This window comes from Amaranthus tricolor, chromosome 8 (assembly GCF_026212465.1).
Source record: "Amaranthus tricolor cultivar Red isolate AtriRed21 chromosome 8, ASM2621246v1, whole genome shotgun sequence".
In the NCBI taxonomy this organism is placed as follows: domain Eukaryota; kingdom Viridiplantae; phylum Streptophyta; class Magnoliopsida; order Caryophyllales; family Amaranthaceae; genus Amaranthus; species Amaranthus tricolor.
Window position 1 is genome coordinate 27225379 of NC_080054.1, and position 139943 is coordinate 27365321.

The following is a 139943-nucleotide window of genomic DNA, read 5'->3' on the forward strand; positions in this document are numbered from 1 at the left end:
AGAAGACGGAACGCTCTCAGACATTATAGTCCAAGGAGATGATCAGCAAGTCGAGCAATTGACAAAGGAATTGCAAATTGCAACTGTATGAAAAAGGAATTGTCAAGGCGTTTTCGAAAGATGATATCTGAATAACCATAGTCATATGGGTTTTAAACTTCTACCGTTCTACGTATCCGCGAATTGCAAATTGAAAAAAGTCAAAAGCAATCGATTTTGGGCTACTTTTTGGCTTGGGATAACTGTGAATTCAAAAGGCAAATTAACTGACGTATTATGTTACAGCGATTATGTACTACTAATATATTCAGACAAGTGCAAACAATAACCAATTGTAGCAAACATTTATACAAAGCAAATTGCACTGCAAATTATTTCATGAATAATGCCAACACCAACTCCACCAGTTACAAGTTACAAACTCAAAATTACACAAGCATTTCTTGGCATGCTTTAAAGAAAATAAATTTATCTGGAATTGTCATCAGAAAATTTCCGAAATCCAAATTTCAGAACTAAAAGAGTACAAAAAAGAATTCTAAATATCATCATTATCCCTGGGGGGGATAGGAACTATCGAGTATCGACCTGTTCCTTAACCAATCAGCAGCTTGTTTTCTTCCAAGAAAGAGTAAGTGGGTACCTCGAGATTGTAAGGAGCAGGACCCTTGCGAATTCTACCAGAGATGTCGTAGTGAGAACCATGGCAAGGGCAAAACCAGCCACCGTAGTCCCCAGCATTTGGCAAGGGAATGCAACCTAGATGAGTACAGACACCAATCACAATAAGCCATTCGGGGTTTTTAACTCTTTCTTCGTCCATCTGTGGATCCCGGAGAGATGACAGGTCAACACTGTTCGCCAGCTTAACGTCATCTTCAGTTCGGCGCCTGATGAAGACGGGCTTTCCACGCCACTTCACAGTCACAGTAGATCCTGGCTCAATGCTTGAGAGATCAACCTCAATTGATGCCAAAGCAAGGACATCCTTACTGGCAGACATACTCAGCACAAACTTAAGGACAAGCAAGCGAATAAGGGAAGCATACACAAATCTTCCTCCGGTGAGAACGAAATAAGCAAATGCTCTCTTGCTGGGATCACCAGGTGGATATCGCTCATGATTGTATTCATCATAGATTATCTTTGATGAAGGGTTTTTAATAGCAGCCACAGTAGCGGGAACATCAGGGACAATCCCCATGCCGTGCTCGGCTTTCGGAATGAGATGTTCAGTGGCAAATCCTGCAATTTAACAATCAAAAGTCCAAAAGATCAATACATTTATTCACCACCAAAAGTTCAATAAGAGGGAACGAAAATTTGCCAACAACATAATACAGTGGCAAAAACCATGGAGAAGGACCAGCCAGTCTAGTATACTATTATTCTCACCCAACATACCATCAAAAGAAAAAAAATCACACCAAAGTCATGCAAAAACCACATACAAAGAACAAAAAGTCTCCCAGCAACTCATCTCTCACCAACTTAACAAGTCATTTATATTGCACTAGAGAATAGTACATAAGCTCGTCTCTTACCAACTAAACAAGTTATCCGGAAAACAAAATACCATTGTAATAATTACAGTGTAATTACCTTCTTACATATAGCACCGGATAATAGTATTTAAAAACCACACAAAAAAATGATACACTAGCAAAAATATGAAGCATATTGCAAAACCAGAGACAACAAGACATTATACGTTTTTCTTTTAAAAAAACCCCTACAAATATCAAAGTCAACAACGAAAGCTAATGATAGCTATAGATCCTGTATACTTGATAACCAACCCTAACTGCCCGTTCCCATATAAAATAAATCAGTCGTCAAGCAACAAAAAGAAAAATGAGCTGACAAATAACATCATTCGTACTCACACAAGTAACATGAGAGCAAAAAGGACCTTTTGCAAACACAACAAGCTAATCAAATAGAAAAAAAAGTACAAGATGTATCTTCATCATCGTTCATCCTATTCTCATCAATCATAATTCTTAGCAATACTCCACATTAAGGCAATGTTCAAGCATGTACTGTAAGGATACTATTAAATTTGTGCGGACTTGCAGATATGAATTCTATATTATCTATCCAATTTTCATTAAGCACACTAAAATAACGTAGGAGTGTCAATATTAGCAGTTCATGAGGACCAATGACTACAAATACTCAAAAGTTATTTTTACCCGAGTAAAGAAACAAGGGGCATCAAAAAGCTAAAGCACCTTCCAGAAATTAAAGGAAGCATTTCACAATACACCTGTAAGCTGTAATAGAGTTCTTCTTGCCTTTAACAATGCAAGAATGATGACAATAACATCGTATAAAGACATAATCTTTACAAAGTATTTACACACCAATGAAAAACTCATTCTAAATAAACACCCCCAACAACAATGCAAAAAAGGAAAAAAAAAATCTATAGAATAGCATCTTGTGTTATTACATATGACATCTTAACCTAAACACATGCTGCTAGAAAGAAAATAACACAATTTTAATTCAAAGAGTAATAATGCCCATAAAGAACCACCCAAGAGCGGGTAAAAGGTAAAAGAAGCCAGGCTCATCTCAAAGACTTCTGTGTTGTATTTGGAATTTGGATGAAATGAAATGGAGAGAAAGGAGAAAAAAAATGGAAAGATACATTTCCTTCATTTGGAAATCAAAGAGTATGAGGATGTAAATAGAGGGGAGAAATCCTTCAAATTTAGTACAAAACAAATATTTACTTTAGTGTAAAGATTTAGAAGGAAAATAAACCATTCTTCCCTCTCCTCCCCTCCCCCTGCCTTCCCTTCCTAACTTGTTATCCAAACATACTCATAAAGAAATTCGAAATTGGTTTGATGAACTAATTCAAGAGACTTCTACCTAAACAGCATTTGATCATATAAAATAAGTCAATCACGGAAGTTCATAACATCAAAGAGATAACTTTAGCCCCATCTTCAACAATCAATTCATTACATCTCCTATTTCGATATTCCTTAACAATTAACCTAACAAGACCTAGAAAAACACAAGATCTCCGGAACAGGCTCCAATAAACGAGTTACTGATCCCAGCCTCCATAAATTTATTCTAACGCGTTACTAAACAACGCTACAAAAAACTAAAATCTTAATTCACTTAAAAATTTCAAAACTTCCGAAAAAGTACCAAATTGCACAAATGAAAACACCAAAAAAAGACCGACAGAAAAAAAAAAGATGGTAATAGCAGCGAAATCCAAATCCGATTAAGCAACGAACAAGTCAAAGAAAACCCTAGTTTTTCAGAAAAAAGAACAAAAATTAAATTTTCTAATCAAAAAAGAAAGGAAAATCTGACCTCGGTGATGGGAATAGAAATGGGGTGCGAATCTGAAGGATTCTGATAAGGAAGTAGATCTAGAATCCTCGTCGGAAGAGGAAGGGGGCTTAGAGAAGACGGAGGAAGACGAGGCGGCGGGACGCCATGAAGGGGAGGAGAGAGAAAAGAGTCTCCTTGCCGCCATTCGCAACATCTTCAAAGCTCTGATGATGGTATGGATTTCTTCCTTGAATGATGATTGTGGAAGAGAGAAAGGAAGAAGGGTTGGGTGGTGAGATGAGCTGATGCGTATGAAAGAAAGAGAAAAATGAGAAAAGCGAAAGATTGTTGGAGGAAGTCGAGGAAATTAATGCAAAAAATGGAGTATTTTGTAAAAGGAAATTAATAATTCACGACGTCTACAATAACAATTGATCAAATGCAAAAAATGGAGTTAATTAGGGTGTTTTTTTTTTATCATAATTTATTTATATATTTTTTTTTGAAAAAAAAAACATTTTTTAAGTTAATTTTTGACAAAATGAAAAAAAATTGACCAAATGAAAATTATTAAACATGCTCAACTTTTCTTTTCAATAATATGTACTTCATATAGTTTTTTATAAAAAATTTAAGTTAATTTTTGAAAAAGTTTACACATATTTATTTTTTTGAAGTTTACGTGTATATATATTTTGATTTTATGGAGTATTTTAGAATCAAATCTCGTGCACTTCTCCTTTTTTCTTAGTCTACCTTATAGAGTATTTTAAAAAACTTTAAATTATATTAACTTAAGTCAAAACACTACTAAAAATATTCAACCAATATTATTTTGTACTCTATTTCTAATAACTATTTTCAAAAGCTAATAAAAATATGTTTTTGACATAATGCTCATAAAGAAAATTCATAAAAGGATTACCTTCAAAACAAGGTTAATTTCTTGTAGAATTTTATAAAACATAGTTTAGTTAACTAGTGATAATTACTAAAACACAAATATCAATTATATCAAGAAAATTTCAGATGGTAATATCAAACTTTTATGAAACGCTAGTGGTAACACTTTTATGAGATTTTTTCACATGGTAGCATCCAATTTATCCCTTATCTAACTATCTAGCATTTTCCATTAAATTCTTGTTAATTTTCGTTTAATTTACCATTTTGATGTTTCTAACATGTGAGAGTGTTGATGAATTAAACGGTGAATAAAACATCAAAATGGTGAATTAAATATTTGAGAGCATAAAAATAGTTTAGATACGAGTTGAAACGTAAAAATGGTGAATTAAATAGTTTAGGACAAATTATAAAGACAACAACCAACAGTTAATAAAGGTAGAAACGTTAAAAGGCCGAATTAAACGGAAATTGACAAGAATTTAATGAAAAATGCTATAGCAATTAGATAACGTATAAACTGAATGGTACCATGTGGAAAAATCTTATAAAAATAATGCCACTGGTGTTTCAAGAAAGTTCGATACTACTACATGTAATTTTCCATTATGTTATTATAATTTATTTTGTAACAAAGTTAATTTTTCAAATAACATAAATTATTTGACTTAAAACCTTTAAGAAAGAAATAAAACTGAATAGTAAAATACGAATAACTATTTAAAAAAGATAATAAAAATAGATTTGAAATAATTTTTTGGGAAATAAATATAAAAATTTCATATTTGAAATTTATTTATATATAAAATTATTGTTATATAAAATTTTCAATTGCTTTTTGTTGTATATTTGATAATTATGTTTTCTTAATTTTTTTTAAAAATTTGAATTTTTTTAATTACTAATCCATCCATAATTAACTGTTGTTTTTTTTTTTCAACTCAAAAATAAATAAACTAAGAATCCATTGGACTCCCAGTTACAATCACACGACTCTACTCCAATCGGGGCTCTCCGCCGCTGAAACCGTCGGCAGAATCAGAGGAGCGAGTGAAAGAGAGAGCGTAACAATGGCAGATGTTAAGGAAGAAGCCGAAACGGCGGAAATTGATGCATCAGAGATCGAATACGTTAGCTATGGAGGTGAACATCACCTTCCTCTAATCATGCGCCTTGTTGACCAAGAACTCAGCGAACCCTACTCTATCTTCACTTACCGCTACTTCGTCTATCTTTGGCCTCAGCTCTGCTTCCTCGTTTGTTTTTCTCTTCCTTCCTTTTCCGTTTCTTCAATCTGAAGTATTGTTTAATAGTAATTGTATGCTTGATTAATGGTTGTGTTCTCTGTTTAGGCGTTTCATAAAGGAAGATGTGTGGGTACAGTTGTGTGTAAAATGGGGGATCATCGTCATACTTTCAGAGGCTACATTGCTATGCTTGTTGTTATTAAACCTTATAGAGGCAAAGGCCTTGGTATTTCCTTATAACTTTCTTCCTCGTTGAATTTTGCTACATTGATTTGATTTTGAACCAACTCATTGGGTTGATGATGATTATTGGTTACTTGTATAGTTGTATGTTTGATATGGAGTTATTGCAATGACTCTAGTAGTTCATTTTTGTTTCTTCTTCAAATTTGGAACTGCCCATGTCTAACCTCCAAAGATTTAGGTTGGAATTGCCACTTGTTTCAAAATTCACAAGAATTATTCAAAGAAAGTTTTTTTATTAGGTAATCCATAAACTTTGTTGGAAGAATTTTAATGGGAACTTTTAGTGGAAGCAATAAATCTGATGAGACAATTGATCGAGCATTCGAGGATTAGAAAAACGGTATAGCACATGGTTCTCATTGCTTAAAAAGGCATATGACAAGGTAAAAGACAATCTTTGGTGGGTATTGACTAAGAAGGGTATCCTCACGAAATATATTAATATAGTGCAAGATATTATCGATGAGTGAAGATAATGTTAGCACATGTGGAGGGATGATAAAGGATTTTCCATTTACAATTGGTCTTCACCAAGGTTGGACCCTTATCCCATCTCTTTTTGGTATATAAGACGAGTTGATTCGATCTTTTTAAGATCTATATTGGTGTATGTTGTTTGCTTACAATATTTTTTTTTAGTAAATGAGACTTGAGAGGAGTATATGTGCTGAAGGAATATTGTGACTTGTGTGCACAATCAAGTCTATGCATTAGTGTGAGTGCATAGAGATGAAATCAAATGGGTGTGTTAACTGTTAAGTGTGTGCATTGAGTATGCACATTAAAGGGATTTATGAAGATGTTTAAGTGGGATGATCAATGCTTGAAGTTATGGAGGTGTTGCAGAGTGACTTAAACATATGAATTATGATATAATAATGCATGATGAATGATAGTTAATGAGGAGTTATAAGAGTTGATTATTATGATTTATTGTTATCCTTAAAGTGTGTATTACTTATTAATGTATTTACCCCTATAAAGAGGAAGCTCATATGCTCATAGAAATCATCCACAAAAATATCCCTAAGCTTAAACACATAGCTTAATCTCTTCTCTATTGTAATTCTATGTTTTGAGAGTTCTTTGAACTCCCTTGTGATATATAAGTGAGATACTACACACCATTGAGGACGTAGCTTATATTGGGTGAACCTCGTAAATCTTTATGTCATTTTATTGCATTTTTATCTCTTACAAACGTTATTTTCATTGAAAGTGTAATTTGCTCATCACGGGACTTTATACTTTGATCTTGGTGATATTAGAGTTTGAAATGCATTGTTTGAACTCTAATCTAGCATCGTTTTCAAAATGCAAGTTAGAATGATGGAGAATAGTGTTGGAGTTATAAGGGTTTAAAAGCACAAATGACATAAGTAAAGGCACTATAAAGTTGGAAGATAAAGGCAGTGTGCTAAGTGAATGTTTTTTAATACCTTAGGTCATTCTTCCAAAGTAGTGGAGATTCACTAGGATGTGAACCATATGATTAAATGTGGGTGGAATAGTTGAGAGAAAAAATTGTATATTATGTGATGGAGGTGTACCCCTAAAGATTACGGGTAAGTTTTTTCATCGACTAATCATTGGACTAGTGCTACTATACTTCCTTTGGATTTTTTAGTTGCTACACTTTTACTTTTCAAGTTATTCAATGCATAATTTTAATGCTCATTATCTTTAGTTACATATGACTAAAAGTTTTAAAAAGTTAATATTATATATATATGCATTAAGACGAAATATAGAAGATTTCATATGACTATATTTAACTTTATACACAAAGAAGTATATGCAAAGGAAGATCAATTGATGAACAAGAGTTACTACAAGCACTATAGCAACTAAAAATATCCAGAGGAAGTAGATCATAATGTTGAGCTCTTAAGAAAAATCTTTATAGAAAGATGAGGGTAGTTGAACTGCCGATCCTTAGATGGATGAATGGTCATACTTTGAAGTATAAATTTCAAAATAAAGACATAAGAATATGTGTACACGTCACATATATTGAGGATAAGATGAGTGAGAATGATGTAAGCGGTTTGGGCATGTGCAACGACGAAGTGTTAGTGAGTTGATATGAAAGATAGAAAGTTAATACTTAGCATTAAAAAATTTAAAAGCGAAAGGAAAATCAAAGATGACTTGGAGGGCAATAGGCAAGATGGGAAAAGGATATAAAGAATTTAAATTTAAGAGTTGAGATGATAGATAATTGATAGCATTGTAAAAGGAACATTTATGTTGATAACCATCGGGACTAATTAATGATTATAGCCGAAATCTTTTGGTATTAAGTCTTTAGGCATTGTTGTTGTTTAGTTACTAGTTTTTTTGTACTAGATACGTTGGCAATCTAAGATGGCTTATGTCAGGCCGCGATCTTGATGAAGTATGTAAATGAAAATCTTTCTTGCTCCTGCAACAGTCTTGTTGTCGAGCTTTTTTGTCATTATTTGTATGTTGTGGAGATCGTTGCGAATGGTCATGCTCTAAACTGTTTAGCCAAATAGAAGTTGGAGGCATTGTGAACTTCTGCATGATATCTTCCTCTCTCTAATCACTCAGTTAAGACTTAAAGGGGTTGAGTTGACTGAGCAAATAGCATATCGTGGATGAGTAATGCTCATACAAAACTTGTTTAGTCCATTATCTTATGTGCTTCTCATTGGGATTAGGCTGTAAGAACATGAGTAGGAATTTATATATTTTTTTCAAGAGATTATTTGAATTGTTTGTGATGGATTCCAATATTAAATGTTTCCTTGTTTCTCAGATGTCTAGAAATGACAATTTTCTGGAATTGCAAAAGATATTACATTTGGATAAGTGTTGCATTCTCATTTTAGAACTTGATTTGGGAGATGGATTTTACATTTGCTAATGTGATAAATTAAATACCTTTGAAGCGAGGAAATTCTTGTGTTGGGCGTACTAGTTTTATTGAAGAATATTGCAAGTTAATAGAGCACTAAAATTTAGCATAGCATGACTGGTAGATTCTGCTACCCTGCATTTTGATTGCAAGTTTACTGTTGGCCATTAAATTTACTGTTACCTTTCTTTACAAGGAGTTTGTTCAAACATTTTAGATTTGGTTCTCGATGGTGCTTTCTTTATTTATATACGCCTATTAGGTTCTTTGTTTTCATTCATCTTTTTTCTGGTTTGGCAGCTACTGAACTAGTTACAAGATCAATCAAGGTGATGATGCAATCTGGTTGTGAAGAGGTACTTCATCTTCTTAGCAATATAACAATTCTTTGTTGTGGCTAGACACTCAGCTGTATCCCCATTCACCTAAGCTAGGTTATGACTTATGAGCAGGGTATCAGGTTTATGTGTACTATCAACTACCAAGTACCAACTTTTTGTCTAAAATGTTTGATGCACAGCGTAAGTTATGCAAATTGCTACGACTTAGCCATAGTCATCCTTGTCCAGTTGTCCTGTAGTGGCTGTTCACCCTTGTTCTTACTGATGATGAGTATATTATCTATCCCGTGGTGAGGATGATGTTGTCTTTGATTTGTGTTCTTGACTTAATGTTGGTTACATTATTAAAACTCTGCCGAATAGTTGGAAACTTGAAATCAAGAGCAGTATGTTGAGAAATGAGAACCCTTGGTTGTTTTTGCATGAAGAAGAAAACAACTTTGTTTTATGGATGATATATGCTGCATGCATTGCCACGCTGCTCATATTACCTTCTGAATGCAGCTGTAAATTATTTGAACGCACCCTCCCCACCCAAAGACGATACATAAAGAAAATCAGCCTTCGTTTTTGAACTTCTCTAATATTAAATTATGCTGATCCTGTTGGCGTTCTTTTTTCACGAGAAAAAGAATTGTCTCTTTTATTCTATATTTTCTCAATAACTTATGACTCAAATAATAAATCCTCTCGGGTTTGATCTAGTTTTTATGAACCATCTGAAACAAGAACATCCACATTTGACTAACACTGAAATTGTTTGTTTCACTGATGAGGTGCATTTGCTTGTGATGGACAAAAACATTTACGTTCCAATATTAAAGCAATCGTAAATCTACCGATCCCTTATATTCAATTCTCAGAACTCCTTTTCCGTTTTTAAGAATAAGATGTATCATTCGTTTTGTTTTAGAGTGTGTTTGGATGAAAGGAAATTGAGAGAAAGGGAAGGGAGGGATTTGGAGGGAGAAAGAATCCCTTGTTTAGATAGTAAAATGGAGGGAAGGAATTTGAAGGGAAGGAAATTGGAAAAGTTTAATGGATATTTTTTGTGAAGGTTTTAATCTCTTCAAAGCTGGAAAGATTTGAAGGGATAATTCTCATCTCCTTTCCTTTTCCTTCTATTCCTCCTATACAAATTAGAGGTATTTCTCTTTCATTTCTCTTTTTTTTCTTTCCCTCCCTTTCTTTCTCTTCAAAATTGTTATCCAAATATAGTATTAATTCCCAATGTACTAGTTATAATTATTTATTTTGTATTTTATAGGTAACTTTAGAGGCTGAAGTCACAAATAAAGGAGCCCTTGCATTATACGGTCGTCTTGGATTTATAAGAGCTAAAAGGCTGTTTAGATACTACTTGAATGGGGTAGATGCATTTCGGCTCAAATTGTTATTTCCTCGTCCAGAAATGCAACCATCTTTTCAGACATTCTCGAGCAAAGATGAGCATGATTATCATCAAATCCCGATAGAAGGTTGTTGCAGTAGTAATATCCCCTATTTTTGATTAATTGTTGAAGAACGTATTTATGTTAGGCTTTTCCTATCATTATTCATCCATTAAAGAAAAGCATCTTAAATACAACAATGTCATAAGAAGTTATTGATTGTATTTGATTCTCATATGCCTTATGTGTGAAGAAACGAAAACTTCTCAAGCTTTTACAGTGATTTTCATTGGCTTGGGGTTCCTCAACTACACTGTTACAATCTTTTGAGATTTTCTTTGTTCAAACTATAAAGTATAAATTACAAAATTAGTACTCCTTTCCTTAGAGTTTGCACCATAAGACTCAAAAAGTTCTTACATATTTAAGTTTTAAGGTGCAAATTCAAAATGACAGAGGAAATATTTTATTATGATCAATAAACTTAATATTTGACGATAATTGTGAGACATCGGAGTATAGAGTCTAAACAGAAGCCACTTGACATTTAAGTAATGACATGCGAGGTAAAGTAAAAGTATCTAAAGAATCTTCACACAGCGAATAACACAAAAGTTTGAAATCAACTGTTCTAGCGTCGGAAACAAAGGAGTTGAGTTTCAATTAGGCACAAAAATGATCTGAAAGGCCATGGTGTGTGCAAAGCACCAGCACAACTTAACAGAACACATAGATACACACACGAAATATGTACAATATGTAAAAGTATGAGCAACTTTTATGGGAACAAAACCTAAATTGCATAAATTTCTAACTACCATAATCTCTCAAATTAAGTTTAACTACACTGGGATTCAGCAAGAGGCTGAAAATGACGTAACAAGCAAGCAATTCCGTCACTAGTTTGTAGTTTGAGCCAGCAACAAATGCTTTCCTGCAGATCGAATACTATTTCTTTCAACCCAAAAACTATCTATGAATACTAGGTTAGATTTTATAGAGGCAAAAGTAATGCACATATGTAAGCTGAGTCAGATCTCTAGATTCAGTTAAACAGGAGGTGCAGTCCAATAGGTTTGGTACATTTCGGAACCAGGAACAGGAACAGGGGCAGGGTTACTACTGACGTCTTGAACATTTGTTACCGCTGCTGGTTGATAGGCGCTATAGTACATTTGATTCCCATAGTCGTAAGTCAAAGATGCAGCGTCGGTACCATAGTAATATTGATATGAATTATCAACACCCACTCCACTGTTCACTGATGGTTGTGTTTGAGACAAATGTACATCACCATGGACAACACTCATGGGAGCAGGGAAGACTTGGCTGTTGTAATACGAATAAGAATCAACAACATTCAGACCATTGCTTCCAGGTATTGGTGTCTGAGGCACTGTTGAAACACCTTGAGTCTGGGTATAATAGCTATTCGGAGGATGCAAATGCGTTTCATAGACAGGCATGGACGTGTTGTAGACTCCTTGATAAGTAGTCCCTGATTGAATTAGAGGAGAAGCAGACTGTGGGTGTGTCTCATATGCATGGACGGGTCTCCCATTTACAGCTTGATCAGTTATCCCTGATACTGCTTTAGAAGAATCAGGATATCCTTGAATCTGATGTCCATAGCCCACTCCCCTTGTATCGGAACTATTGTATGAAACACGTGCATGTCTGACACCCGATTCGTTCCGTAATGACATCACTTGACCTTCAGAAGTCGGGGCTTTAGCAGCCACGGCAACCCAATGAGAAGCACTTAAAGTTTGTGGTAGCATAGAAGATGGGGGTGCCATGGTGAACCCAGTCATTTGATTTTGTCCAAAATAGCCCCTTGCTAAGGCAACTTGTGGAGCTTCTGGTGCACTTCCATTACTGTACACATAGCTATGTCAGTAGCTAAGTCATCTTCATGAGGTAAAGCAATATTTCAAATAGACAAAGCGTAAAAAGCATGCCAGATAATGAATATTAAAAGAGATACATATTCATAGTTGAGTACAACATTCAAAGATGGGCCACTTCTAATAAATTACAAATTATTCAAAGATGGCAAGTACGATAATTACAAAATAATTGCTCCGTCCACCCCCCCTGAATTTGCCACATATAACTATTTTAGGCCATCCCATTGAATCTTCTCCATTACTATTTTTGAACATGACCCCACCTATAATACCCCACTATAGTCTAGACTTAATTTCTCTTTCTTACATCAAATCCTATAATTATTTCACTAAAGGGCATGGCCCAACCAACAATTCCCCACTAAAATGCCCACTTTATCTTGTGCCATCCCCTGAGGAGCAATCTCAGGGGAACAAAGGAGTATGTGTCTATATCCATTCATTATGATCATTAATTTCTAAGTTAATGGTTTCATGTGATCGGAATATATTAATTAAATTAAATGCCCGAAAAACTTTTAGTTATTTAAACATGGGTATTAATTGAATTTTGGGAAATTCCATGTGGCAACCCTGAGGTTTTGGGTTTTCCACGTGGTAACCAAAACTTTAAAAAAATCCACACGTACCCTGAGGTTTACATAATTGTTCCACCTTGACCTTTTTGCACATAAAAACGTCAGCAAACGTTAATTTCGAAGCTTTAAGGCTGTTGTACGCCTATTTATGCGATTCATCATTTCAAATGCCATCAGTTTCAACCTTTTTCCCCAAAACATAAACCCCAACTCTACCATCTTTCATCCAAATTATATTTTTCCCCCAAATCCAAAGATGGTAAAGTTAGTGTTTACATTTTGGGGGAAAAGATTGAAACTGATGGCATTTGAAATGGTGAGTCGCATAAATAGACGTACAACAGCCTCAAAGCTTCAAAATTAACGTTTGCTAACGTTTTGTGTGCAAAAAGTTTATGGTGGAACAATTTGGTAAACCTCAGGCCTCAGGGTTGCCGCGTGGATTTTTTAAAAGTTTTGGTTACCACGTGGAAAATCCAAAACCTCAGAGTTACCATGTGGAATTTCCCTTGACTTTTAGGCTAACTTGAAACGAGTAAAGTATTTATGTATGACTGTGCGTAATATAAGCTTTCAGAATTACTTTAGCTCAGTTAACATTAACAATAAGGCTAAAATCAATGTGATCAATCTTTCTAGAATAGCTGGAGCAGTAGAAACAGTCCAAGTAACTACAAGTAAAAACCAGAAACAATTATCTGTTATTTCAAGGTCGCACAATTCACAGGATTAATTGGCCATGAGAGGAAAACCTGGTAACTTGTTGGCTTGGCTCCATGTACTTATGATACAGATTTCCCACACCACCGTGAAAGGCCAGAGATGACTGTTTTGGTGATGATGGTGCAAAGATTGGGCGAAATCGTGAAACCAATTCATTCACCTAGTTTCATGAATAGTAATTGACACAATTAAACTAAATCACTGTAATATATATAGAAGATGATGTCTCAAATAGACTTACTTGCCAACCATTAAGCTCTTGCTTGAACTTGGAGACACTGTAATAGTTTTCTTTTATGGCATCTTTAAAAGCCAGCTCTGGCAAAGGTAAACAGTCCCTCGCAATTGTGAACTTCACCTAACAAAGATTTTAGAAAAGTAATGGTACCTATAAGGGTGTAAGCAACACATGCTACAGTACATGATCAAAAGTGACTCAGACCAGTAAAAAGATCTGTAACTATGCATGCCTGTGTAAAATCACACTTAATTCAACACATAAAATACACGATACGGTCATCAGCTAATATAAAACATGTGAATTAGCATTCTGGGTTAGCATGCGAGTATCTTGCAATACAAACAACAAATTATGGCTGACCAAAGCCACTCAGCCTCTTCTGTTCATAGAGATTGAAACAAAACGACAGAACAAACACAAAAGCTCTGTACTATCTGAAGAAATTCTGATGAAAGACCATGTACTTTCTTGTAACTCTGAAAAGGTACATACATGCCCTTCAGAATTCTTCACTTACATCACAACACAACATACTACTGCCTCAAATTGCAAAATTCTCTTCTACCACTAAAAATAATCTATGGTACGGGGATTCCTATTTCACCTTAAGTACCCATGGCCATGACCCTACACTTGGAGACATAAATATGTCTGAAAATAAGCACCCGCTATTGTCCAACTTGGAAACAATTAAACAGGATCGCTCTAAGTGTCACGTACTAAATTGCCGGAAGTTGCAATCCAAATCGTATGTCTTTGTAACTCCAGCCAACAATGATTTCAAATTAGGATTTATACTTAAAAACTACATATTAAAAATTAAGTATCAAAGGATAAATTTATTAGATAAAAGTATGGAATTCATATTCAAAAAAGAGAAGAAATTCAACAATTCCATTTTTATTCTTCTTTGATGTCCAATTGGGTGCTTGAAGGTTTAAAGTGTTAATGGTAGTCCTATTTTGAAGAGCAAGACGGAGGAAGAAGGAACTATAGCTATGGGATATAATAGAAGTAATGTAAGAAGAGAGAGGACTAAATGAAAATTGAAAGGTAGATGAAAAAACGATAAAATGTGGACGGTAAAGATTATTAACTATGCATATGGAGGTTATTTACAATGCATAGGCTTGTAAGAAGAGAGAGGACTAAATGAAAGGTAGATCATCCACCCATCCCTCCCTTAATCCTCTGATTCAGACCGAAGGGTGAAAAAGAAAAATCAAGTACAGAAACGAACAAGGGTTAACATGCAAACACTAATCATCCCAAACATACTACAACATTCTATAAAAGGAGACAGTTCCCTAGGACAATAATACACCGTATCATTAAAAAATAGTAAAACATAACAAGCCAAATCCCTACAAAAATAAAGAAGTAAAGCCACAAAAAGGATAGCAACTCCATACCTGAGCAGGAAACCTTCCCCCAAAAGCATATGGCTCTATTGCCAAATTTCCGCTAGATTCAGCAACATATATCCCATAAAGAAGTTTCGCATCAAAATCAAACAGGAACAACTTAGTGTTGGGCTTAATTCTCTGTATAACCCCAATTCTTGAAGCTGGAACACCAAAAACCCTGTACACAAAGCATTCAGGTTTTGTTTCAGCATTGCACATGAATATGTATCCAGCAATCTCATTCCCAGCACCAGCTTCACCTTCCTGCACTTTGTCCTGAACAGGTGGGGGAGTTGTATTATTTGAATTGACATGTTGATTACTTGCAGACATGGAAAGATCGGTTCCATTCGAAGGCTTCAGCATTATTCAATCTGCAAGACTTCTGTATCGAGGGCTTGTGCTAGTATCAATGTGACCTAATGCACGAATTTCCCAGTGATTTAGGAAGTGAAATGACCATGACAACAATGAACATTTCCGTGAATTGAAACAATCGGATTTTAGGGGATTTGGGTGAAAATATATTTCATATAGTGAATTAACAGTATCCCATTTATTTTGCCCCACTTCAAAAAAATCTACCAAAAGAAATGGGAAGGGGGAAACATAACTGGTAAAAGGTAAGTAAGGAGTATCTTCTTTTTACAAGACCCTAAGTCGATCAACCAATACCTTTGATGTATGTGTCGTAGGTAAAGGAAATATCAATAAATTTGCATATCAGGAGGAATGAAAGATACAAGGTGAACTAGTAACTAATACACTACACATATCTTTTAGCTTTCCCACCACCAACCAAATGATGATGTTAACAAGGGTGTCAAACAACATCTTCCGGCCTCACATGGATACACTAAAACAAAAGTGAAGTCGTAAAATCGAGTGTCACTAAAAGTTCAATTACAATGAAGTAGTTCTCAAAATCTCGCACTCTTTATGAGAACCCATTCTCTTTTGAGATACTTAATCCAGACATAAAGAATGCTTCATTATTTCATACAGAAACAATGAAAAAGATAACATTAAAAAAGCGTTAATGAATAAGAATGATTTCACATAGGTCAACGCACCACTAATGCATATCGGCATTAACAATTGATCAACGCACCACAAACCCAGCAGGCTAGTAATTCAATATAAAAGATCACTGTATTAGTCATTTTGTCATTCAATGGATGAGGATCGGATCAAGGTTGTGCAAGTCATATCTCATAAAAAAGATTTCAAAGCAGGAAACCACCATTGGGAACATGAGCAAGCAGATTAATGCAAAGAATCAAATATGCCAAAACACACAGAAAAACCCTGTAACCAACCCATAAAAAGCAATACAAAACTTCTCACCACTAAAGTAGCAAGTAGCAAGCATAGCCATAGGTAATTTATAGTCAACTCTGTCCATAAATGCCGTTAAGGTTTGGAAATTACTACCATTTTAATCATTTTTACTTCTGAACCCTAAAGGACATAAAAACTTAAGAAAGAACCCTAACATTGAAGAAACAAAGAAACACTCATTCAAACAATCCAGACACAAATTTCAACATACCAGCGAACAATTACATCAAAACAATGCCAACTTTTCTATAGCAATGGAGTTGCAGTATAATTAATCACAGTAACAGACAAATTCCCCCATTGAAACAAATTTCCTTCATCCAAATCGAAACTTTCCCAAAAATAAAGGCAAAAAACGTGGAAACTCGTAACAATTTTTGAATCAAAAGAAAAAAATACAAACTGAAAATGGCAGCAAACAATGGCGATGAAAATCCCGAAAGAAGGGCAAATTTTATGAAATGATCAAAGATTTTTAATCCAAAGTTGTAAGTGAGAAAAAAAATGGAGACTTACCCAGCAGTGCCAAATGAACCTGAAGTGACGACAGACGACTAAACAGTAACAAGGGGAAGTGATAAGCAGGAAGCCATTGGAATCAAAGGGGAGAAATATGAACTAAATTTTGTGCCATCATAAAATCGGTTTTTGCCCAAACTAATCAACAAATATACCAAATTCCCCTCGGGGACTAAAATAAAAAATTTATAGACCTTTATTAACCTCACACGTGCGTAAAAGATGGTAAGATTGGTCATGGGTCGGGTTCAAATGTTTAATGGACAATCAAACACATACTTAGATCAATTAATTTTAGGAAAAATTATTATAATTAATATAATATTTTGTTAATTTCTTTATTGTAAACCCAACTTTTAGTTAACTATGCATAACAACAACTTAGGAGTATTTTCTCCTAGAATAGTACAAATATTAGTTTATAAGCTAATTTACCCATTTTTATCATATAATTTCCTAAAATTGTATTATTTATAGTAATTTTTTCTTAATTTTTTGTTGAACAACATATCTTGCCCATTTGTCATTTTCGGCTGCAATGTTTGTCATTATGTTTTGAGAAAGTTGTGCTTATTTTCTAAACTAGTAATTAAATGGACAGTATTTGTTTTAACGGTTAAACATTATTATCTTAATGACTTGAGATTCAAGGGCAAATAATCTATAATATTAATATATGATGGGTCAAATGCTCAACCTTACATCTATGTAATTTGAACCATCTCGAATATCATTAGTTAATAAAATGAGCATTTCTATATGAATGGGCTGGGTCGAGCGGGTCAAATGGACCTTTGGCCAAACTTCGGTCTGCTTTAAAAATAATGTGACTCGACCCGGGCTTTTAAGAAATTGCCCCGTCCCCCCATTGAACACTCTTTTGCGACATTAATTCAAGGTTTATGGCATTAGAAACTAGACTTCAAAAGCTTTTCAACGATATATTATATGCCTAATTCCGACAATCGAGCGAGAAATGACGACCGTTTAATCGCTTCGATTTTTAGTACATGGGTAAATGGACCCAATTGCACATATCGCGTGACCGGACCCTTGAAGAGTCGCAAAAAAGCGTGAACTAATTGCAGTAGAGCTGCACCAAACACGCGACTCTATCGCGATTCGGTCGCGTTTTGTGCGACTCAACCTCAGCCCTATCACACGTCTTGTGCGACTGAGTCCATTTATGCATGTACTAAAAATCAAAATAAACTTTGAACGGTCGTCATTTCTTGCTCGATTGTCGAACAAGGCATAAATATATAGCGTTGAAAAACTCTTGCAGTCTAATTTCTAATAGCGCAAATCTTGTATTAACAGACGCGGATCTTATGCTACTTGGCCGTTTTATTCAGTTTTGTTTTGTGATTTGTTGACAATATTGTTCAAGTCCGCTCGTTTTTCAGGCAGGATGAATCGAGCCCAGCGGCCCGCCATGGCGCCAACTATTAGATCTACATGCAACCCAGGTCTTGCCTTTCCAAGACTCCTTTCACAGACTGTAAGAAGAAAACATCTGAAAGGCGCTCTTTTCGGAATTTACGCAGATAAACACAGACAACTTTGCTAAATTTTCGTCATTTTCTTCAAAAATTCCCCGCCTTCTTTAATTTTCATCTCATTTCACTCTTCTCCATTCTTGCTTACTCAATAGTCAATTCTCATTCTTCCTTTCCCTTTTCCTTCAAACCCTAAAATCTACCCCCAAATTTGGTCATTTTCACTTCGCGTGAGATTTCTGCTATCGAATTCTCGTTTTTGTTTTCAATTTTGTTTATTAATTTTTTTTGATTATGTGAATGTTAGGTTGCTTACAATGGCGGGAATGGAGGTGTTCACAGAGGAGCCAATTGCTGAGGTGAGGAGGACGAGTGAGAGAACGAGAGGCAAAAAAGTAACTTACAACGAAAAAGAGCTGTCAAAGTCTACTGTAAATAGGCCCGAAAAAAGGGTTAAATGTCAGCGTAGTAATGGCGCTGGTAGAAAGCCGAAGGTTCGGGAAATTACGAAGCCGGAGCAGAGTAATGTCAATGATATTGAGGTTGCAAGGGGTTTGATGGAGTGCCCGAACGAAAGAGATGGGTTGATGGCTTTGGGTCTTAAGTTGGAAGCTGTTCAAGATGATGCTTCTGCTCATGGAGTTGAAAAGAGCGATCATTTGAAAGTTAAAGAAACACTTCGAATTTTCAACAATTATTACCTGCATCTCATTCAGGTATGTAATTTTCTACATTTAATTTAATAATGTTTTTTAATTATTTTTTGGGTTTTACCTTGAATGTTAATTTGTGTTGTAGGAGGAAGAGAATAGATGCAAATCTATTGAAGAGGAAAAGAAAAAGGTATTTGTTTCTTCATTTCCATCTTTTAGTGTTTTTATTTCTCCTGCTTGTTATTTAAAATCACTTGATTTGATTCTCAGAAAGGCATAGTGGACAATAAATCCCCTCATAAGCGTCCTGACCTCAAGGCAGTTAGTAAGGTATTTGAGATTTAATTGTTTTATAAGTCAATTCAGTTTGTTTTGAGCTGTTTATAGTAGATGTTCTAATATTGCTGTTGTATCCGTCATTCTATTATAATTGTTTTGCAAGTATTGGCAATTTGGCCCCCTTATCACCCATGTCTTTAATTACGTCAACCACCAATCAGTGCAGTGAAGTAAAAGAGGACAAAATGTGATTGCTTTGTTCCTCTCTTGATTGTCTGTTTTACAAATTCATCAAGCAGTTGGACAGTGGATAACTTGGATCTACTGTAATCTTTCATTCTATGGTTTGATTAATGGAATTGTATAAAAATGTGTCCGTGTGTAGTGTATGTTTTCCTGCTTATTTGCACATATTTCACAGGTATGATGGTAACGATTTTAGCGATGAAAGAGTTGTTACTGTTGACTGTCTGTTGATATGTAGGCAAGTACTAGTTTGGCGCTTATAGAATGAAGGCATTGCTATTTTTTAAGTCTGTATGTGCAATTTTGTTTAGGAGTTTGCTTCCTTGTTGATATGGAGTCTAAATGTCCATTGTTGATGGAGCTAAGATTATTTGGTTTGAGAACAACCTCTTTGTTTAAGGTTGGTGCGACCCCAAAACCCGGTTTAGGCAGGAGCCACTTAATGGCATTGAACTAAGAGAAATTGTTATTGGAATTTTTAGTTATGGGGAATATAGAAGTGTTAATTGTTTTTGTGATCTTTCCTTCTTTGGAAGCTTAGTTTGATGTGATCGTTGTTTACAAAATGTGGCAGATGATGGAAGCTGGGAAAGTTCTATTTCCCATAAAGAGATTTGGTGATATACCTGGTATGTTTTGATTAAAGTTTTAAAATCTTGTAGATTTCAATCCTGCAGAGTGCAGTCTTAACCATGAAATCATAGTTATTCCTTTACTACGTCTATGATTAAGGTGTTGATGTTGGCCACCAATTCTTTTCGCGAGCAGAAATGGTTGTAGTAGGTTTCCATAGCCATTGGCTGAATGGAATTGATTATATGGGGCAGGCATATTGCAAAGGGGTAAATCACTTTTTTTCATCTCAATAGCTCAATTTTGTTTTACGGACAATAACTTAATATTCACACTTAAAAAAGATGACAAAAAAGGAAAAAAAAGAGGCAAGATAGAGATATAAAAACTGCTCTTGTATTCTTTGTGGTGCTTCAATTTTTATACACGGCTTATTATTATTGTATTTTTTCACTTTTTAGTATCAGCAATTTTGATGATTGTCGTCATGATTATTATATCAGTTATCATTTTTATATGTAAATAATTAAGAACTTGAAGCACTCAAGGAATTGATCTATGATCGCCATGGAGAGACTTGATTGTGAAACAGGGTTTCTTTGGAAAAATGCTTTTTGTACGGGTTTATGGGATATTGTCCATTTATGTTTTTAAAATGCGTGAATTGTGAATGAACTGTTTAATTATTAAAATACTGTACTCTTCTATGACTCATTTTAAAAGCAGCATTCCTGTTTATATTAATTATCCAAGCACAATAAAAGATAGGTGTTCTAATTGAAAAAGAATGAACAAGGATGTTCTATGTGCTTGTAAAGACTATTTATATGATCTTTTGTAAAGGTTAAAAGCTACATTTAGATATACACTTGTTTTCTTACTTGTGTTTTTTAAGAAAACTCTTTATGTTATTATACAGGAATACAGCAAATATACCTTTCCACTCGCTGTTGCGATTGTCCTTTCAGGCCAGTATGAAGATGACTTGGACAACTCAGAGGATGTCATATATACTGGTCAAGGTGGAAATAATTTGTTGGGTGATAAGAAGCAAGTGGGAGATCAAAAGATGTTACGTGGAAATTTAGCTTTAAAGGTTTATTCCAAAAGATGATTTTGATTGAATCTTTCTTTGATGTGTTTCAATAGCTTTTCTTTTTAGATGACATATTCATGGCTGCATGTCTTATATGGTAGTGTTTAGAGACAAATGATCGTGAACTTGCAAGTTGTATTCAAAGAAACATAGTTTATAATATTTGTTTCATCAATAATGAAGTCCTGCAATTGAGTAGTTTCCTTTTATTATTACTGCTGTAATGAGTTTTGTTTGAATATCTTTTTACACATCATGAAATGCAGTACCTTCTGCACCTCTTCTCAGATAGCCTCAATTTGTTTGTCAATTGCCTCTTTCAGTTTCATTTGTTATTTTATTGCTACTCTTGAATTTTATCATCTATTATGCTTCACTGCTTCTGGTTTATATGGCCTTTGAGCATCATTGATGTGTGACCAAAATGCTTTGAAATACTCTAGGTATGGAGTTGATAGGGGTCTAGGACCTTGCTTTTGGAAATGCTCAATTCTTCACTCTTCCCTCCTTCCTTCCTAATATAAACTCATCCATTATTAGCTTTGGATAACGTTTTCTTCAACCTAGTGTCTGTTCACCTTTGAATGTGCGAAAGGGCAGTGCATTCATTTTTACACCTTCATGTTGTATTGCCCAGAGTTTTGTTTCTTGTCCAAACAATGGATTTTAGTGCTGCTGTGGTGTCTGTTTAGTGTTTGGAGGATTTCTGTTCTTTTTAATTGTTTGTCTCATTGAGGAAAAGCTTTTTTTTCTGTTGGAAAAATGATTTGGATAATTGCTGTTGCATTGTTTATAGAAGGATATCGTCACCTCTGAAAAGTACAGAATGTTTTGAGTCCAACTATGTCTATATTCAGTCACTCTTATACAAAGCCAAACTTGGTGCAGCTACTTGGTTGGATACTTATCGACCTTAAGGCGCCAAGTTCGAATCGCTTTGACTGCTGGTTATTGGGGGTAGTGTACTAGTGTTCTCTTTGCGCTCCCCCCCACTACTGAGAATGACATTCAACTAGAACTAATCCAAGGAATTGTGATTGTTCAAGTCTAGTTTGATTCATCTCATCTAACTATTAAAAAGTTCAGTCTCTCTTATGCATCTGTTCTGCGTTGCTTAGTTCTTATTGTTGGTCAGACATGCTGGTTTTTGTGTTAAAGTAAAATAATCTGTTTGAACTGTAACCTGAAGTATTTTCACTGCCCCCAAATTGTATATTTCAGATCTCCATTGTCTATGGGTTTGTCATTTTTTTTACCCCTCTAGGCGATCTTCATTTGAATCATAATGTTTATAAGATGTGTAAATGAGTTAATCTTTAATGTCCCTTTTAAATTGTTTTGAAACATAAATAAGGAATTAGGTGTTATGGGCCGATAATACTGGTAAATTATGCTCATTACAGAATAGCATGGAAGAGGGCCTACCTGTGCGTGTAATTCGTGGTCATCTCTCAAAAAGTAGTTATGCAGGCAAAGTCTACACTTATGATGGTTTATATAAGGTAATTACCTGGTTGGCTATCATTTTGCTTTTTTTTTTTTTTTGCTATTGGCTTGTACTGAATTTCTGATTTGTCAAGATGGGAGAGGGGTTGGTGGGTACGTTTGATAGTTATAAAATATTAATGAAAGTGGAAGTCTCTTAATCTCCAAAAATATTAACTATCTGCTGCTGCAATTAGTTGATGCACATTCTTTGTTATCTTTTCAAAAAAAGAATGGCTAGCCAGCTAGGTGTTCTCTTTTCTATAAAGTGGCTAGCGTCTGAGCTCTGGATGATATGAAGCTGATCCTGTGAACAAATTTGGCAAAATAATTCTTTTACTTTCAATATCTTGCATTTGTATTTCTTCTATGGTTATGTCTGTTTATTTTCTTTTTGATTATTTTTAACTTTGAAGATACTTGTTAGTTGTTTCCATAAAATAAATTCAGATTGATTTTAACAACTTAGACTAGTCTCAATACGATGTAAGTTATTGAAAACTGAAGCAATTTCAGATAGAAATGATACAAGTCAAGTCAGATTCTGGTGAAGAGAGCTTGCACACTCTCTTCGTTTCTTTTTTAAGCCATGGTATATGATGGAATGAGCTGACTGGACTTTATAAAGTAGTCCTGTATAGACACTTTAAGTAAGGATCTTGTATTAAAATACCTGTAAACTTAAGGTGGACTCTTAGCTTTATATAATTAGATCGTAATTGTAAAAATTTTATCGAAACTAGTTCAACTACCGTTCTAGACTTATAATTATTATTAGAATTATTATCATCGTTGTCGTCGTCATCATCATGATTATTATTATTATTATTATTATTATTATTATTATTGTTATTATTATTTTATTTATTTATTTTTTAATTTTTAATTAATTAATTAATTAATTAATTAATTTATTATCATTTATGATTTTGGCCCATCATACTGATTTTTAGCTATTATATGTCGTATAATGAATTTTTTATAATTATGCTATCCATTCAAAATCATTTCAAGTTCTTTCGTTTTTCAATTCAACTTATTCTTGTCTTGTAGCCTTTTGAACTTTACAATTGTATTAACTGTATACGCTTGCATTTTGGCATATTTGAATAGATGCTTGATCCTGCTATAGACCTATAGTAGTTTCTTGAGGGACACCTCTGATTTATTATATGGTTTCATATTAATAATTATTGCTAGCCATATTGCCTCCTTTTCTTTTTTGCTTGTTTTTTTGATTGATGAGACAAATCTCAATTACTTGTCAAGTTTTGGTGACAAATGAGAATATTTTGATATTTTATGCTATTATTCCATCAGTTTTTTTTTGTTTATAATGAGTTTAAATATAAGTCAATCACTGCACATAATTATTTTATTCACCAAAATTATCAACATGGATCTATTAATAGGAAAAAAAGTGTACAGATACACTCTGGGGTGGGCTGTTTTATGGTTAGTTTGGGTCTGATTTACTGTAAGCCAAGTTGACATTATTATTGTCTGGCATTTGGTTTCATGCAAGCATTTCGTTGACATGTAACTGTTAGACAATGTTTTCCTTTCTTTTGTTCTAAATTATACTTCTTTTGTGATGATTTATTTGGTATTCTGCGCACTTGTTTTTGTGTGGGGTACGTTTGAGTTGAAATATGTGATTGCTATCCTGGGCAGGTTGTGAATTATTGGGCTGAGAAAGGAGTTTCTGGTTTTACTGTTTTCAAGTTTCGTTTGAAGCGCATTGAGGGCCAGCCTGAGTTGACGACTAATCAGGTTTGCACTCTCTCAGATTTTTGTCTATTGGTTGATTCAGCCTGAATTGCCTAGCGTTAAGGCTTATACACAATGTGCAGTGTGGATTTCATTTTGGATGATACTTCATGCTGATCGTATGATTATTTTGGCATTGTTCTTGTATCACCTGTTGCAAGTTTTTATAATATAGCTTCTCAATGAAGACTTCACTGTAAGAGTTTTCTGATTGTTACAAGTTACAACTCAGTGGTTCTCTGAGAATTAGTTGCTATGGCTTTGACTCATCTTTACACTTGACAGTATCCAAAAATAATCTGTTAGATTATTAGGGTCATCAAATAGTTACTACTTTGAAGATTCGAGGCATTTCACGGTATTCTCTTAATTTATAATTTTGTGAAACCAGAATAGGCATTGCTATGATGTGCATATTCTGAAACATGATTTTTTAATCTTCTGTACCTTAGTACTTTCTAAGCAGTGCACTTTCCCCAACTTTTCATTGTCAGCCCTCAAAGAATCCTGTTTTTTTCCAGTGAAGGATTTATGAAAATTCCGGGTGTTGTAGAATGTAGACTTCCGTTTGATTCTAAGAACATTTGTTTTAGCATAAGAAATTACTACATCGTCAGGTCAATTTTTTGTGTAACTCTCTGGATATCTAATTGCTTGTTATAAATGTTCACAAAAGTTTTTTTTACTCTTGATTAAGAGCTTTAAATGTAGTTTATCTCTTCAGAATGTTTAAGGGCATTATCCTCTATCAATGTGGCTACTGCATATGAAAGCTCTGGCATGGTTACTTTCCTCTTACTTGCTTGCCATTTCTGAACTTTAGTGATGTTTCATGTTTAGTGACTTATGTGTCAATTATTGAATATGATTTCTTTTCCTTTTCCTTTATTTGTCTTCAATTCACGTGATAGGTTCAATATGTTAGAGGACGTATTCCAGATTCTGTTTCTGAAGTTCGAGGGTAACTGTTGCTACTCTCTTAGTATCTATTCCTTTTCGTGGTAATTTTTGGGCATACTATATTTAGATGTTTCTAATTCTGTTTTTTGGGTAAAGATTGGTTTGTGAAGATATCTCTGAGGGCCAGGAGAATATTCCTATCCCTGCAACAAATTTGGTTGACGATCCACCTGTACCACCAACTGGTAAGTTTGACTGTTCGGTTATGTTCCTGTTCCATATTGCTTTCTGCATTTTAGTTGGCTTCATTGCTAAATGTCTGTATGTGTGGTTGGAAAAATAAATTAGGAGACGTGACTATTTTCTACTCATGGCCAGTATTTGAATTAAATTTAATGTTTGATTTTGTACAAGTGTAATCATGAGTTTGGCTATTAGTAACCTCCATTCTGAAACTTGTTTTAGCCCATCCTGTCGTACTCTTCCTATCTTCTTGATTGTGCTTTGTTCCCATCTATATTCTCGTCTACCACCGCTCTTTGGTCTTTCCTTTCTTCATTTCCTCCCTTGCTCTAAATCCTGGTTGCTTAGAGTTTGTGTGACTACTTGGTCACTAACTTTTTTTAGTTTTTGATCTTTTCTTGAAGCTGAAATAATGGAATGATGTTGACCGTTTCTTGATAGTTGCTTTTCATAGGAAATGACCACTTAACTGGCGAAACCAACATAATGCAGAAGAACTTTAATATTAGCTGTATCACATATGAGCTTTATAAAGTTCAAACTTTGTAGTACATGCTGTAGGTGCTAGCTTTGCGAATTCAAATGCCTCTGGAAATGTTGTTTCTCATGAATTCAAGCATCTCAACTGTCATATATCAGCGAACTATTGTATAAATTACAGTGATCCTACACTCTATTCCTGCTGTAGAAGTTAACACTAGTACTACCATAAGATATACTTTCATTTACACTTTACCATCATTTATGTTACTTCGGATAAGGATAAAATTTTGCTCATCAACTCGTCTCTTGCCACATAATGCAAGTTGAAGGAATTATTCCCTCCGTCCGTAAAGAATTGATAATAAGGGTTTTGACTTTTATTGGATAGTAGGTTTTGGGATTGCAAAGTTAGGTTTGGGTAGTATAAATACGTTAAGGAACTCCTAGTTGTTATTTAATTAGATATAGTGTAAATGCATTAAACTAGGTTAGGATTTAGGATTGAAGGGAGAATATCCCTCCATAAAAGGAAATGTAAAATTTAAATTGAGGCAGCTAAAAAAAATGCATCAATTTATAAGGGATAGAGGAAAAGGGAGTAATTTTTATGACCTCAGTGAGTTACGAATTAATGCTTAATCTTTGTCAATAGTGTGTTGGGCTACATTTTAAAAGTTCCAACGAATTGTTTGTCTATTGTGGTGCATAGTACAAATACAAGGCTACATCATTGTATGGTGACCGTATCATAAAGGTTTTTGAGTTTACCGCGACCGAAATGTGGGCCGCATTGAGAATCAAACAAAGAACTGTTTTTCTGATAGAAGCTAAAATGTTTTATTTGGGTTTGTTCTTTTCCCAGTTTATTGTTTGAATTATGATGCTTTTCAGAGGTGTTAAGAGTCTGCCATTTGTTCTCTTAATTATTTTCTACTATCAATCCTTGAAAATTTGAATTTAGAAATTTTCTTTTTATATGCTTGTTTCTAGGTTCTACTTCTAAATTGTCACTGCACTCATCATCGTAATAATATTCTGTTGTTTTGAAGGGTCCCTATGTTGTAGAACTGCAGTGTTTTTACTGATTTTTAATCCTTGCAAATGTTTCATGGGAAAGACTCCATACGCTGTCTGAGCCCCCATTTTCTAATATAGTCTACCTTTCTTGCTTGAATTGCTCTGGCTTCTTTGATTTTTGTCATGCTATTCTCTTATAATTTATATCTGAAATCAGTGATGTAACTTTTTATATGCTTGTTTCTAGGTTATACTTCTAAATTGTCACTGCACTCATCATCGTAATAATATTCTGTTGTTTTGAAGGGTCCCTATGTTGTAGAACTGCAGTGTTTTTACTGATTTTTAATCCTTGCAAATGTTTCATGGGAAAGACTCCATACGCTGTCTGAGCCCCCATTTTCTAATATAGTCTACCTTTCTTGCTTGAATTGCTCTGGCTTCTTTGATTTTTGTCATGCTATTCTCTTATAATTTATAACTGAAATCAGTGATGTAACTTTGTATAGAAAGATGTTGCAATGTTCTTATGTTTAGTCTTTTGTCAACTTTTTCGAAGCTAATGATATAAGTATGAGCCAAAATTTTTAAGTTGGATTAAGCTCTTCCATTCATCCCATTCAAGGGAAGAGCATCTATTGACGTGGGGCTATACATCAGTCATCATTAGCTTGGTTGGCTGGTGCTAGATCATGTTTTAGAATGGAATTGACGGTGTTTTTGAGTGATTTTCATTTACTTAAATATGGAACATGTTATTAACCTGATTTTCCTCAAGTAGGCTAGAACAATATTTCTTTATGCTTTCAATTGAGATGAAAACTTTTGTAGGTTTTGAGTATATGAAATCTATCCAAGTTGCCCACAATGTGAAAATTCCTGCTCCGACACGCGGGTGTGATTGCAGCGAAAGATGCACAGATCCCGAGATCTGTGCTTGTGCTAGGCTAAACGGCTCAGACTTCCCTTATGTTCAGAGGGATGGTGGCAGGTAATTAGATCATCCCTTGGTTGGGGACTCGTGTGTTGAAGCTTAGTAAGAAGGAATATCTTGAGTAATTATGAAAGATCTTGTTTACGCATAAGATTAATTTTTAGTGATACTTTTTTAGGCTTATTGAAGCAAAGGCTGTGATCTTTGAATGTGGTCCAAAGTGTGCCTGTGGATGCACGTGCATCAACCGGACCTCCCAAAAAGGCTTAAGATACCGCTTTGAGGTACTTCTTTTTGGCCAATAATAGATGTTACATGTGTTCACTATATTTTATTATTCTGCATGGTTGACATTAATTTAATCTTTATAGGTTTTTAGAACACCAAAGAAGGGGTGGGCTGTCAGGTCGTGGGACTACATACCAGCTGGTGCACCAATTTGCGAGTATATTGGGGTACTCAAGCGATCGGATGAAGCAGATAGTGTGTTGGAAAATAATTTTATTTTCGACATTGATTGCCTTCAAACAATGAAGGGACTTGACGGAAGACAGGTAAATTTTAACTTATGATGTAGCATGCAGCCTGACTTTGAACTTACTCGTATCCTATTCAGCTGAAGTTTTTTGTTGTTTCTATTGTATGATTTATACTTTCTTTGTATACGGCATACGGGTATATTCTTTACTAATATTTTTTCTCTTGAATTCTTCTGACTCATTGCATTCAGTACTCAGTAGTTTGTGCAAGCTATCTAATTAGGGAAGTTCTTGATTTTTCAAAAGCTTCATACCGAGCTCAATTCGAAATACATTGTATAATGTGAAAGCTTGAAGCATGAACATATTCTGTATTTTCTTTGAATAGAATGGTAGAACAGAGATTCTCTGCAGAAAAATTAGTAACTCTTCAAACTTGATGAATTGTACACGTCTCATTCTGTGTAAATGGTACCCTTTTTTATATGATGGAAATCACTAATTTTGAAATAGTGAGTTTCCGTATTATGGACGTTCTGTAACCAACGCCTTAATGAGACTTGTATTCACTCTTAGCTTTTGTGGAGCGTAAGGATCAAGTTTTATCCTTTAAATCCCTATCTCAGAGAACTATCTTCAGAGAACATCTCAAGTTTGTTAAATGTAAACAATCTCTGCAGCTCAATCTACCCAAGGTGTATGATTGGAACATTGACCCTATATAACATCTTTTTGATCCTTCTCTAAATCTGACGTACAAAATAATTTTTTTGGTTTAGTAGTCTTGCTGTTTGCATAGTCTATTCAATTTAATTCCGTAAATTTAGATGAGTTTAGACTCTAGACTGAGTCTCTCACATGTATGTTTTTTTTCTTGTTTACTTCATGCACAAAAGTTTATGTCGACTGTATTGTTTTCTGTTTTTCTTTTTTTCTTTTAAAGATGACCAATTCATTCATTATAAAACCGAATAATGATAAGGATGTAATGGCTTATAAGTTGTGACCTATAACTCATGGACCTATGTCTGAAGTTCTATATGAGGTAACTCATAGTCTTTGATGTAATTTAGTTTGTTATTTTGTGTACTGCTTCCAATGGTCTAAAGCTTCTGACCACTAGGGACAGTTACCTTTGGGTTTGACTTAGAAACAGGGTAAACTGATTTGCTGCATGCACCTGTATGGGGCTTTCTTGGTTATGTTTGTCCCATTGTTGAAAGCTTCTCCCTCTCGCTCACTAATCTTTAATCTTAAGTTTACCAAAATATGCAAAGTGGTGTATTATTTGAGTTTAGCTCATTCAAATCATGGGTAAAACTCATTATGCTAGGTAGGGTTGAATTTGGTGTGGATTGAACATATTGAGATGCCGAGTTAAACAGTTTTTAGTGCAGATAAAAGCTGATGAGTTGCTTGAATTTTAAAAATATTCTTAATTATTAACAAAATATATAAATTGTGCATAGTTATGTTGATTGCAAAAAATGCTGATGTAGGTTTCTGATTATTACACTATTTGTCAACAGATGAGACTGCAAGATGTGTCTATTCCTTCTGATTCCGAGGAGAAAGTTGTGGATAGCATGGTGGAGTTCTGCATTGATGCTGGGATTAGTGGAAACCTTGCAAGATTCATCAACCATAGCTGTGAACCCAATCTATTTGTGCAGTGCGTTTTGAGTTTGCACCATGATATCAAGTTGGCCAGGGTGATGCTTTTTGCTGCTGATAACATACCTCCTTTGCAGGTGACTTGCACTTTTTCTGACTGATCTTTCTCTTCCATTTGAATTTTGAACTAGGTAAATAAATTGATAATTTTGATTCTTATCTGAAAAGTGAAGCTCAGAGCTCCAGATAATAGATAAAGAATGTAGCAATGAGCTTCTTACAGCTTAGGCAAAGACGGCCCAAAGTCTTTGTTGTGGCTTTTTTTACACTATATCAACAACTTTACTTTTATGAATGCACATCAGCACGTTTTTTAAAACACCTTAATGTCATGAGATGCTTGGGCCCTCAATGAGTTCAAGACAGTTTCTTATTCTGACAGTATATAGCTTTTGCAACATGTCACAAGTTTAAACTGTAAACCTACTGTGGGGAATTCTTTGTGAAGACATGAGAGAAGGTCCTTGAGTCGTCGATACTGAAAAAAAATGAGAGAAGACCATTCATGTTTATGTTGGGTTGGTCATGTGCAAAGAAGACCTGAAAATTCACCATTTAGAAAAGCAGATGGTTGAATCTTTGAGGAACTTCTGTTAGGCACAATCTCTCACGCTAGGGCAATGGAATCTGTGTGACAGTCTCTCATGCTAAATTTGTTTGGGTACATGTAGTTGACCCCATATGCTGGGATTGAATTTTGAAGTTATGGTATTGTTGTTTGGTTACAAATTTACAATAATTGTTATCTTTTTGGAATTCAGAGTCTTTTTTTTTATCACTAGTACAATCTTCTTTTACCAGTTTAAACCTAGCCAAAGAACTAGAACCTGTGTGACAGTTCATGTTTATCCCGATGCCACTCATTTTGCTATGCAGGGCTCTATGTTTTTGTGGGTAATTTTGATCACTTTCCTTTGGCCCACTCTTTGGAGTGGTACGAATATGGATTGTCCATTACCTTCCCCCACCCGGTCAACTTGTTTTCGAGCTGGATATTGGGTTGATAACTATGACCATGTTTATTGATTGTATTCAATTTGTAATTATGTTTTGTTTTGTTTGGCATGCATCTGAAATTTTTCAATTAAGCAAGGGCATTGTTTAAGCTTTTGTTGAGATGATATAATTTAGGTTCAAATATTAGGTGTTTGCTTAAAGTTATTTGTAAAATGTATGACTTGTGGAAATGTTTGAACATCTGAGGAAACCGAATTCATAATACTTATCAGCACAAAAGCTGATGGGATTTATTTTTTGTTAAATATGTCCTAACTGTTTGTTATTGGCAGGAACTCACGTATGATTATGGCTATGCACTCGACAGTGTCATTGGGCCTGATGGAAAGGTAAAGCAGATGCCTTGCTATTGTGGTGCTGAAGGTTGTCGGAAGCGGCTGTTTTAAGCTGTTTCTCGACTTCTGCAGCTGTATTTGGGTTAGCACTTTTAACTGAATGATGTATAGATTAGAGGCTAACATAGGAGCTATCATTTTATGGGCTCATGGGAAACTTTGAGATAAAATATAAAAACAAGAGTATATAAGCCAATTTTTGTATGATACTTGTATGTATCACTTTGCATCTGTCCATTGCTGATGGAGCTAATATGTATAGTTTTTTGTTTTCAGATTATAATGGAATATACTATTATGACTTCTTAAGGTCATTTATGTGAAATTGTAAATGTTTGCTTACCAAGTTCAATCAGAATTTGGAAACATTTTTTTTTATTGTTTTTACAAGGATGAGTGATGCCATTGAGTGATATGTTTAGCATGTGCTACTTTCGGTAGTTGTAAAAGCTTTCTATTTTGGTAGGGCTCAAATCTTTTTTTAGGTTGTGCTATGCAAGCTACTTGTCATTTGTTGGAAAATTTGAAATTAATAAATCTTTTTTTTGTAAAAGTTTTCTAAAGTAAATTTGGGAAAAACTTAATTCTCAAAATAAGAATCTCTCAGCCCAAAGCTAAGGTTAGAGATTTGTTTGTTGTTACTAATGACGAATAAAACAAATTTAGCCAATTTATTAGTCAAAAGAAAGTCGGCCTTTCTTTATTTGCTGTTGTAATAACGAACAAATTAGATTTAATTGACTTTGTTTGACTAACTCTCCTTTGTTCAAGGCTTTTTTTAAAAAAAATAAATCTTAGTTATTAAACTAGTCTTTGTGACTGGTCAAACTAGTCGTTTGTCTGTTCACTGTCCATATCTGCGAAGAAGTGTTCTTTACAAACAGATCAAATTGTCTAATTTTATTCCATTCAAATATTATACGATACAATTTTAAAGTAAAAATAAGGTATGATTCTATGATTTGGTTAATTACTCAGTTATTTTTAATAATTATTAAATTGTATCATTTGTTTTAGTTGATAATTTTAATAAATTTTAATTATATTCCTTTTCAATATATGTCAAAGAATCATTCCAATGAAGTCTAGTGTCATTGCGTTTATGAAGTTGAATATAAACGATATTGGAATGATTTAGATCCTGATCATCAATTTGTTGTTTGTCCATTTTACCCTAATTAAGGACTGTGTTGTGGGCACCCAACGACAACAAATAATCATTATTAAACTTGATAAAAGAAAGAAGATTTTAAAAACGTGTTACTTAGCTTGATGAGGCAAACATATGATGTAGCGTGGGACGGAAGAGAAGTAGAGAATTATGAAAAAGTTTAAAAAGTAATGTTATGTAGTATGATTTTTATTCTATGAATATATAATGTAACTTGTTCTAGTGAATGAGTAATGAAATTGTGTCGTATTTCAGATAACTTTTTTTCCTATGTTATTTTGATTGTTTGTTTGATGTAATTGGAATAAATAAGTTTTTCTAAGCTAAACTAAGCCGTCATAGATCAATGCATAGTTTAAGGCGGAACTATTCAACGCTGAAACCTGCGAGCATTCATAAATCAAACAAAATACAACATAATAAACATAATATAAATATACATACAACAAAATAAATACAAATGTTCAATAAATTTTGTACAAATGATCTAATCTTTGTCACTTTCCTCCACCCTATCTAACTATAATGGTCGATGCTTCTTATGGTAGTAAGATGCGGTGATGTGACTATAGGGGAGGGGAGGTGACTGGTATTGTACAACTGCAATCGCCTCTTGCTAGTAGGTTCAGTAGCAGCTAACAGGTTCGGCCGACTCCACAACCTCATGAATGAAGTGCGGAAACTGCAAACCTTAGTATGCTGTGGGCAGAGGGCAATCTCCCAAACTAACTGCTTCTGACTAAAGCGCATGTCGAATGCCATGTCTTTCGCTTGCAATTATAAATAATTGAAATTAATTGTAAATAATGAAAAAAATGAGAAAATTATGAAATGTTGAAGAATACTTACAAAGTGGGTCATCGTAAGTGCGGCTGGAGTGTATTGTGCTACATCAATAATACCTTTTGGTGTCATCCATCAACGAGTGATGGACATGAACCATGACATATAATCTATAGTAGTAGGTGTCACCGCCTGCCTCATCGATGGACGCACTATGGGGTAGCAGCTATGTTCGATCATAAGCAAGAAGTTCGAAGACATGACAATGTATAGACATTAGTAGGAAGTCTAATTTATCTCATGTTAACTCCCACCAGATATTATATATGCAGTTAGTGTGATTATAGTCGGTTTATACAGAAATTGAAGAAACCTCACCTGAAAGTTGTAAAGCGAATATTAAAGTATGTCAAGGGAAGTATTGATTATGGTATCCAATACCATAATAATAGCAAATCTAAAGTTGCTAGATATTGTGATGTTGATTATGTTGGAGATCACGATACACGTCGATCAACCATTGATGTTTATGTGTTCAACATGGGTTATGGAGCAATTTTATGGTGTAGTAAGGGACAACTAACAATGTCATTGTCAAGTACGGTTGCAATTTCATGGTGTAGTAAGGGACAACTAACAACCAACAAATATTTTTTTTCGCTTTTTTAAACTATACCTTTAATCAAAATCATTCATTATATACTAAAAAGCTTGAAAAATATCAAATGTCACAATTAAAGAGAGTTTTTAATGAAACTCATTTATTGGCTAAAATAATGACATGACATTTCATCTTGACCAGTATCTCTACTACTAAAGTATCTTTGACTAGCATTTATTTATAGTTAAATAGAATAAATTAGAAAATATAATATACTGTATAATATGTTGTTGATAATTTCCAAGATTACAATGTTAATTTATGCATATAACTGTCAAAAATCGAGTGTTTTCACTGCATAATATCTCTGATATTACTTTTTTAATATCATTATGCTTATATATGTCGATGTAAAAAAAATCGTGCGAGAAGGTCTTAATAAATAACGGTTATTTGTGAAGTTAATAAATCACCGTTATGTGGTAGGATTTGATAGGATAAGAGTTTTGATGTATAGTTTATTTTTGTGTTTTGTTTTGTTTATTTTATTATTATTATTACTATTATTATTGTTATTATTATTATTTTGTTTTTTTAATATGAATTACAAATTACGATAATTGATTAGAAATTTTCACACCACCGGCAAACAAAACTTTACTCTGTTTGAAAAATTAAATCAAATCAAATAATATCTTAATAAATTAAATTAGATTCACTAAAATCCGGCAAAAAGGTTACATGCCTTTTTATTATTGAAATTTGAAGAACGGAAATTACTTCACCAGAAAAAAAAAAGGATAAGTAGGTATTATAGCACAGCGAATGAATCACAACATAGTCATTTACCAGTGTTTTGAGCGGGGACTGTCTGGAAGATAAACGAAAATTTCCATGAAAGTTCTTACGACTTTTCTTCTCTTTTCATCGTCATTAAAAAGCGAGATGACCATCCAATATGAATCCCAAATTCTTCATTTTCACTCACTATTAGGTAAGCATTCTTCTGAATTCCGATTTTGGATTATTCAATTCATAATTTTGTTTTTACTTTTACGCTACTGTCTCAATTTTAGGTTTCTTTGTTTTTTGCTTATCGCCTTTGTTAGATTGTTGCCTACAGTTCTCTAGAGTAAGTTTTGAGTATGTTCAACAAAAGCCTAAAGAATTAGGGTATATATATATATATATATATATATATATATATATATATATATATATATATATACAAAGTTGTTCGGAAAAATATTATAATTTTTTTGAAATTGCAAGGAAGGAATTTTTCAATTTTTAGCCGCCTCTGCGGTTGACTTTGCTCTCCTATTTATTAATTGATGCTAGGAAGACTATCTTTTTTAATCAATTACAAAGCTTATTTGTCAGAATTCTGAAGTAATTGTTGTTGTTAGTGCAAGTTCCAATAATCCTAGTGTGGGAGATGATTTTGATCATCTTATAGTCTATTCTATGGCTTGCACTTTGGAGGAGGATGATGTGTGCGCAATAGGACACGGGTGATTGAGGTTTGAATCATTTTATGAGGCGATCAAGGAGGTGTATATAGAGTTTCTTAAACAAGGCAAAAGGTGCACATTGGGTATGTTTTAAACGAGGCATGATGGGGAAGATACCATGAATGAGGCATGCGGCTGTAGGTTCAGTAAACACCAAAAGCATGGTGCTCGTTCAAGCACATATAGTGCTTGTTTTAGCACCCTACAGGACCAAATACGTTTTTTTTTGTTTTGGTCGATACTTGGGGGCAAATTTTCTATTTGTCCTAGGGGTTATTCCTCTGATTTAGGGGCCTATGTAAGAGAATAAATCAGCATTGGGAAGAGTGTGTGGAGGTTAATACAGGAAAAGGGGTTTGGGAAACCTAGAGTGCTTTGTATTAATGAGTTTGTGTGATCTCCATTGAAGGTGAGATCTTTGTGCTTGAGAGGTTGTTCTCAAGACTTGTAAGGGTTTGTTTCATAACTTAATGTTGATTAATTAATGAAATACAATCTTGTTTGAAGTGAAGGTATCCAAGATGCCTCATTAGTCATCTTTGTGTCCTTGCTCTTGTTTTTGTTGTTTCTTAGTGTATGCTCAGTTTTCTTATTGCTTTTTCATCTTGTTTATCATCATAGAGAGGTCCTTAGTGTTTCATTTTAATTGCAAATTAAATTTTAGTTAGAAAAATGATATTCTTATCATATTGGAAATATCAAACATTTAGTTACAACAATGGACACATGGTGTTGCGATAAATTTCAATGTAATGTCATTTTATGGAATGAGAATAATGCTAATACATACTTCCTCCGTCCAATATTTTATGCTTCATTTACAAAATTCTTACTTTATCAAGTTCGATGATGTGTAGTTTTATTTGTAGTGCTTTTTGTTTTTTGTGGGTATAGAATGAATAAATAGGATTGAGAGAAAGAAAGAGAAAAAGGTGAAATAAGTAATTTAGATAATGAGTAAATTCTACAGAGTTGCCTTTAGGCCAGCTTTGTTGTATGGGACAGAGTGTTGGCCCGTTAAGAAGTTTTGTGAACAAAAGATGGAAGTAGCAGAGATGCGTATGCTGAGGTGGATGTGTGGTAACACAATAATGAATAGAATCAAGAACCAGGAGCTTAGAGAGAAGCCAGGCGTTGCCCCACTAGCTGCCAAAATGCGTGAAAATAGGCGAACATGGTTTGGACATGTGCAAAGGAAGAATTTTGACTCTCCTGTTAGAAGGATAGAAAGCATCATAGTGGAGGGTAAGAGAAATCGAGGAAGACTTAAGACAACGTGGGTAGAGCAAATCAAGAACGACTTAAGGGAGTTGTGCCCGCGGACCTGATTAGGGATATAGGAATAGTTGGAGGCTTCAGATCCATATTTTAGACTACTAATAATTTTTTTAGTTACCCCTGTCCTAGGGGCTAGTTGCTTTTTCATGCGTTTTGTTTTTGTTTCTTTGTATACTTATCGTGGTTATTTTATTTATTTATTCTTTTTATTGTTACTTCTCATTTTTGGTTAGACCTAGTTTTTGCTTGTGCTGTTTTTTTTTCTGCTAGTAGTTGACTAGTTACACTCTTGAGACAACGTTGCCACTTATATCCTCCTTTTGCATGGCTCTTACTGTTTGGGGTAAAATCTACCGCTTTCCTCTAGTCCTCCATGTGAAGAGAGTATGGGTATGGATTGTCCGTCACCTTCCCCCACCCAGACCCTGCTTTCAGGCAGGATATTGGGTATGACGATGATGATGAGACAATGAGTAAAAATGTTAGTGGAAAATGGACCTTATATCCAAAATAGATTAAGTAGTTTATATTATGGACTATCAAAAATGGTAAATGTAGCTTATAATCTTTGACGGAGGAAGTAAGACATAACATAACCCTTATTGCTATATACTTTTTTTGGTTACAAAATATATGCTAATGATACAAATTTTAGAAAGTATGTAAAATGGTAAAATTGTCCTACCATTTTGAGAAAGAGGATGAAGTTGTTTAATACTCCAAAATTTGCTAGAAGGGGAATGGGTAGGATTTTAATTTTGAGACATTCTAAAATGATATTTTTGAACATTTATATTGGAACTGATTTAGAGTATCATTGTTGAAGAGAATTGAGTTTTCCTTCCTAATCTTTTCATTGTTGAAGAGATTTGTTTACCACAAAGTTTGAAGAAACTCATCCATTCTATTTCCTCCACATCCATTTGTTATCCAAATGAAGGAAGTGTTTTCTCCCTCATCATCCATTGTGCTCCCTAATAAAGCGAGAAGAACCATTAAACCAAACACCTCCTTAATACTATCATTAATAACTTCAATAATGCCTCATAATGTTTTGGTGATCACCTCTTAGCTCTATGTCATGTGAAAAGACTTGGATAATGGTCGTACTTCTTAGTGTGCGGTACTTTATAAAGTAGTGGGCACACCTTCAACGTTTTGCCCGCACTAAACTTCATGTCTTGGCAAATTCATCTTTATTGGTGGTGTAACTGTTACATTTTTGGTGTGCGGTACTTTATACCTTTTGCTAGCCTCCTTAACTTGGATAATGGTCTTACTTTAACATATTGTGGTTTCAATTCCCTTTGTTTTAGCTTCTTTTCTTTATATAATTGTATTTAGAGCCACAAGGGTGAAGTATATGGACTTTGATTCATTAAATCACTCACTTGAATATGAAATTAGCTAGTTGGAATCCATTTTTACTTGCTACATAAATCACATTCTTCAGTATGTATATCAAACCTGACCACATAACTCGTGCAACCTAAAAAAATTATTCCCCCTCAGAGAATTAATTACCACAACCTCAATATGCTATTTTTAATTATTCCGGGAAAAAAGGTCCTATAAGCAAATCCTCACTTAAATGAGTAGTAGGAATAGGAAGACTACTAAAAAATTACAGTGAATGTATAGTTACAAGTATGTAAAAACAATGTACTGTTCATATTAGTTGATCCATTATATCTGAAATCATTTATTATTTGATCCATTTGTTTCATTTCACCTGCAGAATTACAAAGTTATGGCAGAGTCCAATGTTGCATCAGCTGTTCAGTGGATTGGCTCTATATTGATCCAAGAAGCAAGCTCATTATTCCATGTTGCAGATCAAGTACGAGGCCTGCAGCAGGAGCTTGAGTTGATGCAGCAATACCTTAAAGATGCTGATACTAAGCAAGAAAGCGGAGAAATTCACACACTATTACGTCATATTAGAAAGCTTGCCTATGATGCCGAGGATGTAATTGACAATTACATCGTGAACATTCAAGCAAAATCTGAAGAGAGCTATAGAACTTTTATCATGAAAATGGCATGTTTCATGTATAGTGCTCCAAAGAACTATGAAATAGGGAAGCTAATACAAGAGACACAAGACAAAGTGAAGGAAAAAATTGAAGAATTAAATAATTCGGGATTAAGAAGAATCCCTGCGCTTTTAGAAGATTATAGACACCCCCGTCGTAGGATGCCACAACGACGAAGTTACTATTACGATGACAACTTTGATTATGTTGTGGGCCTAGAGAATGACATGCAAAAGCTAATGTTAGAAGTGCTTATTGGTGAAGGGAGCACCCATTTAAAAGTCCTTGCCATTGTTGGAATGGGTGGTTGTGGGAAAACTACCTTGGCAAGGAAGCTATATAATCATCCAAGTATCAAAAAGTGCTTTATGAATTGTATGGCATGGGTATCCGTATCTCAAGAATGGGACACTTCGCATGTTCTGTCTGAAATTTTGAGGAAGGTGGGTGGTCCTAGGGAGACTTCTGAAATGCATGCTAAATTGAATGTGGAGGAACTCATGGACAGACTCTATAACATTCTTAAAGAGAAGCAATACTTGGTAATCCTGGATGATGTATGGAGGCAGGAGGCTCTTGAACAAATACTTCCAGCACTTCCATGGGGTAGTATGAATAGCAGAAGTAAGATTATCATCACAACTCGTAATAGAAAAATTATTAAGGGCCAAAATTTCCAGAAACATTTGCATATCCATGAGCCACAACCTTTAAGTGAAGACGAGGGTTGGGATTTACTAAGTAAGCTCGCCCTTAGTCATCATAGAAATTGCAGCATAGAAAGTTTTGAGAGGCTTGGCAAGGAAATGCTGAAGAAATGTAGTGGACTTCCCTTGGCTATAGTTGCATTAGCTGGCATTTTAAACACAAGAGAAGGCATTGGGGAATGGCAGGTTGTGAGTGACACTGTGCGATCACGAGTAATGGAGGGTACAAGTACCTCCACGGATACTTGTACAAGCGTACAAGATTTGTTATCTCTGAGCTATGAGGATTTACCTTATGATTTGAAGCCGTGCTTTCTTTATCTTGGTGTATTTCCAGAAGACTGTCGAATTGCAGCTGGAATGCTCACTCGGATGTGGATAGCTGAAGGTCTTGTTGTTGCTCATGGAGAGATGTGCCCTGAAGATGTTGCAGTGCAGTGTTTAGAAGATTTGAGCCACCGGTTCATGATCCAGGTTGTACGGACCAACTATAAGGGAGCCATAAAGGTATTGCACTTGCATGATCTTTTGCGTGATCTTTGTCTCAAAAAAGCTAAGGAAGAGAGCTTTCTTCAAGTATATCCACGTATAAGAGATCAAGCTACTACCAATGCATCCATGTTACATATTCAACCACGCAGGGCTGCTTTTCACTCCAGGTAACCAGAAAAGATTAAACAATTTTGTTATATTTGTACATCATATTTGTCCGACTTTTATCATATTTTATTAAGAAAATTACTGATAGTCTTCATTTTCCTCGCTGACTTTTCCAGCATCACATTTCCTACACATGTTTCGAATCTAAGGTCACTTATATTGCTGACAAGATCTAGCACATTACAGAATACCTATGTATCCAAGAATTTAGATTCAGGTATTGCACACCACAATATCAAGTTGCTCAGATTGTTGAATCTTTGGGGGATTAAGATTGCTTCTGGTACCTTACCTGCGCAAATTGGGAACCTCATTCACTTGCGTTATCTTGGATTTCGAGCCTCAAATATTGTAAAACTTCCCACTTCGATTGGAAATTTGAGGAATTTGTTGACTTTAGACTATAGGAATATTGACTTTGATAACAATGTTCCTGTCCAACTTCCCAATATCTTTGGGAGGTTGGTGTTACTTAGGCATCTATATTTGCCTGTTGATTCTCCTTGGAAACTAAAAGAATTGCAGTTGAGTTCTATGCCAAATTTGCAAGTTTTGTGGGGTGTAAAATGTAGTGGAGAACACGATTGGTTTTCAAGAGAGGTTCCGAAACTAAGCAGTGGCTTGAAGAAATTGAAGGCAGTAGTGACAACAGAAAAGGATTTAAAGGCCGCCTTTAATTGCCCAAGCTTAACATCTGGTCAGCTTCATACATTTCACTGTGAGTGGAGTGGAGTAGCCTTACAGCTTGCAAACCCCATCTTCTCTCACAACCAACACCTACACAAGTTGGTGTTGGTCGGAAAACTGCGGGTCAACAGATTGTCATTTGTATTGCCTTCTTACCTTGTGGTTTTAGAGTTGAAGGATAGCATTATTGAACTTGAGGACCCCATGGTAGCCATTGGCGCATTGACCCACTTGAAGCTTCTGAAATTGTCAAATTCTTACTCAGGGACTGCATTTATCTGCAATTATAGCTCGTTTCCTGCGCTTGAAGAACTCTACTTGGCAAATCTTCCAAAATTGAACGTGTGGGAAGTACAGTCTGGAGCACTGCCGTGTATCAAGAAGTTAGTAATTATAAAGTGTGGAAAGCTTCACATGTTTCCTCTTGGTTTGCCATTTGTTGCCACCCTTCAACTACTTGAGTGTTTTGGAGTTCCTCAAGAATTTGTCCAAAAAGCAGTGGAATGTGGATGGTCAAGACAAATTCTTAAGCTTCCTCATAATTTTGAGGCCATCATTGAACAGTCTGACATTCCTGTTGACTTCTTTTCTGTTAGCAAGCTCTATGAACAGCTCAGTGTCGGAGTATTCTTGAATAATAAAACGCAGGCAAGTACAACAATCTTCCAATATAATTAACATATTAATCTTTCTTTAATTGTAGAAATTTTGTGGTTTGTGTTTGAATCAGCTGGACTAATACAATTTATCTTGTGAACTTGATTAAAACAGAAATACTGGGTTGTGAAGCAAAATGATCGATACTACAACTGCTTTATGTTTTATGCAACATACCTCCATTTGACTGAGTGTGATCCATTCACCCTTCATTCTTTGGATAATTGTTGGGAATGGACTTCAATTGAAGAAAGGTAAGTTGTTTCGTTTAATCCTAAATGAATAAAGGTTTGAAAATTAGTTGTTGTAAAGGTTGTGATGTGAATTGGATATATGTGCAATCAATATCTTGTTTCCCAGAGGTTGTTACTTAAATGCCACCTGAGATAAAGACATCTCATGTTACTAGGAAAGTCCAGCTTAAACTGAAAAATGGGAGTTTTTCCCTGAGGTGAAAACTACGGAGTTTTTCCCTGAGGTGAAAACTACCATAATAAGTAATAACACAACCAAGAACTTGGTGGCGAATGTGAGTTGAATTCCCTGACTTGTGGTAAGAAGGTGGGAGCTCTTACAGTTGAGCTCCCATTTGATTTTAATAACAAACTTAAGATGAAGATGCTTGTTCAATTTCTGCATCAACACTTTTTTTCCTTTTACAATTCTCTTCCTGAACTTTGTGTTCCTTTCTTTATGTGCATTTGTTTCCAATTAATAAATTCCTCACAATTTTTTATGAGATACAAAGAGAACATGCCACACCTTAGGGCTATGAATGTGTTAAAGTGGTCATTATTACCAACATATGAGTTATTCCACATTGGAGAAAGAGAAGAGGATATCCACTTTATAAACTTAAGGAGCAACTCTACTACTACCAATTGGTTTTATTATAAATCTCCTTTTGGTTTGTATGTAGGTTAGCTAATCTCCTCCTTGTTTGGATTGCCCAGACCCAATTTTCAAGATTAATGAACCAAATACAAGATGTTTTGTACTCAAGTGCAACTAACTAGAAAGCAAGAGAGTAGTCGTGCTTAGAATTTCTGAGATGTGCGTTATTATGCCTTCTTAAAGAGTATATAAGCAATCTTAATGCATAACCACCTTCCAAGCATCCTAGACCCTAACTAAGATAGTACTTATAGAAACCTTAACGTTTGAATTAGAGGTGTTTAAAATAGAACCGACCTGATATTTATCTGGTTTTGTATAACTGATTTCGACATTTGACACGGACCAGAAGTACCTAATCCAAGCCCAAACTAATGACCCAATCGAACACCTTTGTTCCAATATTCATAGCCCAAAACCAAAATATGAGGGAGTATGTGCTCCTGTGGGTAGAGTGTCCACTTCCTATAGGAGTGTTCCTCTGAAAAAGCGTAATCTCCACCCTTCCAGACAAATTATTCCAACATTTACTTGCTATGTAGACATGCGATGAATTAAGTTACATAGCTTGCTCTTCTTTGAGCTAACAACCATACACTCTTAATATCTCCAATCCATGCATTACATTAGCTCAAACCTAGAAAATTTTTAATGTATATGGCTATGCTCAAAACATTATTATTTTTATCTTACTGGGGTAATTTCTGTGCTGCAGCGAGGGTGTACTGATAAATGTTGGAAAAATAAAGCCACGAGCTTTCAGTGACAAGTTTTTCTATGTGGAAGGGGATTTTGATGCAGGAAATCTTTCCCCAGAAATCACATATGAAATTACATTTATCATAAAGTTTCCTCTAACAGCATCTGAAAGGTGTCTAAGGGGTGTACGGTCTTATTTCTCCTACGCTTCTGGAAATTCCAATGTGCAGGAACTCAATTTGCATGACAAGCCAAGAGATGAGTGGATACAACTTGCTATTGGTGAATTCATGACATCCCCTGCGAGTGTTGAACAGACTCTAATCTTCAGATTAGCAGGAATCGAGCCTGGCTTTGAAATTCAAGGTGTTGTTATCGAGCCCAAAACTGTGAAAACCTGACTTATTTATAGCTGGTTGTCGGTTTCAAACAAGCACAAAGAGCCCCTTTTTACCTTTTTTTCAGTTACCTTAGAACTTGGAAGGGTACTCTTGCTGCTTGCACCTTTTCTTAAAGCTTTTCGGTAAGCACTAGTGCTGGCTTCTGTCATTGATGGTGTCAGATTTCTATTGTGGTGCTGAAGCTTGTCAGAAGCGGCTGTTTTAGGCTGTTTCTCGACTTCTGTGACTGTATTTTGGGTTTGCACTTTTAACGGAATGGTGTATCGATTAGAGGCTAACATAGGAGCTGTCATTTTATGGGCTCATGGGAAACTTGGTAAGCCAATTTTTGTATGATATTTGTTGATCTCAATCTTTTGGGATTAAGACTTTGACTTTGGTATGTTGTTATTTGCGTTTGCATAAAGAAATAACTCGGATTTGGTGATAAATTTATTAAAATTCAGAAAAACATCACCTTAATTCAATTCATATCATAATCTATAAATAAAACAAGCCAAAGAACTACAGAATTAAGAACTAGTACATAATTTGTTAAACTTATTTTCTTGTGAGAGAAATTACAAAATTCAATATTTCTAATTTCCCAACTTGTAAATACTGTTTGGTCAAAGCTTCAAAGTGATTAAATAAGTCATCCATAAGGGCTGTACCAAAATGGTTGGCCAACCAAGGACCAGTAACAGCCCTATACCCATGAGAAACATGCTTAGCTGTTTCATCCACTGTCATCTTCATGTCTGCATCTCTCAAACCCCAGTCTACTTTGAATGTTTCAACTTTGTTAATTACAAAACATCCTTGTTTCTCTATCAATCTTTCTACTTCTTCGATGGATGCTGTATAAAATGGCACATTGTACTTATCCAACTTCTCTTCTTCTATTTTTCCCTGTATAACCATTATTTTGAAGTATTACTTTTTTTTTTTGTTTAGAATTACAACGTTACATTGCCCCAATATCATTAAGCGACTTCCACTTAGGGTAGAGTTTGAGAGGGTTGGAGGTACGCAATCTTACCCTTATTAGTTATAAAATTAACAAAGATGTTTGTTGTTTTCGATTGACTATTGGTAGCAAATGTCATGTTATGATATTTGAATTTTGATTCGAAAATCTAGTTTTGATTAGATAACTCGTTTGGAAATTCGGATATCAGATATCAATTTGAATTTATGATTTCTAAATTTTAAATATAATACCCGATATTATTTCGAATAGTCGAAAATCGAATTACGAATGTCAGATAACCAACATTATTTTAGATAGTCGAATTTCGAATACTATCCGCACAATTTAAATAAATTCGAATATTGAATTTGAACATCGAATATCCGAATCAAATTAAATCGATAATCCCGAATCAAATATTTGAATTCACTTACCCTAGCTATAGCCCTCGACATAATATAAGCTTGTTATATATTGAGATGATAATTAACCTTAGTCTGAAATAATATTTAAAGCCAACATAATGAAAGATTGCACTTTTAAATTACCTGGTGGACCAAATAAAGAAGTGCAGTTCCAAGTAGATGAAAATCCCATAAAAAATCAGGTTGATGACTTCGTGTACTACACCTGAAAGTTAAAACCATCTGTAATACCCCAGATTTAGCTTGAAAAAGGATTGATAGACTATTCATATCAACAAGGTGCATCTTCTTTTCTTGGGAGCCCATTTGCTAAGAATTCCACAGTTAAGCGTGCTTGGTGGAGAGCAATCTTAGGATGGGTGACCTCCTGGAAAGTTTTCCCGGGTGCGCACGAGTGAGGCCAAAGTGCGCTGGAAAGACTTGTGTTGTTTTGTGGGGCTAGTTTACAGTCTCCAAGAGTAGTCACCAGCGGTCCAAGGGGCCGGGGTGTTACACCATCTGTCCATTGGCTACTATTTCTTCTGAACGTGAGTCCAGAAACAATGTAAAATCATCAGCAAATTGTTGATAATATGCTTTGTGCACATTTGGTGGGCAATTATTAGTTATGCATATGGCTCCCTTGTTCGCTCCTTTTCCACTTTTGCTCACTAGCCCTTCCGGTGCCTGTATCATATTTGATCATGTAATAAGTTATTAGGTGCATGCATGAGAATCTACATAGATAAATGAGGTATTCATTTGAGATATCGAGTCGATTTTAAATTAGATATTTTGGGTCGATTTAACATTGGATCTTGTATTCATGTTGGTTTTTCCATAATTATTAATCCATGTTTTATGTTGTGTCAAATCTGATTTAGTTACAAGATTGGATGAATATCGGATCATCAGATTTATTCTGAACATTTTTTTTAAATAGGATAGACTGTGAAAAAGAAAAAAGACAAAATGAGAATCAAATAATCTTTCCTAAAAAATAATACTGGACTAAGAACAGATTCTCGGCTATTGTTGTAGCCATTAGGTGGTGGTTAGATAGACGACGAATAATGACTTATGGAGTAAGGACAATATGTGAGAAAGAATATCTTTTATACATACTATTAATAATTTTTTTTATATAATTGATACAACTTACAATTTAATAGTACATCTCTAACTTAAGATCAAAATAAAATATTTCATTTTTATTTTTTACATGTGGGGTTTTTAATCTTTATTGTTAATAACCAACTAACTAAAAAGTTAAGCTGATATTTTAATATTACATAATAAAAAATATATTATTCGTCCCACAAATTATTCTAAGTTTGTTATTTTGAAAATGACTTAATATTTCTCTTTAATAATTCTAATCATCCACATATTTAATCTATCATTTAATTCCATCTACATATTTAGGTTAAAAGCACATATACTATACATTTTCCTCGTATTATATGAGCCTAAATATTTCACATAATGAGATGGATGCAATTAATTTTATACTGCAATCTTTCAGCTCGTTAATTAGACTTCTGATATCACATCAAGAAAATCTTCAAATTAAAATCATAATGGTAGAAAAATACTAACCTTAGATAGAAAATGAAGACTAGAAGAAGCATGAACAAGATGAAGGGAATTGGTAGGAAACAACCTTCCATAAAAAGAACCAGGTGTAGCAGACACAAAGCAATTTCCAAAATTAGCTTTTTTGAGCTTTTTGTAGAATTTAGGCAATAATTTAAAAAGGGTGTTAAAATCATTACCGATAAGATCATTTAAGAAAATGTTATATTCTGGTAATTTAACCTTTTTATTTTGGTAAAAATGAGTGCTGATATTAATAATTTCCCAAATTGCTTCAAGCGCATTAGGCCCGGCTGAGCAGCCCAAGTCTGCTATTGTCAAACATTCTGGCACTTCTTGCATTGTCTTGCATACTTGCTTCACACTTTCTTCTATCATGTCTTTGCTCTTTATTAATATTCTTTTCTGTTTTTGAACAAAAATTAATTATAAGAAAAAAACAAAACAAATGTAAAACTTGTAGTGTATATAACTGTAAATGTATAACCTTCTTTCTCAAATACTTGTAACTGATAGTAGTGTCACTATATCAGTTGCAATTACAATGAAACGAAAGAAGTATTACTGTGAAAAATACATCATTGTTTGAATTTCTTTTTGATAATGATATGCGTTAAGGAATCAGCTTAATCAAAAGATTAAACTTATGTGGTCGAGGCCCTGGGATTTGTCATATATTTTAATATGCCCCTTCACACGAAAGTCTTTTGGGCTAGAAGTGTGGATACAACACAGGTCTTTCTTATATCTGACTTCTTGTCACGCTAGTTTCTAATACCATGTCAATGAGCCAATTCAATCAAAATCTTATAAACTAATAGTTGAAACTTTAGGATATATTAAATACTCTAAAATTATGAAATGAAGAAATTGTTAATAGTGAATTCAATAAAAAGAAAAATAGATTAAGAGAAATTCCCTATATCCTTCTCATTTTGCACCTAGTGTAAAATGGGTGAATTTAGTGAGAAGGGAAATTGAGTGTTTTGATGGTTTATCCCATACCAATGATCAGTTAAAAATAATGTACACACTTTATAAGTTATTAGAGTCTTTCTTCCCATTACCTATTTTCCCGATTATATGCTGACATTGACAATAAATCCAACTCATCTTAACAAATTCAATAAAACTTACTTGAACTAGAGAGTTGTTAGTGTAGCTAAAATCGCCTTCTCCACCTTCCATATGAAGTATTTGATTCATCTTCATATTATTTACAACAAATTTCCTCGATGTAAAATCACCTATGTTCCTATTTGGTGCTGAAGGATGCACTAAAACTGCTATTCTATTTATTAATAACTTCATTTATCTTTTGATCTACATGTAAAATCACCAAATTATGTATAAAGAAAGATCAACAAAAACAAGAATAGTATTTATAAGACAAGTTTAGGCTACTATATGAGTTAGTAGATTAAGCATAGATTGCAAGTCAATGAAATATACTCCCATTATATAGATGTAAACAAGTACATAGATTACAAAAGAACCAACATCATGTATTCCCTACCATTTCTGAGCCATGTAGTCCCTTGTAAGTTGTAGGCCTCCCAAGCACATCTAGACTTGTGATATTGTACGGTCTTTTGCAACTTGATATAGTATTAGTATATATAAATCAATCCCATATAATGACATTGGAGTACACGTACATTTCGATCGGATACTTGGAAGTTGGGTGTTGGGCTCATTCATGTATAACCAAATCGGTTCATTATTGATTTATTGGTCATAAGCCCGGATAAAAGAAGATGGTGATTTGTTGGGGTCATACTAACAATCTCTAAATAATTCTTTTTAAAAAAATTCGTCCATTTTTCCTTAATTTTACACCAACTATTTATTAGTCGGACCTGAATTTCTTCTGTCCTAACATGACAAATTAACTTTTTTAATAGTTTTTTCATTTTTCCTACCAATTTTCGACTAAAATTTTGATTAAAAAAAAAACTTTTTTTAATTAAGAAGTTGTCATTTGTTGGGGTCATACCAACAATCACATATAGCATCGACTACTTGTTTTTTTTCGTATGTTAGTGTCGATCAAGACTACATAAAAGCCATGTATGAAGAAACTAAATGGATGTAGAGTTTTCTATCCATATCCGTCGAAACCAGATAGTTGTGCTTTGTTGCTAAAATAAAGACAATGTTGTATATGAGACCTATCATCCATCTCTTTACGTCTAATAGCTTGCCTGAGGTTATATTTGATTCATACTAGTATAAATCCCAAGATAATTCTACCTGATTGATGTCATGATAAAGGTAGGGTGTATAGGAGACCTACCATCCATCTCTTTAACACAACCATCTTTGTACTGTGAAATGAAAACCAATATCTAAGTCATGCAACTGAGAGCTAAACCTATCGTACCAATGACTGCGTACATAAATGTAACACCCTCGAATTTCCTCCCTTCCTTCACGAAATCTGGTTTTATTTAAGGGGTTGGAAATTCAGGAACCTATAACAACCCTGAATTTCCAACCCCTTAAACGAAACCAGAAATCGTGAAGAAAGGGAGGAAATTCGGGTGTTACAATAAAGATTAACTGTAGAATAACCCTGTTTTTTGCTTATAAAGATGTACGAGTGAAAGTTAATAAAAATAGCTATTTCGTCCACCTAAGCATGCAATTCATTTATTGATTTGAATTGCTAATCCATAATAAATCTCGTATAAATAATTAATTTAAAGATAATAAAAAGAAATTACTAAAAAATTAAAATTAGAAAAAAATTAAAGATAAAAAAATGACTAATAAATGTAAATAAGAACAAATTATTTAAAGAAGGCATGCCATGCTTTTTTTTTTTCAAAATATAACTACAAACTTGAAATTAATGCTTAAATCAACATTTTTGGGGTTGAGTTCATCGTCCATATTGCTTAAATGTTAAATTTCAGTACATTTATTTTAGGGAGAAGTTTGAGAGATAAAAAATGAAATGAGTTAAGGGTAGTTTATGAAATTCAATATATAAAATGTGGCGACATAATGAAAAAGGTAGTGACAAATATCTGTGCCTTAACATAATCTATTCCTTAAAGAAATACAAATAATATATTTAAGCTAGCTAATTAGTCCAAGATATTTTTGGTAAATTTTAATTGCTATCTTTTGGTTGATTATTATAAAAAATATAATTAAAAGTCAAACCACAATTATAAAAGCTAGAAAAAAAATCAAAAACTAAAAGCAACACCATTCTTCAAGAACTTCAAAGTGCGTCAATCTTTTACAAACATGGATAGTAATCCATATCCAAGCACCCCATACAAAAACAAAAACAAAGAAAAAGAAAAAAACCTCAATAACAATAAAGTTTGACAAGAATAAAGAAGGAATATTCTAAGTGGTGGATTTAAGAAAAAAAATAATAAGTGGTGGATTTAAAAAAAAAATAATGTTAAAAATAATTTTAATAATACATTTTATTGGTATTGGACCATAGTTATTTATGTAAAAAACAATACACTAACCAACTCATTAACAATATATTTACATATATTATTTAATTTTATTTTACATTTAAGTGATATCAACTGAGCTCAATTATTACGCTTTAAATAGCAAATGAATATCCATTCCACTATCCGCTATCCACTTTCCACTTCGTATTAAAATCATCTCTCACGTTTCTCATAATGTCCCAACTGGGCACCACCATTCGTCCAATGAAACGACGTAACTTGTTGTTTCTTCCTCCCAAAACGTAGCGTATCACTTTAATAATGCACTTCATTTCATTTTCTTCAGATAACGATCATCCACCTCCTTCACCTTCTCACCAACTCTCTACTTCCTCACTCTCTTCCGCCATTTTAATCCACTGAAATCTCTCAATTTTCAAATTCAAATTCAAGGTTTCTACTAACGTATGACTGATTCCACTATTTAATTGAATAGTGAAAGTCTCAAATTCTTCGTCAATGGCGGAATTAGTAGCAGCAATTATTGCTGCGATGGTAATAATGTCAGTTAATTTAGTAGAGTCGAAGTTTATGGTCTACAATACATCGGCGAAAATAGTTCCGGGAAAACTCAACGTTCATTTAGTTCCTCACACTCACGACGATGCTGGTTGGTTGAAAACCGTTGACCAGTACTACGTTGGTTCTAATAACTCCATTCAGGTTTCTCTCTTTGAACTATAAATCGATTTGGATGATGATTGATTGATTTTTTTTATTGATTTCTGATTTTTTTTAGAAATGATGTAATGCAGGGAGCATGTGTTCAGAATGTATTGGACTCTTTAATTCCGGCATTACTAGCGGATAAGAATAGGAAATTTGTTTATGTTGAGCAGGTGAGTTTTATTTTTTTTGAGTGTATAGAAAGAATAAGGAAAATGTGGGTTGTTATATGGAGGTAATTTGCTGTAATGCAGGCGTTTTTCGAGCGGTGGTGGAGAGATCAGAGTGAGGCCATGCAACACATAGTCAGCGACTTGGTCAAATCTGGTCAACTTGAATTCATGTAGTAATTATACTCCACTTTTCTTTCGATTATTTCTGAAATTTGTAAAAGGGTTATGAATTTATGTTGAAAACCATTTGTTTGGAAACTTGCATGAAAGGAAAAGTTATTAGACATGGATGTAGCAAGAATACATAATAGCTTCTTTTGCTTTTTTAAAAATATTATCTTAATTTTGAGGATAACAATTGATTAAACATAAGGAAGAGGAATGTAAATTAATATCTCAAATTAGGTGTTTGACCGGGCACATTGCACACGTTCAAAATTAGCCCCGATTAATGAGGCCTTAATTTACTAGAAATGAATAAAAACAGATAATTGTTATATTGAATCAGTAGCATGTGAATTTTGTATATGTGGTGTTACATGGGGTTTTGTTTGAGGATTTTCCCGAACTGCCTGCAGAAATGGGGGCATGGTCATGCATGATGAGGCTGCTACACATTACATTGATATGATTGATCAAACAACACTTGGACACCGATTCTTGAAGAAAGAATTTGGGCTGACACCCAGAATTGGATGGCAAATTGACCCTTTTGGGCATTCGGCTGTTCAGGCTTATTTGTTGGGGGCTGAGGTTGGTCTGTTATGCCTTGTAGCTTCTTGTGCTACTATGTGATGCTTACCTTAACTGTTTTGTTTATGTCAAGAGGGCCAATTATCATTTTGTGCTTTCAAGTTTTAGGCGACTAATTTTTTAGTTGATAAAGTATCCCCTTTTACAAATTGAAAACATGCATGCTATTTTGATCATATGGATTACTCAATCATATGGAAAAAGGTTTATTCACAATAAAAGATTTTTCCTCGAATTTTGGTCCCCTTTTTCTCCTAGACCCTTGTTCATTGCACTATAACCACCCTTTACAACTGCCTTGGTCTAATTGTGACAACTTTTTTATATCTCATGTTACTGTGTATGTACTTGTGTGATTCTGCAGGTTGGATTTGATTCCTTATTTTTCGCTAGAATAGACTATCAAGATAGGGAAAAACGTATGGCTGACAAAAGCCTTGAAGTTGTCTGGCAGGGTTCTAAGAGTCTTGGGGCCAGTGCTGAGGTAAACATCATACTTTTCGTTTGTTAACTATTCACTAATTAGTTAATGTGTGTCTATTAGAGGACTATTTTTTTCTGTTTTGCAGATCTTTACTGGTGCTTTTTGGCAAGGAAATTATGAACCTCCAGATGGTTTTCATTTTGAAGTTAATGATGACTCTCCAATTGTCCAAGTAACTTCTCTCTTATGCAAGCTTGAGTTACCAAATCATGTGTAAAATTTTGTAATTTTCTCTTCTTGTGAAGGATGACCCTACCTTGTTCGACTACAATGTTCAAGATCGTGTCAATGCCTTTGTTGATGCTGCATTAGCACAGGTATCAGTTAATGGTTTGCTTTTATTAGCATTTTAGTTTGTTGGAAGCTGAATTATGAATGATGAAACTCCCAGGACTTTCCACATTGGTATGAAACCTGAATTTTAACTTTACAGCTAATGGACAATAAGTCATTAAGACTAAAATACTTCCCACTAAGCTACCATAGTCGTAAAAGGTGTATAACATAACTTTGATTTGTAGAAATTAAATGTCAAGATCTATCTTCTTTATAACTGTATTGTGTGTCAAGGACCGTATGATATCTTAAAATTTGAAAGATTTACATTTTTAATCAGGGTGTATCTTATGTACATGATGAACTGATATGGCTATGTGCAAAGGGTAATTATGAAGGAACATGATTATGATTTGAACTGATTACACAATAATTAAAGATAGATTTTCAAGATTTCATGAGGCCTCTAGTTATTTAAGAAATTCAATACAAAAACACTCATGTAGATGATGCCTTCTCTTTTCTCCCTCTCTATTCTCCTATACAATCTCTCATTTCAACTCTCTTTCTTGTCTCAATTGACAAGCCCCTTTTTCAACCTATTCATGTCAAACTTTTATGATCTTACTAGGCCACGTCGTTCATTTTTGGACCCCATAGCGAAAGATAAAAAGGGACCCTATAAATTTAAGGCGTAATGAATAATATAATACGCGTTTGTTTTGAATTGTTGATATTTTAACTATTTTATAAAAAACCCGTAATAACTCATTAATTAGCAAAAAAATGTAAATTATACCTAAATTTAATTTAAGTTAATATCAATTTTGTACATGAAAATATGTTTTTTTGGCTCTAAAAAATTTGAGGCCCTGGGTGATAGCCCGCTTTGCCCTTGCTAATCGACGGCCATGAATCTTACCTATAGTTACTTCCACGCAGATCCATGATTGGTAAGAGAAACCAAAGGTAATTGGCTTTAGAAGTCATTTGCGTTTGTTTTCACTTTTTGATGCATATCGTGCACTATATTAATGTACTTTGTTGAAATATCCCTTTTAATCATTGCCTACCAAAGTACTTCTCTTGGTACTTTATCGTATGCTTTTTGCTAGTCCATGAAAACCTTGTGCAAGTCTTTTTTCCTAGCTTTATAGTATTCCATCATTTGTCGCATCAGATGAATTGGTTCCTTCATAGATCTCCTAGGTAGACGTGACAAAATATACAGTTGGGCAAGTTTCAAATTAGGTTTGCTTTTGGTCAGTGATCAAGCATTTTAAAAAATAATAGCATATAATATTTAAAAAATATCAAGAAAATGCTTTCTTATAAAAAAGACTAATATACTAATTTTAAGGCTACAACCAAGAAATGTTAACTCAAAATACTAAAATTGACTATAAATCTAGTGTATCCCCATTGAGAATGATGACATGGAACAAAAAAGTTGACAAAATCAAGAAATCTGGCCAATTTTTTGGTATTTTTGAGTTCAGGTCATTTCCGGAATACAAGTTGAACCTTCTGGGTTGTGACCCACTAACTTTTGGTCGAGTTCTTGGTCATTTTGAGTTGGTTTGAATATTGACCAATCTACTCCAAGGCATAAATCCGAATTGATTCTCTTATATGCTAGTACATCTCCTTATATGCAATTCTATAACTCTTTCTCATAACTTTGTAGTTTGGCTCATGAGTTTTATCCTCAATTTTTTTCCTGTAAATGGGTATTACAATACTTTTTTCTCTAGCCGCTGACTCGCTGGGCATGTTGTGCTCCTAATCTTGTTGAATAAATCCGTTAGCCAAGTTACTCTAGTTATCCCTTTACTTCTATCTGTTTTGCATGTTTTTCTATCCCACCTGATAATTTTGCTTTAGGTGGGTACAATTTTCGAACTTACTGTTCAAAAACAATTTTGTGCATTTTGAACAGATACTTATATAGTGGTATGTAACTATGTATAGATGATCTGATATTATTTTGATTAAAATTGTTCACTTGATCTTATGGAACATCTATCTCAAGTCTTGGTGGGAAAAAAATATCTGCCTGTGCTTCTTGACATCCTAGGTTGTACCAGTGTTCATGCGTAGGGCATCATATTGATGTCTTGGTGATCCCACAAGTCCCCCCCCCGCACACACTGAAAAAGGAAGTAAACATGAACGGTAAATCTGTTTTACAAATTCTGACATCCTATCTGATATAGTATTATTTATATGCATATTTTTCATTTTCAGGCAAATGTTACTCGAACAAATCATGTAATGTGGACCATGGGAACTGATTTCAAGTACCAATACGCTTATTCATGGTTCCGGCAAATGGACAAGCTGATTCATTATGTTAACTTGGTAATTGTCTATGTTAATGGTTGTTTTTTCTTTACTTATTCAAGTCCAACAAGATTAATATCTTCCTGTTGTGGTCGGCATATGGAATAAAAACTCCCTCGTTAAGTTACGTAACCCCCGTTATATAACCTGTTTGAAAATTGCTGCACCGTTAAATCCCGTTATATAGGTGCATGAAATTTCACGGTCAAAACACCGCGTTGACCATTACGTAACGTGTAACGCCCGTTATTTTACCATTATAACGATATTTCACTGTTACAACATCATTTGTTTCCCGTTAAAATTTCATTAATACCCATTAGCTTTAATTATTACAATCACTTAAATTATATTTACTCATAGGTTTAAGTTAATTAATTATACACTAAAAGAATCTCAAATATTGCAATTGTAATAGCTAGTTGCATATTATTGCATAATAATTGTAGTTCAACAACAAAAATGCAATTATAAGTTCAAAACTCTCTTTATGTGATTTTTTTTCAAAAATCACACCGCATCGGCGGCGATTCATGTTATTTTCCCGTTATAGCTGTTTTCCGCAACACAGCGACTGTTTTCCCAAACGCATCCGTGACGCAATTTTTTTCCATGGGTCGGCATGTCTTGTATGAGTAACCATGTGAACATGTCATAGAGATCTATGTATGAGGAACGATTCATGTGATCAACATGTCTTGTGTAACTTGCTTCTGCTAACTGGTCTAGGATGGACGTGTCAACGCGCTCTACTCGACCGCATCAATATACACGGACGCAAAACATGCAACTCAAGAAATCTGGCCAACAAAAACTGATGATTTCTTCCCGTAAGTAGAGCAGGTCCATGCAATTCTCTGAGTATAGTATCCTATTACATTCAGTCAGGTTATTATGTATGAAGCTTCTCTTACCAGATACGCAGATAGAATTAATGGTTACTGGACCGGATACTTTACTAGCAGACCAACTTTGAAGCGTTACGTTAGAGAGATGAGTGCCTACTATATGGTATAATTCTTGATTATAGTGTCTCAATTTTAAAGCTTTTGTTAAACTAATTTTGAGTAGTACTTGAAATATCGTATTTTGATGTAATCTTAGGCAGCAAGGCAACTGGAATATCTTATAGGAAGGCGTAAATTAGGCCCTAATACTGACGCATTAGCAGATGCTTTAGCTATAGCTCAACACCATGACGCAGTTACTGGTACTGAAAAGCAGCATGTAGCTAATGATTATGCAAAAAGACTTTCAATTGGTTATCAAGAGGTGCATACTACTCTGCAATCTCATCATATTTCTGGCTCAGTTGAACTTCAGCTTCATACAATAGTTTCTCTTTATCTGCAGGCGGAGGCATTGGTTGCATTATCAATTGGATGCCTTACTGAATCTTCCCCCTCTACTAGTTGTCAGAAGCCAACAACAAAGTTTCAACAGGCAAATCATAACAAATTCTTTACTTATCTACCAATTTATAATTATTTTCGTGTTCATATTGCAGTTTCAAAATTTTGAGTTCCGACTTTTACCCACTGTAATGGTTAAAAAGACGGCCTTATAAAGAAAATCATGTTTCACATGGTTATGGTGTCCATATAAAATTCAGATGTATGAAAATTAAAACTTAAGATTCTTGGTCACAGTAGTCAACCGTACTGTTAAGCTTTTGAGCTTATTGTGACTAAAATTAGGAAGAGACATTCTCGAAACCATCCGCATTGACCACAAAATCTATTACGCGATTGATGCTGCAAGCATAACCGAAACAGTATCTTTGCACTATCTCACAGTAGTCTGAATGAAAGTTGTAAACTGGTAACTTTGACAAAGTCTTTGGACAAATAGGAGTTTAGGACCTACTCATGTAGTACTTAGCTAGTGAACAATTCAAGTAATAGTAAAAGAAATGGCTATAGGCTCCAATTTTTAAACTGAGTGAATAGAAACGCATAAAATGTCTGAACATTTCTTTTTCTTTGCAGTGTCCTCTGTTAAATATAAGTTACTGTCCTGCATCAGAAACTGACCTGTCTCATGGGAAAAATTTGGTACTACTGGACGTTATACTTTACATTCATTTATAATAGTGTATTGATTCATTTGATCTGATTGGAAAATTGTCACTGCTTAATTTGTCAATTTTCAAGGTTATTGTAGTCTATAATCCCCTTGGATGGAAGAGAGAAGACATTATTCGCATTCCGGTAAGTAAATCTTAATGGACTTGCTAACGTGTATCCCTTGGATAATTCTTGTATGGTTGCACCCTTTTGGTCTCATGGAAATTCATGCAAATAATTAGCATTTGTTTTGATATTATTGCTCAGACCATTGTTATTAGAATCGCGATTCTGATCTACGATCTTATGATCCATAAACAAGTGACCGATTTGGATTATAGGTAGAATCGTGATGTTGGTTGGATCTTACGATCCAAATAGGATTAAATTTTTCAAAGGTAGGATTAGAACACACGTCCCTTATTTTGATAGGACCAAAGATTTATACTTTGTTGGTTTTGGATTATAATGACTCTAGTAAAATGACTCATTTACTCATGTGCACTTATTTATATGAAGCTGCTGTCGGAAACAACCTTATATAACAACAGTAAGGTTGTGTACCCCAAACCCACCCTAGTTAGGAGCCACTTTATGGCATTGAGGCAATGAAATGTTGTTTTTAGATCAGAACACGATTAAATTTAGTCTCAGATATATAAAAATTTCTTATCCACCTTGTTTCACAAAGTTCTTTCATCATATACATATGCTTGAAATATTTTATTATTATAAATATTCAATATGAGTTCTTTATTGATATGAAGTTTTAAACTAATTATTGAAAGTTTTGGCATTTTATTCTAAAAGATTATGAAGTCAAAGAAAATATGAATCATAAATTTAACCTTTTGAAAATTATAATTGTGGTTGGGTATTAAATATATGAGTATGCTAAGTTTATATCTTGGATCATACAATTCTACGATTTGATCCTATTGATTCGATCCTACCCCTCCGAGCACTTCCAACTAGGATACCGATCTTGACAATTTTGACTCAGGCTACTTGAATTCAAATTGCCTTTGGTTCCATATATTTGAAAAGGATCCTTTGCTACTTTTACGTCTACCACTATCAAGGTTTTGCTTGTGTCCTCTGAGAAGATTATACCTTGTGCAGGTTAAGAGTGAATCTTTCGTAGTTCGTGATTATGAAGGAAGGGAGATAGTGTCACAAGTACTTCCTATATCTGATGTGCAATTGAGCTTAAGTAAATTTTTTGTGACTTCATACTTGGGGGTAACTGTAAGAGATGCACCTAACTATTGGCTTGCATTTAGAGCATCTGTACCACCTCTTGGTTTCAGCACGTATACTGTATCTGGTGTTAAAGGCATGATAAGCTTCTTAATCTTGACTCTGCACAATTCCGTTGCAATTGTGTGCTGGTGAGCTAATTATCTTCAATTTGATCAACATTTTGCAGGTTCTAAATTGACAAGATCATCTGTTGACACACATCAAGGAAATAAGAAGTTTACTTTTGACATTGGATCAGAGATTCTGAAAGTTCAACTCTCTGAGAATGGAAAGTTGATTTATGATAACAAAAAGAGAAAGTTGGTATGCCAACTCTGTAATGTCTGTGTTTTTGCATATAATTCTGATATTTATTCCACTAAAATGATCAAAATGACCTTGGATCAGTCAAAATGACCTCATTTACTATAGTGCATTATGATTGATCTACTGTTCCATGCTAAACAGTTTCTGTAACTTTCACATCACATTTTGTGTTCAACTGGTCTTAATATAACCTTACCTTTGAAGTTCTTTTATCCCCTTTCACTGTTGGTCATTTTCTATTGTTATTTGTATAAATACTCTGAGACAATCCATCTTTTCATGAAGGGTAAGAAATCTGTTGAAGTATCTTATGGTTTTTATGCTGGATACGAATACAATGAAACTGAGAAATATCCCCAGGTAGGCTTGCAGCTCTCATTTATGTACTCGTAATTCGAGCTACCTCTGTATCTTTTTTAATACTCGTCCCTCATCAAATCAATTCTGTTTGTTTCAGGCTTCCGGTGCCTATGTGTTCCGTCCAAATGGCACATTTATGATGCTATCTAAGGGAAAGGTTCTTAATTCTTCTTGGATATATTATATTCTGTGTTAATCTTTGATGGGAATAACTTTAAATCTCTGCCTGATCAGGTTCAATCCACTGTTGTGCGCGGTCCTTTGATAAATGAAGTTCATCAGCAGATAAATTCATGGATTTATCAGGTGCTTTTGATTGTTGTACTTCTATACTCTGTTTCCCCATTGATATCTATGAGATGCTATACTTTATTAATTTTATAACTGACATAGTACAAAAAAAGGTATCCAGCAGTACAAAGACGCGAGAACATAAGAAAAGGAAAATGTTCTGCCACACTTTGTAACTTGGATTTTTCAGGATTAAATTGGTTTGCATAAAATTGCACAAGTGTATCCAGTAAAGCATAATAATTTAACGAGAATTATTTTGTTAGAAATATAATTGAAATTATATTGAAAAAAGAAAACCTGGTTTTTTTCCTGTGGTAAGAAACAATTTTGGGATTTTAAGGAGTAAAGAACAAAAAAAAAAAAATCTATATCAGCAGCTAAGACATAACAGGAACTCAATAACAGCTTCATGCCTATTAAGGAGGTCCACTTCACGTAAAGAAAATTTGGCTACAAACTATTGCTTCGTGAATTTATTCTTCTCGGACATGGAGTTATCAAATTCTATTTTTTCTTGTGCACATGTTCTTCCTCTTTTAACCCCTTTAGACTGAATGACTAACAGTAAGCTCTTTATGGATTTCATTTATGTTAAAATTTCTGACAAACGGCATTTAATTGCCCCTTCTCTTCTAACCGTCAATATTGACCTAGCATAGTGCTCATTATTATGGCATTGATTGAATGCGTCAGTAGCAAAAGATTTTTATGAACTTGTGACGACACTGAAGTGGGCCTTTTCAAAGTTGCATAATCCTGAAACATTTGAAATATTTGATTGTTTGGAAGCACTTCTTGGCACACACTTCATGCATCAATCTACATTTTGATTTTGGAGATACTTCCCTCTTTTGATTTTGTTCTAGTGTTAAAAAGTAAGTATTTATGTTTGTATAAGAGGGGGCTTAGGATTAACTAATTACTTGGATCGTTTTTTTCTTTTTCTCTTATTCTTTGAGTGATCAAGAAAAGGTCTTTAATTATTTAGTGTCTTGGTAGTTGGTTCGCACTTGTAGTTTGCTATTTGATATCCAAGTTGTCCATCGAAAATTTGTAATCTCTAGTTTTCATCCCCAACTTGTGTGGACTTTTATCTAGACTCTTCTTTGTTTCTCCTTGTGCATTCTTCTAGACTCCTTCCCTGCTTTTCTACATTTCCTTTGTTGCAATAATTGTTTTCAACATTCCGGCTAAGTTAATGTTGTGGGTTGTAATGAATTTGGACGCATTGCAAGTTATGGGGCTTGTTCTGCACATGTGGGCAACTGCTGAGGAGTTAATAGATCAAATAAGCTCTCCCACCTACTGTACTAGACTTACTAGTCTTTCTGTCTCCTGCTTGATGTATAAATTGGTTCTCCGTGTATCTGTAATTATAATTAAGTATGCCTTTGAGTCTTTGACCAGCTGTGGTAACTCAAATTGATAAAATCTTCTGGCCTTCAATTCCACAGTTAATCACGTTTTACTCATTTCTTTCAATTAGTTAACATTTTAGACAATTCAGATCTCATATTTTACCGAAGATTTTTACTTGATGAGTTTTTTGTGGAATGATTCCATATGTGGATGTTCTGTTTGTTATGGCCTTTTTGGCTGCATTACTATTTTTGTATGATTTTGACCTAGATTAGATGTTTTTTGATATATTTGTTTAGGTCACCAGGGCTTACAAGGATAATGAGTATATCGAAGTTGAATACACAGTAAGCTTAAACAACCTTTCTACTTATTAGATTTACTGCATCACTGTCTTTTTAAAATGAATGTTGAGAAGATGGAATGAATTAACATAGTATGATATATTCTTTAATAGAGATAATATTAAAATGTAGTTAGACCTGTTTTATCTATGTTGCTTGTCATGCAAGGTCGCTAGGGTAATTTTATGGCACTCTACATATTTTACTTCACCGTAGGTTAATGGAGCAAGGCTTCTTGCAATCTTCTACATCGATAAATCTGACACTTCATTGATGTAATGTGCTTCAGGTTGGGCCTATACCAGTTGAAGATGGGATTGGAAAAGAAGTTGTAGCTAAATTGTCTACTGACATACAGTCAAATAAAAAATTCTACACGGATTCAAATGGTCGTGATTTCATTGAAAGGGTATAATTGTCAAGTGCTTGGTAGTTGATTCTCGTAGGTTTTTGGTTATTGATTTCTTTATATGGTCAATTGTGGCAAGCCACCTAGTGGAAGATCTGTCATTGTTTTTTTTTCTGTTTAAGTCTTGACAAATTCTCAAATGAGACAGTCTCACGGTGAGACCATCTCTATTAGGTTAGTCCAAAGTACGTTTACGTTCTCAAAGTGATCACTTATAACTTAAAAGTGATCATTTACAATCTTTAAATGACAAATATAACCTTGAAGTGATCACGTGATCACTACCAATTTTAAAGTGTTCAGTTAGAGAATTATACGGACTCGTCTCATATTGAAACAGGTCTCATACAAGACTTGCTGTTAAATCTTACCGATTTTTGCACATTTTCCTGTTGAACTTCTTACACTGTTTAGTAAGGGCTTTATTGTTTTACAGATTCGTGATTATAGATCAGACTGGGATTTGCAAGTAAATCAACCAGTTGCTGGAAACTATTATCCTGTATGTTCTTTTTTCAACTTGCATTTTTCTGTTCTGGATTTATTTCCTTGTTGATTGGATTGATGACTAATGTGTCAAACATGTTTTTCCTGTGCCTTGAATATTTATTTCTTTTTTTCAATATACAACTTTGCATTATCCCAATATATTCGGGTGACACCCACTGAGGCGGAGTTTGGAGGGGTCGGATGTAGCAACCTTACTCTTGTTAGTGATAACAAAGAGGTTGTTTCCAATTAACCTCTTGGTAGAAAACAACGTTAGCGACTTCACATAAATAAGAAATGCACACGTTCGAATAAGCTATTTTAAGATAGTCCATACTCCATTGTAATCAGGATCCAAAGAACTATAAATATTTGTCCCGATGAATATGAACTTTTTATTCCATATAATGTTTAAAATTTGTATTTAGTTGAGATACTTAGCTTGAATTGGATATGATCAGGGAAATTTTGCTCGAGTTATTATCTATTAGTGGGGAGAAAAGAATGCTTCAAAAAGAAAAGTGCAAATGTGGAAATTCAGGGCTTATGTATTTGCTTTTATTAAAATTGTTTATTTTTTTATGGTATAGTTTTGTTGATATAGTTTTTAATAATTTGCCAGTTATCTTAATTTTCAAGTCTCTCCAAATTTTTATACTCTTTCAAAAGTACTTTGTTACCTTGGAGAGTCAGGCTTGGCCACAATGGATATCTTCAGTTTTTGAACCTTTAAGCTCAGTTGCAACTTGTACAAAGCATAAGGATTTAAAGCCATTCACATCTTTAGCATCTTTATAATTTCACACCATCCTTTCTTATGGTTTTGTCAGATCAATCTTGGAATATATTTGCAAGATGGTATGAGCGAATTCTCTGTTTTGGTAGATAGATCTGTTGCTGGGTCTAGCATATTGGATGGTCAGATAGAGCTCATGCTTCATAGGTATACTGCTTTTGATATACAACTGATTTGTGAAACAAGTCTTCTAAGTTCTAAGTGTATACCAAACCATTATCCTTTTTCTGAAAAAGAACTCTAGTTATTTGCGATGGATTTAACTATCTAGTTTTAATCTCTTGCAGACGGTTGCTCAAAGACGATGGTAGAGGTGTTGCAGAAGCTCTAAATGAAACAGTTTGTGCTCTTGAGAAGTGCATAGGCTTAGTTGTAAGTAAACTATCTTATAAAATTTAGTGAGATCGAATTTACACCGTTTCTATTATTTCTTTTTATTTTCACTTCCTAGCTTCTTGGAGCAATTTATTTTGGATCCGTATGCACCCAATGTCCTAGGTAATGGCGACAAGAAACTTTTGTGCCCGAATTATCTGGATACAGCTAATCACCAAACAATGTAGTTAGCTTTTTCTTTCTTTATTTCTTTAGTGCTGGTTGAATTTCAGCAGACACCAGAAGCACTTTAAATACTCAAGTAAAATTTAAATTTAAATTTTATGTTGAAATTTGTTGTGAATGTTCACCCCAGAACCAAATAGCTTCACAATATAAAGAGAGCTGAGTATTTGATGGCGAGAGGCTTAGAGCTCATTTACGAAGGTGCTTAATATGAGAAAAGATAAAGATTCTATTCAGGCTATCTTTTCAAATTAAAACCACTTGCATATATTTTGAAGGAACTTGCATTTTATTTAAGTGACTATTACATAAATAAAATGTAGTTTAAGTAGGTATCAAATAATATAAAATGCAGTGCAATCAAAAAAAACAGGTACTCGGAATCAGATGTATATTATATTTCAAGTTAAACAGTACTTGTAATTATTTAATTAACAAAATGCAGTTCAAGTGCAAAAACAAAAACGCACATGTTGTTCACAAAAATTGGACCCATAGCCTACATTCATATTTCCTACCTACCCTCTTTACGGAAAACGCACAAATTGATCCACATCCTAGAAAATATAATTTGGCCAGGTAATTAATTGAACCAATGTTTGTTACAAGGGATGTTCAATGTTACAGGTAACATGAGAAGCTCCAACTAAATCCTGGGTTTGTGCCTGATTATTCACTTCTAAAAGAAACCCTCTCCATTAGTATCGAAAATTTATTACGTTTCTTTTAAAGTTAATGGTTTTACAATAGTGATATGTGCTTTAAAATTCTGCAGGCCCAAGGAAAATTTTATATCAAAATTGATCATCTAGGAGAGGGTGCCAAATGGAGGCGTTCATTTGGTCAGCAAATATACTCTCCACTTCTCTTGGCCTTCAGTGAACAGGTAAAAATCAGGGAACTTTTGGTAGCTACTTGGAATTTGGATAAATTTTTCACTAGAGTTACAAAGATCACATACTTGATTTGCTTTGGTTCATGTTGTACACCTTATAGTTTTGGATTAAGGTTGTAGCGTTGTTCTTGTTTTGTTATTGCTAATGCTAACTTCTTCTGTGCAGGATGAAGACACCGGGTTGAATACTCGTATACCAATGTTTTCAGGAATGGATTCAAGTTACAGTTTACCCGAAAATGTTGCGATGATCACCCTTCAGGTAATAGACATTCCTTATGATGATTCCTGCTTCGTGGCTCACTTGTGAGTAGAGTGAGTTGATTATGACTAACATCAGAGGTTTGAAAATTGAAATGGCTTTGCAAAGTGACCACAAGTTTTATTCTTTCATTTTTTTTGAATAGGAACTTGATGATGGAAAAGTCCTGCTTCGCTTGGCACATCTGTTTGAGGTATATTCTTGGAATTTTCTGAATTTTTTCCCTTAGTAAATGTTCAGTTTGCCGCATCAATATCGTCCTGTTGTATTCGGTGATTGCAAAATCTCATGTAGTTGAACATTTCAATGTGAACTGCATGGCCACAATTCTGGTCCTTTTTGCGTCTTAATTTTGCTCTTCACAAACATTTTATTGAAATAGTGTCTGGAGCTTCCAGTTAGATTGAAAAGGCCAACTTTGTGATGAAGTATAGGCAAGCAGTTCTTGCAGACTTGTTTTGTTAAATAACACTAATGACACAACTACCCAGTATTAAATACCGAATACTTCTTGTTGAGTTGTTTCGTAGAGTAACACTCGTGAGTACATGAGACAAATATCTAGTATCATCTGGCTACTTGTTACCTATCTAAACTGTTAAAGAAAAGAAACCCACGTACACATCTTCGAGTAACTCTTTAGGCAGTTTTTAAGATACGCCATTAAAGGACATGACATGTAAGATACTCTCCTACTTATCAGGCTTAAGACCTAAATCTTTGATGTAGCAGAAATATGAAAAAGGAAAATTTTGTTTACATCTTTTCTCCTATTTTCTAATGTACACCCAACTGATGATCATTTTTTGATAATCATACCATTTATCATCTTCTTACTATTCTCCAGATTTAGGGCCTAAATCTTGTGTACCAGAAAAAAAGAAAAAGGAAAATCCAGGACTTATATTTATCTGGTACATCTTCATGGGAAATATTGCAAAATCTATTTCAATATGTATCAACGGGTGACTGCTATTTGATAATTAAACCCTATATATCCTACCAACATTGCTATTATGTGTAATGAATATATATGGGTTTTGTTTTCACTTAGTAGTACTAAAAATGTTTAACTATAAATCCATAAATTAAAATCCTTTGTCCCAAAAAGAAGTGCCTTCTAAATGACACTGTTTTGAAACTGTCATTCAAGTAATTTCTCTTGTTATTTATACTCTGATAACACCTCTTACCTTATTTTTCCTCTTTCCATCCATTACCTGTTCTACTAATTGAACTTTAACTGTTATAATCAGTTTGCTAAATGAAACATATTGTTTGGCTAATCTAATGGCACACTTGCCATCTTCAACATGTATGGAGTTGTGAAATACAATTAAAAACATCAAAATTTTGATACAGAACTCCAATCGATGTTTCAATGTACTTGAACCTGAAACTCGACGCGGTGAGTTTCATATCTTGCACCTGCTATACATGGAGGGTAGAGTTGCAGCAGGTGCAAATGTCGATGCCTTCTTTCTGGTCTCATCATGGTTTAGAGGTCTTAGCCTAGAGGATGCTTTGAACTTATTATGTGTCGGTCAATCAGTGCCTTCCTCCTGATGTGCATAGTATCCATATGTGCACAATTACTTAGGGAAGGAAGGACAAGAAATTTTAGTGGTACTATTGGGCATAAATTGTATTGCTGGTGGGTGGGGAAAGAATATGCAACCATGTATGGTGCTCTAATAAAAAATCTGATTGCTTCATAATTTCAAATTTCACTTTATTGCACGTTTATGTGCCGTAGTTAGAAATAGTTCATAATATTTCACCAATTAATTTTTATAAATCTGAGGTTGATAACCTCTTTAGAATTCTGTGGTGCTGATTCTCAAAGTCAAGAATGAGTTGTTTTATTTGTCAGTTATACTAAAGGGGTTTGATATACATACTGTACCCTTGCATGAACATTATTCATATTACCTAAAATGCTAAAATGCTGTTAAATTGATAACTGATGGTAAATCACGCGTCAATCTATGTTATCACTATTTTTGCTCAATATTTGCTCTTTTAGAATCTTATGTTTGATGTTTCCCTTAAAACTATGAATTTCAATTTGCTTTTCCGAAAGACTTTCTTTACTTGTCATATAATTTTTGTTCAAAGGCTACCATATTCTCTATGGAACATGGACATGCTAGAAGAATGACGGCGTTTTGTGCACATAAGTATTTTACATTTCATAATGTACCTATATGTATCGACCTTCCAAATTTAAGTGAGAATTACAAATTTTTGAGATGACCTTGTAATCTTGTTCACCTATCTGTTTATAACTAGTCGAGGTATTTATTTTTGTATTCTATCGGGTTTCAGCCATGATGTTTGCAAATTGTCACTTTTCGTTTGATTTTATGTAAATGTTATTATTAGAGTCAGAATATGAAATTATCGGGGGAGAGTGATTGAACATCACCTAAAAAGTGGTATTAGTATTCCTAAAAGTTTTTGGTTTTATGCCAGAATGATTTACCATGAAAACTATCAATCTCGCAACACAACAAATGGAAAGCTATAGGGTACAAAAGTGCATGTGTTTTTGTTGATTTGGAGAGTGCAGATGACAAAGTATTAGGGAAAGTAATTTGGTGCATTGTGAAAAAAAAAGGTATATTAAGTAAGTATATAAGTATAGTCCAAGATATGGATTAGTTAGTACAAAACCAATGTTGGAGATATTACTGAAGATTTTGGAATCACGATAGGTCTATGTTAAGGTTTTGTTTTGAGCTCTAACCTTTGCAAAAACAAAGTTATAGTCTATAGATGAGAAAACAATACGGATTTACAGAAAAGTTTCATTATGCATTGTTTTTCACTAATGACATCATATCATGGATAAAATAGAGATGAGGTATGCTATGCTAAATGTGGAGGTAGGAACTAGAACCAGAAGTATTCAACCAAGTTGAAGTAAGATATAGTATATGGAATGTCTTTTTGGCACATAGGATCATAGTAGAGGTGTTGTAGAGTCGCTGCAATTCGAACTACTCTAATAACTAGTTATCCATGGCTTCTCTGCTCTTTATGTAGCATATGTGTATACATTGAAGGCTTTGTATTTCTAATATCATTTACTTTCATGTCTGGTTGAAATTAAGGTTGGAGAAGACAAGGACCTTTCAGGCACGGCAAAGGTAGAACTGAAAAAACTATTCTCGTCAAAGAAGGTAGATAACATTTCTTTACATTTGTGCTTTAATTCTTAACCTTTCACTATCTATATCGGCAGCTATGAATCATACTTATGTTCCTCTTGTGAAATTGCCCAGATTGAAAAAATAATGGAGACAAACCTTTCGGCAAATCAAGAGCGAGCAGAAATGGAGAAGAAGAGACTGGTTTGGAAGTCTCAAAGCTCTTCTGCAAAGGCATCCAAAGTGACACGAGGCGGACCGATTGATCCTACAGATCTGATTGTGGAACTTGCTCCAATGGAAATTCGTACGATGCTGATTGAATTCAGCCAGAAATCTGACAGAATCTTTGATATTTGAAAATCAGGTATTACGCCCCATTAGTCGTTACCCTCAGCTGGCGTTCAACCTGACACTGCTTTGAAGATTTCACAACTTTCTTTCCGGGATGAAGGCCACCAGTGTATGTAATGTCGTAGATGCTTGTTTGTGGTTTTATTCGTTAGTTGAAACTGTGGTTAGTTGGGTGAATTAGGGGCGAATTCCAACACAGCCATGGGTGTAACTCGATTCCAAAACCTCGAGATCAGAGATGTTGGCTGCGCCTGTAGGCCAACATCGATTGCTCAATCTTATACACTCTTGTTCTTGTACAATAAAATAAAAAGTGAAGATTTGGAGCATATTTGTGTCGAACTCCAGTTCCCATTACCCATACTCCATGCCGCTGACCACAATATCTTGAATGTTGGTTCTATTAATATTTGCTGTAGGATTAACAAATTACAAGACTACAGTCAGTCAATCAAAGTTAACAATATCAAATAAATAATCAAATAAACAAAACAAACAAACAATATCAAAGCATAATACGAAAAAAATGCATCGGTTAAAAGTTAAAAACTTTGACGAGTTTAGGAGAGGAAGAGGTGAATATGGAGGAGAATATGTAGATAATTATTAAAATATAATTTTAATTGTAGATTATAATTTGATAAATTCAAACAAAGTACAATTTTTGATAGCAATGATTTTCACAGGTGATTTATTTTGTTTTATGTAACTTTTTGCGGTTTTTTTTTTATTTTGGATTAAAGACAAACCGTTATAGTTAATCTAATAAAGCTCTATAATATTTGAAGAAAATAATCAATTATAGACATCAACTTAAATCAATAATACATAGAAGTTAATATAAGTAATATGATCAAGTATTGTATCGCATCGATCATGTTGTAAAAGTTTTCAGTAAGACCAAAACAATATTTCTCATAGTGTAAAAGTGTAAAAAAGATCGCGTTTTGATTTTATACCCTTGTAAGATTGACTTAGTAGTAGAATAAGAGAATAATTCAACTATCAATAAGATTCTTCAACTAAAATTGTATTACACTTCCTCCTTTTTCAAGTGCACCATTTTTCGTTGTTACTCCCTTCAATTTAGCCTAAGTGGAAGTATTTTTTTTAGGGATATTATCAATTGTACCCCTGTACTATAGAAAAATAACAATGGTACCCCAGTGTATTTCAGTGGTACCCCGCAAGTATATGCTAATTACAACCATGACACTAATAATGAATTTTCCGTTAAATGTCATTAAAAACCAACCATGGTTTGTTTGTGATTCATTTGCTTCCCTCTTCCTTTTCCCTCCTAACCCGTACTTGCTTACTCTGTGTTCATCATCATCTCCCTGCGTTGATCACGCCATTGTTGAAGCTTCATCTTTCTCATTGCTGCTTTCGTTGACGTTGGTAAGTTCCCTATTCTTTCCTCATTTTTTTCTGTACATGCAAGATGTTCGGTTGTTTGAGTGATTACTCTAAATGTCAAGTAAAATGTCGCATTTTTTTTTGATTTTGTCGTCCTAAATGTTTCGATCTTTAGGGTTTGTTCTTGAATTTTGTGGTTTAAAGGTGTTCTGAGTCGTTTTTGTAATGGAAAAGCCCTAAAATTTAGGGCTTTTTTGAATTTTGAATGTGTTTGGCATTGGATGATTGATGTTGTTTTTGTTTTTGTTTTTTTTTTGTGTTAATAGATTGTAAATGGATGATAGTGTGGTATTGAAATTTGTGTACAAGGGTAAAGAGACAGAAGTTTTTGTTGAAGATGTCGACCTAGTTAACTTGCTAGACATGATTATTGATTATTGGGATAAGGCTGAGAGGGAGGAACATTTGACGCCTGAACATCCCAGTTTTAGTTATGTATACAAAAAGAAGCATGTTGAACTAGTTGATGATAAAGCATTGTTGGAGATGTTTAGTAGAAATATGGGCAAGGACAGTATTTGCATCCATGTGGGGGACTCTAAACCTAATGCCCTGTTAGATAATGCTAGGAGGCTTAGGGAAACCTTAAAGCAGAATGCACAGAAGAAAAATTTGAGATCCAATCCCCTCCTGCAGAACTTGATGATGAAGATGATGATGATGTTGTTTTGATAATTCCAACCCCTAGTCAACCCTACGAGGAGCCGCCTGTGTTGAGTGTTGAGGATGATGTGAATCCCATTCCAACTCCTGTTATACCTGAGAAAAAACCTATTGATGATATGGACCCCATTCCAACTCTTGTTACACCTGAGAAACAACCTACTGATGATGTGGATGTTGATGTACCCTGTGAGGAGGAACTTGTAATACTTGAGGAACATGCTGTTGAGGATGATATGGATGTTGATAGTGATTTTGATATAGAAGTGTACCCCATTTCAACCCCATTGCAGATTTTGAAGCCCAAGGGCTAAAAACCACCAAAGACTGAGTTTAGGCTCAAGTTGCCTGTTTTGAGAAGGAGTAGAAGACATGTTGAGATAAACCCACCATCCCCTGGCAACATCAATGATGTTATCATTGAAAATGCTGAGTTATCGAATGAGATAAACCAAGGTGATGAAGTTAATGATGAAGCAAATGATGAAGTTAATATGGAGGGTACAATACCAAAGAGAACACAAAAGAAGACACCACCAAAAAGAACACAAAAGAAAACTTTAAACAAATCCCTAAACAAAACTCCAAAGACCAGTGCTAAGAAAACTTTAAACAAATCCCCAAACGAAAAAAATCCCAAAGACCACTATGAAAAGAAAGGGAATTAAGAAGACAGTTATTAGAAAGTCTGTAAGATTGATGCAACAGAACAAGGAGGCTGCTGCTACATCTGGAACAGAATCATTGGTTAGTGAGAGTGATGATGAATCTTTCAATCCAACCCTGTCATTCCATAGTTGTGACAGTGATACTGTGTCTTTGGTTGATAGTGATAAAGAGGATGAGGTAGAGGATGGAATAAGGATGGAAGATGTTGATGCAGATTATTTTGATCCATTTGAAGGACCAATTTGGAATGATGAATGTGATGACTTTGATAATTATTTGACTAAGTTGTATAAGAATGGGGAGCTGTACAAAGACAAAGGTTTTGGGAACATTGTGATTAAGGAGTGGCAATTGTTTACAGATAAGCAGCATTTGAGAGATGTGATTAGGGATTATTGCATACAATCTGATTTTTCAGTGATTGTTGATAAAGCAGACAGACTTAGGTACACAATTAGTTGTAGTGAAGCAAAATGTGAGTGGAGATTGCTTGCTTCTAGGCTGCCTGATGGTATCACTTGGGCTATCAAGAAAATTCAAAATGCGGAACACACATGCTTGGGGTTAGAAACCAAAAACCCTATGGTAACAGTGAAGTGGGCATGCCATGCCTTACTGGAGGACATAAGGGCTAATAATGACATCCCAGGTAAGGCTTTGAATGAGCTTTTGTGGTCCAGATATGGTGTTGAGATGCCACAACCAAGCTTGTATAGGGTTAGGAACATGGCCTTGAGTATCATTCATGGTGGGCATGATACATCATACAGTGCATTGCCATCTTACTGTGATGTTATCAAATCAACAAACGAGGGTTCATATGCAAATTGTGCTTGGTATCCCCCTACACATCCTGATAGACCACTAGTATTTATGAGCATTTTTGTATCATTCAAGGCATCTCTGGAGGGCCTTTTTTCTGGTTGTAGAAGTGTTATTGGAGTGGATGGGGCTCATTTGAAGGGTAATTATGGTGGTGTTTTGTTATCTGCAATTGCCCTTGATGGCAACAATGAAATGTTTCCAGTGGCATGGGGTATTGTTTCATGTGAGGATGAAGAGAGTTGGAAGTTTTTCATTTGGCATCTTAAGCATGTACTGGAACTAAGTAACAGAGACGACAATTGGTGCATAATATCTGACAGACAGAAGGTAACAACACTTATTACTTGGTATTTCATTGATTATGCATAATCTTCTAAACCTAATCTTAGTATGTTGTTTTCATATGCAGGGAATTGAGAAGGCTCTCACTGATTTGTGGCCTAAGGTGCAAAGAAGGTATTGTTGCAGACCCCTTAGTGCCAACTGGAAGAAGTCTTTTCATGGGCCTAAGTTATGGCAATTGTTTTGGCTAGCATGTGGGGCCTTCTCAACCTTCACATTTGCAAAGGCCATGAATGAGATTGAAAAAAAAAAACCCTGATGCAAGGAGATGGCTTGCTAATTTGGGTCCACAAGAGAGATGGACAAAACATAAATTTGACCCTGAATTGAAGTGCGATGTTAACAAGACAAATTTTGTGGAAAGCTTCAATGCAACCCTAGGAACTGACAGGTGCAAGCCAGTGTTAAGTTTGTTAGAGGGAATTAGGAGAGTAACAATGGTTAGGTTAGCAACAAGGAGGCAGAAGTGTGAAGAATGGGAGAGGCTGCGTCCAAACATTGCGAAGAGAGTTCAAGTATTGTACAATGAGAGTAGGTCTTGCAGGGCTTTCATGTCTAGTCCAAGGGAGTATGAGGTGGTGGAGGGTAAATCAACTTTGGCTGTCAGTTTGAACCAACGCACATGCCTTTGCAATGTCTGGCAACTCACTGGCATACCATGTAGGCATGCAATGAGAGCGATACTTCATGAAGGTCTTGATCCACAATCCTTGGTTGATGATTGGTATTCAGTAGAGAAATATAAGTTGGCCTCTCATCACAGCATTAAACCTATCCCTGACCAGGATAAGTGGCCAGCAACTGAACACCCTACTATATTACCTCCTGTGCTCAAAAGAGGTGTTGGTAGGCCTTGTAGGAACCGAAAGAGAGCTGTTGATGAAGAGAGGAAGGCAAAGAGGAGCAAGACAATAAAATGTGAGAAGTGTGGGGATTTTGGTCACAACAAGGCCAGTTGCAAGGGAGGGGCAACAAAAAAACAAAAGGCAGCAGCAACAAACACTAATGATGCTTCAACTTCCAAGTGCAAGGGAAAGAGCAAAGCAAAATGATTAGTATTTGTGTTATGTGAATGTAATTACTTAACTTCTGACTTCATATGGATGAACAGTACATTAATCCTCTTTTGTATACCTAATTGATGAACAGTAGATTAATCCTCTTTTGTATAACTAATGGATGAACAGTAGATTAAACCTCTTTTGTAAAATTAATGTATGATTATGGATGCAAATTATGTAAGATTGTATTCCAGATTGTATTATGTAAGATGTTGGATGAACAACAGCAACTTGGTATGCAAATTGATCTAATTCCAATTTTTTGGTAATGAACAGTACAACCTTACTTTTACAAGGCAAGAACCAACACAATACCTAAGCTTACATATATGGAAACCATTACAACGCTTACAATCTTACTTTACAATCGCAAGAAAAACCAATAATAGGTAGAACATTACAACAAATTTCATGAAAACCAGAACCTTAAGTAAGCTATCAACCTTCTTGGACAGCCCTTCAACAGTTGCTTTGAGTTCATTAAATTGTTCGCCATTGAACATTACAGGTGCAGCACCTTGTACCTCTGTAGGTGTAGCTTTATCAATGTTTTCCTTTAAATCAGCATCAAAACCCCATTCAAATGCTTGGCACGACATACATTTGTAGTAGATTCTTCCCAGATTGTTAATTGAACCCGAAACCCTAATATCATAGAATTTTGTTGGGTCACAGTAACATTTCTTCAACCTTACCCAGCTATCACCAATTTCAATGGAATTAACGTTAGGGCTTCCATGTTGTCTTTTGGTATTACCCGAATACACCTTACCGCAGAATGATGAGATCCTTGAGGAAGCAGCCGTGGAAGCAGAGAAGGAAGAGGAGATGGAAAAGAGAAGAAGAAGATCGTGTGTTTGAATTGATGCTGGATATTTAAACAATTACAAACTAACCATGGTTACGTTAAATTCAAAAGTTAACGGACAATTAACGGAAAAATCATTATTAGTGTCACGGTTGTAATTAGCATACACTTTGGGGGTACCATTGAAATACACTAGGATAACATTGTTATTTTTCTATAGTACAGGGGTACCATTGATAATATCCCTTTTTTTTATTATTTATCGATCGCTTTAATTTATATTTTATTCTACTCTAAAAGTTAAAACTTGATTAAATCTATTATTCAATCCAATAAGGAGATGCACCAGATGCATAATACGCAAATACATTAATCGCACCAGCATACACCTTTTATAGTGTACTTTGCCTTACAAATACATGAAAGACCTTATAACTAACGGAATTTATTGAATTATGTCTTCCAAATTTTTTTTCATAAGAACAAGAGTATAAAAACAGCGCACACCTTTTAATTTCCAAATTCACTTCTATTATAGAGTCAACAAGCCCTAATTTGATGGGCCAAGTCAAAAGGCCCAAAGTCCAAAAGTAAGTCTAGGCCTCAAGAGAGCCCACCTTTAGGGTAAAATTACCAAAATACCTTTGAAATAGTCAACTTAAGTCATTTATTACGCTATAAATACCCTAATTACCATTTAAGGTAAGTAATTTCTCTCACTAAAACTCTCCATTTCTCAACTACTCACATTTATTTCTTGTTTCCTATTTTCGACTAATAACCTGAACGTCAAAGGGGCTTTCCGAAAAATAACCCTGGGTAAGTAACTCTGTTCGTTTTGCAGGTCACTAGCCGAACCCAAATCAAGTACTGGGACTCTTCAACAGCAGACCCCTTTCTGAAAACAGTCCCTTCCCTCTTAAATCAAGTTGACTGGTTTCTTAGCCGAAACAACTTCCTCCAAGAATTATTTTTGATTATTGCAGTATGTTAAATAGAACATGAAAACAATGGAATTGTTAGAGTTTAAGAGATCCCCATGAACCAAAAGTACTGGACTAATACAGTCCACAAACTTTCCTCATTTATCAAATCCCCGAAATTGCAATCCATCAGCCAAAATGTCATTGATGCCCGTATCATTAAAACGGGTTTTAACCCTGGAACAAGCCGTACTAACTTTCAAATGGAAAAGCTCATCAAAAATGGTCAGCTTACGATGGCACACCAATTGTTTGATGAAATGCCTAACAGAAATATTTTCTCTGTAAACACCCTCATTTCGGGTTATGTAAAGTCTGGGGATCTTGTTACTGCAAGACACTTGTTTGATCGTGTGATCGCTAGAAACACTGTTACATGGACCATTTTGATTGGTGCTTACGCCAAATATGGCTCCCCTATGGATGCTTTCAAGCTCTATGTGGATATGTATAGCTCTATGATTATGCTGGATACTGTTATTTTTGCCACATTATTGTCGGGTTTTGATGATAGAAAATATATGAATCAAATGATCCAAGTTCATACCCACGTTGTAAAATTGGGATTCCAAACAGCCCTTAATGTGTCGAATACTTTGGTGGATTGTTATTGCAAGTGTCATTGCTTGGACTTGGCTTTTAGGGTCTTTGATGAAATGTCAGAAAGAGATTCTGTTACTTTCAATGCATTGCTTACTGGGTATGCAAATGATGGGATGAATGAGGAAGCTGTTGATCTGTTCTTGAAAATGCTGAAAATGGGTTTCAGACCTTCTGAATTTACCTTTACTGCTGTATCAAGTACCTGTATCGGGTTAGGGAACTTATTTTTCAGCAAGCAAATTCATGCTTTTGTAATGAAGACCAACTTCCATTGGAACATTTTCGTAGCGAATGCTTTGCTTGATATGTATTCAAAGCATGATCAAGTACAAGAAGCCGAGAAACTTTTTGACGAGATGACTGAGATTGATTGTGTTTCGTACAATATTATCATATCTGGCAATGCTCGGGAAGGGAAGTATGAGAAGTCTCTTGCCCTTTTCCAGGAGTTGCAGGGCACAAAATTTGACAGGAAGAACTTTCCCTTTGCTACTATGTTAAGTATAGCAGCTGACACTGCTAATTTAGAAATGGGTAGACAAATTCATTGCCACAGTATTGTGACAAGCGCATTGTCGGAACTTAAAGTAGGAAATGCACTCCTAGACATGTACGCTAGATGTGGGCGGTTTGATGAAGCCAATCTGATTTTTCAGAAACTCTCAGGTGAAGACACAATCCCTTGGACAACAATGATGTCCGCTCTTGTACAAAACGGGTACCATGAACAAGCGATGGATGTATTCATTGAAATGTGCAGGGCGAATGTAAACCCAGATCAGGCCACGTTTGCCAGTATCTTAAGAGCTACAGCAAGTTTATCCTCACTCTCGCTGGGAAAACAACTGCACGCTTTGATATTGAAGTCGGGATTCATTTCCTATATGCATTGTGGAAGTGCATTGCTTGATATGTATGCAAAATGTGGTTCAATGAGAGATGCTGTCAAAACTTTTCGAGAAATGCCTTATAGAAACACCGTCACATGGAATGCCATGATCTCTGCCTATGCTCAGAACGGAGATGGTGAAGGCGCGATCGAATTATTTGAGGAAATGATTTCAACCAGTCTTTCTCCCGATCAAATAAGTTTTCTTAATGTCCTCACTGCTTGTAGCCATTGCGGCCTTGTTGATCAAGGATTGAGGTATTTCAATAACATCACTGAGTTGCACAAAATGGAGCCTAGACGAGAGCATTATATAGCAATGGTTGATATCTTGTGCAGAAATGGGCGGTTTGGACAAGCCGAAAAACTGATGGCTGAAATGCCCTTCAAGCCCGATGAGGTTATGCTCTCATCGATTTTAAACTCGTGTAGGATCCATAAAAACCATGAGCTAGCGAAAAAAGTTGCAGAACGACTATTCGAGATGGAGGTGAAAGATGCTGCTGCTTATGTGAACATGTCTAACATCTATGCAGTAGCAGGCGAATGGGACAAAGTTGTAGTAGTGAAGAAAGCGATGAGACGACAAGGAGTAAGGAAGGCGCCCGCTTACAGTTGGGTGGAAATTAACCATAAGATGCATGTTTTTTCTGCAAATGACAGAGCTCATCCAAGATGGAAAGATATCAGAAGAAAAATCGAGTCTTTATCTAAAAGAATGGAGGAAGAAGGCTATAAACCAGATACGAGCTGTGCCCTTCATAATTGGGATGAAGATATCCGAGCAGAATCGCTGAAATACCATAGCGAACGCATAGCTATAGCATTTGCATTGATCAGCACTCCAGAAGGTTCACCCATATTAGTGTTTAAGAATCTCAGGGCTTGTTCTGATTGCCATGCAGCCATCAAGATCATCTCTAAGATAGTTGGAAGAGAGATTATAGTTCGAGATTCTAGTCGATTTCATCATTTTAAAGATGGGCATTGCTCTTGTCGTGATTATTGGTGATTTCGTATATGGGCAGCCAATTTCGATGGGTGTTAAAAAGTCTTGTTTAGCACAGGAAAGAATGGTGGCAAAAGCGTGTAGTCCTTGTTGTCAAGTTACTTCTTGATACTTAAGTTTTTCTTGATCAGACTCTTCAATGAAAACGAATGAAAGCGTGTAATTCCACTGAAAATTGTTGCCAACAATTTACAATCAATAAATTATTTCATCAAAGATTGAGAAAATACAAAACTTAAACCTTTCATTTCAAACAAAAATACAACTGGAACAAGAATTCTTACAGATAATTTAAACAAAGTTTTCAGTTCTTAACTAGGGTTTGATTCTCCAGCAATTTGAAATTAAAAATTCGATTAAACTGAGTAAAAAAGAGAAAATTACATGAAAATAGCAACAAAAACCTCAATTCTGATCATCCAAACTATTTCTTAACGAGATGATCAGGGACGACCTTAAGCAGCTTACGATCTTTGGATTTAGCAATCTTTTTAAGAGTTTTAGGGTTTGTAATCTTTTGAAGTTTAGTTCCAGACTTCAAAATATTCTCTTGCTTCTTCTTCTCTCTTTCTTCTCTTTGTTTCCTCTTCTCAATCTTATGATTTCGAATCTCTTCTTTTAGCTCTTCCTTCCTTTCTTTGTAAGCCTTCTTCAACTCCTTTTCTCTCATCCTTTGCTCCAACGATACAGGTTTTCGACTCACCGCCATTGCAGACGATCGATGTTTTCTCGGCTGCTTCCAATTTCTTCCAGAAACTCTACCTGCGATAACTCCATCGTATGTAGGACGACCGAAAACAGGTTTGTTAGGGTCATCAGATGATGCAATGGCGGTTCTTTTTGCTGGTGGATTGTCGTTCTGATTGTCGATCTCCATTGATGAATCATTTTGAGCAGGTTCAGAGAGAAGAGATTGAGATTCGCGCTTACGCTTGTAGGTCTTACCGCCAAAACCCTCGTCCAGACGGCGGAAATCGATTGTACACGCCATTGATTTGGGATTTGTGGATGCAGGTTGAGAAATAGAGAGATGTACCGCTAAACCCTAAAGAGAATTAGGGTTCGGTTTCTAAGTAAAGCGGACAAATATGGAGCTATTTATGATTTCTGTATTGAACATCGAAAAATTCAGTATGAGGTTTGAAAAAGTAAAGCCCGTTAGTGACTATCACAAATCCATACCACTCTTAAAACAAGGCCCACTACAGACCCGCTTCCCTAATAATCCGTCTCGCTAACACCAATTCTTGAATCACGAATCTTTGTAAGAGATTGTCTACAATTTTTAATTGGGTTGATTCATAAAGAAAAATATAGAGTCTGTTGTTCAGTGGGCATTAAGATTATTGTAAGTAGACATTTAAGATGTTATTAGTACACGCTTACTCAGTGGGCATAAAGATTCAGTGGGTTGGCATTTAAGATTTTGTAAGTAGACATTAAAAATACGGTAAGTAGGCATTTAAGAATGATGTAAATAGACATTAAGGATACTATAAGTAGGCATTTAAGAATAATTAAGTAGACATTAAGGACATTGTAAGTAAGCATTAAGGATACGGTAAATACTAGGTAGGCATTAAGGATTATGTAAGTAGGCATTAGGGATGATATAAGTAGGCATATGTTTTAATGGGTTGAACCTGAGAGACGTCTCTCGAAGAGACAATCTCTGGGGAGACCGACTATGAAGAGAAAGACTAAAGATGGACCCATGATCACGCTGGAAAGCCTCATAGTAGAGGCTAGGATAGGTCGAGACAGACTTGAGAAAACGTGAGAGGAGCAAATTAACTTAGACTACAGGAGCTACACCTCTCGAAAGACCAGACTATTGATAGAAGTAATTGGAAAGGGCTTATGTGTGTCTTAGACTTTTAGCCTTTTTCCTTTTTTCCTTGGTTTTGTGCTGGCATCTTTAATTCTTTTGTGTATTTGTAGTTGTTTTTATCTCTTTATGTATTTATATTTTTTGTGTTTATGTATTTAATTTACTTTATATATATTGCGTTAGTTTTATAGTTTTTTGTAGGTAGCTTTTCCACTGCGTATTCGTTATCAATCATGCTTTTTTTTTTCAAGGCTTTTTATATTTAGGGGTCTCTTTAACACATCCTTCATGCCCTTTCATTGAAGAGCTATGATATTATTTGTTTGTCACTTACCCCCACCCTGCTACTGAGCGGGATTTCCTAGGCATAATATACGGTGCAATACTTTCCAAAAGCACTTTACCACTATTCTTGGTTTTATTATTGGTTTCCACAACCTTTTTTGGTATATCGTAGGCCAAGAAAAGAGAATAGTTATAATAGAGTATAGACATTATAAATCGTACTCAAGTTAGAACTTGTTTAGTTCATCTTAAAAAAACAATTAGTAAAAATAAGTTTTAATTAAAAGATCAGTTACCATCACTAAAAACCAATTTTAATTAGTAAAACATAATTATAGTCTATAAATGAAAATCACCTACACTAAAAAACAATCAATTTACAATCAACATAAATAAAGTTTTAATAAATAAAAATCAACTACAAAAAATCAATTACTCCCATTACATATACTAAGGTAACTACTCAACACAAGATTTGGGCTTCCACTACATTAATTCTCATAAATTCATAATTAATCTCCATATTTTGTTATAAATTAACACAAAAAAAAATAAAATAAATACCAATAACATAAACAAAACAAAAATGACAAATTAAAATCGTAAAAGTCTCCCCATCAAATTTTTATACATAAAATTATTACAAATCATGGTTCCTTACTTAGACTATCAAATTCTTTCTTGAGCAACCAACTAAAGGTATTACTCCATACTTCTTGCTTCAAACATTCAGTTATTTGAATTTGACCCCTCTAACTTCACTATCAAACAGTGAAATTTGCATAAACTGTAGAAACTTTGAATTCAAAGATTCTTACCAATCCACAACAGGAATTTATTTTAAGATCTGTCATCAGATCTGCCCATTTTACTTTCTCCAATCTCCCATTTTCCTCAATCTCCGGCACAATATCCAGAAAAACCCCTTCATCCCGTTATAACCCTTCAATCTTCAGTATCATTTTGCTGTATAACAAGGGAAAAAGGGATAGAATCACCCAAATTATTAGAATTTCAATTAAATTAATAAACCCTTTAGTCAAATCAGTGTAAAGTTTCAATCTTGCTTCAAAATTGGACTTATTTTTGCATTATGCAATCAACCCAGATTGTAATCTGAAAAGATAAGCTAAAATCCCATTCAATATCACAATCTAATTCCTAAATCCCCAAATGGGTTCTAATCAATCAGTCCAAACTCTAGAAGATGAGGAAGAAGATGAAGAAGAAGATGAACATGGAGTAACAGGACAAGGAGATTCACACACTGTAAAGAAGGTTCTAGAACAAGAACCAGAGATGTTACCATGTTATGCTTCAGCTTCACCTCTTTCTCCACAGTTATCCTCTCTTGGAACTCCAAGGATGGGACCCTCAATCAAGGTGTGGGACCCTTACAATGTTCTTGCACCGCCTCCGCCACTTCCACCACCACCATCTGTGAGCTTTGGTCGCAGTTACTCATCTGACGGGATGTTGATAATGGAAGATGAGAAAGAAAGAGGGATTTTGTTGGAGGTTTATTTGATCAGTCATGGAGAAAGTGAGATGAGTTTAAGGCCTGATTTGATAAATGGGAGATGCCCAGATTCTGGTTTGACTAATAATGGGAAGAGACAAGCTAGGGCTTTGGCTGTTTTTCTGAATTCTCAAGGTGTTAGGTTTAATGCTGTTTATACTTCCCCTTTGGATCGAGCTAAAGCTACTGCTGTTTCTGTTTGTCAGGTAAAGTTTTGAGCTTGAATTTGTTGCTAATAAATAAAGATAACTTTGTTTTGAATGTGGATTGTGGAATTTCTGGGCTTTTGATTGACTATTATTATGGTATGTTGGAGGAATTTAGTTTTGAAATGATGTCACTTTGATGGGCTTATATGAGTTCTTGTTTGAGTTTCTAGAGGCCCCTAGTTAAGGATTTTCATGTGTTGGGATGACTAAACTTTTTGTTGTATGTGTTGAATTTTCAAGAAAGTATAAGTATTTAACACTTTGTTTGGCTAACAATTAGGAGGGAAGGGAAAGGAAAGGAAAGGAAGGGAAGGGAAGACGAAGAGAGGGCAGGAAAACTAAGGGGAGGGATCTCCCTTGTTTGTTTAGGAGGGAAAGAAAAGAGAGCGGAAGAAAGTTAACATTTTCCTTCCAATTCTTTCCACATATACAATAGGTTTGGATAACATTTTTAAAGGGTAAATGAAAGGAAAGGAAAGAGGAGGGGAGGGATGATTGGTGTGTTCTTAGTTCTTACTTCCAAATCTTTCAATGCTAGAAGGATTTGTTTTGTTTATAATGCGAAGGAGTTCCTCCTTTCAATCTCTCCCTCTACGAGCATCCAAATGAGGAAAATACAATCCCTTTATTTCCTCCCCTTTCTTTCCCTTCGTTTCCTCTATCCAAACATAGTATTAGCGAGATTTGGTAATTAACAAAGTGTAAGTGTTAAATTAATCATACTAAGTGAATGATCCCACTTCATTTGGTAAAGAATATAGATCATCATCATCGTCATCATATCCAGTGTATCCCGCTCATAGAAAACTAGATCAGGGTCTGAGGAAGGAAGAAAAGTGTATCCCGCTCATAGAAAACTATGATCAGGGTCCGAGGAAGGAAAAAATGCGGCAAGCCATACCCATAAAGGAGGTGTGACCAAAGAGTCCCTCGGCTCTAGAATAGAGAATACAAGTCATAGCAATTATTAATGCTCTATAGCATATGATTAGCTTGGTGGAAATGATAGTTTTAACTTGTAACTACAAAAGGTGTTGCTTTTCTTTTGTTGTATTATTTAGAAATGAGTTACTGGGATTTTATTGTGGCTAGATTCAGTTGTGAAAATACTTTTGTGGGATGTATTCCTTAAATGCACATTATTGTTGTAGGAGTAACTACACTTGATTCTTTTATTGATTGAACAAGAGAGTGTATTATAATCCTAATAATTACAACCCTAAATATGGTAATTGGTGACGAGAGGCCCATTTTCATCTGTTAAGATTAGGAAATGCAGCTTCTATGAAATATACTGAGTATTGAACTCTTAATGCAGCCATAGTTTGATGTGGCTAGCTATTGTGTACAAGCAAGGAGCTTCTTTGCTTTGTATGCTTTGATTAGTATATTAGGCTCATCGTAGAAAGCAGGAGAGTATTTAAGCTAGTATGTCCAACCAATGTGACGCGTAAGAACCATGTCTTCTTTTAGGGTATTATAACTTTGTTAGAACATTTCATTTTCTTTTTTTGTAGGGATCATGTTGCTAGATTGTTTATGAATGTTTGGTTCTATCTACAGTCTGATAAATGCTTAGTGGAAACAAAACCCAAGTCTAGTAAAAAATCATTGTAAAGAATGTGATGAAATTTATTGTGAAAAGATTGTAATGGATATTTTTCGTCTCCAAATGATCTTTGGAAGTTTTTTCGTTAGTAAAATCATGTAGAGAAGCCATTATTAGTCGGATATCTTCATATAGTTCCTTGAATGAAGGTTTTGCCTCCTTGTAGTAGGAAGGAGCTCACCATTATACAAGTGAAGACCTAATGTCCTTTTTGGTTGGCTAAGAGTTTTTCTGAATATATGCTTAGCAAGGACTATACTAATGGCTTCTCGGCTATAAGCTTCCTAAACTGCCTTGGCTTAGACAATGTTAACATGCCATTGGATCAATCAGTTAGTGATTAGGGTTTTTTGATTTGATAGTCTAATGAAGATCTGTTGGGTTAAAAACAAGACCTTGCTTATCTAAAAAGGAAAGATTTTACAGTTGGAGAGAGGTTAACGCCTTCGTACTGTTAGAGTATATAGCATATCCAAGGGTCTCAACCACCATCTTAAGCTTTTGGTTGAGTTGGTTCCTTGATATGGTATCATAAATATGTTATTTACTCTAACACGTACTACATCCAACTTGTTATGTCTTGTATAAGAAAATACTAACAATAATTTGGCGTGATACTAATTTATGTTGTAGTTGTAGATGGCCTGGTTTAAGCTCGAGCTCTTCTTTAACACATACAAGACAAAACATACATCTTGAGGCTGAGAGATTGAAGGTTACTTTAACCTAAATAAGTCAAGAAAAATTTACTTATTGAGATAGTTCTAGACTTGCCATAAGGAGTTTACATGAAGTCCGAAGATAAAAATCTTAGCTAGTTAGGAATATATATTAGAAAGTTATGCACAATAGTATTATGGCTTCTTATATATTAGAAAGCTATAATTTCTAAGATTGGTCAAAAGTGAAGTGTTGAAATGCCCATCCCATGTTGGAGCATTGAGGAAAGAACATGGGTACTTGAAGTAAAATGTAAAGTTTGTCGTAACATAGTGACTATATAAAGTTCTTCTATTAAAATTGGGCTTCATGCTTAGTGTTGTATTGCCTTATGTCAATTCATGAACAAGGGTTGAGACATATGCCTTGTATTTTTGGAATTATAATGCCAAACTCTAAAATCCCAGTAGCCCTTAGCAATAGGAACCACAAATATATGAGTGAACAAAAAATACATGCCCCATAAACCCTATTCCTTAGCTTATATAGTTAAATTCAAGAAAAATAAGTTAAAATTTTCAAAAATAAGTCGAGTCAAAAAAATTAAGTTAATTTTACAAAAACAAAATTACCTCAATACCATTAAATGGCTTCCATCAAGATCGGATCCTTCGCAAACATCTTCACCCTCTCATCTCAATCTACTATCTAGTGCTATATACTTCTGAAATCCGTATTTCTCTTACCATTTTTAGCTTTGCTCTATCTAGTTATGTTTGGCTTCCCTCATATCTATATCATTTTTGTATTCCCATTTCTCAACTTCCCTTGTCGATTCAACTAGTGGTTGATGCCACAAATCATGGTGTTAAAACTTGGATACACGCGTAATAATTCACGGAACCATTTTCACAGGTGATGCAAATGGTTCGAGATGCTGATGCCTCATAGATGTGGTCATATTTGACACCATGCGTTACATACAAACATGCCAAATGAACGCAACTAATTCATCCTTTTCTTTCCTTAGCAACTCAGACCAATTATCTTTCTGGTTTCCCTCCGGTATACTATACTGATTTTAATGTGATCCTGCTTGAGGGTCCATATGTTATGGACTCATAGATTCCCATTTGAGTCACCCATGCTTACTCGTGGTGAATTTCTTAATTTCTGTAAGAGTTCTATCCAATATTCTGGAAGCAAATTAGGGCTTTTGGCTTTTTGACCTGCTTTTTCTATAATAAACAACCAACGACTAACTTTTACCAACCTTCTCCTCAATAACTGTCTAATACAACTAGTTTAATAACTAACAAAAAAAAAATTAAATAAATAAAAAAACCAATTTGACCAACTGGTTAAACAAGCCAATTGAACCATCCAACAACCACCAAACACTTTGCCAAACATCCCCTTCAACCGAGTGGAAATCCGACACAGTTAAAGATAGGGTAACAATCTCTGGCACAATAAGATGGGCCAAAAAGAGTAAAGGACAGTTTATTAGCTAAACTTATAGTGCTAGATTGAATTTATTGACTGCTGTAAATAAGTTGAAAAAATAGAGTTCACATCATCTTAACGTTGAATATTACATGTATTCAACTCCATTGTTTTTACTCGGCGAAAGGTTAATGGGTTTTCTTGCTAACTTGCACGACTCATGGGCCATGGCAGTAAAAGTAGGGAGAAATAAGTTGACGGGAACAGAACTGAAATCATTCTAACTTCAAAATTCATGAGTACTTACACTCCTTCAATTTTGTTCTAAGAAGGGGATCATCTTGCGCAATGTCACATGATTCGCTAACCGCCTCATGAATCGTAAATTGAAGAAAGTAAATTATTGTCGGTTTTAGGCTATTTTTGAACCATTTTAAGCGAATCGTGAATTCAAAAGGCGATTTAACTAGCGAATTATATTTCATGGATTCATGCACTTTCGTTTTGGCTTGATCAACTTGTGGCACTTTTGCACCGCTATAAGAGGTGCACGGAGCTAGGTAGTAGTTGGACTGCTCGTTCTGCAGGAACATAAATCATGTGTAATGCAACTTCATGAAACTAATTAGGAGTCACTTTTATTCAAGATTAATGCATAATTCACGAACAATGTTTTCACTGCTAAGATGCTAGTATGTTACAAGAATCTTGAAAGAGCGATTGAAACACAAGTCAAGAAGATTAACGGTCTGTTACGTGGTCTTTAAGTATCTTAAGTTACAACTTCAGTCGCAAGGTATCTTGAATCATTGCGTCTTGAAGTTTACCATTCGACCAGAGCGCGTGGAGACTGAAAACAGTATAAAGTCGGGATCTAACCCATACGAGCTACTTCTATTTGATTTTGAATGACGTATATTCATCCTTGGTCGACACCTTGAATGCATGTTATGTTGCATGTGTTACTAGTACCTGAAATGTGCGTATGCTTACAGTTTCTCATTATGTTACTGAACAGGAGATGAGTTTTCCCGAACAACAGATACAAACAGCTGATGCACTCTCGGATATGAGCCAGGGCCACTGGGAGGGATGTCCACGCTCCGAAATATATACTCCCGACATACTGAATTTAGTTGATAAACTCCAGCCAGATTTTGCTGCACCTTCTGGAGAGTCACTAAGGCAAGTGGAATTCCGAGTGGTTCAGTTTTTGAATGCGACATTACTCGTACTGCCCGAAAAACTCCGTTCAGATTTTCTTTCACCTCGCCCAAATGATGGCAGGTTTCCACAGCAGAACTCACACAACTATTCCAACTCTATTAGTGATCGTGATGGGCCATCTTACCCACCACCCCAATGTGATTTGCTCTACAGACACCGACAATTATCCAGGAAAAAGTCCGGGAAAAGCAGGCTGCAAGTGGTTACCACAACAGGCGATAACAACTACCATGAGGAAGAGATGTCCCCCAAAGAGCCGAGTCGTCAAAACTCGATTAATGAAATGAATGCTAGGAATTCCTCGACTTGTATCGGAGTTTTTAGTCACTCGGTTCCTATCAAGTGCCTTTTAACGGGTATCCTCGGTTGCAGCCCGTTGATGTCCCATAAGCTATGTGTAGAGGAGTCGTCTGTGACCGTGTTGCAACATTCTTGGAGAACTGGTTGGCAGATAAAACGATTGAACGATACTGCGCACCTAAGGCTTCTCTAGTCCTCTGAAACTCCGATTTTGGACAAATATTGCAAGGAGCCATTGCTTGGTTTTTTTTGTTGCTTTCCCACTCTCCATGTTTTGCATATGTAATTGCATCTTTTGTTCTTAGTGTAACCTTATACCCATATTTATTTCATGATTCCTCAACCCCATATTAAGCAATGGAGTTGGGTATTTTCTTGAGTAATTGTTTTCAATGTGTAAACATTCTTTAACAGAGGGATTTTGTTATAAAGACATGAAGTTGCACAATTAGGGAATGAGAATAATCTCTGTGATTGCCTATCATCATTATACATGGTGTAACCTACTCATAGAAATTATGATCAGGGTCTAGGAAGGGAAGAAAGACGACAACACATAGAATGTGACAAAGAGTCCCTTGGCTCAAGAAAGAATCATCAGAAATAGAGATTTTGTAACAAAAAGGACTGATTGAAGCAGAATTCGCTAGCCTGAATCTTACAACACAAGCTTGACCCTGGTCATAAATCTTTGTGATTGCCCAATGACCACTAATTTCTAATGCTTCTTTCGGGAGCATCGCTTTGATGGTCGAGTTTTCGAACTTAATTCAGCAATGCATTAGGTATGGAATGTGGAACACAAATTAATTAGCAAGGGTGAAGCTACTAGTGGTGAAGATCAGTCACAACCTGGTTACTTAAAAGTCAATAAAATATTTATTTATGGGGTAATGGCCCACAAATTTTTATAACACATTTGAGTCACAAGTCACAATGCTTGCAAGTTCGACGTCAAGATAATAGAGTTGCTCAAATGCTCATAATTTCTCATGATTTATCAGTCCCTTAACGTCTATTAAACAACTTTTCAAAGTAATCTATCCTTGATCTCTTTCATTTTTCCTAATCAGTCGTCTCATTTAGTCCTTTTTTTCACCTTATAAAGATTTGTGATCTTGAAACATACCAAAGCTACACACTCAAACATCAACTAATTTCAACAAATATGAACTTTATCAAATAATAAGAACAATATCTCTACCCGATTTCTTTTCTTTTCTGATGTGTCATGCACTGTTTTTAATTGTACTTCCGCTTCTATCTAAAATGTCTATATTATACTAGTATACTATTGTGAAATGCTCTCTTTATCCCTCTGATATAGTATCGTTTAATTTAAAAATATAAAAGCTTTTTGAGTTAAACGATGCAATTTCAAAGAGATAGAAAGTAAAAGTAATTATATATATGAAAAAAGACAATAAAGGGCTTACGCAAAGCCGAAAGCTACTTGGGGGCGAAGTTTGACTACGATCCTTGTTAAAATCAGAAAATTTAGTACTTGTTACTTTATATGTAGTAATTGACCCATGAATTATTTTTAACACTATGTTTAACTTGTTAGTCTCGCTATCATTTGTCAATATAATAAAATTGCTCAAATACCTTAAAATTTGACATTTTTTCACTTTCAGACATGTAAAATCATTTCTATGATATTGATATAAAATTTCCAGTCCATCATCATTTAAATTCTGATTTCACTAAAGGTGTCCATTTAGATGTTCAGACAAGTATCGAGTATAATGTATTAAGTCATGTTAATTTTAATTATTGAATATACGTATGTATTTACAATGTAAGTTTAAATATCTATATACGAATTATTTTTTGTCAGATTAAGTTATACTCGATTTCAATTGATTTTATCAATTTTGGACATCTCTCTCACCCACAAGGCCATAACATGTATATCATGTGCAAAGCCGGTGATCCAACCATGTGTCTCTATTATCAACCAACCGTGCGCTAGCTTCCAATTTCACCTGCGCACTTAATGGGAATTGGGATCATACATCACCTAACACTTGATTCATCTGTCCTATTCGATCTGCACTAAAAAGAATGAGGATAATTTTTGGAAAAGTGATAATAAATAAAAATATAGAATAAAATATGTGGTTGAAATTAAAAGAGAATTAAAAATAAATGAATTAGATTAAAAGAAAATTGTGAACTATTATCTTAAAATAGAAATAATGTAAACTAAGTGGAACAGACTAAAATAAAAAATGCTATAAATTTAATTAGAATGATGGAGTATAAACAACACACTAAAATCCATGGAATCTTAGAATGCCAATCACAAAGAACCAAATCCTTCCCAAATGGGAGTATTCAAAATGCAATCCTAATACCCTAATAAACTTTCTCGTGACTACCAATTCAATCAAATTTATTCATACTTCATTCTCCTACTTGATAGAGTAATAATATATTTTAGGTTTGAGGATGGAGTTTTCTATTAGTTTGATTAAATATCTCTTTTTTAGGCAAAGACTTGAGATTAATTTTCACTTAGTATTTTACAAATTTTAGGTTTGATTCCCACTTAAAATTTTTTTTTTTTTTGAATTGATTTCTTAACTTTGTACGTAACTACATATCAACTGTTTAGATTATGAGTTTCAATCTTATTTTATTTGTTCTTTTAACTATAATATTTAGGATCAAGTATGAATAAGACGTGTGTGGATCCACATATGAAGTATTTTAGGGTTTAACTATCTTTTAAAATTTTTTAGTTGAATTGATTTCTTAACATTATATCAGTTATTTAGGTCATATGTTTAAATCACTCCTCTAAAAATTCAAATATTAATGTTAAGTATGAATAGAAAATATGTAGTATCCATATATATTAGGGTTTTAATCATTAGTTTTACTTACGTTCAAATTGATTTTTTGACATAGTATTAGCTATCTAGGCCACAGTCTCAAATAATCAAATCTCATTCATATTCTTCTTTCAAAATAGATATTCAACTCCATATTTGAAAAGAACATGTGATATATCGATATTTCTATTTCAAAAAGTTCTAATATGATGAAATGTGTGATTAAAATATATAACTATATATAACGTATCTTAAATTCCAATCATTAGTTTAATTTTATTAGACTATATAATATATCTTGAGTTCTAAACTATCAACTTAAACTTTTGGTTAAATTTGTTATTTGGTATTGTATCAGAAGCGAATGTAATAAGAGATTACGAGTTCGAATCTCAACCATCCCTCATTTAAAATAGAATATCATTGCCAGATATGAGGAGAAGTTGATGTTGCATTTAGACTTCTAGCCCAACGGGCTCTCATGTGAAAAATGTGTTAAAGTATAAAACACATCTTTAAGCCCAATCTTAAACTGTTAATTGATTTAGTTCATAACATATCTTGTGACTGACATGTTACCTTGCATATGCTAATTAAGTGACCATATTATAATTGTGAAGCACATAGTATCAAAACACACTCCAATGGCATTTAGTATGACCAAAATAACAAGTGTTTTAATCACTCAACTCATCATTATATTAGGCTTCATTAGTAAAGAAATGGAAGCAACATCTAAATCAGGCATGGACATAATATCAGCATCTCCTGCTCTTCTTCCATACCCAACTTCTTCTCCATTCCATACTTCTTCACCTACTATTTCTTCCTTCTTCCCTTCACTGTCACCGAGACCGAGTGGCCCAGCTGAATCTCCCTATGCTGATCATGTCACGGCGTTTCCTCCAGCTCGGGCGCCGACGTCGACCGGAGAGGTTGTTGGAAACGCTAATAGTAGTGTTTGTCTTATGTTAGGCTTTTCTTATTATATACTTTACTTGCTTTATTTCATCCTTTTTTAGTTCTAATTATTTGTAGCAAAACTAAACTTTTTTTTTCTTTATTGGAGTGTAACATTTGTGTATGTTGGTTGATTTGTTTATTTTTTTTTTAGAGTATCACCCTATGATGTTTGCCTTTGCACAAATGGTGCAATTCATTTATTTTGGTATAGAAATTTGAGTTAAATTTGTTTAAAGGGAACGTGTATTTTTGAGATGTATGCAAGAATGTTTCTGATCATAGGTAGGTTAGGTATTTGCCTAGGGTCTTCGGTTAGAAAGGGCTTTAAAATTAGAAAATACTAGTTAATGACATATACATTTAAAAATTTGCAATTTATGAGTAGTTCTTTGTCATTTAAGAATTATAAGGCACGTCTATATTTTTAATGCTAATTTTAATATAGGGTTTATATTTGTTATTTTTTCAAACACTCGTTTAAGTTCAGAAAGGACACATTTCTTTCAAATTGCTTAAGAACCATTTAATACCAGGAACGGCATTGGATTTATGTTTGATGTAAAGTGTCACTTTGATTGATGGGACTATTTCTCCTAACCTGCAAATCGAGGATACAAAGTTATTTGTTGGGGTGTCTCGAAAAAATACTCCTCCGATATTTAAGTCAACGATCGATAATGAAATCAAATTAGAAGTGAGTCATGATACTTGTCAAAATGCTTACCTCAAATTGGTGAAAATGAGGGGGTTTATAGTATTTTAAAAAGTAAAGAAAATCTTGAAATTGTTATTTTTGATCCACACCTATCTTTATCAATCGAGATTCTATCAAAAATTCATAAATAGTGGAGATTTCTTGTTTAATATTAACATATTTAACAATATAAAAAAACATTTATAATACATATAAGAAAATTTTTAAAAAAAATGGTATAGCAAAAAGAGGAATAATTAGTAAATGAGAATATTTTTAAACTCATGATGCTGCAAGATAATTAAAAATTCATAAGAAATAATTTAATGATTTAATAAAAAATCATGGCAATGGATGGTTTGAAACATACTTTACTCATTCAATAGTATTAGAATAAAATACACAAAATAATTAATACGCTCTTCTTATTTTACTTTTTCAAACTTTAGAATCTTATTAAACAGTGAAATTAAAATAAATTGTAAAATAATGTAAATTAATTTTTAAATCCTTTAATTAAACTTTGTGCCATCGTGCATCTTGCGCATGTCTAATTTTACGCAGTTAGTGCTACATCATCACCCTTGTTAATTATTCCATCTATCTTCAATAAATTGTCACAGTTGTATATTACACAAAGATTATAAAATAATGAAACCATTTAAATTGTAAAAACTAAGAAAATATTAAAATGTATACAGGAGAAAAAATAATACATATATTTTCATAAAACAAAACCATAAAAAGTAAGAAAAAACCATAAAAAGTAAGAAAAAATAAACTAAAAAGAAAAGTGTGTCATATTCGTTGAGAGATTGATCTTACTTACAAAGTTGACCTAATTTTTTCCTTGAGAAATTTGGACACCTTTTCCCGCGCTTTCCCAAACTATAAGTAGGAGTCAGTAAAGCTTCTAATTTTAATCGTAGTAAACTATAGATCAAATTGGCCGGTGAAACCCTAGAAATTGAACTGAATGAATGAGGATTTCTTCTCAATATCGCTCTATAATATCGAGCATTAATCACAGCATAAGATCCAATACTAATCTAGATTGTTATTGCTATTATTCATCGTTATCTCCCAATCCCAACCTCTTGACATTGTTCAATAAATACGTTGATCACACTGATGTATATTCTTGGAACTCAATCATCGCCGAGTTGGCTCGTAATGGTGACTCAGTTGAAGCACTTCGGGCCTTTTCGTCAATGCGTAAACTCGGTCTCATACCTAACCGCAATACATTACCTTGCACCATCAAATCATGTTCTTCTCTTTCGGACATTTTCTGCGGCCGACAAGTTCACCAGCAGGCTTTGTTATTTGGGTTTGATTCTGATCTTTTTGTGTCATCTGCTTTGATAGATATGTACTGTAAATGTGGTCAGATATGGGATGCGCGCCAGGTGTTCGATGAAATTCCCATGAGAAATATTGTGTCTTGGACGTCAATGATCACGGGTTGTGTTCAGAATGATGAGTCTCATGAGGCTTTGGTGTTGTTCAATGAGTTTTTAGCTGAAGAAAGTGAATTTAAGGGAAATGAGGGTTGTTGTGTTGATCCTGTTGCTTTGGTTTCGGTTCTGACAGCTTGTGCTCGGGTTTCGAACAAGTTTGTGACCGAAGGAGTTCATGGATTTTCGATAAAACGAGGTTTTGAAGGGTCTATGGTGGTCAGGAATACTTTGATTGATGCATATGCCAAGTGCGGTGAATTGGGTATGTCAAAGAAGATGTTTGATAGTATGATAGAGAAAGATGCTGTTTCTTGGAACTCAATGATTGCAGTGTTTGGACAAAATGGGCTGTCAACTGAAGCTATCGATGTATTTCGTGCCATGGTAAACGATGGACTTGTCAGATATAATGCTGTGACAATATCTGCTGTTCTGTTGGCTTGCTCTCATGCTGGAGCTTTAGTTCTTGGCAAGTGTATACATGATCAGGTACATTAAAAGAACGAATCCTAATGGTAATATATGTTAATTCTAAAGTGTAATGTTTAATTCTGTTTTAAAATTACTTACAATATCTTCCTCATGTTGCATTATATCTTCTTGCAGGTTGTTAAGATGGGCTTGGAACAGAATGTCTTCGTTGGCACATCAATCATTGACATGTATTGCAAATGCGGGAGAGTTGTAACAGCCAGGAGAGTATTCAATCGCATGAAGAATAAGAATGTAAGATCCTGGAGTGCATTGATATCTGGTTATGCAATGCATGGGTATGCCACAGAAGCTCTAGATCTTTTCTATGATATGAAAAGGTTAAGGGTAAAGCCAAATTATGTAACTTATATATCAGTTTTAACTGCGTGTAGCCATGCTGGCCTTGTCAAAGAAGGTTGGGACTGCTTCACTAGCATGAAAAGAGAATTCGATATAGAACCTGGGGTCGAGCACTATGGTTGTATGGTTGATCTTTTCGCTCGTGCTGGTTTACTTGGGAAGGCATATGATTTAATCAGAGAAATGAAAGTTGAGCCTGATTTTGTGATTTGGGGAGCTCTCTTGGCTGGGTGCCGGATGCACAAAAATTTAGAGCTAGCAGAAATATCTGCACAGAAATTGTTTGAGTTGGACTCGAGCAATTGTGGTTATTACGTCTTGCTTTCTAATATGTATGCTGATGCTGGAAGATGGGCAGATGTTGAGAGAATTAGGATCCTCATGAAAAGTAATGGATTGATTAAACCACCTGGATTTAGCTTGTTAGAAACAAAAGGAAAAGTTCATGTATTTTTGGTTGGAGATAAAGAGCACCCTGAACATAAGAAAATTTATGAGTATCTGGACGAACTTTATATGAAATTAAAGGAAGTTGGATATGTATCTGATAAGACTTCTGTTCTTCATGACGTTGATGATGAAGAGAAGGAAATTATCCTACGAGTTCACAGCGAGAAGCTTGCAGTTGCGTATGGTATTATGAATTCTGTACCTGGGACTACAATCCATGTCATCAAGAACCTTAGAGTTTGTGGTGATTGCCACACTGTGATAAAGCTTATATCCAAAATTGTGAACCGAGAAATTGTAGTCAGAGACTCTAAGCGTTTCCATCATTTTAAAGATGGCACATGCTCCTGCTGTGACTACTGGTGATTGATAAAGACATACGACCTTGATGTAGAGATAGCAGATTAATTTGAATTCATGAACTACTGGATTTGTTGTCATAAGATATTGTTTGCTGATTATTTCCATCATTAGCAATTGGCATAAACGCTGAGGATTAAGTGCAAATCAATTACCAAAAAAGCTTGCTGATTTTGAAGGTATGTGGACGATTATTGGAACTAATATATTGCTTCATGTAGCCAACCCCAATCTTTTTGGGATTAAGGTTATGACATTGTTGTAAGAAAATCTCACATAAATAGAAATTCCCAATAGTTTAGTATTATAGTCCGCAATAAGTTATGGGATATTTACATGATATAGTATTGAATAGATTTTTGAAAAACTTTAGCCCAATTATGAATAACGTAGTGCAAATATTATAACTTATAAGCAATTTGATAAGGATCAGTGTCACATGAAGAATACAAAAGGTCGGTTTTGGGCCATTTTTGGACCATTTGCAGCGAATCGCAAATTCAAAAAGCTATTTAGTTGGTGAATTGTGTTACTGATAAGGATTTTTTCAGATGAGTTATAAATTCATGGAGAGCATCCTCTGAAAATCTTCTCCAGAAGTAAGGCTTTCCTCCTAGGCGAATTCTCTTGGATGTGCTGTTTGTTATGATCAAAGAAACTTAGAGTACGCTGCAGGGTATCATTTTCAGCCTTCAATCGCCTCACCTGATTTTGAAGCTTTATAATGGTCTCTCTTTTCTCAGTATTCCTTCTAATCAACTCCACTTGTAGCTGTGTATTTTGTTCAACAAGTTTAGAAAATTTGAACTTCACTCTATCAGAGCAGGCATTTTCAACCAACATAATGTTGCTTCCATCTTGGGGTACCGACCTGTCTGGAACTCTCTTCATTTGTTCAAGATCAATCATAGTGTCTTCACGTTCAATGTCAGTATCGTCCTCAGTGGATTCGGGATTGGACCAAGTAGCCTCCAAATCTCGGGTTCTGAAGACTTCCCTATTTTTTATGCTTAAAGGGGACGATGATTCTGAAACTTGGAAATCATTAGCAGAAAGGTTTAACCTTCCATATTCATTAGCTATGGAGCGATATGATACGCAGAGATCTTGAACTGCTTCTGTAAGTATTTCTTTTCGTTTCACATATGGTTCAACATTCAGCAATGGAGAATCAATATCTTCTAATAGATCTAGAATGGCCTTAATTTTTTCATCCACACCTGTCAAACTTATCTCAGTAGGATAGATTACCATGCATTATTACCATCCTTTCCTATTATATGATAAACCATTATGCATTGATTGATTCCTTGGAAATCTTGACATATATTAAAATATTCAGTTGATTGGCAAATATATAAGTCTCAGTATGTATATGTGGTTCCTGATTTAGTTACATAAGAACTATTAGTGTCATGTTGCTTAAACAAGTAATGATACCATAATGCATTGATACTGTTCTACTGGTGCAGCATTTGGGTACCTAGACAACATATGGGTAACCTACTACCCGTTAGGCCTTGACAATTCGTCACATGACCACCCCATGAGCCCACTTGTGTAGACAAGCCCACAGGGCACCGTGGGTTCTGGCCCACAAACCCACGAGTAATGAGCATTGACTTACACACAACACTTGATGAGTTTCACTTTTGCCCAAAATTATATGGTTTTAGGAGGATTAACCATCAAATATTATATACAAGCATTAAGTCAGAGAAAGTATAGGCTCGGGCCTGCCTATTAATATCAAATTGAATAACATATAACATAGAGAAAATGGCAACGAAATTGGTTAAGTACAGATTTGGGTAGCTACTACCTAGGCATTAAGACAGCCTATTTATACTAAATTTCGTAACATATAACATAGAGAAAATGGCAACCAAATTGGTTAATTATACATGCAGAAATGAGTTTTCTGCCTACTTTATACTGGTATGTTGAATGGTGAACTCACCCCTGAATTAGGAAGCATTTGGGTATGTATAGATGTACAAAACCTTACATTGTAATCACAAGAAGTTTGTTTTTGACTTATCGTTGATCACATATATTACAGGCAACTTCACAGAAATAAGAAGTTCAAATCGTTATACTATCAATGTGAGAAAATTTCTTGAGTCCTTAATAAGTTGAAATGTGTTACAGAAAATCAGGATGCATACCTGAGATGATTCCCTGAGGCGACTGATCGCTGCAACCGGAAGGTTTCTGTGCAGGGGATTCAATTATTTCCATGGTGAAATCTTAGATGGATCTGTCAAGAAACTTAAGATGCACTTCAAAGTATGCAAACTTCTCTTGTCAGTTGGCTATAATTTCTTCATATTTATAGTTTTTTTTTTTCAAATTTAAAATTTATTTTTTTTTTTGTTTTGGAGTATTTAATTTAGATTAATATCCGTTATTGGGGTGCTTAATTTTTGTTGCTTCCTAAAATGGCTTTATTATTTGGTGGAATTTATATAACCGTTGCTTTTATTGAGCCAATTAGCGTTTTTAGTTCTTAATTACAGAATTAATTAAAGATTGGGGGTTGAACCTTTTTTCTTTATTTTTTGATCTTTTTATTAAGGTTAGACGGAGAAAAGGAGAGGCTAGAGGAGTTCTGAACCTAAGTCTTTATTTGTACAAGTAGAATTTACTCTTCAACTGAGACAAGATCTGATTCTTTGTTTGGGAGAATAAACATTTTTTGTTTTTGGCCATAATGTTAATTAGAGAATGATAAGAAGTTGGGAATTTCATAAAGTTACAATGATTTTTTTATCGGGGTTAGGGCTGAAGAATTCTCTATAGGTAAACAGAAGAGAAAATTAGCCTTTCCTATAAGTAGTGAAAATTAAACTCTTGTAATTTTTGTACGAGTAAAAAAAAGTCCTTTAACCACTAGGATGATTTATGATTCTCGAAACTCGATTGCATTTGTAATTGCTCTAAGTATGAGGAAAACACACAAGACTGTTGAGATGTCATGCTAGTGTGGAACCAAAGCAAATATATGTTATTTTCATGCTTGTGAAGAAGGTGGGAATTGGATTCTATGCTTATGTCTAACCAATGCTTGGAGGGCATCAAGTATTTATTTTCATAATTGAACAAATAATATAAGTATGCTTCATCTTCTCCGAATAATTTTAATTATCAATTTATAGAAATATATTAAGTAAAATAAATTGTATTTACAAGGGAAAAAAAGTTTAGTTCGATCAACAAAGTAAGATCAACGACTTAATAAAGAAAGTGAAGTTCGATAAAAAAGAAGACAAATATGAAAAAGTCATGTTTTGGAACAAAAAATTGAAGTAATTAAAAGAAAAAAAAAGTTGATTATAATATATAATATCTCATAATTTAGAATGTGTTTGGCATAGCATTTTAAGTAGTGTTTATCGATATATTTTGGTTAAAACGCTACGTAATAGAAAAATTATTATTTGATAAAATATCACTTCAAGTATTGTTTAGAGTTTTGATTGTTTACAAAATGTGGATAATTATAACGTTTGAAATAGCAGTAGAAAACAAAGTAGCATTTAAGAAAATTAATATCCTAATTTTTTAAAAATATTATAATTTTATATTTTTCTCAACAAATAATAAAATTTGATTTTATTCGACCAAGATTCTTTGGTTTGTGGATACCTTTCATTTTGACTTTAGTAAAGCTAGACAACTACTGCTACTTACAACTACTTAAACAAGTATTGCTGCCCCTTAGCTATTGTTTCCGCAATTTTTCAAACTGCTAATAGCTACCTCACAGCTAGGGTGAAAATTTGATTTTTGGTTTGGATTCGATACAAATCCAAATCAAACCGAATAAAATTCGATTTTGATATTTTCAATCCAAATCCAAATCATAATATTTAAAATTCAAATTGAACTGAACCAAATTTTAAAAATACCAATCCAAATTGAATCGAATAGACCGAATTGCACTAATTTGTATAGTTTGCACCGAAAATCAAATCTGCATGTATTGTTTCAAACTTATTCGTTCTAAAGCTTCTAAAAAGATATTAATAATTTTAGGGTTTTTAATTTGAACAAGTAAAAAACTTTTAACAAAAATCTAAAAATAAAGGCAAAAATTCAAACAAATCAAATGGAAGATATAACATGCCTTTAACATTTTGGTTTTTTCGGTTTTGTTGGACCCTAGATCGAGTTCAAACCGAATACCGAATTATAATTAAAATTTAGTCCAAACCAAACTAAATTTTAAATATAGTCAAACCAAATTACTTATTCAATTTGATTTGATTCGGCGTTCGATTTTTCACCAGCACATACCCTCAATAGGTTGATTAATCAACTCGAAACTTCAATTAATTAGTCGAGAAGTGATAGGGAAAGACAAAAAGAAATACTCCATAAAATAGAAAAGTAACAATGAGTCTTTAGAGAAGAACATTTTCAAAAATAAAATTATTAGTATGTGCCTCCATTTGGGTATGTTGGTATTGTAGGAATTTGGCTGTTTTTGAAGGAAGCTCAATGGATGTTACTCAATTATCTATCTCCTTCACAAAACTAGTGCACGACCACCAACTCTATTCTCAGAACATCACCCGTGTGGTTCAGGCGTGCTGGTCAGTGGAGACAACCGAGGCATCAGCGGCGTTGTATGGGCTAGAAATGGCACATCTAATGGGATATGATCGGGTCCATTTGAAAGGAGATGCTATGAATGTTATCCATGCTATATCGGGACAGTCAGATGGCCTTACTCTTCTACATCTCATTTATGAGAATATTTATGTTTTTAGTACTCTTTTCACTCGATTTATGTGTTCTCATGTAAAACGTGATGGGAATACTGTAGCTTATTTAATTGCTAGATGGGATACGGGTCTTCACCATGAGAAAGTCTATATGGACCTTTTTCCTTAAAGTGTTCAAACTTTGATCTTAATTTAATTTAATATCTAGGTGACTTTGAAAAAAAAAATTATTTTTTTATTTTAAAGACAATATTTACGAGAACTTTTATAAGCAATAACTATTATTCCCTCTATTTTTTTTGTCCAATCTAAGTTTTTTCAATTTATGAGAAAGAAATTTAAATTTAATTTTTGAAGTATATATTCAAGACAAAATATATTCATGTGAGATCTTGTTAGATTCGTTTTGATACAAAGAATTTTAATATATAATTTTTGCAATTTTTTATTATGCGTACTATGAGATATCGAGGCTCAAAATTTATGTTAAAATACGTGAAAAAATAAAATAGACAAACAAAAAGAAACAAAGAGAATAATTTATGTTTATACAAGTTTTTAAACTTCATTAAACTTCAAAATAATTCCACAAACGCAAAGTCCACAAGTTATAGTAACTTATGTTCTCTATCATAAGAGAATTTTGGTCATTCAACATTAAAATTATGTAACATCCCCTATAATAATTAGTAAGAATTTAACATGTAAGAAAAAAATAATTAAATATGATAACGAACTCTTTCACTTAAGTGTAGGATTATGAATACAAAATTTACATATTTTAATTATCTTAGTATTAAATTTCTGTCAATTAATCTCTTTAATTTAGACTGTAATATTCCTTTATTAATTTTCCACAATTCATAAACTAAAATTAAGATCAATATAAACACTATATTATCCGAATAAATTTATATTGATAGTTTCCTTTTATTTTGACAGATATGTATAGACTATTAAAATTATGATATGTAATATGTTATTTGAAAATTTTCAACTCTTTTTATTAAAAAATATGTTATGATCTGATTTAGAAAATCACAAAAGAATTTAAATTTAATAAGAAAAGCTTCTTCTCCTAAAATGTTTTTTCTCATCTTAATTTAATAAAGTTAATTATTGGCCATACTCATACGGAATTCATGCCATATCAAAGCCGGCTAAGTGGTGAGTCGTGTCATGGTGGGCTTTATACACTTGCGAATTATTTCATTTATTGACCAGGTAATTATTACTCTCTCTGATTTGGTAACTTTGGTTATATTTAACTTTTTAGCACATTTATCTAATATAATCTAACTCTTAATATTTATAAATATACTTAATAAATAATTGTTAAAATATAAATTAAAAATTTATACATCAAGATGAATTTAATAAGATTCATATGAACATATTTTAACATCCGTTACATATGAAAATTCATGTTCAAAACTTACGTCTTTCAGAACCAAAAATATGAAACTGATGATATGTTAAAAAAATGTTATCATTCATATGATAAAATTATAAAAAGTGGTGAAGACATTCAAATTTTCAAAGGGGGAAATAATAAATGAAAAATGTGAATAAAAATTTTAAAAAAAGTCACATTATTCAAAATCAAAATATTGAAAAATAAAAAGAAAATATGAAGATAAAAATGTTGACAAAAGCAGTATTTCAAAGAAAAAAGCTTCTTAAAAAAAAGCAGGGGGCAAGTTGAAAGTTGAAACTTATGAAACAATAAATAAACAAATACTTCATAGTATTTCTCGAGGAAGACTTTCATTCCGAATTTGGAATATTCTCCAAATTGACTCCACCTTATTTCTCAACTTTCCTCTAAAACCGTTAAAAATTGCTAATTTTTTTCTCTTTTACTTTATTTTTCAAATTTAAAATATAAAAGAAAAAAAAAATTAACGATTTTAAACAGAAAAAATTTTAAAAAGTTAAGTTTTTTAAACACTCAATAACACGAAAGTATAATTGATAATAAAAAAAACTTAAAGAGTATCATAATAAAATGCAAAAAGTTAATTACTCTAGTATACTTTCATGTTGACTTCTTATTAGTACTTAATTTAGTTTTCTTGTGAAGAGGCATGAAAATCCAATTTAAGACTCCCTCTTATTTACTATTATTGTCTCATTTGATTTTTACATGTTTATCAATGCACGTATTTAATTATAAATATCTCAAATAACGTTTAATTAAAAAATTTTAAAAATTAATGTTAACAAAATTTACATCGAGACAAATCAAACAAAATTCCATCTAACATGCTTTAACTTATGAATTAATAATAAAATACAAATTAAGAGTGACCGATAAATAGTATTACAATATCAATTAGTACAATGATAATATTCATAATAAATAGAAGGGAGTATCTAGTAGAGAGGAGAATAAATGTGGGGCCTCTAGTTTGTAGGATTAAACAACAATCAAATAAATTACTTTATTTGTTCTACCCATTCATTAGGCTGATTCTATTTAAATATTGAGTTTTAATCTCTCTCCTCCTAAGAGTTTGAGATTATGAATTATAGTTTTTAGTTGATTTGTTGGTAAAGATTAATATAATAATACAACAGACATTAAAATTGCAACTAACGTCAACATCAATTTCAATTCTTTCTCAAAACTACAACAGATCTAAAAACTCTCTCATAGAAGGCTGTATCAAACAACAATGTCAAAGAAAATATTCAGAATTGTCAGATTTCATACACAACGATTGTAGTTTTGTTATTTTGAATTATATTTACTTTATCGTTAATGTAGATGTCATATGACTTTTTAATAATAAATTAAATATTATTAAAAAAAAAATTACCCATTGTAGACAACTTTTGGCATGTCCATATGGCAGAAGTAGTAATTTAATTAGTACTTCAATCAAATTATAGTAGTTAACAAGATTTCAAATTTATACGGATAAATATGACTATTTATAAGTTATTTTATAACTTAATAATACATTAAAAAATATCAAACAAATGAAAAAAAAAATATTACAAATACTATATTTGGAGTCATGGTGGTATGAAAAGGGAAGAACCCCACTACTCCATTTAGACAACTTTTGGCACATGCCCATAGTAGTATCTTAATTGACCCAAATCCTGACCCTATTTACCCAATTACCCTTCTTTCTCATCCCGACCCGTATAAAAAGGCCAAAACCCGATTTTCAGTGAGATATGAAGAAACAGAAATCTACAGTAGCAAACCTTTAATCTAACCTCTCATGGCGGTTTCAGAAAACACCAGATATTCTCTACTTCCAAGCTACCTTTACTCCACCAAGGGATTCTCATCACTTAACCAATTCTCTGTCAATAGCCGTGTTTCAAACACTAGTTTGGCGGAAAATGGATCAACCAAAATGAATAGCTTTTTGATTCCTTCAGCAAGTGAACCATCCAAGAAGATCGAGATGTATTCGCCTCAGTTTTATGCTGCTTGTTCTGTTGGTGGTGTTCTTAGCTGTGGACTTACTCATATGGGTGTCACTCCTCTTGACCTTGTGAAATGTAATATGCAGGTATAATTTCGGTTTCTTTTATATACTTGTGTTTTTCATTTTATGAGTTGGATTTTCATTTTCGTTTAATTATTCTGGAATTTTCAGAACCGTTATCATTAATCTTTTTGTTGTAAATTTAGGTATTTTATAATTGTTTATAGCAATTTGTTGAATTCTGCTGATCATAGCATTCTTAACTATGATGTTATGTTAAGTATACGGTTTCATCTGTTAGTTCTAGTTTTTTTTTTTTTTTTTTTCATTTTACATCGGAGTCAATTGTATGATTGTGTCAGTTTGTGGAAGGAATGATCCAATCGTATTTTATTGTCTGAATTAAGGAAAATCGAGGGGATTTTGGATTTTTATTCATTCAATGTTGATGACGGTGGTACATGGTCCATGTAATAATTTGTAGAAGTGATGTAATAGAAGTTGGGAATCATCTGTGAGATTTTGGTGCCTTTGAACAATTTTCCGTGCCTTGTATTCAGCGTATTTGTTTTGATTCTCTTTGAGTATGCAATCAATGGTAACAGCGTATTTGGCATGCGTGGGTAGAATTAAAAGTGAGAAAAATGATAGAAAATGTGTGATTATTAAATGAAGTGATGGGGACAATTATCTAAATTGAATTTTTGCAAAAGCAGAGGACAATCTAAAATAGAAGGTGTGGCAATACCCTACGGACGGAGAAAGTACTTTGGTATGTGCAATTCTACAATGGTAGGGCCATTAAAGCTACCATTCTGTAAATTCTATTATGACATCTGACTCATGGAATCTTATTCAATAAAATACAAAACAAATGTGAACAAATTATTTAAAGATAGCAAATGACAATTTTTTTATTTTGAGATAAATAAACACTCCCTCCGTTCACTGTTATGCACTCTATCCAATGCATTTATTCAATTTTTAATATTTTTAATTATGCCTAATTAAAAGTTATGGAAAATTGTTATGAACAATCCTTGCATTGAGACGAATCAAACAAAATTCCGTTTGACTATGTTTTAACTTATAGATTAATAATAAAATATAAATTAAGAGTAAGAGATAAATAGTATTCAAAAAGTAAATGAGACACTTATGGTGAATAGGAGGGAGTAATTTTTTTGAGGTATTGTAATTATCTCAAATTTATTGTTAAAGTTTGATAGTTTTGTATTTGATTGAATTCATTATACTAAAGCAACCAATTTTAAATTACCCTTTAGGTACAACTAATACAGTATAAGTTAAGCATGGGTTTTGGGATTTGTTAAGGCTAAGTTAAGGAGGGTTGGATTTGATTTTGCAAGCCTATTGGCTCTTCTATGTGTGTTTGAACCCTGAAATTACATTCTAAGCAATTTGTTAATGTGCTCGTATGTTAACAAATGAAATATGTTTGCTGGAGTAGGGACTTCCTGGTGGTAGAACTTTGGGCAAGGGTGCATTTAGATGTGTCCTCCCCCTTTTTTGATAATTTGTTTATTTGCGCCTGCAATGTTAATTGTCCTTGCATTTAAGTTCATAACCTAGTTTTGGTTTGGATACTTGAAGAATTTCGTTTTCTTTTGTTTTGAAAATTGTATTACGAGTGATTGAAATTGTTTGGAATCTCTTGCTTTCAGATTGACCCAGCCAAGTACAAGAGTATCAGCTCTGGTTTTGGTGTTTTGCTCAAGGAGCAGGGAGCCAGGGGCTTCTTTAGGGGATGGGTTCCTACGCTTCTTGGTTACAGTGCTCAGGGTGCCTGTAAATTTGGGTTCTATGAATTTTTCAAGAAGTACTATTCTGATATTGCTGGCCCAGAGTATGCTGCCAAGTATAAGACATTGATATACCTTGCCGGTTCAGCTTCAGCTGAAGTGATTGCCGATGTGGCCCTCTGTCCCTTTGAGGCTGTAAAGGTCAGGGTGCAAACTCAGCCTGGTTTTGCCAGAGGATTGTCGGATGGGCTCCCCAAGTTTGTCAAGTCTGATGGATTTGGCGGGTGGGTTTTTGTGTGTTCTTCCATTTGATTATCATAATACAATGATCTCTTGCTCTTTTCTCAGACTTCATAACCCATGGTAATCTTGATTTACAGGTTGTACAGGGGATTGGGTCCACTTTGGGGTCGCCAGATTCCATGTGAGTATATTAGTTGATGCTCTTCTTTGGTCTTTTACTTATTATCCATTGCATTTTTTCCATGACATTGTTATTTATGCTAATCCTGGGATTTTGCTGGCATGCATTGGTTTCTACTTCTATTTCAATTCTTTTACCTTTGATTGCTTGAGGTACAATTTTTCTTTTTTGCTATCAATTCTTCACCTTGGTGGTGGTATCATATTGTTCACCATCATTGCTATTATGTATTTTCTGATATTTCCAGTTTTAATCATTGCTAATTTTTTTCTTGAAAATTTTTTTTGTGGTGTCTTTGGTAATACTCTCTATGTGATTTCAAAACATGTTTCTTATTCATACCTTTACAAGTTGCTAATATGGTGGCTTTACTTTGCTGCCGGTAATATTTAGGCCGTAATGGTTTGTTGTTCTGATTGATGTCTTGAAAGGCCTGATTTTATTCTCTTATTTGTGTCTCAAAGCTTTGAGATTTTATATTTTCATTTCTTTAAAGAGTAATGTTACTTGTGTTCTTTGTTTTCTTTCACGAATCTTGGCATTGGGATAGGGTGGTAATGGAAAGAGTAATGTATTTTTCAAAATCTGTAGGCCCTCCATCTTTTCCCGTTGTTTGTATAAAATTGTCCTAAAGTTTTGTTTACTAAGTGAAAAGAGGCCTCTTTAAAGATTTTGGATGTCTATGGACTTGAGAATCTACACTTCTGGATATTTAGTTTGGGTTTTTTTTTTGGGGGGGGGGGGAAGGAGGATTAGGAACCTGTTTGGTACCTGACGGATGTTAAAGCAGTATGTAGTCCATGTAACTACAGTATTTCCCAGCGTTGTGGTTTCTTTAGTTGTTTAAGCTCTAGCTGGTGAGTTCTGATATGTTTTAAAGGATTCTATTCTAGAGGTCCTTGATTGATAGAATATATCGGTCGCAGCAAGTTAGTAGCTGCTATTAGGGTTTGAAAATTTAGGATATATTTTCATTTACCCGTCTCCGACTTTTCATACTTATGCTTTAATCATGGGAAGTTACAATATCCATTTCTTATCTGTTTTGCAGACACAATGATGAAATTTGCATCATTTGAGACTGTTGTTGAACTTATCTATAAACATGCTATCCCAATCCCAAAGAGTGAGTGCAGCAAGAGTTTGCAGCTTGGAGTGAGCTTTGCTGGTGGATACATTGCTGGTGTTTTGTGTGCTGTTGTCTCTCATCCTGCTGACAACCTTGTTTCATTCCTGAACAATGCAAAGGGAGCTACTGTTGGTGATGTAAGTGCTTGCAGTTAGATATAATTTTCCTTTATTGAACTACAGACATTGTCTGGGTATCATTTCTTTGGTTTTGCTTGTTATTTTAGTTTGTTTTGTCATGCTGGGTGCAGGCTGTGAAAAAAATGGGCTTGTGGGGTCTTTGCACTCGCGGGCTTCCTATTCGTATTGTCATGATTGGTACCCTCACCGGAGCGCAATGGGGTATCTATGATGCCTTCAAAGTCTTCGTGGGCCTGTAAGTGTCATGGCAACTTATGTAGTAGATCTTTTGCTTCGTTTTCTTTCAAAGATTTACACTTGGTTTATAGAGTAGGATATATTAGCTTGTTCGAGGAAATAATGAAGTATTTTGGCTATGTTCAACTGACTCAAATCATTTTTATGCATATGATCATCTAGGCCAACAACTGGTGGTGTAACTCCTCCGGCAGCTGCCACCGAGACTGCCCCTTCCGAGGTATGATGATGTTGACGATCGAATAAAAAGGTCAGTCAACCAGTTTTGGATGTTGCATAGGAGTGTTAATAAACAACCGGACTGCTGATATCGCTCACTGGATGGTGGGAAAAATCTGTTCATTCATGCCTATTTCTGAAACTTCTTGTAGCTTGGGTAAGATACTTTCAAGGATAGCTTTATCCTCATATCTTAATTGAGAATTCTTATAATTATGCATATTAAATATCAGAGGTCTCGTTTTTATTGTTTTGCCCCACTAGGAATTGCCATCAAGCAATGACAGGATAATAGTTGGGGATTATACTTTGTTCAATTCTTTACTACAGCTGTGTTGCTGTTAATATTACAGTAATTTTTGCTCTAATTTAATCTGAGAATGCATGGAATATCTTTGCTTTGCATCTTATCTTTTTGCTCACTACCTTGCTATGTGATTTTGCTTGTTAAATCGAATATTCTTCAGTCAATATCGTGGCGTGGCTGGTCTCTCTGAGAAACATCTCTCAGGCTCAGCCCTCTAAAGCTTAATGCCTACTTTTACTCTACATTATTCTTTATGGGCTGGGCTAATCAGAGATGGTCTCTTAAAGAGACCATCTCTCACAAGAATTTGTGATTGTGGCCTCCGCCTCCCCAACAAGACAATCACAGTGTTCCTACTCGATGCCACCGAAGCCTTTTTATGTATTCACTGTATCATTCGATAAATATTACTATTTATTTCTCACGGGAGCCTTTTATCGATATGTAGCAATTTTATTAAGACGGATGAACATACTGTTATGACTGATAGCCGATGGTCATCAATGAGATGAAATTCTTATAGTGACCGAGTTTTATTTGTATGTAATGTGTTGGGATATCTTGTCATGGATCAATGTCTATAGATGAATATTTGTAGGTTTAAGATTAGGAGAAAATATGGATCCATCCATGTCATATTGAAAATCAGCAAGATGGTCAAAAATGAAAAACATTATTAAAAATAAAAAATGCTGCACATTGAGATGAACCCATGAAGTATTTCAATATCCTTTGCTTCAATTATTTTATAATTTTGTCGTTATTATTAATAGCCCTGAGGTGTGAAATTTTTTAAATTTGTTCATGAATTATATTTTTTTTTTGTCTCTTTGATTTTCCAATATTCTTTCTATAAGTGTTTTACGTATTTTTCTTTAACTTTATTTACAGACTTATTTATCAAATATCATTTATTTGTTTTTTATTTTATTATTCAACTTAATTTTCCGTTCCACTATTCTTATGTCTCTTTTATTTATATTTTTTTTGAGATGCTCTCTTAATTAGCACTATGTATTCTTTTGGTGTAATTTAGTGGAAAGTGATATTGAGTTGGAGAATAAAATAAAATAAGTGAATGATAAAAATGAGTATTTAAAATAATAAAAAAAAATGATAGTTAAAATTAAAAGAATAAAAGTGAAAGCATTTGTTAAAGAAAATATAAAATGAATGAAACATTCTAAAATGAAAAGCAGTCCTGCTTGACGGGCATGAAGGGAGTAGTGAAGTATGAAGGTTGGGGGCCAGAGAGAACCTTGACGTATCATTTATTTTTTGAAATAGGCCCTCGTAACATCTCTTTAAAATGGACCATTAAAACCAATTGTTTCCTTACTTTATTTATTGATCGAAATTACCCTAAATAATTTAAAATAATCTTCCAAAATCAAAAAGATATTTTTATCATTTATTTTCACTTCTTTGAAAAGATAATTAGCTCTTCTTATATAGAATCGTCTCATCTTAAGATGAGTTTATATAATTAGCGTATTTTTTAGGTGATCATTTTAAATTCTAACTTTGAGATGGGTTCAAATAATAACTTTAAAACTATAAGTGATCACCATAAAATTATAAAAAATGATCATTTCTAAATATAAGTGATCACGTTAAGGTTATAGGTGATTATTTTAAGACAATAAATGACTAAAATTTAAATATACATTAGGTCAACCCAATAGAAATTATAGATCATCTTATTTGAGAATTTTTTAAAGATGTTTTCATTTATTTCTAGACTCCATTTAATTACTTAAATCTGTTAAGAATATTATGTTACATATTTTTATAAAGAGGAATATTATTGCTACAAAAAACCAAATAAAATTTAAAAAGGAAAGGAAAAGGAGCATATAGAAATGGTTCCACATTTCCACTCACAAGTCACGACCCTTAAAGATTCAAAAAGATACATATCAAAACAGGGAAGACGGACAATTTAGTATGAACCCTTTTCCAAGCTTACGTTGAAATTTGTCTTTATGATTAATATTCTTTCCCTTTTTTTAATGAAGTTTTTACGAAAAATATTTACAGAAATTAAGAAAAATAAAATCTTTTAGATATTAGATATATCATTTTATTAAATAATAAATTTAATGAAGGAAAATTAAGAACCATAACATCAAAAGAATATTAAATGAAAGTTAGTGAATAAAATATGAAACTACAACTAATAAAAAAATATTTTTATAAAATTAGTGAGAACATGTGAGGATTATAATGAATATAAAAATGTTAAAATAAAGTTAGTAGAAAATATGTAAGACCATAAACATTATTAAATTATTAAAATGAAGATAAACAATGTTATTTTTGATCAAAATTTGTAATTTACGTAGAAATATTTTTTATGGAAACAACAAATAAAACACCTAAAATATTAAATGAGAATCTCTTTAAGAAACGAAAGGAGTATATTTTAGATTCATCAAAAGTTAATACTCCTCAAAATTCTGACTACTACAACAACAATAAAAAAAGTTCAACTTGAAAGTTTGAATATAGACATTAAAAAAATGTTTGAATAAGAATTATGTTATGATGCATTGCGGTGAACCAATGCCAGATTCATATCTATCACCACCACCTTTGGGGATGATGATTGATGGGTAAAGGAAAGCCTTTAACACATACTTCTTTTTTTTTTGAAAGGTACCTTATACATGATTTGTCCCTTTCTAATTTTGCTATTTTAGAATTTTGCAAAGTTTTTTATATATGGTATAAGAAAATGCCAATGAATTTGTAGATTAGATTAGAAAATAATAGAAAAAATTATCTGAAATAACTCTAAATTTTTATGATTTTTCTATAATAATCTCACCTATTAATTAACTATTTATAATCCAAAATTTGGAAGATAATGCCTAGAGTAAAGCAAGTTTTATCAAAAAAAAAGATAATTAAAATAAAATATCGAAAAATCAAAAAATATTAAAAAAATTTCTAACTTTTTTTATTATTCGAAATTTTTTATGTAAATTTTTAAAAATTTTTTCAATTTTACATTAATTTTCAATTTAATTTTTGGGTAAATTACCTACTACAACATGTCATCCGATTACACGAGTTTACAATAGGACAATACCGCAAAAGTTACGATTATTTATAGTCAATCAATAGGTGAGATTATCATGAAAAGATTGGATTATTCTAGATAATTTTTCCAAAATAAAATGCGTATCATATATAAATAAAAATGTTCTAATTCAATGGAACAAAAAGTCTTTTAGAAGCCAACAAAATATGCTGATGAGCATAGTTCTTCACATTATAAGGGACAAATTAACGGAAGTTGCATAGTTTATTAATACAACAAAAAATTTACCTAATAGTTTACTTGAGCATCCATCACATAGAACAAGATAAGCATAGGTAATCCCCTCCCCTTTCTTTACTTTCAACCCCATTATTTATAGCTACATTTAACAACCAAAAACCCGTCATGGAGCGAGCTTTACCCAGCAAAAAACGACATTGTTTTGACCTGAAAAAACAAGTGTTTCAGGCCCGTCAAAAGAGCAACTTCAGTTATATGATCGAACAACATAAACATTAGTAGAATTCGTCAAGGGACAGATTGTCAACAGATCCAAAGCTATCGAACCCGCCCATCCTTGAGTAGTAGTTTGTCATCGACTCACCAAGAAAGTCGAAAGGTGAATCATTCGAGAAGCTTGTTGTCTCGTAAACAAATGACATGCAGGTGTTAGTGTTTATATCCTCCATGTTTCCTGGGTCGTTCCAGCTCAATTGATTGTACCTACTTATTTCGAAGTTGTGAACTTGCAAGTAATCAGTAACGGCTTTAGCTGTATAGTCGTCGTATATCTCTTCCTGTGAATTCTTCTTGGCTTGAATCACCTGCACGATTTCGAAAAAATTATAACCAAAGTCGTGATTCTTGAATGACCGACTTATGGGACTGTTCAAGTACTCATCATCATTGTACTATGCTCATTGAAGCTATGATCGGGTCTAGACCATACCCATATCAAATGAGATAAGGAGGTTGCAGTCAGTGAGACCCTCAACTGATTAATCATATAATAGTATCGGGAAAAAGAAGAAGTGCGATGAATTCATGAGTTACATAGTTAAGGTTAATGATGTCTTGGTAGACCATTATGAAGTCGCCAAGCTGCAAGCGATGTGCATTAACGAAGTCCCCTAGTTTGAGACAAAACAACATATATCAGTGAAAAACGTACATATAGGAAGTGCATTCACAGAAGAAACAGAGTTGTCACTGCGTAGAGTATGGATGCTAGCTCAATCTTACCAGTGTTTTCGAGGACATACATCCGGCTGTTATTGTTAGGCCAAAACCTGAATCGAAAAATTTAGAACACAAAAGAAGGAAAATATGAATATGGTAAATGGATCATTTTGATCAGAAAGGGAAACAATGCACAACAGTCATATATATATATATATATATATATATATATATATATATATATATATATATATATTCTTATGTCGATCACAACAAGTACGCGTTCCCTTTTGCCTTTTTTTGGGAATTATATAAATATTCCGAAAAATACGAGATAACGCCTTAAGGCTAAGGCGGAGATCACCAAACACAAGAATTGAACCTCATCATCATCATACCCTGTATATCTCGCTCATAGGAAACTATGATCAGGTCTGGAGAGGGAAGAAAGACGGCAACTCATACCCATAAAGGAGAATGCGGTCAAAGAGTCCCTCAGCTCAAAAAGATCCTCAAAGAGAGTGAAACAAGAATTGAACAACGAGCTTACAAAACAGCTCCAATGATCAGAACCAAAATTTATCAACTTCTACAAAGAGCTCTAATCGCCTTTTTTATGACTCAAATTGTACGATGCTATCACCATATTCAACGTTGTCTTATAGATATGCAAGATCTGGTAATATATATACCTGTACTTAAAGTTCCATACATGCACACCGTCCATATCGTCCATGCTAATATATATTCCTTCCTTAGTTTCCAGGGTCGGAAGGTGCGATTCAGCTGCTTTCTGAAATAAAGATATGATCATAAGTGAGATTTATCTTTCAGGAGTATAGTGTAAGTTGCAAACTTTAGTATTTTCATTATGAAGTTGATGAATCAAACCTTTGGCAGCACCATCCGCCTCAAGGAGCTGACATCACTATTCTGAAGTTGCTTTTGGAATAAAAATCTCAACCTCCTTGGATCAACAACCTGAAAATTTTTAAGGGAGTGAAGATTAGCATATAGAAGAGATCACATAACAATTGCATCACTGCCTAATCCACTTTTAGAAGAGTACCGAAATCAAGGCTTTCTAATAACTACTCCTTGAATCCCTCGACCACTAATCCGCTTCTATGAGAAAAGCGAGTTGAGTACTCCAAACAGATTAACTATTAAGTTGCAGATGATGTTTGTAACTAAGGGTGTCAATCTCGAAAATTTACTATCCAAAGTAAAAAGAAAAATAGAATTCTAACATTTGTACGTCTTATTTGTATGAAGTTGCTGATGATATTGGTAACTAAGGATCAATCAGTAATAACCCTTTTGCGTAAGGATGCGTACATCCGACTTCTCAGAATTACTAAGGGGTAAAATTATTGGTGATATTGAGAAGATTTTGGCCCTTAGATATTCATTCCATCTCCATAAACTTAACACATAGTATACACATAAAAACTAAAATTTTTCTAACACTAGAAACTAATTGCTTTGGATACTCAAGATCATTTATGTTGGTTGGGTAGCCTCCAAAGAAACTCTTTTCATTTTTATTCTTCTTCCTCGCACAACGGTTAGATAAGTAATACATAGCAATAATAATGATATTTTCTATTTATAGAACTCTCATTCAAGATCACAATGGATTATGATTTCATTAATAACTACTTACACTACCATCCAACATGATCGAAAAAATTAATGTTCTTTTTTTTGTCGTTTTATAACACGACTTTTTTTCTTGGAACTAGTGTCCTTTAGTGCGATATTATGTCGAAGTTACGATGTTAGATACGTCCAAATGGCTTCGTTTCATTTTATCCATGAATAATTTGCATATTGTTAGTTATGAAACCGTATATCAACATCATAATAACACGTAATAAATGGATAAAAAATTATTAGTTCTTCTCCACATCTTCGCGAATCTAGTATATATATGTCATTAAGCATAATGGGAACAAGTGTATATTGTAATTATGTGAAGTCAAACTCAACATATTCTCTACATAAGATTTAGAATTTGAATGTGAACCACATTCTAAGCCAAAGCATAGTATTTTTAAATACTCTTATCACAAGAAAGAAATGGCGCAAAAAAGGCCTGGTGTTTGAGGGTTTTCCTTTCAACTTTGTGACAAGAGTTTGATTTTCACCACTTATAGAAAGAATTCATTTTCTCTCCCCTTAACCGTAGGAATTCATTTGAAGACTCATTAGTGAGCCATCATTTGATACAATCCTATGGATGATTCTTTGACAAATAATATGTATAAGCTAAGCTATTTTCCTAAAAGAAATAATTTCATAAACTTAAAAAAATCTCTTATAAGAGAGGCTGGCTCTTGAAAGTCAACTATGAATGTTGACTAAGTTCACTTTCAACATTTCAAAGCACTCGACACAAACAACACTCTAGTTACTAGTACCACTACACCAATCCATACATAACTACCAAGTCACAAGCTTTATCTATATAGTTAATTGTTCACTTTATTTACATAATTTTATTTTATTTTAGGTATAATAAGGAGAAAACACATGTAGAGTAACATAAGAGAAGCTATAAATGTATATATGTATATATACATATAAAGGTACCAATTACTATACGTACCAGGTTGAGCAACTAAAAAGATGACACTTGGTTGGTTGGTTGGTTTAAGGTCGAGAGGGGCGGAGTAAAAATTAAAATTTTAAAGGCTCTATTTATTTTTTAAGAAAAATAATTCAAGATAAAACGTATTCTAACGTGATATTCTAAAATCACTTTAAATATAAAAAAAGTTTATGCACAAATCACTTAAAAAAAATGTTGCTCAGAACCGAGCCTATATAGCACTATTTAATATTTAAGTTCCCTTATTTTTGGAGCTTTAAGCGGTCGGCTACCTGAAATGGGCTAAGAATCTGCCATAAAGGTCGTGTGCGAATCAAAGAAATAAATCTCAAAGGCATGAGCAAGGTAAATAGTTGCTTAAGACAACTTTTTTTAGAAATCTCGAGAATATATTTTAGTTCTAATATTTTTTTCTTATTTTTAGAAAAATTAGTATTTTTTTAAATTTAAATTTTGGTAATAAATTGGTTAAAAAGTGTACACAAGAGCCACAAATAGATAGGAGTTAGGACGTCAGTATTATGAAGAAATGAAGAAAGCCGATTACGCACTACCAGACAGGTCGCACCGTTTGGGGGTCCACGGGCCACCTAGACTTAGACTCGTGCTGTTTCTACATCGGGCCCGGGCCAGGGCCTAAATAATTCCAATGCAACATTGCCAGGGGGTTTTCTCATCTAATCTCATTTTACTCTACTATTATTCTATTTTATACTTGTCTAATTTGCAATGTCATTAATGACACTAGATTATTCTGCATTTAGCTACTAATTTCGAAAAAAATATTAATTACTCCCTCTTGAATTCCCTATGAAATACTATTAATATTTCTCCCTTCCTTTTTTAATATTCTGACATATATTTAGAAGATAAAAAATATATCATATGAAATCTTGTTAAATTTGTCTTAATGTATACTTTTTAATAATGATTTTTTCATAGTTTTTTATTATATGTATTTATAGATATTGATGTTTAAAATTTGCTATAAAAATTATGCAAAAAGTAAACAAAAAGAACAATAAAAACGAAGAGAATACTTGTAGTTAGAATAAGACGAAATACAAGTGGACGAGACTTAACCTAAACAAAACTAGTGAAAATGAGTTTATCTAACGTGTGTGAGAGGATAATTGATGATTATTTATTATATCTTCAATACTATCTGAGGTGGATAGTTTACGGACTACTGGATAAACAAAGTTTTTCCAGTTGACACATAAAGTATTAGTTTGTCTTTTAATTATAATTTTTTTTAGTCTTATTTATATATTTTTTTTATTTTCTCCCGATTGTTATCATCTAATTAAGATGAATGAGAAAATGCATCAAAATTATGAATCTAATTAATTTTGTCCCCGGATCGCTCATTCTAGTCTTAGTATATGGTCAAGTTTTTCCATTTATTTTTTAAATGGAAACTCCAAGTTATTGGTCTTAATTTTTTTATTTTTTTAATTATTCTTCAATCAAAGGTGATAACCTGCAGCTAGTATTTCAACAAATAATTCAGATCTCCCATTAAAACAATAGTTCAACAAAATTTATAAAACATTTATTAATATTTTTTGGTGCACCCCAAAATAACTTGGAAAGCATTTAAAATTAAGAGCCAAATCTGAAATAATACTAAAAATGGAAAATCAAATAAAAACACAAAAAAGGAAAGGAAAATTTTTAAAAGACAGAAGAATCTAACGGCTAGTGTACGGTGGTATAATAATCTACAACCAATACCAAACTATTTTTTATCGGAATCGACTATATAAACTAATAGATCAGTGATCGTTTAGGTAAATTAATTAAGATGAGATTAATTAGAGAGAAGCTTACACGTGCGGGGAGAGGGTGGGTTGGCACGTGAGAAGAAGCAAAGGGCAAAAGAGTAACAGATGATCTTCTTTGTCTAGCCATTCTTTTCTTCCTCTGAATCTTATGTTCACCAAAACAACCCAACACAGCCAACTGTTGATGACTCGGCCTAGTTGACTCAGCCGAGTTCGAATGAGTTGTTCCATTCCCTGTAGACGAGTTAAACAGAAGAAGACCCGAACCCGCATTAGACCCGAAAGTCGTAATCGTGTCGGGTTTCTGGGTATGTGATTTATCTATCTCTTCCATCATCATCATGATCAAAATCAAAACCCCAAAACCCCCTTTGTTAGGGTTTGACAGATTGTAGAGAGATAATTTAAGAGAGAGAAAGAAGAGAGAAGAAGTAGTAGTATGGGTTTCTCTCTCTATCTGACTGACTCCACTGAAAAATGTGGGAGTTTTTACAAAGAAGTATAAGATTTACTGCTAAAAATAGCAATGTAGAAAAGCCCACAATTAAATTTAGGTGAAAAAAAAGAAGAAAAAATGTAGCTGAATTATGGTTGACATTTGTAATGTAAGAGTTGATCATAAGAGATAGTGATATTTCCAATAATCAAAGAATCCAAATAAAAGAAGAAAATAAAAGAAAAAGAAATTAAGGGAATTAACCATGGTTAAAGGAAAAGGGCGGTGGAAGAGTGAAGAGAAGAGGGAGACGAATGGAGAAAGGAGAGAGAAACGAACAGGTGTTGAAAAAGTTCTGTAAGTTACACTATCATCCTCATGACTCCCAACTGAATTCAATGGAGTTTATTAATATTATTTTTGTTTTATTTTTTTGATTTTGTTTGTTTTGTTGTTTGAATTGATTAATTATAGGTAAATGGGTATTGGGGAATAGAGTTGAATGATCCTGGTAATGAGAAAGGGAGAAAAATGGTGAGTGTTGTTGAGAATTAAGGGAGGCTTGAACAGTGAAGAAGGAGACAACAAATTTGTGTAACTGTTTTTATTTTGTCGCGCGCAAGTATCGTGTTGAATGTCACTATGTAACGTTGCTCTTTCTTCTTATTTCAGTCTTTTCACTCTAGAGTTTCGTTTTAATGAATCCCTCTTATTTATAGAGAATGGTATATTTTGGTTTTGCATCAAAATTAACAAGGGATGAAAAACACTTAAAAAATTCTCTTTTTCATAAAGTGTATTAATATTTATGTGTTATTGTATTATTATAGTAAGGGTAAAAAGGTAAAAAAATGACAAAAATAGAAATAGAACATTCTCAGTGAATTGGTCCAATAAGAAAATGTCTCATTCTCTATGAATAAAAGGGAGTATTATATTTTTATAAAAATAAGAAAGGAGATATTTGGTGATAAATAAAATGAGAGGATTTGAAGAGATTAAATCTCTTTATTTTGTTAACATTTAAATCTGTCGGTAACAAAAAAAAATTTAAAAGTAAAATTTTTTCTTTTTTTTTTTTTGCTCTCCTCCCTTCCATACAAACAATGAATTATTTTATCTCTCTTTATCCAAATATTAAGATAAGTCCGTCTAAATTATGCATAATGAAGAATTGGAATAGGCCCTTATCTGTATCACTATGTTTAGTGCTCTTCCTCTAAAGCTTTTGTATACCTAATCCCATCCCTTACTTTAAATTCTTAAATTTATACTTAGTACAATGGTTAGATGTATTAAGAAAATATTTAATAAAATTATGTGTTAGTTGTTGGTTATTTATTTAAGAAAAAATATATCAATAATTCAAAAATTAATAGCTTTTTCATTTTAAATCAAAATATATCTTTTTAACTGGCTTATAAATTATTTACCAAATAACTTTTTTAATTTTTTTACCCATCAATAAGCTAAAATCAACAAATAAAAACATTTATAAAAAGGATTTATCAAACATCCTAAAGATATCCAAGTTTAGTGTTTGACTTTCACTCCATAAGATTTTGGAAAAGGATAGGACCAAACCACCTTGAAGGAAACTTGGCCTTTTACTCACTTGAATTATGTTAGCCATTTTTTTCTTTCTTTTTCATTTGACGAATTTTTTAATAAGACGGTTATATGGTGAAGCTATTTTTATTAAATTGCCTCATGTATATTTAATGTGTTAAAGCGATTATTTTTTCAATTTTTAAGTGATTGATTAGAGAAATTAGTTAATTATATAAGTTCGTCTCATATTGATACAAAATAAGTTAATTTTGCAAATTCTCAAATGAGATCATCTTTATTGTGCTAATCCAATATACACTTACACTCTTAAAGCAATAATTTATAATTCTAAAGTGATTAATTAAAAAAATAAATTATTTACATGGACCAGTTTTATAAGGAGATGATCTCATATAAAATTTGCTTTATAACTTTTGAAATATATGGTAAAATTATAATAAAACTATTCCACTATAAACATTTTACGTAAGTTGCAATGTTACCAATGTTTGGAAAAGATGAAATCTTATTATAATTTTACCATTAATTATTACTTTTCTAAAATATCTTGGATTTGATTCTCAAAAATTTATCATTATTAATTCAAATAACTTAAATAATAAATTTATCTAAGTAAATAGTAATTTTTAACAAATCATTATCATTATCGTACCCGGTGTGTCACGCTCATACTAATACTATGGTCAGGGTCTGAGAGGAAAAAAGTGCGGCAACCCATGCCCATAAAGAAGGATGCAGCCAAAGAGTTCCTTAGCTCGAGATTGATCCACTGAATAATAGATCCCTGCAACGAAGAAGGATTAGTGAAACTTAAACTGTCAGCTTGTATTTTACTATACAAATTTGACCCTTAAACATAACAAATTGAAAATAAAAAAATACATATAGATAAATAACTTCCAACAAATATTACATCAAAAAAACTTCCACCAAATAATCAAATAAAAGTTATTTTTTGTTGTAAATTTTAAATTTTTGTATTGTAATTTAAAATGTAATTGTGAATATATTTAAAAATCAAAAAGACTTGATGAATATAGTGTTTTAAGAACTTGAGCTTCACATATTTCATCATTCAATTAGTAAAAGGTATTAGAAGATTCTCGTTGGTCGAAAATATTTAAATAATTTTGTATGAATGGACGAAAATTATATAATTCTTTATATTGTTAAAAAAATTTAGGGAATAAAATATTATTTTGGACCCATATACAAATCCTAGACTTGTCAGGGTCCAAAATTTTCAGACACTATAAATTTGGATTCGAGTCTAGGTTTAATAAAAAAAGGTCTATTAAAATTATTATTTTGTTAAATGAGCTGATTGTATGAGCTCGTAGTTGGTGAGACCATAACATACTTAGTTGGTCTTGGACGAGACGACCTCATAATGAGACCGTCAATTTGGGTCGGTCCAACTCGCGTGTATAACAATCTGGGCATTTTTTTCATTCTTTGGGCATTTTTCAATTTTGATCTTAAAGATATCAATTTTGATCTTAAAGGTAAGATCTAAATTGATAAATGCCCAAAAAATTAAAATATTATAACACACGCAAATTAAGTCGGCCTAAATTGACGATCTCATAATAAGACCGTCTCGTCAATTTTTTTTGTAACATACTAATGTCAACTTTTCTAATTTGGGCCGGGTACCGAATTTTCTGTGTGCTATTAATTTGTGTAGTATCTACGACACCTGAACCCTTCATATATCTTCATTGTTCATATACCGCTGTGACTGTTCAAAGTAGCCAAACCTCAAAATTGGCAAACATGGAGCTAACTTCAATGGCGGATGCCAATGATTGCGCCGAACCCGCATTACCCACCAAGCGCATCCCAGATCTGACCACCGAAGAATCCCCCAATGAACCCAAGAAGCCAAAACTTGACAACCCTGACAACAATGGTAAACAAACTCCCCAACCTCTCATAGAAAAACACCAAGCAGAATTGGATGAAAAATTGGAAAAACCAGATCAAAATAAACCAACATTTGAAGAAGAACAAGAACCAAAACTTCCCTCTAATGGGAAACCAGAAATTGACAGAAAAGGTAAGGGTATTCTAATTGAAGAAGACGATGAAGATGACGACGATGATGATTCGGATTCAGATTCGGATTCAGATGATTCAATCGCTGCGGAATTATCAGACGAAAGCGATTTCGCCGATGACCCACTGGCTGAAGTTGATTTAGATAACATCCTTCCCTCGAGAACTCGCCGGAAAATTATTAACCCTGGAGCTTACCTTGCTACTGATCTCCCTGAAGAGGATTCCGATGAGAGTGATGACCCTGATGCTTAGAATTTTTTTCCCCCTCTAAGGTTAGTAGTGAATTTCTAGTGGGTTTTCAGTCATCAATCCGAGCCTCCTAGTTTTTTTTTTTTTTTTTTTTTTTTCTTTTTTTCTTTTTTTTTTTGAGTTATTGAGGAAAGTATATTAGTTGGTAGTTCTTGATGAGTGGATGATTTATTTTGTTAGGTATAATCTAGAATATATGTTGTCAAAATAACACAATTTTTAGTTTTCTAATTAATTATTAATGGATTTTCAGCTATTATTATGTATCTAAATGTTTTATGATCTTGTTTGTTTTTCAATTTGTTTTGCTGATGGAATTTAGGTTTTACATTCAAGTTTATATCTTTTTTATGATGAGAAGGGACAATTGTTAGGTTTATAGGAATGTTGTTATCCTTGTCTTATGGAAGACAGTGAGCTTAGGAAAAAACCAATCAGATGTCTTCAATTGCTGTGTTTCAGAAGATTTACATTAGGGTTTGAGAAGATGTGATCATTTGTTGGAACTTTTTTAAGTCCATTTATCCTATTTCTTTCATCTGGTAGGCTGCTATATTATGATTTCGATTCTTTTGACTCGTTGCTAGGTTAGTTGATGATTTCACGGTCACCTTGATTTTGTGTGTTAGGAGTTCCTCTGATTTTAGTGATAGATTGTTTTGCTTGATGATGGGTATGTATGATGTATCCTACTTTTTTAACAATAATAAACATGACAGAAAATCGGTTACATTGGTTTGGTATGGTGAATGACGTAAACTGGATAGTAGATATTAGACTATGTTACTTAGACTCAGGTACTGATGTCAGATGGTACGTGTCCAAGTGTTGAGTGCCATATCAATGTCCGAGCATCAAAGATCGGACACGGGTACATGAAGCAAAATGAAGTGTTTGAGTAACAGATATTAGACAAGGAAGTTGGAGGTTGGAACTTTAGGGAGCTTAAAATAAGAGGGAGATCAAAGAAGACTTTGATGATGGGGTGTAAAGGGATATGAAGAATTTGTATTTGCAAGAGTATATGATGGACAATCGAAATGAATGGTAGAGGAAAATTACTGATAAAGATCACATGAGGTGCAATCTTGGTTCATCTAGTTAACCATATATGATCAAAACTTAGGCTTTGGCGTTGGTTTGATTGTTGTATTCTAGTTCTAACCATGTGAGATGGGAAAAGCATTTAGCAGCTCATTAATTTGAATGTGCCCTTTTGAAGTGTAGATTGCTAGGTAAAATCAAATCTCTATTGATGTCTTTTCCTGTTCCTTGTTCCTTGTTTGATGGATAAATTGTTAATTTGATGGTTCACTTGCATCCTCAATTAAAGCTTAATAAAACACATTATGAATAGGAGAAATGAGTTGATGAACATTAATTGAATTACATTTCAGAATAAAGCTTCATTTTAAACTTGAGTTTTTAGGAAGTTAGCTCCATTCCTTGGCCGTTCATCCTTAGAATGCCAGTAAAAGAAGGATGAAGTGATGTTAACACTATAATTGGATAGCAAATTAGGAGAGAAAAGAAAGGAAGGGGAAAAGAAAGGAAATTTCATTTTCCTCCGAATCTTTCTTCTTATGGTGAGATTTTGATGTTAACAAAATTAAGGGACTTAATCCCTCCCTTTCCTTCCAAACCACTCCGCCTCCCTTTTTGATATCCAGACAAGGAGATCTTCAATTTTTCATCCCTTTAAATCCTTTTTTTTCTTTTCTCTCCATTTCTTCCATCCAAACAAGGCCTAAATGTCACTAGGCATAAGCAGTTTACCTTGTATTCAGTTTATTAAAGATTGATTGAATAATGACCATCCGCTTAGGATATATTCCCTTGTATTTTCCCGCTAGTCATTTTTTTAATATGTACAACCCAACGTGAATTTCATAAAGGGCGGAGGAAGTATGATTGATAAAGGAAAGATTGATCTTCCATGGGTTTTCATGATGTAGGAGTGCAGGTGATTACAATATGAAGTGTGTTCAGATTTGCTTCTGTTTAATTTGTAATACTCTTGGTGATTACCTTCTTATATAGCGCTGGTATAGCCCACATAAATTCTACTCCTATGTCCGTTTGAGTTTGCAGCCTAAGTCTCACATATGTATGAGTTTTTTGAATCGTATGGTGCAAGGTTAAAAGGACAGAGCGAGTGATTAACAGGGCTAGGTAAAATGAAGTTTGGGTTTCATAAGATTAGTCATAAGGACAGGCAGGCTAATATAGAATATGGAGATCGTGTTTTAATATCTATAATGTAGTTATAATGCCCATTACACGTCTCTGTTTATATAGAAACCAAATGTAATTCTCTCTTTCTTTTGTGCCCATCAACTGCACAAAGTTACGGTTAAATATGAACACTCACGTCTTAACAAAACAAAGGGTTGCGTCGCGAACAGATGCACAAGTTTAGGTGCTCTAGAACAAGCACACCACCTAAAACAAGTTCCAGAAGTTTCTACGACGCAGAATCTCCAGTAAAAATGGAAACAATTGTTAAAAACTACTAGGTAAAAGTAAGTTTTTTGTCGGAAACTACTTACGACATGTTAGAAGCAGACAAAAACAGTGTTGAATGCATTGAGAACATCAATTCTATCTCAATGTTGTAATATTTAGTATAAAAGCAACACTCTTTTATTGTAAGTGTATGCAAATACACTGATTTATGAATCTGATATCAATCTCTTACACTACTTTTCTCCTTATATTCTCCCTACCTTTTAAAACGATAATTATTTTTCAAAAACTACTACCTAAAAGATAGTTCCTTTATCGAATACTACCCACTGACAAGTCATTTAACACTTCAACTCTTGTTAATAGAGGCACGTGATTTAATTTTGTCTTTCAGGAATTACTCTAAACATCTTAATCTAAATAAATTAAAACTCCAATTCGTTACCCTAATTGCCGATTTCTTGTTCAATTAACATAACTTCTTAGTAGTTTCGCAGGTTTTCCTATGATGATCCAAACAGTGAAATATCTATAGATGATAAAAATATAGGCAAAAACAAAACTATACTTGATAGAGTAATTGTTTTTTCAAGTAGTGTAATAATCATCTAAAAATAGTTGCTTTTGAAATTTATTTGTGATTAGATGAAGATTCTGTTTTTCTTCGTCAATACCTTTTGCCAATTTTTTCAGATCTATTCATGGATATATGACATATAAGAGTTTAGATGAAGAATTTTGTTAATTTAGGAAGAAATCTGCAATTAGGGTTTTTACTTCAATGAAAACGAGTTTAGACTTTAGGGGTAATAAATTGGGAGTTTAATTAAATTTATGCATAGTACTTTTCGAAAAACAAAATTAAGCCACGTGAATGCTTTTCCTTTGGGTAGTATCCGACAAATTTGATGAAAATAAATGTGATTTCATATGAACAGATGGAGTATCTTTTATGAGTAGTGACCGACTCTACAAGTCCGAGTCTCAAGCACCTAACGATGCTTTGAATACCACCGAGGCCCTTCGGCTAAAGATCATGGAATAGGAACAGGTACCAAAACCGGAACATGATTCCGAATTCGAATAGTCGATCAGAAGAAGATTCCTAGAGTTGCACGGTCACACCACCCCGAAAGAAAGATGCGTCAAATTCACCATGTTCGTGTATCACATACAAGTACTTGTATATACTCCGTATATACGACGTATAGTAACTCTAATGATGTAAAATACACAGTACTAGTAAGTAATTAGGATAAATATTACTCTCTTAAGACAGTATTTTTTGATGAAACTTAATCCTAAAAAGTGAGCTGATTTGCACTTAAACATGGTCTTGGGTAGATTTATACAATGGGCACATTGAAATGTTTGAAAATGCAAGAATTTTCATAGATTCTAGGATTACTTACAAATTTTCGGTACACCTCACACGGCACAACATATACAGATCTGAGATCCCTGTACTAATATGCTCTCTTCACAAATTTAAGATAGCAGATATCAAGATTCACGGGCAAAGTTGCTCGTAATCGAACATGACATTCAGAGAGCCATCGTTGCATATCAACGAGAACCCAAAAGAACAAGGCGACTCAGAAGCAGCATTCTTCGAGTACACAGCAGCAACAGAGGGCAGCCAAACTGCAATAAAGTTGAGCATATGATGAGGAAAACCCGTATCGTGAAATCCAAGAACTACAACAGCAATGCAACAGGATTTTTTTTTTCTATGTACTGAAGAATGCTTAACATAGTTATATTTAGTTGTGGCAAAGATCGTTCCTAAGTGCTGATGCCCTCATCGTTCAAATAGAATTCAAAACCAAACTCTTTCACACCAATTGTTCATCTTTCAATACGCTTTACTTCATTTTTGCTCCACTAGAGACCCGTGTGGAAATTAAAATATAATGATTATCACACTTTAAATACAACTTTAAATACACTTCAAATACAATTTAAATATCATATAATTTACTTAAAGAAACAGACCGGGGAAACCGAAGCTTTAAAAAATAATGAGACCGGACCAGACCATAACAAATGAGTATTCGACAGACCTTTAACTAGTTTCAACTCTTAACAAAATCCCTTCAAAATCACACTTTAAATACAACTTCAAAATTTGCAACTCAACACTTGAAGAACTTGCCTGCCCTTAAACTGTCAACACGCTGCCTAGCCCTGAGTCACATGTCACACATGCTCAACCGGCTTACCAAAGAAGAAATTAGAAAAAGGGGACAGCTGTCTTGTAATCATTAATCATTAGATATTAAGTGCTTAGGTGTCTTAGTGGGTCTTGTGTTTGACTCCTATATAAGACTATCATTGTACATATTATGTTTTTGTCAAGAAAGAAATAAAAGGAAGTATTGGGCAGGAGCTTAACAGTGCTCGAAACTGTGTTACCTTAGTGTGTGGATTAATATTTTCTTTCTTTCTTTAATCTCTATTTCTTAATAACTCAATTTCATAGCAATCTGGACAGACGACAGAACTGATCTGTCACATCACTCAACAAAAATTAACGAAAGAATTAAATATATATATATATATATATATATGATTATCATCCGCCAGAGAAGGTGCTTCTCAGAGCATAAATCTTAGAGTAGGTTACTTAGGCCGGAGGCTCTATAAGTGAATGATTATCATGTAAGATTGAACCACTTATGTGGAGAGAGAAGTCTTTAACAAACGAATTTGAACGAGCATCCCATAGACCCTATTCTATATGGCTTATTTCAAGAAAAAAGAAGTTTAGATAAGATCAATAAGGTCGCATAAGGGCCAATTATGTAAAGCTTCTGACATATTTGAGGGTTGATAAGTTTTGACAAGATAATAAAGGCCAATGTCTTATGATAAGTTCGGATAAAAACCAAAAAGTTTAGACAAGACTCAATGAGTTCGGATAATTTTAAATAATCTATCACAGTCATACACCATAGTCATGAGATCAACCTTCATATCTTGATAGTTAAGAAGCACGCATTTTCCTAAATTGATCATAAATACTACCAGGAAGTTCCGCTACAACTTCATACCTATCGATGTACAGATGAGAACTGAGACCCAAAAGTATAAGATGCAGTCCAATGGCAATCAATTGAGAAAGGGGGATTGGTAATAATGCTATGTTATATTAGCCTCTTATGACAACGAGAAAGGGTGGCAGGCAGACTGTTGATTGCACCATATGACCTTTTTATGACATTTCAAAATTTTAAGAAAAAAATGCAGCAAAGGGAAAAATACATATTGAGAAGGTTTATCAGGAGAAGTCGATCAATTCATGACTATCTGGTTCTAAACATAATGCAAAAATAAGGCACAATCACCGTATCGTGAACATATTGTAAATGTCTTTGACCTTATCACAACAAAAATATAGGCCGATGCAGCCGTGAAACCATGTAAAACTGTGTTTTTGAACTACAGATCTCAATTACAGAATACTTTTGCTTAAAATTAGAAGCACAAACACAGAAATAACTTAGTAAAGGAAAGGGCATTATGAGAGGACCACTTTGATGAGAAGAAATATAGCCAAATTGAAGAAGAGAAAGAATATAGAAAGAGAATACAAACCTCTCCAAATTTTGCAAGTATCCTACCTTTTACTGCAATTTATACAAACCTTGTCTTCCATTTTCTATCTCAGTTTGCATTTCTTCCTTTTCATCTTCTACAAAAAAAATGGCAGTTGACACTGATAGCCATCACTCAGATGCTACAACATATACTATGGGTTCTAGCATAAAAAACACAGCTACTCCAAACCTACTTCAGCTGCAGCTTAATACAACAATTCCTCGAGTATTTTCTTCTCATTGATAGTGGATTTAATCTTCTTTTCAATGTTACGAGAAAAGACGGAAGTTATTCTCCAGTAATGAAACCAACTAAAAATTTTACACAGTTTGGCAACATTATGTGAGAAAAAAAAGTAAGATCTAAATGAAGTCTTGGAAAATTTGGCAGCAACCATGAGAAAGCCTCTTTGGGTAAGGTTCTACTAAAAAAGTGTTAGATGAAGTAATAAGTAATCACACCCAAAAAAGTGTGTTTACTCATAGATTCTACTGACAAAAAATCGAGAGTGATTAAGCAAAAGGGTTTGATGGGTTGAGCATATAAGAATTTACAAAAAGTTACACCACACTGCACCAGCTAGACGGATAGTGTAAAGGGAATATATCTGATGAGGAAAGGGCAAGATAGAAGAAATGACCAAGGAGGATGTTACATTTGTTTAGCTACCTAAGAGTCACCAAGAAAATGACACTTGAAAAAGTTTCTTGGCCTGAGTTCAAAGTTGAAGGGTTCCACACTATGTCTCGGATTATTCATTTTGCTTCACGTATCTGTGTCCAATCCTTGATCTTCGGACATTGGTATGGCATTTATACATTTCATTTTAGGTGTAGAATTGAATATTTAAACGTATTCGACACTTGGACACTTACCCGTATCCAACATCAGTACCCAAGTCTAACTAACATAGGTTCCACATTAGATAGAAATTGTAGTCATTAAAGTTCAATTGAATTCCCTTAACCTCGCCTAGTCACCTCTTCTTCGAGTTTCCTCTTCCATTCTTTACTGCCAATACTATTCTACTAATGGCTTTATTATCTAGTTATAGAACCTAAGAAAGACACCATCTTTCCCTTGCAAATAACTGAATCAACCCACACTGACATAAAGCCTCAATTCTTGAGAAATATTGAGAATGAAACAAATTCAAAGTCCACATGATCAATGCATAAATAAATACAACATACCTTGAGAAAAGGAATAAGAGACCATACCCATCAGAAATTAAACGAATTTAAAAAGAGGGAGAGAAAGACCAAAGTGGGTGGAGAATGATATGAGGAACCTAAATCAACGAGTTCAACGAGTTGAGATGATAGATAATCAGAATGAATAGAGAAGGAGAAATCATGAGGACGACTATTAGGATTGATTATGGTTCATGTAGTCCACTATAATCTTTTATAATTAGGCTTTGACATTATATTGTTGAATCATATCCACATACTTATCACTCTAAGTCACTAACAACTCAAATCTCACTTAACACCCAAGAATAAATTCAATCATTGCAACAAATCTCAATATACCCAATTTGCAAATCTAATGAAATGCACCACATGAAAGTCTAAGTCATACATGAAAACTTTAAATTAAACAAACATCGGAGAAATTGAAATCATACCATCCTTTCAAAAAAGAGAAACAACCATCCTCTTGATGATGGTAGTGTCCAGAGTGATAAACCTGGGTAGGTGGGTAAGGCTGAGGGGGAGGGGGAGGTGGAGGTGGAGGTGGAGGGTACCCATCATTGAAGTATCCCTGATACCCATCAGGTCGGTGCTGCTGCTGACCATATCCGCCATACCCTTGTGGTGGAGGATATCCACTATACCCTTGAGGTGGAGGGTATCCATCATACCCTGGTGGTGGTGGTGCTGTAGGCGCTGGATATTGTGTACCATACCCTAATTCATCATCATCAACGACAATATTAAACTCAATTAAACAGAATTAAACCAAAAACACAGAAGAAAATTAGAAAAATTAATCGACAATTGAGATTACCTGGAGGTGGGTAGGAATTTGGGGGAACTGGCTGATAGCTCATGATAGTTTGATGTATTATTCTCTTTCTATATATCTGTCTCTTCTTTTGTTCTTGATTTTTGTGAATTCAATCCGATTTATATACGCCTAAACTCATATAGTACAGTTTTGGCCTTCTGGGGGTTGGGTTAGGTTGAAGTCTGAAGGTTTGGTGTTGGAGAAAAAAATTAGAGATGGGACGGTTATGACCTATCGATTGCTATTCTACTTGGAATCGACGATATAGGCATAACCAAATTTATATGATCGGATTGTGAAATTGTGTAATTTTATATTTTCAGTTATTTATCCTAAGTGTTTTATTTTTTTATTGCATTTTTATTTTGAGTATGTTAACTTTACCAATTTATTCTTATTAAACTTAATTTTTTACACTTTTACACTTACTAATTCCATTTTACACCTATAAAAATTTAAAAATTCTACACTTTTCTTTTACACATATAGTCCCATTTGACCACCTTTGTATATTATTTGGACCCATTTTCACATTTTAACTGACTACTGTATGTACTTACTACCCGTTACATTCACTTCTTCTTCTCCCTTATGCTTCTTCGTCGGTCTAACCCTACCTCTCTTTGATGGTAGGTAGTTATAATAATCGATTAAGATGTGAAAAAGGGTGTTGTCAGCAAATAATATACAATGGTTGAATTATTTAAAAATAATCAATAGTAGAGATTATTCACAGCAAATGAATAATAGATAGGATTATCATGGATAATTTTTCCTTATAAAAAAAATTTGATATTAACAGGTGAATAATATAAAAAAATCACCCTTTGCAGAACAAAAATTCTACTCATTTGACTTGATTCAAATATTTAATGAAGTATTTGGGTAGGAATATCCCTAGTTTTGTCTCAAGGATAGTATTGATAAAAGACTAATTAATGATGTGTACCATGTTTAATTATAGTCATGAATAGTTTTTAAAATGAATTTGAAGATAAATTGTAAAATTAGAGTTGAGTTTTATTTGACTTAAAATAATAAAAAAATAAATAAAAATTAGTGAAAATTTAATGTTCATAGTCTGAAGATTAAGATTTGAGTTTAGGGATATTCACGCCCTTTGCTCCACTAAATTAAAAATTAACAGATGTATATTCAATATAATACATGTTTCAACATATTTAGTTATTAGTTATGCTAGCTGAGAGTCAGATCTAGTCGTAGTTGAAACAAATACCACTTCTTCAAAGCAAGATCTTAAGTTCGATTTTTACCTAACTCCGGTCTAACCTATAAAAGACAAAAAAAGCCATGTAACATGTTTATTTGACGAACTAGATTTTGATTACCAACTTTCAATGCATAAGATTGGATTGAGACTTCGACATTGCTATTGTGTCAAATGTGTTTTAGGCAACATTTTAAATGAATTTTCTTCAATCTTTTATTTCTGCACTAATGTTATAAAACGAAAGGCTAATTAGCATGTTTATACGCTTTTGAGCCATAATGTTATAGCTTCATCAATTCAGACATGCCCTGAATCAGGCAACATTTTACAGCCAAAAACATTCATCATCTTTTGAAAACTAAGCCTGGCCTAACACCAGTACACATTATCCACAATGTCATAAAACTTTAAGGCCTGCCATATACAAGTATAAGTATTTCTCCACTCTTGTTCTTTATTTTCTGGTTACAGATGTTCAAGCAAAATAAGGGAAACTAAATTTTGAAGAAATTGGCCGAATAGTATTGGAAAATACGTCCCATATGCGTGAAAATCGTGATTGGTAACAATGAGAGAACCTTTATGCATTAAGAAAGGAGCATAAAGAGAAGGACTACAAAAGGTTACTGTCAATAACAAAAACGTACTTCACATTAATAAATAACTCAAACTCGTCTTCAACACCATTTCTGCCGTGAAAAGTATAGCACTATAAAAGAGCAAATGAACCAAACTACAAGTCTACAACACTATCTGCCTACCTTTCAAGTATCAATTACAAGTGTCTTCAGTCCTTGATTCTCATTAGCAGACTTTTTAACTATGAACTCGTGAAACTGCAAAAGGCAAGCTGCAAAAGAAGCCGTTCTGTTGTCTGTTGAGCAGAAACTAACGCTTTTTCTTGTTTGCTTTGGCAACACTTGAAGGACTCGCAACAAGGTACACAAAAAGAGCAACTATGGAAATAACTGAGACTAAAGAACCATATGTAGCCAGTAATTTCTGCAAATAACAGTAAAAAAATGTATGAGTTTCACTTAAATAAACAATAATACAAAAACCGTGGTAACTGGTAATGAACTCCTTACCTTAACCTGAAAGATGAAGAAGCCGATCATTTTTCATCAACACAATGGAAATAAACAATCATCAGTAACAAAATAAATAATCATTTTAGGGAATCGAATGAATGTGTGTAAAGACACTCACCCAATCAAACTTAGCGTCCGGAGGCCTGTCCTCAAGGATATCCAAAGGAAATAATGGTGTGGAAAATGCTTCCTACACAGTACAATCAAAGTAGTGCACTTAATTCTTGAACAATCAAACACTGTATCAGCTATGAGCTAACAAACTAGTGCTCTTTCTAGTGTCTTTGTTTTGCTACTAAACCTATTATGGATGAATTGAACATTGTGATTGTGAGTGATTAGTTGTCTTCTAAACCATCAAATGTCTCCCCAATACAAGACAAAGTGTTCACTCACATGCATTCTGTCCAACCATGAAGGACGGGACAAATATAGTTATTCCTTTTTCTAAGTGCACAATTTGATTTGTCCAGGTGAATAGAAAAGAGGAGTCTAAGCTCCGAATGCGGGTAGTTGTAGTGTGAACATGGTGCACCCGATTTAAAATTCCCCAAAAGGGAAAATCATTTGAAAGTTTGACTATAGTCTATACACTAATTGGGAAATTCCACGTGGTAACCCTAAGGTTTTGGGTTTTCCACGTCGTAACCAAAACTTTTAAAAATCCACATGGTAACCTAACCCTGAAATTTACCAGCTTCTTCCACCGAGATCTTTTTGCACAGAAAACGTTAGCAAACGTTAATTTCGAAGCTTAAAGGCTGTTGTACGCCTATTTATGCGACTCACCATTTCAAATTCTATCAGTTTCAACCTTTTCAACCAAAACATAAACTCTAACTCTACCATCTTTTATCCAAATCACATAACCCTAATTTCGGGAAAAAAATGTGATTTGGATGAAATATAGTAGAGTTAGGATTTATTTTTTAGGGGAAAAGGTTGAAACTGATAGAATTTGAAATGTGAGTCGCATAAATAGGCGTACAACAACCTTTAAGCTTCAAAATTAACGTTTGCTAACGTAATCTGCGCAAAAAGTCACGGTGGAAGAAGTTGGTAAACCTTAGGATTACCGCGTGTATTTTTTAAAAGCTTTGGTTACCACGTGGAAAACCCAAAACCTCAGGGTTACCACTTGGAATTTCCCATACTAATTTTTTATAGCATTAGATATATACAATTTTCCCCAACAAAACTGTATATACCCTTATTCATAGGGTTATGTTGAAGAAGCACAATATTCCAATGCAGCAACTTCTTCTCGAGTAAAATTTACAAGCCAGCTCATCTTTAATCTTCAAGAGGAAGAGATATTTTGGAGGTTATAAATAGGTATCATATCAAAGCTACTCAGTTGAACATAACCCACATTAACATCTTATGACAAGTAATATTGACACGTGTGGCATACGTGTATGTGGCAAATTGCCAAGGATAATTTAGACCAGGTGAGACATTTTGCTCCTAAGTCACATTGAAATTAAATCCGTCTTGTTTTAATGAAAGAAGGTTTTAATTAGTATAATAAAGGACGAGTTTCTCAATTATCAAAGTATAACAGTCAAACCTGAAGAGCAGCTTTAGTTGGAACACGATATTTGACAACAGCCGGAGCACCTTGGAACTTCCCTTTCACTTTGGCTTCCAACTCAAAAGAGAGCGAAACAAGGGCACCACTGGAAACCAATCAAAGGGATCGATCATATTAACTATACAGTTCATAAAGTGTATTAACTTTACAAATTTTCAGAAGTTTTAATAGACAACTAACACGTCAAGCCTTTCCCATGAAGATGACGTTTTTCCATCGGTGACATCAAAAGCATCTGCAGGCCAACTATCATCACTCAAGCTTACATCATATGCCGCCCTAAAAGCATACAAAACATAAGTGTCATTGATGATAATCTAATCTAGAAGAAAGACAATCACACTAATGGGCAATAAGCTATTACACTACTGCACAGCACAAAATAGAGGTTAAGAACTATCAAGTAAAGAAAACAAGTGACAAACAATATAAAATCAAATTCAGATAATCCTCACAAGCAAGTGAAATGCTAGAAGAATTCAACATGCTCAAGTATTAGATCAGAAGATTGAGGATAATGACAACTACAAAAAGCCCTATAAGAATAATGGTGAACCACAAGCAAAATCAACAGCATTAGTTCCTTAATCATCTGCAGTTATGCTTGACCTTTACAATAAGTTATGAAGCTTGAGATTTAGTACTTTGGCACCACTGGTTGCTACTGGGTCTAAGCCACAATGCCTACTTATGAGAAGCAATCAAAGAAGATTGCAAAGAGCAATAATAATTATGTGCTGCAATTAAAAAGAAATCAAGCACGACAATGAGAACAATATGAAACTCTAGTCACCAAGGAGGGTGACATTCAAGGGATGTTGTTGGAGCATCACCACCATGAAAGGTGATTGGTTACGAAAAGAGGTAATTCAGTCTCTAGGGGGAGATCGTTGAATCAAGAGTCAAATCAAGGATGAGTAGGCTTGGTGCCCAAGATAAGAAATCAGAATAATGAGGAAGAAGTTGTGAACTGATTTGTTCTTTGATAAGCATGCCAACACTATGGTGCACAATCTAGTTTGTGTTTGATGCTTCTTCCTTGCTCCCTGAACTTATTGCTCGGACAGAGCACATGTGTCCGCGCAAAATCTGAAGATGAATTTTGTTGAAAACCTAGTGTTCCAAGGGGCTTGAAAAGGGCCAAATGGAGAGTACATCGGTATGTGTTACCTCCAAGATAAACTCTAGAGAGTGTGCAAAAAGGAAGAGCCACCAAGAGAAAGAAACAATTCAATCTTCAAGGGGTTTTGTGGTAACTAACAGAATAGTTTTCAATTCTTTAGAGAAGAGATTCAATGATCCACATAAAGAGCTATTGAGAGCTAAAAGTGAGCTAATCTTATCATGGTTCTACTTATGTAGTTGTTGAATACATAATACATTAATATAAAAGCTTGTGTTGGTTAAAGAAAGGTAACAAAGTTCCTCATAATTGTGTGCTGTGTTATTCTTGTTGAAGAGGTTTTGGTTGTTGTGTTTGTTGTTTGTATGTTCACTTCAACCCTAGTATTCCCCCAATCTTCATAAGAATCTATATCAGAACTGTAATAACTTGACAATTCAAGCAGTAAATTATAAACAAAAGATCTAGGATTAGTCCTACGCTACTCCCTCTATCACCCTTTCTAAACATAATGCACAACGAAGCTGTAAAAACACATTATCAGTTACACTCAACCAAAAAATTCAAATCGCAGACAGAAAACTTCAGTTCATAGTTTGATAATAGTTCATTCTAAAATATTCAAATTCAAATTCCTATTAAAACCTAACACACACACATACACACACACACACACACACACACAAAAAAAAAAAAAAAAAAAAAAAAAAAAGAGCATGAGTGAAAAGCATCCCCTTCCAAGGCCAAAATTTAAAACAATAACATACATCAAATCATGAACATTTAAAACAAGGAAGAGCAAAGATTGACGGAAGAACAATAAACTGAAACACAATCAAATAAATCTAGATCCAAAAGGGAGAGGAAGGAGTGGAAGATAAAGATGATTACGCAGATCCTTCGTTGTAAATGTCGATGTTGACAAGAACACGTTCAGCACCAGATTTGAGACGCTTCAAAGTTGCTTTCTTGTGTGCGACTATAAATGGAGCGTCGGAGGATGCGACTGCAGATGAGATGAAGAGGAGAAGAGAAAAAGAGATGAAGAGTAAAGCATGGAGAAGTCGATCCGCCATTGATGTAGCTGCGGTTTGCGGAGTATTCCTGAGTTGGTTTTCTATGTCTCGGGTTCAGTACACCAATTGAACATCAATGGATCTGTTTTTAATCGAACTCATTAGTCATTCTGGTCATCGGTCTAATGTGCTTGTGCTCCATAGATAAGCCTCCTAGTTTTGAGAATCATGTGTTGTTTTAAGGAAAAATTATCTTTTATTGATAATTTAATTTTTTATTGACTTTTTCATAATAATTTTAATTTTTTTATTAACTATAAATTATCTCAATTTTAGGGTCACTTACTTAAGAATATTGTTATTCAAATGGTGATCGATTGTTACAGGTCAATTATTACAAAAATATATATATTAAAAACTAAAAGTTAAAAAAAAAAATTACTTGATTTCTCTTTTTAATTTTCAAAATTTTTTTATTTTTTATAATTTAATTTTGTAATTTTACTTTTTTTTAATACAAAATAACTTGTTATATAGGTAAAAGGTTACCTTGGTGATTTTTTAGCAAACACCCCTTATAGTTGGGATTGTCCATGTTTAATTTTCAGGGTATGTTTCTTTGTTTTAATTGGATCTAAGTTATATTCTTAAAAAAGTATTTAGACTTGATTCTTAGATAATTCTTTGACAAAGTATTAGATATTTTTAAATGTTTTTTACATCACGTTATTACACAGTTATTAAGAAAATAATGAAAACAACTAAATTGTGACCATAAAAATAAATGTGAAAAAAATGGTAGAAGATGCCTAAATACGAATTTTTAATGTTGCAAAGTAAAATGACGAACCAAAATAAAAATGTTCGCAAATTCTCAAGGACAAGGAGAGTACTTACATTTGCGTTTTTTGATTCGTACTTTTACGATCTTTATTATACTATGGAACAATCATATAAGAAGTAAGAACAACCACATGCCCTATATTTGAGAGGTTTATTATACGGTATACTTTTACCTTTCATGGTTATTCATAGTCTTTACGACAACATGCCACTGTCATAACTCATAAGAAGATATCCACATGCCCTAATTTTGGTTTATGATTGACTACTACGTCATTGTCTTTGGATGATTTCCTAAAAGCCCTTTCAATGCTTAAGTTAAACCATAAATAATATGAAAGGAAAGTTGAAGTTAAATTTAAACAGATGTTGTTGGGCTCTTATTTACATGTTGATGAGATGAGCTATTTATACTTTTCCTAATAGCTTTTTTAGAATGCAATTATTAGGAAGGTTTTCAATGGGTGATTTATGATAAGTGAGTAATTATTTTTGTAATAGGTGTTGATTTCTAATAGATGAGTAGTTTTCAGGGATTATATTGGGTAGTCATGTGGTTCATGGGCGTTTAGTCGAACATTTGACTGATGATCAGTTAACCCATCTAAGTGGACTTTGTCTGAGGATATTTTTGTATTGATTATGTTGGTAACATATAAGGACCACAAATATAAAATTTGTTAATTTTTAATGTCTACTAATTATGATTAAATATAACAAAAATTATAGGATTAAAATAGAAAATTCTTTATGAAAGATCAATTGAAACACTTATAAATAGGTGGTGTTTGTTTTTTTATGCTTTGTTGACTTTTAAGCTAATTGAACAAATTAATTAGAGTAGCTTTTCAAATTTCAGTTGACTTAAAAGTTATATTCTAAATATTTTTTCTGACCGTTTAATCAACTAACAAGCTAAAAATTAAAAATCATTCAAAAAATAAAGTAAAAAGTTGTAAACCAAACACAGGTGTCAAATGGAAACATTAAAAGGAAAGAGAAGATAGTAATTGAAAATATCTTCTCATGAAGGTAGATATGGATAATCTAGTGGGATTGTGACATTTGGAATTTGGAATTATCTCTCACCCAAAATGAGAGATTAGAGGAATGAAAGAATGAATAGTGGACAGTCAAGCATCCCAAAGATTAGAAGATATATCCAATTTTTAATGCACTTTTTATGCCCCATCGGCAAAAAGTGCTAATAATTTAAAATAAAGCAATTGGGTTCATATTTAAAGGTGTAAATAAAAATTAAACTAGAAAAATAAAATTTATTTAGATAAATAATTAGAAATTGATTGTTGTAGAGGTGAGGAATTAATTAGAAGATAATGATTAATAGGAAAAATAATAATTAGTTTCCTTATTTTGGGTTATAAATTTATCCTAGGAAATGGTGAGAAAATTATTTACCTCCAAATAAGGGACATTAACCTCTTTTTTTATTCATTTTTTTAATTTACTCTTATTCTATCTTTATCACAATTATTTCAATTACTTGTTTAATACTTTTATTATATTAGTTTGACTTTTTTTAACGTTATTTGAATTTAAGCAACCCAAAACCAAACCCTTTTTAATTTCATTTTCTTTCTCCCCAAATGTCACGTCTCCTCTCCTGTCTTGAACTGGCCCATGCTTATTATATGCATTCTGCATTACTCCATTTCCTGTCCAATTCTTCCATTTTCATCTTCTTCATCTTCAATCCCTTCAAATTTCACAACCCTTTCGTTCTCTATAATCTAAATTATGAACCCAGATTGTGATTTCTGCAACAAAAACGCTGCCGTTTTATACTGTGAAGCTGATTCTGCTAATCTCTGTCTACTATGTGATAGAGAAATTCACTCTGCTAACTCTCTTTCTCTTAAGCATTTTCGGATCCCTACTTACAAACTTTCCGATCCGAATTCTGATTCCAAATCCGTCATTGATGGATGCCCATCTGCTTCTCAGCTGGCACCCATTTGGGGGATTACTGATTTGGTAGTGCCGTCTTTGGGTGATGATGAAAAAGTGGGTGTTTATCAACAGTTGGTGAACTTGAGTAAATGGGATTTAGAGGAAGGTGAAAATAGTGCTGAGTTTGGGCCGGGTACTCCCAGTCTTGATGCGGTTGATGGGTCTGAGTTATTGTTGCAAAATACCCCTTTTACTTCTTTGTTGATGAAGGAAGGGGATACTGATTTTGTTGAAGATGGAGAATTTTTGTGGGGTTTTGACCCTGATTATCAAGCAACTCAGGTCGATTATTTTATTATTTGATTTTCATACAATTAACTGTGCCTAATTTTTTTATTATTATAAGTACAACTAACCTTTTTGGATTTATTTATAATTTTTTTTGGGTTTTTCAATGTCTCTTACTTATAAAGTTAGCTCATATTTGGAGTATTATAATATTGGTTGGTTCTATACTTTCTATCGATGGTTTGTTATGATCTTAGATCAAACTTCTCTATGGTAATAGTGAAGATTTATAATAATATACTTTTATAATGATGCTAAATGATGTTGCATACTTTAAGTTTATCTTGTATGCAAAGGAAGTTAATATCTAAAATTTTAGTATATAGTGTGCTGAATAGTTATCTCTATATGTGTTATTTTTACCAATTTAATATTAATAGAAATTTTAATCGAATGATCTAGTTATGGTCTGGCAGGCCCGGGCCTAGATTCATGATGGAAGATGGATGCTTGCATGATTCGTGATGGAAAGTGGTGGTTGTTAATTTTGGTGATATTTGTGGATATGATTATTGACGGCATTCCTCTGTAGTGCTCTCTTTGAAAGGAGTACGGAATGGAGTCTGTACCTTCCCTCACTTAGACCCAGTTTACAGACGGGATATTGGGTTGATGATGATGATATGGTCATGATTTATAGCCTTAAAGTGTTTGTTTGAAACAAGCTAAAATCTAGGGTATTCAACTTAAACTAGGCCTCAATGACTAAGAGATCAATTTTTGTTTGCAATGTCTTTTGTTTGAAAGATTATCAATGGTTGAAGAGTATTTTTCTGTTAGGATAGTTTGTACATGGCTCTTTATATGATTGTTTATGCGGGGATAATTAGTTTATAGCACTTGAAACTTGAAGGGATATGTTATGGAAAGTGGATATTTTGAGATTTTTCACTTGTTCAACCTGAACTTGCTGCTATGAGTTAAAGCAATTACTTATTTGTGAGCGTTGAGTTCTAATGGGTGTGCTAATAGGGGAATAATTCATGGGCATCAATCGTTACCTATATTTTCGTTTTGGTTGGCAATCGAATGAGATTAGTTAGCAAGATCTTTGCAATATCTCCTTGTTGTGTTCCAAAAATGCATAGTTTGTTCAAGTATTCGTGAGGAATTGAGGACTATTGGCTCTTTCTGACCCCGTAAGCACATATATAATCATGGAGCAAAAAAGTCTTGTTGCCTTTAACGACGAAAGTGATGGTTATGGTTTTTTAATCATGGGTGGTTGAAGATGATTATGATGAGTAGATGCTGATAAAGATTAAGAGTGTAGAAATGAGTTATGCTGGTCTACTTCTTTGATGATGACATCTGTTTTAACACTAATTTTCTGTTAGCTATATTCTAAGCCCTTTTTCAATCATACTGAAATCTTGCATACATCAAATCTTTGCATCTTCTTATTTGGCCTAATGTGGGTTCAATTATCTTTTTTGTCAACAATATAGGACACCTCCCACATTGAAGTGAAAGTAGACAAGTTTTGTTACTATTTTTGTTCCATTTACATGTTCAACAACACACTTTTTATATGATAATAACTCATGGCTCGTTAAGTCATGTGCATTTCTTATTAATGTGAAGTTCCAAATGACCTTTGCTATCGAAAGTTAGTCAGAAACATTTTTTTCAAGGGTAAGGTAGCATACATCCGATCTCTACAAATCTCGCCTGGGTGGGAGCCTAGGTGAGTCACAAATAATGGGTTATTGTTTCATGCCGTGCTACACACTCTGTTTAGTAGCTATGTTACTTACACTTAGTTACTCGTGTCAGATACGAGTATGCATCCAAGTGTAATTTGCATACGTGGGTCCAACTGTTTAGGATCCAACACGAGTTCTTGAAGTGAAATGATGTGTGTAATGGAGCAATCTAATTAGAGAGGTCTGAATAGATGCATAGTAAACATCAAGTTATAATGTTCTTGAATGACCACTGAAATATGAGTACACTTGCTAATGCTACTCTTTATTTTGTGACTTAGGCATGGGATAATCAGTGGGGAAAACCATTTGATCTTGAAGAACCCGCATGTACGTCAACTGGGGTACCAGAAAATGTGTGTGAGATGCAGTCGAAAGTTCTCAAAGGTTCCCAGTTAAGAGATGTGAGTAGATCTGATTACAATCTGCATTGTGTTACCAGAGTTTCTGGTCTTTTCAGTCAGGATATTATTTACTCGAGCTGTTATAGAGGGTGTTTGGCAAAATAGCTTATTGAGCAATTTTAACTTATTTTGATTCAATTAAAGGGTTGGTGGTTGAACCAGCCAATGCTAATGTTTGGTAAATTAGCTGATTGAATCAACTTATTGTTATAAATAAGCTGTTTTGAACAAGCTGCTCATAGCAGCAGGTTAATGAGCAACTTGTTCAAAACAACTGGTCAAACCCGTCTATAAAATTAGCTGGTGAAATTAACCACTGTAATTAGCTATCAGTCGTTTGCCAAACACCCTCATAGTATTTTCATGTGTGTTGTGTCTTCTGAACTTCACATAAAGAAGTAGACGGTGAATACAAAGTTTATCTTGAGTTTTACTCTAGAGCTTTCAAAAACCACTTGTCATCGAGAATTCTATAATCCCGTGTCCTTAATCCTTGGACATGGGTTAGATAAATTGTGTTTTGGTCTTCCCCGTTCCAGCTTCCCGCCCCCTCCTAGACCTGAAATCCCTAGTGCCTAGTACACAAAAGGTGGCCTTGTGAACAAGATGGGTACTTTTAACTGTCCTTTTTTTGATTTTTGCAAACCTTAGTCGAACAATACCAGGTCGCTTCACGTTGTACCAGAACGTGCCTTCGTACTTAATATATGTCGTTTCATCTCGTTTGTAAATCTTGTATTATCATTACCGATTCTTAACTGTTCGTATCTTCATATACTCGTTTGTGTATAATCTGCAGGATACCGAACATCCTACATTAGGCGATGAAGTATTTGTGACAGTAGACAACTGCAGCGTAGTCCCTTATGTAGGAAACACACTTGATGATAAATCAGTAAAACCCGAGACCATTGACACCGAACAAAATTTCCAGGTAATGGAATGGCCTTACTGGAGAAACCCGTTGAGTCAAGTCGACATGGAACAGCTAGCAGAAAACCGAGGAAAAGCTATGCAGCGTTACAAGGAAAAGAAGAAAACTCGAAGGCAATTATATCTCGTAAATTATGTGATTCATTTTCATTCTCATTACCTCGTTTAATGACTACAATTTTTCATTAATCTCAAACAGATACGAAAAACACATTCGATATGAATCGAGGAAGGCTAGAGCTGATAACCGACAACGTGTGAAGGGTCGATTTGTCAAGGCAAGTGACGACTCCCCGGATGTTACTATGTAGGATTGCTGTGTATCCTGTACTTTGTTGTAACTTTATGTAATAGTGTGTAAATATATTTTTGTTGTAAGTTTTGGAATGCAAATCAGTGGTATTGTTAATATTCTCTTGTGGAGCTGTATTTTCTTGCATTATGATCCTAAATCTTTGGTGATTCCATTTTCTTTTTATTTTCAATATTATCATCATGCATACTGAATCTCGCTCACA

The 139943-nt window shown here is 33.9% G+C and overlaps 18 protein-coding genes across 24 annotated transcripts; 11 read left to right on the top strand and 7 right to left on the bottom strand.

The window, feature by feature from the left end:
- Positions 1-320: 320 nt before the first annotated feature.
- LOC130821202 (cytochrome b-c1 complex subunit Rieske-4, mitochondrial-like) lies at positions 321-3731 on the bottom strand. Its single transcript, XM_057686884.1, has 2 exons — positions 3343-3731; positions 321-1245 (listed from the first exon to the last, which is right to left on the bottom strand). The coding sequence occupies exons 1-2, from the start codon at positions 3515-3517 to the stop codon at positions 596-598; spliced, it is 825 nt and encodes a 274-aa protein (XP_057542867.1). The 5' UTR covers positions 3518-3731; the 3' UTR covers positions 321-595.
- A 1425-nt stretch (positions 3732-5156) lies between these two features.
- LOC130821363 (N-alpha-acetyltransferase MAK3) lies at positions 5157-10662 on the top strand. Its single transcript, XM_057687096.1, has 4 exons — positions 5157-5465; positions 5562-5682; positions 8884-8939; positions 10192-10662. The coding sequence occupies exons 1-4, from the start codon at positions 5280-5282 to the stop codon at positions 10432-10434; spliced, it is 606 nt and encodes a 201-aa protein (XP_057543079.1). The 5' UTR covers positions 5157-5279; the 3' UTR covers positions 10435-10662.
- A 116-nt stretch (positions 10663-10778) lies between these two features.
- On the bottom strand, positions 10779-17191 carry LOC130821362 (uncharacterized). Of its 2 annotated transcripts, none has more exons than XM_057687093.1 (5): positions 17031-17191; positions 15180-15592; positions 13768-13884; positions 13556-13686; positions 10779-12193 (listed from the first exon to the last, which is right to left on the bottom strand). In XM_057687093.1, exons 2-5 carry the CDS (start codon positions 15537-15539, stop codon positions 11365-11367), a joined length of 1437 nt encoding a protein of 478 aa, XP_057543076.1. In that variant the 5' UTR covers positions 15540-15592; positions 17031-17191; the 3' UTR covers positions 10779-11364. The 2 variants fall into 2 exon arrangements, with proteins under 2 accessions (XP_057543076.1, XP_057543077.1); XM_057687094.1 differs by having other exon boundaries at positions 10797-12193; positions 15180-15449.
- A 1324-nt stretch (positions 17192-18515) lies between these two features.
- LOC130821361 (histone-lysine N-methyltransferase, H3 lysine-9 specific SUVH4-like) lies at positions 18516-32092 on the top strand. 2 transcript variants are annotated; one of them, XM_057687091.1, is made up of 16 exons: positions 18516-18762; positions 18840-19248; positions 19331-19375; positions 19456-19515; positions 20285-20339; positions 20443-20552; positions 21203-21379; positions 22783-22881; positions 24539-24637; positions 25546-25595; positions 25691-25779; positions 28109-28268; positions 28390-28495; positions 28583-28765; positions 30220-30441; positions 31654-32092. In XM_057687091.1, the coding sequence occupies exons 2-16, from the start codon at positions 18850-18852 to the stop codon at positions 31765-31767; spliced, it is 1968 nt and encodes a 655-aa protein (XP_057543074.1). In that variant the 5' UTR covers positions 18516-18762; positions 18840-18849; the 3' UTR covers positions 31768-32092. The 2 variants fall into 2 exon arrangements, with proteins under 2 accessions (XP_057543074.1, XP_057543075.1); XM_057687092.1 differs by having other exon boundaries at positions 18523-19248.
- Positions 32093-35050: 2958 nt separating this feature from the next.
- Positions 35051-44186, top strand: LOC130820500 (probable disease resistance protein RF45). Its single transcript, XM_057685899.1, has 5 exons — positions 35051-35265; positions 38802-40465; positions 40583-41801; positions 41925-42064; positions 43420-44186. The coding sequence occupies exons 2-5, from the start codon at positions 38814-38816 to the stop codon at positions 43802-43804; spliced, it is 3396 nt and encodes a 1131-aa protein (XP_057541882.1). The 5' UTR covers positions 35051-35265; positions 38802-38813; the 3' UTR covers positions 43805-44186.
- An 86-nt stretch (positions 44187-44272) lies between these two features.
- On the bottom strand, positions 44273-48167 carry LOC130821742 (probable caffeine synthase MTL2). The gene is made up of 6 exons (XM_057687525.1): positions 47894-48167; positions 46760-47161; positions 45674-45847; positions 45305-45481; positions 44369-44695; positions 44273-44284 (listed from the first exon to the last, which is right to left on the bottom strand). The coding sequence occupies exons 1-6, from the start codon at positions 48065-48067 to the stop codon at positions 44273-44275; spliced, it is 1266 nt and encodes a 421-aa protein (XP_057543508.1). The 5' UTR covers positions 48068-48167.
- A 2212-nt stretch (positions 48168-50379) lies between these two features.
- On the top strand, positions 50380-68175 carry LOC130821818 (probable alpha-mannosidase At5g13980). Of its 2 annotated transcripts, XM_057687607.1 has the most exons (29): positions 50380-50904; positions 50997-51080; positions 51162-51250; positions 51659-51833; positions 52198-52317; positions 52403-52489; positions 52563-52634; positions 54841-54954; positions 55666-55766; positions 55854-55947; positions 56041-56208; positions 56290-56379; positions 56925-56990; positions 57090-57146; positions 58125-58338; positions 58432-58568; positions 58857-58931; positions 59029-59088; positions 59166-59237; positions 60884-60931; positions 61218-61337; positions 61774-61839; positions 62657-62769; positions 62910-62994; positions 63959-64069; positions 64245-64340; positions 64486-64533; positions 67457-67525; positions 67628-68175. In XM_057687607.1, exons 1-29 carry the CDS (start codon positions 50701-50703, stop codon positions 67850-67852), a joined length of 3060 nt encoding a protein of 1019 aa, XP_057543590.1. In that variant the 5' UTR covers positions 50380-50700; the 3' UTR covers positions 67853-68175. The 2 variants fall into 2 exon arrangements, with proteins under 2 accessions (XP_057543590.1, XP_057543591.1); XM_057687608.1 differs by lacking the exons at positions 50380-50904; positions 50997-51080; positions 51659-51833 and having other exon boundaries at positions 51191-51250.
- A 3822-nt stretch (positions 68176-71997) lies between these two features.
- LOC130821743 (uncharacterized) lies at positions 71998-72816 on the top strand. The gene has a single exon (XM_057687526.1). The coding sequence runs from the start codon at positions 71998-72000 to the stop codon at positions 72814-72816; it is 819 nt and encodes a 272-aa protein (XP_057543509.1).
- A 1856-nt stretch (positions 72817-74672) lies between these two features.
- LOC130820457 (putative pentatricopeptide repeat-containing protein At2g01510) lies at positions 74673-77351 on the top strand. The gene has a single exon (XM_057685839.1). The coding sequence runs from the start codon at positions 74673-74675 to the stop codon at positions 77118-77120; it is 2448 nt and encodes an 815-aa protein (XP_057541822.1). The 3' UTR covers positions 77121-77351.
- LOC130820458 (rRNA-processing protein CGR1) lies at positions 77345-78108 on the bottom strand. Its single transcript, XM_057685840.1, has one exon. It carries the CDS (start codon positions 78106-78108, stop codon positions 77542-77544), a length of 567 nt encoding a protein of 188 aa, XP_057541823.1. The 3' UTR covers positions 77345-77541.
- Positions 78109-79879: 1771 nt separating this feature from the next.
- Positions 79880-86687, top strand: LOC130820459 (uncharacterized). Its single transcript, XM_057685841.1, has 2 exons — positions 79880-80958; positions 85695-86687. Exons 1-2 carry the CDS (start codon positions 80407-80409, stop codon positions 86394-86396), a joined length of 1254 nt encoding a protein of 417 aa, XP_057541824.1. The 5' UTR covers positions 79880-80406; the 3' UTR covers positions 86397-86687.
- A 4859-nt stretch (positions 86688-91546) lies between these two features.
- On the top strand, positions 91547-96226 carry LOC130820973 (pentatricopeptide repeat-containing protein At3g26782, mitochondrial). Of its 3 annotated transcripts, none has more exons than XM_057686551.1 (5): positions 91547-92649; positions 92767-93983; positions 94356-94531; positions 94626-94924; positions 95956-96226. In XM_057686551.1, exons 1-2 carry the CDS (start codon positions 91681-91683, stop codon positions 93808-93810), a joined length of 2013 nt encoding a protein of 670 aa, XP_057542534.1. In that variant the 5' UTR covers positions 91547-91680; the 3' UTR covers positions 93811-93983; positions 94356-94531; positions 94626-94924; positions 95956-96226. The 3 variants fall into 3 exon arrangements, with proteins under 3 accessions (XP_057542534.1, XP_057542535.1, XP_057542533.1); XM_057686552.1 differs by having other exon boundaries at positions 94631-94924; XM_057686550.1 differs by having other exon boundaries at positions 94356-94924.
- Positions 96227-101521: 5295 nt separating this feature from the next.
- Positions 101522-106303, top strand: LOC130821258 (mitochondrial phosphate carrier protein 3, mitochondrial-like). Its single transcript, XM_057686946.1, has 6 exons — positions 101522-102067; positions 103669-104030; positions 104127-104170; positions 105222-105436; positions 105550-105674; positions 105839-106303. The coding sequence occupies exons 1-6, from the start codon at positions 101771-101773 to the stop codon at positions 105900-105902; spliced, it is 1107 nt and encodes a 368-aa protein (XP_057542929.1). The 5' UTR covers positions 101522-101770; the 3' UTR covers positions 105903-106303.
- A 1482-nt stretch (positions 106304-107785) lies between these two features.
- Positions 107786-115278, bottom strand: LOC130821259 (B3 domain-containing transcription factor FUS3-like). Its single transcript, XM_057686947.1, has 6 exons — positions 114875-115278; positions 111319-111408; positions 111120-111220; positions 110491-110537; positions 110302-110378; positions 107786-110072 (listed from the first exon to the last, which is right to left on the bottom strand). Exons 1-6 carry the CDS (start codon positions 115169-115171, stop codon positions 109764-109766), a joined length of 921 nt encoding a protein of 306 aa, XP_057542930.1. The 5' UTR covers positions 115172-115278; the 3' UTR covers positions 107786-109763.
- A 3260-nt stretch (positions 115279-118538) lies between these two features.
- On the top strand, positions 118539-119410 carry LOC130821260 (histone H2A.Z-specific chaperone CHZ1-like). The gene has a single exon (XM_057686948.1). It carries the CDS (start codon positions 118613-118615, stop codon positions 119147-119149), a length of 537 nt encoding a protein of 178 aa, XP_057542931.1. The 5' UTR covers positions 118539-118612; the 3' UTR covers positions 119150-119410.
- A 2827-nt stretch (positions 119411-122237) lies between these two features.
- Positions 122238-127462, bottom strand: LOC130821263 (cysteine-rich and transmembrane domain-containing protein WIH2-like). The gene is made up of 3 exons (XM_057686950.1): positions 127226-127462; positions 126843-127125; positions 122238-123256 (listed from the first exon to the last, which is right to left on the bottom strand). Exons 1-3 carry the CDS (start codon positions 127266-127268, stop codon positions 123208-123210), a joined length of 375 nt encoding a protein of 124 aa, XP_057542933.1. The 5' UTR covers positions 127269-127462; the 3' UTR covers positions 122238-123207.
- Positions 127463-129025: 1563 nt separating this feature from the next.
- Positions 129026-133488, bottom strand: LOC130821262 (uncharacterized). 2 transcript variants are annotated; one of them, XR_009045318.1, is made up of 5 exons: positions 133156-133484; positions 131322-131420; positions 131118-131226; positions 129545-129737; positions 129026-129458 (listed from the first exon to the last, which is right to left on the bottom strand). XR_009045318.1 is itself a non-coding variant. In XM_057686949.1 (5 exons), the coding sequence occupies exons 1-5, from the start codon at positions 133338-133340 to the stop codon at positions 129345-129347; spliced, it is 585 nt and encodes a 194-aa protein (XP_057542932.1). In that variant the 5' UTR covers positions 133341-133488; the 3' UTR covers positions 129026-129344. The 2 variants fall into 2 exon arrangements, 1 of the variants encoding a protein (XP_057542932.1); XM_057686949.1 differs by having other exon boundaries at positions 129660-129737; positions 133156-133488.
- Positions 133489-135718: 2230 nt separating this feature from the next.
- On the top strand, positions 135719-139887 carry LOC130820990 (zinc finger protein CONSTANS-LIKE 14-like). The gene is made up of 4 exons (XM_057686575.1): positions 135719-136376; positions 138370-138492; positions 139292-139539; positions 139625-139887. The coding sequence occupies exons 1-4, from the start codon at positions 135882-135884 to the stop codon at positions 139734-139736; spliced, it is 978 nt and encodes a 325-aa protein (XP_057542558.1). The 5' UTR covers positions 135719-135881; the 3' UTR covers positions 139737-139887.
- The last annotated feature ends 56 nt before the right edge of the window (positions 139888-139943 follow it).

What these genes read in the sequence shown, in the direction of transcription:
- LOC130821202 (XM_057686884.1), bottom strand. Translation starts at nt 3,517, where the DNA reads ATGTTGCGAATGGCGGCAAGGAGACTCTTTTCTCTCTCCTCCCCTTCA. An exon ending in TTTCTATTCCCATCACCGAG is followed by an intron (nt 1,246 to 3,342) that starts GTCAGATTTTCC and finishes GTTAAATTGCAG; the next exon opens with GATTTGCCACTGAACATCTC.
- LOC130821363 (XM_057687096.1), top strand. Translation starts at nt 5,280, where the DNA reads ATGGCAGATGTTAAGGAAGAAGCCGAAACGGCGGAAATTGATGCATCA. An exon ending in TTATAGAGGCAAAGGCCTTG is followed by an intron (nt 5,683 to 8,883) that starts GTATTTCCTTAT and finishes CTGGTTTGGCAG; the next exon opens with CTACTGAACTAGTTACAAGA. An exon ending in TGCAATCTGGTTGTGAAGAG is followed by an intron (nt 8,940 to 10,191) that starts GTACTTCATCTT and finishes TGTATTTTATAG; the next exon opens with GTAACTTTAGAGGCTGAAGT.
- LOC130821362 (XM_057687093.1), bottom strand. Translation starts at nt 15,539, where the DNA reads ATGCTGAAGCCTTCGAATGGAACCGATCTTTCCATGTCTGCAAGTAAT. An exon ending in GGGGAAGGTTTCCTGCTCAG is followed by an intron (nt 13,885 to 15,179) that starts GTATGGAGTTGC and finishes AATCTTTGTTAG; the next exon opens with GTGAAGTTCACAATTGCGAG. An exon ending in CCAAGCCAACAAGTTACCAG is followed by an intron (nt 12,194 to 13,555) that starts GTTTTCCTCTCA and finishes CTATGTGTACAG; the next exon opens with TAATGGAAGTGCACCAGAAG.
- LOC130821361 (XM_057687091.1), top strand. Translation starts at nt 18,850, where the DNA reads ATGGCGGGAATGGAGGTGTTCACAGAGGAGCCAATTGCTGAGGTGAGG. An exon ending in CTGAGTTGACGACTAATCAG is followed by an intron (nt 24,638 to 25,545) that starts GTTTGCACTCTC and finishes TTCACGTGATAG; the next exon opens with GTTCAATATGTTAGAGGACG. An exon ending in GCTTAAGATACCGCTTTGAG is followed by an intron (nt 28,496 to 28,582) that starts GTACTTCTTTTT and finishes TAATCTTTATAG; the next exon opens with GTTTTTAGAACACCAAAGAA.
- LOC130820500 (XM_057685899.1), top strand. Translation starts at nt 38,814, where the DNA reads ATGGCAGAGTCCAATGTTGCATCAGCTGTTCAGTGGATTGGCTCTATA. An exon ending in TCTTGAATAATAAAACGCAG is followed by an intron (nt 41,802 to 41,924) that starts GCAAGTACAACA and finishes TGATTAAAACAG; the next exon opens with AAATACTGGGTTGTGAAGCA. An exon ending in TGGACTTCAATTGAAGAAAG is followed by an intron (nt 42,065 to 43,419) that starts GTAAGTTGTTTC and finishes TCTGTGCTGCAG; the next exon opens with CGAGGGTGTACTGATAAATG.
- LOC130821742 (XM_057687525.1), bottom strand. Translation starts at nt 48,067, where the DNA reads ATGAAGTTATTAATAAATAGAATAGCAGTTTTAGTGCATCCTTCAGCA. An exon ending in TAGCCAATGGACAGATGGTG is followed by an intron (nt 45,482 to 45,673) that starts TAACACCCCGGC and finishes TAGCAAATGGGC; the next exon opens with TCCCAAGAAAAGAAGATGCA. An exon ending in TTCTTTATTTGGTCCACCAG is followed by an intron (nt 44,696 to 45,304) that starts GTAATTTAAAAG and finishes ATGGTTATACAG; the next exon opens with GGAAAAATAGAAGAAGAGAA.
- LOC130821818 (XM_057687607.1), top strand. Translation starts at nt 50,701, where the DNA reads ATGGCGGAATTAGTAGCAGCAATTATTGCTGCGATGGTAATAATGTCA. An exon ending in TGTCTCATGGGAAAAATTTG is followed by an intron (nt 56,991 to 57,089) that starts GTACTACTGGAC and finishes TCAATTTTCAAG; the next exon opens with GTTATTGTAGTCTATAATCC. An exon ending in TAAATTCATGGATTTATCAG is followed by an intron (nt 59,238 to 60,883) that starts GTGCTTTTGATT and finishes ATATTTGTTTAG; the next exon opens with GTCACCAGGGCTTACAAGGA.
- LOC130821743 (XM_057687526.1), top strand. Translation starts at nt 71,998, where the DNA reads ATGAGATTGAAAAAAAAAAACCCTGATGCAAGGAGATGGCTTGCTAAT.
- LOC130820457 (XM_057685839.1), top strand. Translation starts at nt 74,673, where the DNA reads ATGAACCAAAAGTACTGGACTAATACAGTCCACAAACTTTCCTCATTT.
- LOC130820458 (XM_057685840.1), bottom strand. Translation starts at nt 78,108, where the DNA reads ATGGCGTGTACAATCGATTTCCGCCGTCTGGACGAGGGTTTTGGCGGT.
- LOC130820459 (XM_057685841.1), top strand. Translation starts at nt 80,407, where the DNA reads ATGGGTTCTAATCAATCAGTCCAAACTCTAGAAGATGAGGAAGAAGAT. An exon ending in CTGCTGTTTCTGTTTGTCAG is followed by an intron (nt 80,959 to 85,694) that starts GTAAAGTTTTGA and finishes GTTACTGAACAG; the next exon opens with GAGATGAGTTTTCCCGAACA.
- LOC130820973 (XM_057686550.1), top strand. Translation starts at nt 91,681, where the DNA reads ATGAGGATTTCTTCTCAATATCGCTCTATAATATCGAGCATTAATCAC. An exon ending in GCAAGTGTATACATGATCAG is followed by an intron (nt 92,650 to 92,766) that starts GTACATTAAAAG and finishes ATCTTCTTGCAG; the next exon opens with GTTGTTAAGATGGGCTTGGA.
- LOC130821258 (XM_057686946.1), top strand. Translation starts at nt 101,771, where the DNA reads ATGGCGGTTTCAGAAAACACCAGATATTCTCTACTTCCAAGCTACCTT. An exon ending in TTGTGAAATGTAATATGCAG is followed by an intron (nt 102,068 to 103,668) that starts GTATAATTTCGG and finishes TCTTGCTTTCAG; the next exon opens with ATTGACCCAGCCAAGTACAA. An exon ending in AGGGAGCTACTGTTGGTGAT is followed by an intron (nt 105,437 to 105,549) that starts GTAAGTGCTTGC and finishes TGCTGGGTGCAG; the next exon opens with GCTGTGAAAAAAATGGGCTT.
- LOC130821259 (XM_057686947.1), bottom strand. Translation starts at nt 115,171, where the DNA reads ATGATGATGATGGAAGAGATAGATAAATCACATACCCAGAAACCCGAC. An exon ending in GGCGGATGGTGCTGCCAAAG is followed by an intron (nt 111,221 to 111,318) that starts GTTTGATTCATC and finishes TCTTTATTTCAG; the next exon opens with AAAGCAGCTGAATCGCACCT. An exon ending in GTATGTCCTCGAAAACACTG is followed by an intron (nt 110,379 to 110,490) that starts GTAAGATTGAGC and finishes GTCTCAAACTAG; the next exon opens with GGGACTTCGTTAATGCACAT.
- LOC130821260 (XM_057686948.1), top strand. Translation starts at nt 118,613, where the DNA reads ATGGAGCTAACTTCAATGGCGGATGCCAATGATTGCGCCGAACCCGCA.
- LOC130821263 (XM_057686950.1), bottom strand. Translation starts at nt 127,268, where the DNA reads ATGAGCTATCAGCCAGTTCCCCCAAATTCCTACCCACCTCCAG. An exon ending in AAATTCCTACCCACCTCCAG is followed by an intron (nt 127,126 to 127,225) that starts GTAATCTCAATT and finishes ATGATGAATTAG; the next exon opens with GGTATGGTACACAATATCCA. An exon ending in TTCTCTTTTTTGAAAGGATG is followed by an intron (nt 123,257 to 126,842) that starts GTATGATTTCAA and finishes ACTTTATTGCAG; the next exon opens with TTTGGCTGCCCTCTGTTGCT.
- LOC130821262 (XM_057686949.1), bottom strand. Translation starts at nt 133,340, where the DNA reads ATGGCGGATCGACTTCTCCATGCTTTACTCTTCATCTCTTTTTCTCTT. An exon ending in ATTTACAACGAAGGATCTGC is followed by an intron (nt 131,421 to 133,155) that starts GTAATCATCTTT and finishes GTATGCTTTTAG; the next exon opens with GGCGGCATATGATGTAAGCT. An exon ending in CTAAGTTTGATTGGGTGAGT is followed by an intron (nt 129,459 to 129,659) that starts GTCTTTACACAC and finishes TGTTATTTGCAG; the next exon opens with AAATTACTGGCTACATATGG.
- LOC130820990 (XM_057686575.1), top strand. Translation starts at nt 135,882, where the DNA reads ATGAACCCAGATTGTGATTTCTGCAACAAAAACGCTGCCGTTTTATAC. An exon ending in CTGATTATCAAGCAACTCAG is followed by an intron (nt 136,377 to 138,369) that starts GTCGATTATTTT and finishes TTTGTGACTTAG; the next exon opens with GCATGGGATAATCAGTGGGG. An exon ending in AAGGTTCCCAGTTAAGAGAT is followed by an intron (nt 138,493 to 139,291) that starts GTGAGTAGATCT and finishes TATAATCTGCAG; the next exon opens with GATACCGAACATCCTACATT.